The 101129-nt window shown below is 33.2% G+C and overlaps 2 protein-coding genes across 6 annotated transcripts; both read right to left on the bottom strand.

Moving 5' to 3' along the window:
- Positions 1-2029: 2029 nt before the first annotated feature.
- Positions 2030-23190, bottom strand: LOC143248443 (uncharacterized). The gene is made up of 3 exons (XM_076496805.1): positions 23051-23190; positions 20542-22294; positions 2030-6911 (listed from the first exon to the last, which is right to left on the bottom strand). Exons 2-3 carry the CDS (start codon positions 22211-22213, stop codon positions 6868-6870), a joined length of 1716 nt encoding a protein of 571 aa, XP_076352920.1. The 5' UTR covers positions 22214-22294; positions 23051-23190; the 3' UTR covers positions 2030-6867.
- A 144-nt stretch (positions 23191-23334) lies between these two features.
- LOC143248442 (histone-lysine N-methyltransferase, H3 lysine-79 specific-like) lies at positions 23335-85112 on the bottom strand. Of its 5 annotated transcripts, XM_076496801.1 has the most exons (18): positions 84881-85112; positions 80024-80064; positions 79490-79564; positions 64135-64198; positions 60778-60915; positions 58255-58345; positions 55432-55526; positions 53475-53593; positions 51523-51571; positions 51221-51320; positions 49523-49629; positions 42484-42525; positions 42043-42250; positions 36493-36533; positions 36303-36459; positions 33118-33308; positions 27787-27930; positions 23335-23469 (listed from the first exon to the last, which is right to left on the bottom strand). In XM_076496801.1, the coding sequence occupies exons 1-18, from the start codon at positions 84953-84955 to the stop codon at positions 23365-23367; spliced, it is 1842 nt and encodes a 613-aa protein (XP_076352916.1). In that variant the 5' UTR covers positions 84956-85112; the 3' UTR covers positions 23335-23364. The 5 variants fall into 5 exon arrangements, with proteins under 5 accessions (XP_076352916.1, XP_076352914.1, XP_076352918.1 ...); XM_076496799.1 differs by having other exon boundaries at positions 36303-36533; positions 84881-85111; XM_076496802.1 differs by lacking the exon at positions 23335-23469 and adding an exon at positions 26085-26617 and having other exon boundaries at positions 36303-36533; positions 84881-85111.
- Positions 85113-101129: the final 16017 nt, after the last annotated feature.

Raw genomic sequence — 101129 nt, 5'->3', positions numbered from 1 at the left:
ACCTGCATACAAAACAACAGAGCAATTGCAAAACAAGACTGCATTCATATGTATTGTATTTATTGTCAATGGCTAGAAATAATAGATTGAATATTTGTGAAGTTTTTATATTTTTATTTAAAGAAAGACGGTGGTTAAATCGAGCTTTCTCACATTGCACAGTTCACTGTATACTTCCAATTATCTATTCTTCAGTTATGTACTAAATATATGGCATGTAAATCAGTTAAGGTAGTCATTTATTACTAGTAAAACTTTTAGTTAAAATGTGTTGGTAGTATGTATGTTTATATCTCCAAGTGCACTTTAGTTAAAATGTGTTTGATAGTATGTATGTTAATATCTCCAAGTGCACGTTAGTTAAAATGTGTTTGATAGTATGTATGTCTCCAAATGTACTTTAGTTAAAATGTGTTTGATAGTTTGTATGTTTATATCTCCAAGTGCACTTTAGTTAAAATGTGTTTGATAGTTTGTATGTTTATATCTCCAAGTGCACTTTAGTTAAAATGTGTTTGATAGTTTGTATGTTTATATTTCCAAGTGCACTTTAGTTAAAATGTGTTTGATAGTTTGTATGTTTATATTTCCAAGTGCACTTTAGTTAAAATGTGTTTGATAGTATGTATGTTAATATCTCCAAGTGCACTTTAGTTAAAATGTGTTTGATAGTATGTATGTCTCCAAATGTACTTTAGTTAAAATGTGTTTGATAGTATGTATGTTAATATCTCCAAGTGCACATTAGTTAAAATGTGTTTGATAGTATGTATGTCTCCAAATGTACTTTAGTTAAAATGTGTTTGATAGTATGTATGTTAATATCTCCAAGTTACACGTTAGTTAAAATGTGTTTGATAGTATGTATGTCTCCAAAATGTACTTTAGTTAAAATGTGTTTGATAGTATGTATGTTAATATCTCAAGTTGCACGTTAGTTAAAATGTGTTTGATAGTATGTATGTTAATATCTCCAAGTGCCGCGTTAGTTAAAATGTGTTTGATAGTATGTATGTCTCCAAATGTACTTTAGTTAAAATGTGTTTGATAGTTTGTATGTTTATATTTCCAAGTGCACTTTAGTTAAAATGTGTTTTATAGTATGTATGTTTATATCTCCAAGGCACTTTTAGTTAAAATGTGTTTGATAGTATGTATGTTTATCTCCAAATGCACTTTAGTTAAATGTGTTTGATAGTATGTATGTTTATATCTCCAAGTGCACTTTAGTTAAAGTGTTTGATAGTATGTATGTTTATATCTCCTAGTAAACTTTAGTTAAAGTGTTTGATAGTATGTATGTTTTATATCTCAAGTGCACTTTAGTTAAAGTGTTTGATAGTATGTATGTTTATATCTCCAAGTGCACGTTAGTTAAAATGTGTTTGATAGTATGTATGTTTATATCTCCAAGTGCACTTTAGTTAAAGTGTTTGATAGTATGTATGTTTATATCTCCAAGTGCACGTTAGTTAAAATGTGTTTGATAGTATGTATGTTTATATCTCCAAGTGCACTTTAGTTAAAATGTGTTTGATAGTATCTATGTTTATATCTCCAAGTGCACTTTAGTTAAAATGTGTTTGATAGTATGTATGTTTATATCTCCAAGTGCACTTTAGTTAAAATGTGTTTGATAGTATGTATGTTAATATCTCCAAGTGCACGTTAGTTAAAATGTGTTTGATAGTATGTATGTTTATATCTCCAAGTGCACGTTAGTTAAAATGTGTTTGATAGTATGTATGTTAATATCTCCAAGTGCACTTTAGTTAAAATGTGTTTGATAGTATGTATGTTTATATCTCCAAGTGCACTTTAGTTAAAGTGTTTGATAGTATGTATGTTTATATCTCCAAGTGCACTTTAGTTAAAATGTGTTTGATAGTATGTATGTTTATATCTCCAAGTGCACTTTAGTTAAAATGTGTTTGATACTTTGTATGTTTATATCTCCAAGTGCACTTTAGTTAAAATGTGTTTGATACTTTGTATGTTTATATCTCCAAGTGCAATAAGTCATATTTAGTTAATTCTTAATACATAATTTATTTCATGTGAAGGAAACAGACATGTACATTTAAGTCGAGCTATCAAACTGTTAACAAAAGTGCAAGACAATGTACAATATAAAACAATAACAAATCAAAGACTTTACACTAAATATAATAACTGTTTCTACAAATGTGATTCACGTACAGAATAACAAGTAAAAATAATTCCGTTTCTCTCAGGTTATTGCTACAAGACAAATCTCATTGAAAATAAACAATAGGTAATATAACTGTAATATAAAGTAGAACATGCAACATAAAAATAACATTAACAACAGGAAATCTTTTAATATGCTATTTAGGTTTAAAACAACGTTTAATAGATACTTTCAGGACTGCTAGTACAACAACAATATAAATGCACATACATACTATAGACCCCTCAGGAGAAAACGAATGAACTATAATCGGGATATTAAGTTTTGATCTGAACTCTTTATGTATAAAAGTTTCACAAACATTCGTTTTTAGTTTAATGACTGGTCACCAGGATGATTAAAACTGTTAACATAATGAATATGTAAAAACATACACATTTTACCTCCAAAACTGTAAGGTAACCACAATGTTTTCATCTACATTTACATACTTTTATTCCTAGAATTGTACACCAAACATATTACCCAAATTATTGTACTGATTGTAGGCCATAAACCAAAATTTCTTAATAAGGCAAAACAGTACCAGTAAAGTTTTCCACAACTATACCTTACTCAACTGTCTACAAGTATTACCTACTGGTGGACAAGACTTCTTTTTGAACTTCCACACCTAAAGTGATTTACTGTCCATCAATACCATAGTCTACAAGCTCTTCTAATGTACTATCCTGACTCAGTGTAACAATGGCATACTGATTTTAAGAATGATATTCATTCATGAATTACAAGTACTGACCTATTTAAACAATGGTGCATTAATCTTCTGGTCATAATTCATTTCATTGCTACAAACAGTAGACTAAATCAATGTAACAATTATAAACTGAGATTTAGAAATACAAACCCTAATACCTACAATAACTAAAGACAGTGGTTTAACTCAATGTAACAGAATGAAACAGATTACAAGCTATATATTCACCAATTACCATTACCAATACTGACCTGACCTACTGTAACAATGAAACATTCTAGACTACAGAACGTTTTTCCTTTAATTGTTACAAATACTGATCTAACTCAGATTTTCTACAACTAAAAATATTTTAAATCATATAACAATGAAGCATAAGGAGATAGTCTACAAAATTTAGTCATAAAGTATTTGTCTGACTCAACATAACAATGAAAACTTGAATATAATTCCTATAACAACAAAACACACCAGTCTCACTCAACATGATAACAAAGCATTCAGACCAAGCCGATGAAACACGTTCCAGAAAATCACAGAAAATATGAATACCTTATTCAACACAACGCTTTAAGAAAACTTAAATTTTGTGACAATATAATACAAATGTTTGAGTGTGTACTTGTCAAATGTTACATTTAAGCAGTAAAGTTAAAATAAGTTGAGAAAACATTTAAGTTGTACCTATATTACATCAACGAAAACATTCTACCCCAAACTGTAAACTGTATGTTTAGGAAACAAAACATCTGATCTATCCTCACCACAATACTTTCACATGATAGGCTGATAGTTTGACAAACAAGCCAATGACTGATTTACTTTACCACAACATTGTGACCAAATATGGCCGTAAAATCTAAAGAACAAACATTCTAGCATAACCAGGAAAACTTTCTCACCAGTTTGTTCAGCAGTATCTATGAAAATATAAGCAGATTGTGATAAAAGAGTATAAAACGTGTCCATTGCTTATTAAACGAGTTCTTCTAACTCTTCCAAAAGGTAATGATACACGTTAGTTGTTGTCTCGTCACATACAACATTTAAACATAAAATAAAAATTACAGTGCTATAGCACTAAAACTACACAATGTTAGTGAGGTTCTCACAAGTTTTTTATTAAAACTAATGTATCTGGTGAGATCCTGAACAATACTAGTACTTTATAAGGTCATCCTTTACTAAATCCAAAACTTCTATCTCACTTTCAACTTCAAAATTCACATTACCTAGACAAAACACAGTCCATTTATTTGATACAGAACATCAGTGATGCAACAGAGTGAAATTAAAGAAAAGCATTATTATTCACACAATCTGTTTTTTATTTTTAAAATATCTGCACCACATGACAAAGTACTGTGTAAATATGAAATATGTACTCAGCTTTTATATAGCACCTTTTAGTACAGTATTAACATTTCCAAAACTCTAACCATCTGGATTTTGTTACGTAGTTTCAAGTAGTTTCATTTAGAATCGTATGTTACAAAAGGACACGTTGTTTCAAAAACCAAACTCTTATGTCTTTATAACTTGTCACTTCTGGTTAATCAATGTCTAATGACTTTACCATGATGCAATATATACAAAAATTTTAATCTTCAGACAGACATCACAAAGGTACCAATTTCTGAAAACTACTACTGCAGAAGACAAAACATAGCATGGAAAAAAATGTTTCTGTAACCCAGTGATTTATTTAACTTTCTTTTTAATATGTAAACAAAGCACTGGTTATTTACATTACTAAAAGTGTTTGAAGACACTGAAAAGATATAATTAAAACCATAAATACAAAACAACATTTATATTAGAATGTCTTTTCTTTTCTTTTAAACTTAACTCACTACCAAAGTACCAATATGTATAATTTATCTTACCTCCCACGAGTCTCTTTGTTTAAAACCATTTGAAATATTGTGGTAAAACCTTGAACTTCATTAAATAAAACTATTATGGTGTCAAAAACAATCCATGTTTATCGATTCATGACCATTACTATTGTTATGTCAATACAATTAAAAATTCTTCCACTTGGTAGACTAAACTTCACAGTTTCAAATCATAAATAAACCAAAATGAGTTTTTCTTCCTCGATTTCTCTTAATAATAACTTTACAAATGAGCATATATACACATAACTCGTACACAAAATCTTTCATTTACAACAAGTACAAAAATTAAAATGCTACTTACTATTTCCAATAATCGAAATTATACAGGCGCATTGAACATCAGTTGTATCTTTAACTCTATCATAATTACAACTGAAAATATTTATTAATAAACTTAGTTATTTTTATTATACATGTACTAAGTAAAACAACTTTCTATATGCACAGACATGTCACGAATAAAAAAACAACAACAAAATTTCTTTTAGTCATCAAGTGGGTTTAAGAAAACTTTGAACAGTAACACTACTTGGACAACACAAGGAAGTACATACTGCAGTTTTCATTCACTCTAAAATCAGACAATAATATACCTCATGTCAAAAATCTATTGAAGTGGGAAAATTTTAGTAGCTCATTCAAATTTCATATTTTTCAAGTACAACAAAATTTTATAAAATCAAATCCACTTAAGTTCAGTGCTGTGGAGATGAGAGGCAAGTTGTTGGTGTTGGTTAGAAAATAAGGGAGGTTCAGAGATCTGTGCACAGCCTGGATGAACTGGTGGTGGTGGAGGAAGACCCACCTGGGGAAAATGAGCAGTACTGACCATGGTATGATATGGAAAAGCTTCTCTGAGAGGAAAAGAGTACTCAGTGGGATTAGGAGAAACCTGAGGAACCATGACAGATGGAGGAGGCATGTTAAAGGTTGGAGGTGGAACAGACAAATCAAAAAGCAAAGGAAACACTGGATATTTGGTTCCTTGTGTGGGAATTGTTGCTACAGTCATCTGTGGACAAACCACAGTCTGTTGTGTGGAGCCAAAACTAATTGTAAGAGATTGCTGACTGTGTCCTGTGTAAGATGACGAACGAGGATGAAGAGCTGATGACTGTGGCGGAGCTGTCACAGAAGGGTAAAACATGTAGCTCTGTGGAAAGATAATCCCTGGAGAAAGCGAATTCTCCACAGAAATCATGGGAATACTTCCAATGGATAACACAGGGTGTGATGAAGAAGAATGAATACTGGAACTGCTTGCTGTATTTGTACACTCTGTGTCAGTTTTTCTTTTAGTAGATAAATCGGTGAATTCTCTATGTCTCTTTTTCTTTGGAATTTTTTAAGTAAGCAAGGTTACGCTTCTCGTGTTTATTCCTTTTGGATCCGTGTCCTCCGTGACCATCATTAAAGGAACTCCTAACTGCATGGAAAGGTAATTCACAACTGTTCCCATCCTGAAAGTTGTTCCTAGGTAGCCAAATCTCAGGACTACACCTGTTTTTCTCTGGTTTTATAAAACAGCCTGAGCCCAACTTACGTTCAGGACTGATCTTGTTGTTCAAGGTTGAGGAATGAGAAACTGTCAAGGAGGTAACATCAGAAGTTGGAGGTAATTCAGGAGAAACCGATGGTGTGCTTGGAGGCTGTCTGGGAGTTCTTGGTCCCCTTCTGGTGTGCAGTTGTTCTGAAGAATCTGATCCACTTGTTTGAATAGATTCACTTTGAAGTGTCTGTATTATGATCCCTTAAATTAGATGAATTTCCAGAGCCTATTGGATGAACAGCTTTGAATTTAATGGACACTGAATTTTCCTGGCCATTCGAGGATGACTGGCCATGCTTTATACTGTCTATGACCCATTTTCTGGATCAATCTCTCTCAGAGGTTTCATTCCTGTTTTACCGGAGAACTAGTCTGATGCTCAGTCTTTCGAACTGGGCGCTGGTTGTCAGTTTTGTGTTTGTCTAAGACCTTCTTGGGAGGATGATTTGGCATTGAAGCTAAAGCAACAAGTTTCTCAAAACCACTACTAATTCTTGCTTGCCAGTTTCTACCTAGGAAGCGTCTGGCGCTTCTTCTGTGAGCCTCTTTTCTCTATGTGAAGAAAGAAGTTTTAGTATAATTCAACAAATAAACTCAAGGACACAGAAATCATGACATATATTAGTTAAAAGAGCTTACAGTGCATAATACTTCACAAGTGAATATGCTACAGTCATACTGTAAGTCAATGGTAGAACACTTACAGTTTGAATGAATATCCAACAAAGTTTAAAATTAGCCATTTAATCCATGAAAGATAATGATGGTTTTAATTTGTTAATATAATACATGAAATAACTTTCTTACAGTAGGTATCTAGTGAAAGAGCAAAACACACATATCTCCATTTCAAAGCTTCTAGAATTAAACAGGAGTAACATACTTAAATGTCAAACCATAAGACACACTAACCTGAATATTAACAAAGAAAGATATGAAATTATTAAGAGGCACAAGTTAACTGATTTACAACATATATTATGGAAATAAGAGAGCACTGAACACATTCAACTGTCACATTAACATATTATACAGACATCTAACACATTCAACTGTCGCATTAACATATTATACAGACATCTGTACTCGTATCATGAAGCATTTTGATTAACCAGTACACAGATGTGCCCTTGGTCAATAATTACATTTTCGTTCCCAATGGGATACTTAAAAAGTAAACTTTTAAGAACTATGTTTTATGAGTTTTAGACCAATAAAATTAATAATTTAAAGTACATGTATAAGTTCTTTAATTGGGAAAAAAATGTACTTATGTTACATATGGAGACTTATGAATTGCTAAGATAAACTTAAAAGATCCTGGAATAGTTAAAAGTTTATAAATTAAACCCATTGTCCAAGTCTAAAGGAAATAAAACATGGTTAAACAGGGCTAAATACAAGCCTTAATCTCTCTCAACGAGTTATCTAAGGATAAAGTAATTCATCATTTTTCTTCAAAATCTGTTGAAAAAACTTTTATGAAATCAAACTAATATTAACAAAGATGTAACTGAATACAGAAATTTTACAAATCATGTACAAAACACTGAATTTTATTTTCAGTACACTAAGAAAGTTTGGGTATAGCACATACAGTAACAAAAACAATAACATTGTATGATCATAAGATGTTCTCCAGTGTTTTCACACTCATTGTACTTGTAGTGCTGCTATTTAACAGGTTTTAAGTTAATACCAATTCTGTCAGTAAGTCATTCAAACTGTGAGTGTAAATTTATATTACTGGATAATTCATACAACTGAACAGCAGTTTTAAAATTCCATATTTTCTAATACAAAAAAGGATACGATATATTTAAAATTCAGTTTCTGTCAATACGATAGGGCTCGAAATTAACAGTAGACACTGTAAAAAAGCTAGTGGCCATCAAAAGACACCATATTTTTCTCAAATAATGATACACATGATTATAAATATCAGACCAGCAACAAAAGTTTCTCTGATTTTCTTTATTCTGTATATCTAGTTTTCAGTTTACATTATGAAATGCAATTATCACAGTAACTGACAGACATAAAATACATTTTATGAATGTAACATAGAATTATAAAAAAGGTATATATGGGAAATGGCTAAGTGTGTTTGCAGTTAAGCACAAAGTTACACAAAGAGCTGTTTGTGCTCTGCCAACCACGTGATAAAAAAACCTTTTTTTTCATGTTATAAGACTGCAGACGTACCACTGAGGTACTAGAACATAACTAATAAAGAAAAGAACGTTTATAGTCTTTAAAATGTATATAAGCCTGCAGACTTACCACTGAGGTACTAGAACATAACTAATAAAGAAAAGAACGTTTATAGTCTTTAAAATGTATATAAGCCTGCAGACTTACCACTGAGGTACTAGAACATAACTAATAAAGAAAAGAACGTTTATAGTCTTTAGAATGTATATAAGCCTGCAGACTTACCACTGAGGTACTAGAACATAACTAATAAAGAAAAGAACGTTTATAATCTTTAGAATGTATATAAGCCTGCAGGCGACTACACTGAGGTACTAGAAAATAACTAATAAAGAAAAGAACGTTTATAGTCTTTAGAATGTATATAAGCCTGCAGGCAGTACCACTGAGGTACTAGAACATAACTAATAAAGAAAAGAACGTTTATAGTCTTTAGAATGTATATAAGCCTGCAGACGTACCACTGAGGTACTAGAAAATAACTAATAAAGAAAAGAACGTTTATAGTCTTTAGAATGTATATAAGCCTGCAGACGTACCACTGAGGTACTAGAAAATAACTAATAAAGAAAAGAACGTTTATAGTCTTTAGAATGTATATAAGCCTGCAGGCGTACCACTGAGGTACTAGAAAATAACTAATAAAGAAAAGAACGTTTATAGTCTTTAGAATGTATATAAGCCTGCAGACTTACCACTGAGGTACTAGAACATAACTAATAAAGAAAAGAACGTTTATAGTCTTTAGAATGTATATAAGCCTGCAGACGTACCACTGAGGTACTAGAAAATAACTAATAAAGAAAAGAACGTTTATAGTCTTTAGAATGTATATAAGCCTGCAGACGTACCACTGAGGTACTAGAAAATAACTAATAAAGAAAAGAACGTTTATAGTCTTTAGAATGTATATAAGCCTGCAGGCGTACCACTGAGGTACTAGAAAATAACTAATAAAGAAAAGAACGTTTATAGTCTTTAGAATGTATATAAGCCTGCAGACGTACCACTGAGGTACTAGAACATAACTAATAAAGAAAAGAATGTTTATAGTCTTTAGAATGTATATAAGCCTGCAGACGTACCACTGAGGTACTAGGAAATAACTAATAAAGAAAAGAACGTTTATAGTCTTTAGAATGTATATAAGCCTGCAGACGTACCACTGAGGTACTAGAAAATAACTAATAAAGAAAAGAACGTTTATAGTCTTTAGAATGTATATAAGCCTGCAGACGCACCACTGAGGTACTAGAAAATAACTAATAAAGAAAAGAACGTTTATAGTCTTTAGAATGTATATAAGCCTGCAGACTTACCACTGAGGTACTAGAACATAACTAATAAAGAAAACAACGTTTATAGTCTTTAGAATGTATATAAGCCTGCAGACTTACCACTGAGGTACTAGAACATAACTAATAAAGAAAAGAACGTTTATAATCTTTAGAATGTATATAAGCCTGCAGACGTACCACTGAGGTACTAGAACATAACTAATAAAGAAAAGAAGGTTTATAATCTTTAGAATGCATATAAGCCTGCAGACTTACCACTGAGGTACTAGAACATAACTAATAAAGAAAAGAACGTTTATAATCTTTAGAATGTATATAAGCCTGCAGACTTACCACTGAGGTACTAGAAAATAACTAATAAAGAAAAGAACGTTTATAGTCTTTAGAATGTATATAAGCCTGCAGACTTACCACTGAGGTACTAGAACATAACTAATAAAGAAAAGAACGTTTATAATCTTTAGAATGTATATAAGCCTGCAGACGTACCACTGAGGTACTAGAAAATAACTAATAATGAAAACAACGTTTATAGTCTTTAGAATGTATATAAGCCTGCAGACGTACCACTGAGGTACTAGAACATAACTAATAAAGAAAAAACGTTTATAATCTTTAGAATGTATATAAGCCTGCAGACGTACCACTGAGATACTAGAAAATAACTAATAAAGAAAAGAACGTTTCTAGTCTTTAGAATGTATATAAGCCTGCAGACTTACCACTGAGGTACTAGAACATAACTAATAAAGAAAAGAACGTTTATAATCTTTAGAATGTATATAAGCCTGCAGGCGCACCACTGAGGTACTAGAACATAACTAATAAAGAAAAAAACGTTTATAATCTTTAGAATGTATATAAGCCTGCAGGCGATTACCACTGAGGTACTAGAAAATAACTAATAAAGAAAAGAACGTTTATAATCTTTAGAATGTATATAAGCCTGCAGGCATTACCACTGAGATACTAGAAAATAACTAATAAAGAAAAGAACGTTTATAGTCTTTAGAATGTATATAAGCCTGCAGACGTACCACTGATGTACTAGAAAATAACTAATAAAGAAAAGAACGTTTATAATCTTTAGAATGTATATAAGCCTGCAGACGTACCACTGAGGTACTAGAAAATAACTAATAAAGAAAAGAACGTTTATAGTCTTTAGAATGTATATAAGCCTGCAGACGTACCACTGAGGTACTAGAAAATAACTAATAATGAAAACAACGTTTATAGTCTTTAGAATGTATATAAGCCTGCAGGCATTACCACTGAGGTACTAGAACATAACTAATAAAGAAAAAACGTTTATAATCTTTAGAATGTATATAAGCCTGCAGACGTACCACTGAGGTACTAGAAAATAACTAATAAAGAAAAGAACGTTTCTAGTCTTTAGAATGTATATAAGCCTGCAGACTTACCACTGAGGTACTAGAACATCACTAATAAAGAAAAGAACGTTTATAATCTTTAGAATGTATATAAGCCTGCAGACGTACCACTGAGGTACTAGAACATAACTAATAAAGAAAAAAACGTTTATAATCTTTAGAATGTATATAAGCCTGCAGACGTACCACTGAGGTACTAGAAAATAACTAATAAAGAAAAGAACGTTTATAATCTTTAGAATGTATATAAGCCTGCAGACGTACCACTGAGATACTAGAAAATAACTAATAAAGAAAAGAACGTTTATAGTCTTTAGAATGTATATAAGCCTGCAGACGTACCACTGATGTACTAGAAAATAACTAATAAAGAAAAGAACGTTTATAATCTTTAGAATGTATATAAGCCTGCAGACGTACCACTGAGGTACTAGAAAATAACTAATAAAGAAAAGAACGTTTATAGTCTTTAGAATGTATATAAGCCTGCAGACGTACCACTGAGGTACTAGAAAATAACTAATAATGAAAACAACGTTTATAGTCTTTAGAATGTATATAAGCCTGCAGACGTACCACTGAGGTACTAGAAAATAGCTAATAAAGAAAAGAACGTTTGTAGTCTTTAGAATGTATATAAGCCTGCAGACGCACCACTGAGGTACTAGAAAATAACTAAGAAAGAAAAGAACGTTTATAATCTTTAGAATGTATGTAGAAATGAAACTGATATTAAACTGTTAGGTATTGTCTGTGGTGAGATCTTTAGAGGCCGTTACGTTACCACTTAACTGATAGATTAGGCTTACTGTTTGGAATCTCTTCAATAACAGGAACATGTGCATAAAGAAACTTGTATCACCAAACAACAAATGTGTAGGTGCTTCTTAAAAACATTGAAGATTATTGTAATTTGTGCTATAAAGTCACAACTGTTAACTCGGTTACTAATCAAAACTTGGCACATTAATAAACACGTGACAATAAAGATGGTGTCCAGCGTGCATTAGGAAAAATAAATATATCAAGTTATCTTAGTATCTAAAAAGTTGAATCTGTAATGGAAATTTGTAATAATATGTTTTAGTCAGAGTAAACAATGTATTTAGTGCCATGCCATCAGCATAACTAATTAAAAGTTTCTACTTATAAAAATTAAAATACATTGTTTTATCAGCTGGTCACTCTCACTATTAGCTACATTTTAAGACGCAACTCCAATATCTGATGAGATTTTGCCAATTTTGAAGGTCTACATTATTCCTAATTACTGATTCTAAGCTGACACTGCAAAATATTTTATAATAGTGAAAAATAAATGAAGATAAGGTATTTGCACTTGATACACTAACTAGTATAATCTGTATTACTGATAACAATAACAAAATGACAGTGTAATGTATGAAGTACTTGATATACTAACTAGTATAATCTGTATTACTGATAACAATAACAAAATGACAGTGTGTAATGTATGAAGTACTTGATATACTAACTAGTATAATCTGTATCACTGATAACAATAACAAAATGACAGTGTAATGTATGAAGTACTTGATATACTAACTAGTATAATCTGTATTACTGATAACAATAACAAAATGACAGTGTAATGTATGAAGTACTTGATATACTAACTAGTATAATCTGTATCACTGATAACAATAACAAAATGACAGTGTAATGTATGAAGTACTTGATATACTAACTAGTATAATCTGTATTACTGATAACAATAACAAAATAACAGTGTGTAATGTATGAAGTACTTGATATACTAACTAGTATAATCTGTATTACTGATAACAATAACAAAATGACAGTGTAATGTATGAAGTACTTGATATACTAACTAGTATAATCTGTAATACTGATAACAATAACAAAATGACAGAGTAATGTATGAAGTACTTGATATACTAACTAGTATAATCTGTATCACTGATAACAATAACAAAATGACAGTGTAATGTATGAAGTACTTGATATACTAACTAGTATAATCTGTATCACTGATAACAATAACAAAATGACAGTGTAATGTATGAAGTACTTGATATACTAACTAGTATAATCTGTATTACTGATAACAATAACAAAATGACAGTGTGTAATGTATGAAGTACTTGATATACTAACTAGTATAATCTGTATCACTGATAACAATAACAAAATGACAGTGTAATGTATGAAGTACTTGATATACTAACTAGTATAATCTGTATCACTGATAACAATAACAAAATGACAGTGTAATGTATGAAGTACTTGATATACTAACTAGTATAATCTGTATTACTGATAACAATAACAAAATGACAGTGTGTAATGTATGAAGTACTTGATATACTAACTAGTATAATCTGTATCACTGATAACCATAACAAAATGACAGTGTAATGTATGAAGTACTTGATATACTAACTAGTATAATCTGTAATACTGATAACAATAACAAAATGACAGTGTAATGTATGAAGTACTTGATATACTAACTAGTATAATCTGTATCACTGATAACAATAACAAAATGACAGTGTAATGTATGAAGTACTTGATATACTAACTAGTATAATCTGTATCACTGATAACAATAACAAAATGACAGAGTAATGTATGAAGTACTTGATATACTAACTAGTATAATCTGTATCGCTGATAACAATAACAAAATCACAGTGTAATGTATGAAGTACTTGATATACTAACTAGTATAATCAGTATTACTGATAACAATAACAAAATGACAGAGTAATGTATGAAGTACTTGATATACTAACTAGTATAATGTGTATTACTGATAACAATAACAAAATGACAGTGTGTAATGTATGAAGTACTTGATATACTAACTAGTATAATCTGTATCACTGATAACAGTAACAAAATGACAGTGTAATGTATGAAGTACTTGATATACAAACTAGTATAATCTGTATGACTGATAACAATAACAAAATGACAGAGTGTAATGTATGAAGTACTTGATATACTAACTAGTATAATCTGTATGACTGATAACAATAACAAAATGACAGTGTAATGTATGAAGTACTTGATATACTAACTAGTATAATCTGTATTACTGATAACAATAACAAAATGACAGTGTAATGTATGAAGTACTTGATATACTAACTAGTATAATCTGTATGACTGATAACAATAACAAAATGACAGTGTAATGTATGAAGTACTTGATATACTAACTAGTATAATCTGTATTACTGATAACAATAACAAAATGACAGTGTAATGTATGAAGTACTTGATATACCAACTAGTATAATCTGTATTACTGATAACAATAACAAAATGACAGTGTAATGTATGAAGTACTTGATATACTAACTAGTATAATCTGTATGACTGATAACAATAACAAAATGACAGTGTAATGTATGAAGTACTTGATATACTAACTAGTATAATCTGTATTACTGATAACAATAACAAAATAACAGTGTGTAATGTATGAAGTACTTGATATACTAACTAGTATAATCTGTATCACTGATAACAATAACAAAATAACAGTGTGTAATGTATGAAGTACTTGATATACTAACTAGTATAATCTGTAATACTGATAACAATAACAAAATAACAGTGTGTAATGTATGAAGTACTTGATATACTAACTAGTATAATCTGTATCACTGATAACAATAAGAAAATGACAGTGTAATGTATGAAGTACTTGATATACTAACTAGTATAATCTGTATCACTGATAACAATAACAAAATGACAGTGTAATGTATGAAAGTACTTGATATACTAACTAGTATAATCTGTATCACTGATAACAACAGTGAAAAATGACAGTGTAATGTATGAAGTACTTGATATATACTAGTATAACTAGTATAATCTGTATCATCTGTATCACTGATAACAATAACAAAATGACAGTGTAATGTATGAAGTACTTGATATACTAACTAGTATAATCTGTATCACTGATAACAATAACAAAATGACAGTGTAATGTATGAAGTACTTGATATACTAACTAGTATAATCTGTATTACTGATAACAATAACAAAATGACAGTGTAATGTATGAAGTACTTGATATACTAACTAGTATAATCTGTATTACTGATAACAATAACAAAATGACAGTGTAATGTATGAAGTACTTGATATACTAACTAGTATAATCTGTATCACTGATAACAATAACAAAATGACAGTGTAATGTATGAAGTACTTGATATACTAACTAGTATAATCTGTATCACTGATAACAATAACAAAATGACAGTGTGTAATGTATGAAGTACTTGATATACTAACTAGTATAATCTGTATCACTGATAACAATAAGAAAATCACAGTGTGTAATGTATGAAGTACTTGATATACTAACTAGTATAATCTGTATCACTGATAACAATAACAAAATGACAGTGTAATGTATGAAGTACTTGATATACTAACTAGTATAATCTGTATCACTGATAACAATAACAAAATCACAGTGTGTAATGTATGAAGTACTTGATATACTAACTAGTATAATCTGTATTACTGATAACAATAACAAAATGACAGTGTAATGTATGAAGTACTTGATATACTAACTAGTATAATCTGTATTACTGATAACAATAACAAAATGACAGTGTAATGTATGAAGTACTTGATATACTAACTAGTATAATCTGTATTACTGATAACAATAACAAAATGACAGTGTAATGTATGAAGTACTTGATATACTAACTAGTATAATCTGTATCACTGATAACAATAACAAAATGACAGTGTAATGTATGAAGTACTTGATATACTAACTAGTATAATCTGTATCACTGATAACAATAACAAAATGACAGTGTAATGTATGAAGTACTTGATATACTAACTAGTATAATCTGTATCACTGATAACAATAACAAAATGACAGTGTAATGTATGAAGTACTTGATATACTAACTAGTATAATCTGTATCACTGATAACAATAACAAAATGACAGTGTAATGTATGAAGTACTTGATATACTAACTAGTATAATCTGTATCACTGATAACAATAACAAAATGACAGTGTAATGTATGAAGTACTTGATATACTAACTAGTATAATCTGTATCACTGATAACAATAACAAAATGACAGTGTAATGTATGAAGTACTTGATATACTAACTAGTATAATCTGTATCACTGATAACAATAACAAAATGACAGTGTAATGTATGAAGTACTTGATATACTAACTAGTATAATCTGTATTACTGATAACAATAACAAAATGACAGTGTAATGTATGAAGTACTTGATATACTAACTAGTATAATCTGTATCACTGATAACAATAACAAAATGACAGTGTAATGTATGAAGTACTTGATATACTAACTAGTATAATCTGTATCACTGATAACAATAAGAAAATCACAGTGTGTAATGTATGAAGTACTTGATATACTAACTAGTATAATCTGTATTACTGATAACAATAACAAAATGACAGTGTAATGTATGAAGTACTTGATATACTAACTAGTATAATCTGTATCACTGATAACAATAACAAAATGACAGTGTAATGTATGAAGTACTTGATATACTAACTAGTATAATCTGTATCACTGATAACAATAACAAAATGACAGTGTAATGTATGAAGTACTTGATATACTAACTAGTATAATCTGTATTACCGATAAAAATAACAAAATGACAGTGTAATGTATGAAGTACTTGATATACTAACTAGTATAATATCACTGATAACTGACAGTAATGTAATCTTGATATACTAACTAGTATAATCTGTAATACTGATAACAATAACAAAATGACAGTGTAATGTATGAAGTACTTGATATACTAACTAGTATAATCTGTATCACTGATAACAATAACAAAATGACAGTGTAATGTATGAAGTACTTGATATACTAACTAGTATAATCTGTATCACTGATAACAATAACAAAATGACAGTGTAATGTATGAAGTACTTGATATACTAACTAGTATAATCTGTATCACTGATAACAATAACAAAATGACAGTGTAATGTATGAAGTACTTGATATACTAACTAGTATAATCTGTATCACTGATAACAATAACAAAATGACAGTGTAATGTATGAAGTACTTGATATACTAACTAGTATAATCTGTATTACTGATAACAATAACAAAATGACAGTGTGTAATGTATGAAGTACTTGATATACTAACTAGTATAATCTGTATTACTGATAACAATAACAAAATGACAGTGTAATGTATGAAGTACTTGATATACTAACTAGTATAATCTGTATTACTGATAACAATAACAAAATGACAGTGTAATGTATGAAGTACTTGATATACTAACTAGTATAATCTGTATTACTGATAACAATAACAAAATGACAGTGTAATGTATGAAGTACTTGATATACTAACTAGTATAATCTGTATTACTGATAACAATAACAAAATGACAGTGTAATGTATGAAGTACTTGATATACTAACTAGTATAATCTGTATTACTGATAACAATAACAAAATGACAGTGTAATGTATGAAGTACTTGATATACTAACTAGTATAATCTGTGTCACTGATAACAATAACAAAATGACAGAGTGTAATGTATGAAGTACTTGATATACTAACTAGTATACTCTGTAATACTGATAACAATAACAAAATGACAGTGTAATGTATGAAGTACTTGATATACTAACTAGTATAATCTGTATCACTGATAACAATAACAAAATGACAGGGTAATGTATGAAGTACTTGATATACTAACTAGTATAATCTGTATTACTGATAACAATAACAAAATGACAGAGTGTAATGTATGAAGAACTTGATATACTAACTAGTATAATCTGTAATACTGATAACAATAACAAAATGACAGTGTAATGTATGAAGTACTTGATATACTAACTAGTATAATCTGTATTACTGATAACAATAACAAAATGACAGTGTGTAATGTATGAAGTACTTGATATACTAACTAGTATAATCTGTATTACTGATAACAATAACAAAATGACAGAGTGTAATGTATCAAGTACTTGATATACTAACTAGTATAATCTGTATTACTGATAACAATAACAAAATGACAGTGTAATGTATGAAGTACTTGATATACTAACTAGTATAATCTGTGTCACTGATAACAATAACAAAATGACAGAGGGTAATGTATGAAGTACTTGATATACTAACTAGTATACTCTGTAATACTGATAACAATAACAAAATGACAGTGTAATGTATGAAGTACTTGATATACTAACTAGTATAATCTGTATCACTGATAACAATAACAAAATGACAGGGTAATGTATGAAGTACTTGATATACTAACTAGTATAATCTGTATTACTGATAACAATAACAAAATGACAGAGTGTAATGTATGAAGAACTTGATATACTAACTAGTATAATCTGTAATACTGATAACAATAACAAAATGACAGTGTAATGTATGAAGTACTTGATATACTAACTAGTATAATCTGTATTACTGATAACAATAACAAAATGACAGTGTGTAATGTATGAAGTACTTGATATACTAACTAGTATAATCTGTATTACTGATAACAATAACAAAATGACAGAGTGTAATGTATCAAGTACTTGATACACTAACTAGTATAATCTGTATTACTGATAACAATAACAAAATGACAGTGTAATGTATGAAGTATTATTCATACACTAACCTGTGCTCACATGTGTACTTGTATATTGTGAATTATGTCCAGTCGTACTGAACAGAAGGACAATAAGCAAAGAACTTGTGTGTTCGAGTATAAATGTGGATAGTTGGGAGAGAATACACGAATTATTTCACTTTTCTGCATATACATAACTTAAAAAGTTTCCACCTGTAATTTTTGTAAGTAGTTTCAGTAATAAGAGAAAATGGAATCAGCAGGTTTAAACAATATCCATCCACAATACAAGAGAAAACAAGCTGTTACTTGACAAAACATCGACTCTTTCTAACTCTGTAATATTAGGCCTATTTTTTGTATGTTCCAATACTGTAATAGTAATCAGAGGCACCACTATGTTTAATCATAGTTTTCTATCCTGATGTTTTCGAGACTCCATCTGGGGATTCAGAGCACTGTCTTATAGAATGGGGCCATGAGCCCTATGTGCCAGTGATGCATCTGATGATAATATTAAAAGCTTTGTGTAAACACCTGTTGGAGAATTTTATTATTATGTATTCTGAATTCAACGTTCTGTTTCATTGACCACTATACAGTTTCATTAGTTACATTTTTCTGCTTGCATGGAAATCAAGTTTTTACTATTCCACAAGCAGTTATACACAATGACTTCACTTACTTTAAATGAACATGCATGTGGTAAACCATAGTTGTATAACAGCTCTGAGGCCTTTAAGTTATAAGGATCTCAATAAAATTATCTCGATGCTGTGACATCTTTGAAAAAAGCAATACATTCAAAGGTTTCCAAGGTGCAAATTAAACACATTTTGTTATTATAAAACATCTTTAAAATAAAGTATTCTCATAAACATTACTACATTTATGCAAATGATATAAATAATTCTTTGAACAATGAACTTTACTTTGTTTGAACTGATACCAAAGCCAAGAGGATGACCACTTTCTAGGACTGTGAGTGAATCTTAATAAACAATGACTCTTATGTTTCATGTTTTTCCACCACATTTGCATTATGTAATGGTAACTCAGTGGTATCTCATTCTATTCTTAATGCTTCCTTCATTAAATTCTACCTTTCTATGTTAGTAAACAGACTATCATAGGCTTGGTGTCAAAGTAGTTACCAACTGTTATACTTGGATATAAAATCAACTGATCATATTTTGCTATCTAGGTTTTGACAACACAAGAATAAAAATTGAAAATCGATCTATGTTACTGCATTATACAGTAACGTTCATGATACCTGATTGAAAAGAAGCGACCCCTGAGGTTCAGCTAAGTGTTGACCCCTGAGGTTCAGCTAAGTGTTCAAACAGGTTTCCAAAAACCACATATAGTGAAACTTTATAACAATTACATACAGTCATTATCACTGGATTTTATTATACGGTTACAGTGTTTATTATAGATTATATAGATGCATATATGTATTTCTGAAACATAACAGTGAAGTAAAGGTTCAAGTTATCATCATACAGTGACCTTAAGTTCGACAAGAAACAAGATAAAGTTTTATCTGCTTTACCTTAACACCACGTTTCTCACTACGGGAAACAGTACAAACAAAACTCACCATCAAACCTTGATAAACTTTCTAGTTCAGCAACTCTTCCAATATATTGTATTTCACCTTCTTCAGAAACTTGGGAACTATGGCCATTCTCATTGGATACTTTAACGCATTCAGACAACTGTACAACAGAGCCTCGACTGTCAAAACCAGAGTCTGATACTGATCTGGGAGAAAATATTTGTTTGTTTCGACCATTTTCAAAACTACAGCCAGTGTAATTCTGCTTTCTCTTCCACTTTTCTGAAATATTTTCATTTCCTTTGCAAAATTTGGGGCTTCTTAGCTTTTTTCTAGGTGTTACATCTGAGATCAATTCATTGCCATAAGAATACTGACCACTTCCTGCATGCTTATGACATCTTGAAGATTTTCCTTTCTTCAAAACCTTTATGGAAACTTTGCTGTAGTTAGTTTCATTCTTCAAAGTCTCCTGTTTCACAGTAGTTAAGGGAACATCTTTCTGACACAAAATCTGTGAATTTACTGCATCACTGTAAACCTCTTTTTTCACATGTGAAGCAAAGCTGCCGTGTTTATGGATACTTACAGCACCACAGCACCCTCTAGTGTATTTTTTCTTTTTACATGCAGAGTCTGAGAATGACTCAGGGGACGAGACAGCCCTAGAAAAATGATAAATTTTCATATCAGTGCCGACAGAAGCATCTTCTTGATGTAGACTAATTGGTGAATAGACTGCATTTGAAATTTCTTCTGTTCTATCCACTGATCTTGTATCATCCACTAGTTTAGTGTTATCACAGAAACTGCTATTTTTACTGCTAATTAAGTCTTCATGTTGTTTTTTTCCATCAACAGCAGAAATAAATCCCTGCTGTAAAACCGTTTTCTGGGGGTTCCATTCTTTTTCTATAGACAACGAATCACCTGGCACGAATTTCTGATGAGGCTGGTATGTCTTTCTCTGAGAGCTCGTCTTATCAAGCTGTAGAAAAATATCTTCTGAAGGACTGTTGAAAACGTTTTCCGAACAAACCGGAGATAAAATTGGGACTGGTGGACTGGCAGCTGATGACATAAATAAATTATTAGAAATTGGAGCGTTAGAAAGTTCAAACCTTTCAAGTCTCGGTGGTGACCTATAATCTTTAAATTCTCCATTTTTGACAGGCTCAGACTTTATATCTATTTTACTAATCCTTGAATTTATGTCTGGTTTATTACTCTGCACCAGACTTCTGTCCTTTTGCTCAGTATGTTCATCACTTTTATCAATTACATTTGTTATTAGTTTCCTATTTAATGCATCAGTTTCTAAGTTATTGTTGACAATTACTATGCTTCTAAGTTTCTTATTCACTAAATTATTTTCCAGGCCTCTGACTCCATTACTTGTGTTGTTGGTGATCCTCTGATCATCTTGTAGACTGACAGTTCCTTTAACATCATTGGAACTTCTTCCCACATTACCACTGTTAGAGTTGTCATATACTATACTGTTTTCTTGGTTGACTTCTACTCTGTCATCTCTGGCTACTTTACCAAATCTGCCACTGTCCATTTTGTCACTTCCGAGATTTATATCTCTTCTACCTTCTTCCATGTTGCTGTCTTTGTAAATCGAATCTTCAGGTAAGGTTCTGACATCTATTTCAGTTGGTAATAACTTCTCCAAAGGAAAAAGCTCAGCTTGGAGACCTCTGAGCTTCATCTGAAGTGAATGTCTGTGTGACACTAATTCAGAGATTTTCTGCAATACTTGTGTCCGATCTTTTCTATTCTTGTGGATACACTACAAAATGGAAGGCAGTAATATCAGAGGTGAATAATATCTTTGTTAAGCAGAATACGATGTTCCTTATACAGAGAGAAAAACTACACACATGTATACACACATCTTTTTTAACATTAACACTGGTTTTGTTGAGAAAACAATAACTAAATAAACTTAGATTTTGCTAATTCAGATAACAACAATGTTAACATTTTAGCTAAGACACATGAATGCTGTAAACAGTTGTAACACAAAGTGTCCAACTAAGCTTAAACAAATAACTTATCTAATAAGTGTCTTTATTACAATTGTTTCTGTAGAAACATGTTGCAACAAAATTAACTAACTATGAATATCATGATATCAACTAAATTTATGTGCTTAGACTATTGTACAACATTTAATATAGAACATCAGATAATCAAACATGTAACACTGTAAAAATAAAACTTTTAAGAAAATGGTAAATTTATAACATGCACTCTTTTACAAAGTCATTTATATATAAACATATATTACTTTAAAAATTAAATCATAAAATTAAAGATCCTTGGGACATCTTCTGAAAACAACAAATTAACAGGTCAGCTGACCAGGAATCATATAACAGGACAAATGTACACACAGAGTATGGCTAAAGTTTTATAAGTCCTACATAATGTACAAGATTATAGACAGAAATTACAACAACTTAGGAAGACAGTGACATATCCTAAAAGCTATGTTAGTTAAATCATGACTTCTTTCCTGAGAAACACATACACTCCAACCTACCCATGCCCATGGATGAAGCTGTTGATTCTGCTACACCTGGTGTAGACTTCCATCGTTACTCTACTATTCAGTGGCCCTTTTACAATCAGCTTAGGCTAAAAACAGACTGCAAAATATGATCAACCAAGATGCGACAGAAAAAAAAAGTCTACGGCTGTTATAATAACAAACAAATAAAAGAAGCACATGCACCATGCTAGTACACCAGCTGATTAGAGCTTTAAGCTACTAACTTCACATATCACCCAACATTTGGGGATACCTTTGTTCCTGTCGACTTGGCACAGGGTTTTGGTTCTCACGTGAAATGTGTGTTACACCAAAAGCTGGCCCTGCTCAGCCTCCAGAGACAGGACTTGTGACTGGAGTACAGAGGTTCTTCCTTGAAGTTCTTTGTGCCATGTTACTATCTCTCTAGCCTGTTAAAAAACAAGCACCAACTGTGAATTTTTTCCTGTGATTGTAAATTACTTCAAATCACAATATTATCTCTCTCTCTTTAGCCTAATTAGACATGTGTTTCAATTGAATTAGTACTATTATGATTTGTTAAACTTTCAAATGGTGTTTAAAAAAGAATATGGTATTCAATAACATGCATATTCATTAAAAATACACCAAGAGTTTCAGATATAGAACTGAGTAAAATAAAACCTAGAAGATGAGAAACACATCTGTGTAATTAGGCCTTTTGTATAACATTATAACTTTTAGCTGTGATGCTTTTATTGTTATTTTATACAAACAAATATTTATTTATAGTGTACACGTACCTCAACACCGGTCTAATAAAAAAAATGTAAGATTTTATAGCTTTATAAATTAGATGAGAAACATACATGAAAAGAAGTAGAAAAGATGTTCTCACAAACTCTACCTTACAGAACATGTTCATCATTGACTAGATTCTTAGAGTATTATTTCAAAATGCTGATAAAAATATAACTCAAGATGGTATTATGTCACATACAAAATGCCTTTTCACAGTATGCATAATTTACTGTTTTAATATCAGAAATATGAAGGTGTTTCAACTGAGTGTTGATTTATAATTTAGTATTTGCAATTCTTTCTTACAGCTCTTATTCTAAATGAGCAAAACTAAATAAATTACAATCACATGAACGTTGATTCCACAATGACACTTTCAGTTTTACTGCAAGCTTTTAATTTTAATCCAGCAGAGACCAGCAAAACATCTGCAGTCAGATTATTATCTTTATACCAACAATACTTCTCTGAGTACAGGATTTCTAGAATAACACAAAAGAATTGTACTCACAGATACAGAAATCTGTAAATCCACTTGTCTTAGGCCTAACACTAGTTAAGCTTTTATTAAATATATCCTTAAATATACAGTTGAAATTGTATACATTCGTTGTTTTACTTTAGATACAGCTAAACTTTAATACACTTAATACGATCACTAAGTGAATTTATAAAGTTATTCTCTAACCTATTCGTTGTTAGACCTCTTTAAAAACTTTTAATACATTTTTGTACAAAACTTTTACTAAACTATATTTACATCTAATGATTTTGTTTGTTTAAACCTAAGCACAAAACTGTGCAATGGGTTATCTGCAGGCATGCCAATGACATTTATGAAAAAAAGAGGAAAAGGTATATAGCCTGCCAGCCAGAGCCACAGCTGGCACAGCCAGCCTGACCAGGATAGTCCGGGGCATGCCCCGGAAATTTTAAAAAATGGATGCTATTTGGTGTGATTTGGTGCAATCTGGGACATAATTTCTTTATGTTTTTTGACATTGCAATGTTGGAAAAGTACACAATATATATCATATAAAATAACAAAAGGAAATTAAAAGACTAAATCAAACTAATAAAAACTATAACTTTCATTTACAGTTTTTAGCAGATTGATTTTATTCTTTAATTTGCATTCATTTTTAGAAGATATATCAAAATATCTAAAATTAACAAATAAAATAAAAGTAAATAAATGAAATTTAAGATTGTTTCTTTGCTATTTATTCAGTTTAATTTTTTCTAAATCAAAATATATTAGTAATATGAGTTAATAAAGCCAAAATAACTCAGTAAATATTTCAAATACAAATCATTTCATTATTATCCTTTTGTCATCAATAATCATCAACAACTGGTATGCTGCCAATTAAATGTTTGACAGTTATTGCCAAGAACTACTTCTCTGCTGCATATATTCCATACAATTTTCAAATCACATAAAATTACTCTTTTGACTAATCATGACTACCTACAGTTCAAATTGTTCATCTATGCAATCTTGTCATTATACTACTGGTACCTTAATGTCAGTGAATTTTCCATTCTTTCACAAATTGACAATACAAACTAAAACAGCATATGAAGGAAAGCTATGACATTGCTTAAAATTCAACTACTGATATGGTTCAATATTAAACTACTGATATCAGTGATATGCCTCAGACATTAAATTTTGTACAGTCACTGACATCAACAACTACTGCTCTGCTGCATGTATTCCATTAAAATTTCAAATTACTTAAAATTACTCTACATGACTACCTACAGTAAAACTTGTTCATCTATACAATCTTGTCAGTAAATTACTGGTACCTCAATATCAGTATATTTTTCATTCTTTCACAATACAAACTGAAACAGCAAATCAAGGAAAGCTTTGACATTGCTTCAAAATAAAATTAATGATATGCTTTAAAATAAACCACTGGCACTGTATGCTGCAGATAATAATAAAATGTTTTTCAGTCACTGATATCAACTTCTGCTCTGCTGCATAAATTACAGTCAAATTTCAAATCACTTAATTTCCTTTAATCAATCTTGGCTACTTTCCTCTTTTTGAGACAAGGGTTTCCAGTGCTCTCTTGCTTTTCTCTCTCTCTGTGCTCTCTGCCTCTGCAGCTTTCTGGACTTTTCTTTAGCCAAGGTGGCTGGGCCAGATTTCACAGAACCATAGGCCTCAAACCTTTCTGCCCTTTTCTTCTGATTCTCCCTCAGCTTTGAGGTATACTTTGAAGCTGCTGATCTAATGGTGTTACACATTCTCTTGTCTACAGGATCAAAATGAACATCTTTCCTTTTAAACATTTCAATCGCTGTTGTTTCTTTGGAGCGTAGAGAATATTTTATCGTCTGGTATGCACACGATACCAGACCACGAGACCTGCAACGAGACAAAACGAGACTGCCTCCAAGATGGCGGTCAGATTTTTTTTTCTGCAATAAACATTGAAAAAATACGATTTCTCCTCAAAATCCCCCTACCCGGCCCCCAAATCACTCATATTTTCTCCTTGAATTTACACAAATCTCGTGGGTGATCGTTGGCTGTTTGAAAACCGCGGAAATCCGCATTTCAGCAGAAAAATGCCACTCATGTATCTGTGCTCTGCCCACTACGGGTATTAAAATCCAGTTTCTAGTGGTATTAGTCTGCTGTGCCACTAGGGGTCTACACCCAATAAAGTGCATGCATATTTATAACACAATATGTATTTTCAGGACAGACAGAAACTGGGTATCATTATAACAAACTATCCATTTTTATTCTTGTTGACCACGACAACATATCACCTGCAACAAGAGACATGTGTATTATTATTGCACATGCACTTGTCCAAAATATGTGATTGTGAATGAATGGTGCTTATGTACATGTTAAAATGAAATAAATAGAACGGAATGTTTGTGAGTAAACAACAAAAACTTCTTAATGATGTTGTCAGCTAAATCTACTAAAAAAACCACTATCTGTTTTCTGAAGAGAATAAAATATAAACAGCGTTGTTGCATGGTGCGATTTCTAAATACAGAACACTGATCGCTTCAATAAAGTTGTTTAAACTGTGTTCAAATGAATGTTTCATTTTATCCATTTTTTAAATTAAAAGCTCAAAACTTGTGTGTGTGAAGTACTCTAGTTCAGTATCATTACTACAGTTAGTTTACCAACAATTTTATACTGATATATACATAATACCATAACGACCACCTTCTAGTTCAATTATATCACAGACTACGACTCAATGAAGTCGGTTTCCGTATGAATAACTCTGTATCTTAAAGTGTGTACTTAGCTTGCCTCATGAATTATGGAGTAAATGTATTAGGTTCACCATAAAATCAGTCAAAGGAAAATAATTTTTAACTGTGATCAAATTTGTAACTACATTCCATTAATAAGTCAGGTGTTAGTAATGACAATCCAGAGTAGATGTTTCTCAGTCCAATACCTTAAGCTAAACAGTTATTGAGGACTAATATCAAGAGAAAATTACTTTTATTATGACAATTAAATTTCTTTAAATCATGTCAAGTTCTGAAAGATAAAAATCTGATGTTTACTAAGTTTAAAGTTAATTTAGAGTTACGTAATCTGCCCAAGTTTCATGACTGACATCAATGTTCTAAACTGTAATTATGATGTAATGTGCTTACCACATTTTCATGTATGCAATTATATAGTGTATCAATAACCTCAGTCTACACATACATCTAATAAGTTTAAGAAATTATAAACATTAAGTTCAATGACTACCAAATAACTGTAGGCAGCACCACCACCAGCTCTAACAGTTAACATCAATTTTGTATTCATCAGGATTCTTTGAATAGGTTTTTAAAAATTAATACTTGTATTACTACATTAAAAAATTACTTTGCTCAAAAGCTTGGAGATTATTTTACCATGAAAGATATAAACACTGCTATTCAGCTATGATAGGCCAAAGACAATTAATTACCTTTTCCAACAGGTGTAACGGTGTATTTTCCTGAACTCCAAGCTCAGTCAACCTCAGTTTTAGCAGATTAATACTGTCTTCTGTCAAAGTTTTTATCTGTTTTTCTAGTTGAGATATCTTCAGTGCTAGACTGGCTTTCTGGTACTTTAATGCAAAACAAGAGATGTTTTACCAAACATTTGTAGATGAATTTTTTATACAACATTTACTAATGGTTGCAACTTAGATTACTGCTATGAAGATTAACTATAAATAACATTAAGATAAAACCACAAAGAAAACAAACATTTTGATACTTAACAGCATTAAAAAAAGTGATACTCATCTCTCGAGGCAAATTTAAATTCAAATACATTATACTATTATGTACTACAAAGCAAGATACCACTATTTATAAATGGATGAGAAATTATCATTTGTTGAAAGCAACAAAATTCCCTTTTGAAATTTTGATAACTTCAGGTTAGTGGAAAGAAAACACATAACTGAGAAGATACTTTCCAAATTCTGAAAACTATAACTTTTATTATCAAGACAATGGATAATACTGAATCGATTAAGAAAGGCCACCAATACAACAAGTTTCCATTATGGAAAGAGATAATACCATAAGTTTCATTCAGTCTTAATTATCATACATGAACTGAATGACATTTGGGTATATATATGTAACTTTAGAGTTTAGAAGTAATCTCCAAATTTCTGTTAACGCTCCCACTACAAGCTCATTCAAATCGGCTGTGTTTGAAAGTCCAAACTGATCTTTATAGCCTGTATACTCGAAGTTCTAACATATTTTGTGCATCTTCATAAAATTTCATAAACTTTCAGTGAACATTACAAGTGTTTTGTAGACAAAAAAATCTGAATATTTAATAAAATGTTTTTATCACACATTTCTTGGTGAACATGGAGTCAAAGTGTTAGTTGTTCTGCACAAAAATGATTTTCATGTTGAGAATACTTTTCTTCATCTGAAAAAATCTCAAACTGTATTTGCACAATCTGTAAAAACTTTTAAATGTTTGTTTTATTTTTCAGTAAAACTTTTTTCCTCTCTATCAAAGTTCTACAAGACACCAGCCAACTTGACCGACCTTGTAACCACCATAAAAATATGAAATAAATCTAAATTCTCTCCTTTTCTTTTTTCTTTCTAGAATCACTTCAAATTTTAAAATGAAACATTTGCTTATTCTAAATAACTTTCAATTCATAACAGTATAAATATACATACATACATGTCTATATCTAAGTGTTGTTCTACTGTCCTTTGAACTGTATCCGACTAATAATGCCACAACTTAGTGAACTTGCAGCTCAAGTTATCTCACCAAATTACATGACACATGTGCTACTACAGCATGTACCCCATGAAAAATTATTATTTTTCTCTCTAGTTTATGCAATCTAATCTAATAATTTTTAATTTTTGTTAGTTTTATAATAATAATAAAGAAAGAATACAAATAAAAACAATACTGTATTTACATGGGACATTTCTTTTGTTGACTGCCAATAAAAGTTTCTTTTTCAAAACTAAAAACTGTTATTAATGGCATTATTTAAGTAAGAAAACAAAATATATAGATATAGAAAGCAGACAATGTCTCACAGTCTTTCTGGCATGTTAACTTTGTGACAAGAGTCAATAAAATTCAACTGAGATCACTGATGTGTTTCCCATGAGAATAAAATTTGAAATCAACATATAACAGATTAAACATTTGGCTTTCTATCAGTTATAAATAATATAGTATTAACTCTTTCTTTCCACTGAGCATGTCACAAGGTTTTACCATATTGCATTCAAAATTTATTTTAAGCACTTTATTATCAAAGAATATGAACATACTTGGAATTAAAGTGTAACCATTGTTTTAATATAAGTTGTAAGTTCTTAGTTTTAGACGAAAATATTTCAAACAAATTCCTAAGTTTTGCCTCTCCATGAGAATTGTGACATCTACTCTCTAGGTATCCATTATTCTTTAACTTACTTACCACCCCTCCAAGAAATACAAAACTTAAAAATAAAATACACGTAACATTGTCATAATTAAACCACAGCTTTAATTGTATTTGTTTCCAAATCCATGCTCTCTTTCACAAGTTACCAATAGTTTTCTTTGAACAGCAATGAACCAGACAAACTCACAAGGTTTATTAAAACCTTTATTTCCTTTATAGATTCATGTGTATTATTTATCTGTTTACCATATTGTGTCAAAAGAATACTGTCACCTAAATAAATAATCTGATCACAGTTGTTGTATTTTATAAGCAATTATCTAGAAGACTAAAATATTTTATAAACAAAAATTCTATCTCTTTCCTTTATTGTGAATTAGTGTCTTCAGGAGTAAGGATGCACAGAAAATGTAATAACATTATTATACTTGACAAAAGATTCAGTTCACAGAAGTATATTGTAGCAGAATGGTCAATGTCCATGTCTAACTTCATGTTTTTATAAGAATTATTTTCTGGCATATTTGTCAATGTTACAATGTTAGATCAGAAACTAATTTCACAGTGTGATGTAGAATAGTGCTTTTCAAATGGTTCTATCCATGATTTAGTAAAATTTAGTATTACTTACAACCAAAGAAATTGTAAATTTAAAGTGATACTGCACACTGAGTTTATTAATGTTATTTTCTTTTTTGTTGTAATACACACAAATTCATCTTTAACAAAACCAAAACATTAAGATGTATGTAATATCAGTAACGTTGCATTAATGGAAAATTTCCTTACGTCTACAGATATTTTTGTAGAAAAACCAAATTCTGTATAACTTGTTTCTTTATTAGATATAAACTAAATCCATGTATTAATAAGAATCTAATTTATTTTGTACTGTTCTGGCAACCCTACACTGAGTATCGACCTGAACTTTGAAAACACTAATACAGAACAACAGTAATGAGTAATATACTGGATACTTATGGTATATTTGTCATGTTTCACAAACAATTATCTGTAAATGTAATAATGGCACATTAAATTATAAATGCTCTAAAAATTCCTAATATAAACACAAGGTTTTTAAATGTTTCTGTTTCCTTAACAGTTACATTATTCCAAGTATAAACACAAGGTTTCTAAATGTTTCTGTTTCCTTAACAGTTACATTATTCCAAGTATAAACACAAAGTTTCTAAATGTTTCTGTTTCCTTAACAGTTACATTATTCCAAGTATAAACACAAAGTTTCTAAATGTTTCTGTTTCCTTAACAGTTACATTATTCCAAGTATAAACATAATGTTTCTAAATGTTTCTGTTTCCTTAACAGTTACATTATTCCAAGTATAAACATAATGTTTCTAAATGTTTCTGTTTCCTTAACAGTTACATTATTCCAAGTATAAACATAATGTTTCTAAATGTTTCTGTTTCCTTAACAGTTACATTATTCCAAGTATAAACACAAAGTTTCTAAATGTTTCTGTTTCCTTAACAGTTACATTATTCCAAGTATAAACACAAAGTTTCTAAATGTTTCTGTTTCCTTAACAGTTACATTATTCCAAGTATAAACACAAAGTTTCTAAATGTTTCTGTTTCCTTAACAGTTACATTATTCCAAGTATAAACACAAAGTTTCTAAATGTTTCTGTTTCCTTAACAGTTACATTATTCCAAGTATAAACACAAATATTTTAAATGTTTCTGTTTCCTTAACAGTTACATTATTCCAAGTATAAACACAAAGTTTCTAAATGTTTCTGTTTCCTTAACAGTTACATTATTCCAAGTATAAACACAAAGTTTCTAAATGTTTCTGTTTCCTTAACAGTTACATTATTCCAAGTATAAACACAAAGTTTCTAAATGTTTCTGTTTCCTTAACAGTTACATTATTCCTAGTATAAACACAAAGTCTCTAAATGTTTCTGTTTCCCAGTTACATTATTCCAATTATAAACACAAAGTTTCTAAATGTTTCTGTTTCCTTAACAGTTACATTATTCCAATTATAAACACAAAGTTTCTAAATGTTTCTGTTTCCTTAACAGTTACATTATTCCAAGTATAAACACAAAGTTTCTAAATGTTTCTGTTTCCTTAACAGTTACATTATTCCAACTATAGCCACAAAGTTTCTAAATGTTTCTGTTTCCTTAACAGTTACATTATTCCAAGTATCTAAATGTTTCTGTTTCCACAAAGTTTCTAAATGTTTCTGTTTCCTTAACAGTTACATTATTCCAAGTATAAACACAAAGTTTCTAAATGTTTCTGTTTCCTTAACAGTTACATTATTCCAACTATAAGTATAAACACAAAGTTTCTAAATGTTTCTGTTTCCTTAACAGTTACATTATTCCAAGTATAAACACAAAGTTTCTAAATGTTTCTGTTTCCTTAACAGTTACATTATTCCAAGTATAAACACAAAGTTTCTAAATGTTTCTGTTTCCTTAACAGTTACATTATTCCAACTATAACCACAAAGTTTCTAAATGTTTCTGTTTCCTTAACAGTTACATTATTCCAACTATAACCACAAAGTTTCTAAATGTTTCTGTTTCCTTAACAGTTACATTATTCCAACTATAACCACAAAGTTTCTAAATGTTTCTGTTTCCTTAACAGTTACATTATTCTAAAGTATAGTTACACAAAGTATAAACACAAAGTTTCTAAATGTTTCTGTTTCCTTAACAGTTACATTATTCCAAGTATAAACACAAAGTTTCTAAATGTTTCTGTTTCCTTAACAGTTACATTATTCCAAGTATAAACACAAAGTTTCTAAATGTTTCTGTTTCCTTAACAGTTACATTATTCCAAGTATAAACACAAAGTTTCTAAATGTTTCTGTTTCCTTAACAGTTACATTATTCCAAGTATAAACACAAAGTTTCTAAATGTTTCTGTTTCCTTAACAGTTACATTATACCAAGTATAAAACAAAAAATTTCTAAATGTTTCTGTTTCCTTAACAGTTACATTATTCCAAGTATAAACACAAAGTTTTTAAAAGTAAACACAAAGTTTCTAAATGTTTCTGTTTCCTTAACAGTTACATTATTCCAAGTTTCCGTAACAGTTACATTATACCAAACACAAAGTTTCTAAATGTTTCTGTTTCCTTAACAGTTACATTATTCCAAGTATAAACACAAAGTTTCTAAATGTTTCTGTTTCCTTAACAGTTACATTATTCCAAGTATAAACACAAAGTTTCTAAATGTTTCTGTTTCCCAGTTACATTATTCATAACAAGTTGTAGGAATCAAAGTCTTAATAATCAAGTAGGAACTAATATAAGTTGTTTTAATGCATTCATCAGGTTAACTGGTAAGGAATTATGATTTACCCGTTCTTTTGTTATCTGTTCCTGGATGTTGCAAGTGTAATCTGATGTTTTCATATATTGCAGAAAAGCTAAAAATTCAGTTTTGTACAGATCAAGGAGACTTTGCAGAGTGACTGGAACATCAGATGTGGAGAGTGCACTTTGGATATCAACAAAAGATGGACCACTGTGTTCAGAGGATCCGTCTTCACCTGAATGAAACGAGATACTTTATTACCAAGATCCATTACCTTTTTGATTTACCAACAATCAACAAACCCTGTTTAACATAAATATTAATCAAGCACCAATGCTGAAAAATTCAACATTTTTTTTGTGATACAGAGAGCAATGCCAAATCATAATATGCTTCTGTAATATTAGAGACATTATTTGGACATTTTCTACCAAAACTATACAAAAGACACTACAAATGTATTGTTTTGTTGTCACAATTTATTTAAATTTAATACATCCAGAGAGGTCTCTCCACACCACTGTTGAATTTTTACATCAATCTAAACTTCATTTTAAAAAATTCACAGAATTTGGTGAGGTGATGATTAAAAATTAATTTCTGTAATTATTTAAATTATTATCTAGCTCTAAGTGAGCAAAATCCAGATACAACATGTCTTCCTTATAAATGGATTACAAAATATGAAACCTACATTAATATAAACAATCACATTTAGTAATAAGAATAGAAACTTTACATTTCCACACTTTGTCTTCTGTTTAAATAATAATATCTTCCAATTTATGTTAATTTTTACATCAAGCTAAAGATAACTCAATAAATTTGACAAATGTGCTACAAGAGTTGGAGAATTGATAAATCAAAATATACGTTGTATAAAATCTAAATGTGAAAACAAACAGATCAGGTTATGTTTATCTATCTATTCTAACAAAGTTTTTATGTGTCATAACTGATAACCAACCTTTTGAAACTGTAAGGCTATAGTTGATGACACAGTGTCTCTGTGTGCCAGTATTTGATCACAGCTGTAAGGTCATGGTTTGACAGTGTGTGTGTGTGATCACATCTGTAAGGTTATGTATGGTTCACGACACTGAGTGTGTGTCAAGGTTTAATCAGAGACTAATTTCACAATGTATTATAGAAATGTTATTTTCAAACTTTCTTATGATTCAGTAACTATTTAGTATCGACTACAGCATATTAAAACTCATAGGCAACTAATATTGCACAGAGTTTATCAATGTTCATTTTTGAAATACATATAAATTCACCTTTAACATAACCAAAACAGTACACAGCTGCCTACAGGTATTTATGGAGAACTCTCAAGAATTATGTAACTGCACAGTTCCTTAGGTAGGCAAAGTCCAAATGAAGAAACAGCTTTAAAAGTAAAAACATTAATTACAGCATTTGGTTGACATATTAATGTTTTCTTATTTTCTTTAAGATTAATCATATGATAGCCTTCAAAACAATTTCAATATAATTTTTCAATATAGTATACTCAACTGCCCATTATTTATTGCATTAATGCATAATAAAAAAACAACAAAATATTTCTGTGTATTGATACAGGTCAATGTTTTCAAACAATACATCGAATAACAGTTTTTCTTATTATTTTAAATACTTATGAAAGTACATGGAAGCATCTATTATTAGAAACTACAAAATTACAGCCAAAAAATTTTAAGTGCCAGACATTGTACAACTTAATAACTACTAACTAGCATGAAAGTTTATAAAATATAAACTGGACATAACACTTCATACCAAACATTGTACCACTTAATAACTACTAACTAGCACGAATGTTTATAAAATATAAACTGGACATAACACTTCATACCAAACATTGTACCACTTAATAACTACTAACTAGCACGAAAGTTTATAAAATATAAACTGGACATAACACTTCATACCAAACATCGTACCACTTAATAACTACTAACTAGCACGAAAGTTTATAAAATATAAACTGGACATAACACTTCATACCAAACATCGTACCACTTAATAACTACTAACTAGCACGAAGTTTATAAAATATAAACTGGACATAACACTTCATACCAAACATCGTACCACTTAATAACTACTAACTAGCATGAAAGTTTATAAAATATAAACTGGACATAACACTTCATACCAAACATTGTACCACTTAATAACTACTAACTAGCACGAAAGTTTATAAAATATAAACTGGACATAACACTTCATACCAAACATTGTACCACTTAATAACTACTAACTAGCACGAAAGTTTATAAAATATAAACTGGACATAACACTTCATACCAAACATCGTACCACTTAATAACTACTAACTAGCACGAAAGTTTATAAAATATAAACTGGACATAACACTTCATACCAAACATTGTACCACTTAATAACTACTGACTAGCACGAAAGTTTATAAAATATAAACTGGACATAACACTTCATACCAAACATCGTACCACTTAATAACTACTAACTAGCACGAATGTTTATAAAATATAAACTGGACATAACACTTCATACCAAACATTGTACCACTTAATAACTACTAACTAGCACAGAAGTTTATAAAATATAAACTGGACATAACACTTCATACCAAACATTGTACCACTTAATAACTACTAACTAGCACCTAATGTTTATAAAATATAAACTGGACATAACACTTCATACCAAACATTGTACCACTTAATAACTACTAACTAGCACGAATGTTTATAAAATATAAACTGGACATAACACTTCATACCAAACATTGTACCCTTAATAACTACTAACTAGCACGAATGTTTATAAAATATAAACTGGACATAACACTTCATACCAAACATTGTACCACTTAATAACTACTAACATTGCACGAAAGTTTATAAAATATAAACTGGACATAACACTTCATACCAAACATTGTACCACTTAATAACTACTAACTAGCACGAATGTTTATAAAATATAAACTGGACATAACACTTCATACCAAACATTGTACCACTTAATAACTACTAACTAGCACGAATGTTTATAAAATATAAACTGGACATAACACTTCATACCAGACATTGTACCACTTAATAACTACTAACTAGCACGAAAGTTTATAAAATATAAACTGGACATAACACTTCATACCAAACATTGTACCACTTAATAACTACTAACTAGCACGAAAGTTTATATAATATAAACTGGACATAACACTTCATACCTTTAGCTGAATCTTCTAGAGCATCCTGAGAATCAACAAATTTTAAATTACTTGAAGTTAGTGGACAATAACCATTTTCTATTTTGGTTTCGTTCTTTCTTGGTCTTCCCCTTCCTCGTCTCTGACCAGCTGGTATCCCAACTTTCTGCAGATGTTGACCAGCTGGTATCCCAACTTTCTGCAGATGTTGTCTCTTTCGTGGCTTTTTGATCACTTTCCTCTTTGAAAGTTCTAGAGCAAGAAACAAGTGTACATATATTTTATTATTCAATAATGATTATTGTGGAAAATGCATTCATATAAAGTGGACAAAGTATTATACCATGTGGGTTATCTTTTTACTAAAATTCAGTGCTACTTTATTCTACACAAATCCACAGACCACAGGATTCAACACTGCTTGCCACATCATATTTACCACCACTTTATAGTGGATCAGTTCATCTCTTTTAATGTGCTAATAATCTGAGTCCAAGATGATATTATATGATTTTGTCAACAGTGGTCCATTTGTTGAGGGGTGTGATCTAAGACTGGTTCATATATCTAAGCAGAGGATCACAAAGACAATACAACACTCAAGTTCATCTCACGAATTTATCAACTTGGTGGATATCCTGTGATTAAATACAGTTGAGTCATTTTCACACATTTTGAACCAGTTTTGACAATCTGAGTGCAGAGAACTGTTGTCTCAAAACACTTGTTCATCAAGGTTGACAGCGATGAAGTTCAGTCAGTCATTTGATGTTATAAACAAATCAAAGATCCAAAAGTTAACATCTTTCCTCCATCAGTATGCACTGTTAGCACCAAAATATTAAAGTGCTTACCTTTCTTTAAATGTTTTACTTTACTGCACATACACAAGAGGATGGAATGTGAGTTACCTGTTTCCATCTGAACCTTCAAGTTGAAGCCTGATTACTGACAGAAAATAGATTTGCATTTAATATCCTCTCAATTATAGTACAGTTGAAAATGATCAGAACAGGGTACTTGTGAAAAGAGTTGGCCAACTGGGACAATCTTACATCTGTTGTTTTTAAGCCACTTCAACAATGTTTCCCTTGGTTTGTCACCCGTAGCTGACCGTACATTTTGTAAGACATATTTCTCTTCTACTGCTACTTCTTGTAAACTTCAGTAGATACCTTTGAACAGCCAGATAGGCAACAATTATCATAACTTTTTGAAAGACAAACATCTTTGTTTTATCTGTTGTGTTGTATGCTAAGCACCTGGCCTGTATCACATATGACAGTCTATTTCATAGTAAGTTTTAAATTATAAGCAAATCAAACTGTGCATATCACGACTGGTTAGAGTTACCTTCAAAACTTAATTAAACTACAGAATTATCACTATACATGAATAAACTTGGTATAAAAACTTAAGTTAATAAATCAACATTTACAAAATATGTTTTAAGTTCTTAGTTAAATATTTTAAAAATCCTCAATCTCCCATAGTATGAGAATTGTGATATTTGTGTTTCATGTCTTCCCCAATTTATTTAACACCCCTCTCAGAAATATGAAATAATCAGTGAATGTACAGTTCACATTATCAGATCAAATTAGATAATACACAAGATACTGAAGAGCATCTAATAATACAGAATAATAACATCAAAATGTTTTCCATGGAAATAAAGTTTAAACTGGCACTGAAACAGACATCAATTGTTTGTATAGAAACAATGTAATATAATTATGTCTTCTGTTAGGGTAAAACCTTGGTTTTTTGTTAGTAATAAACGATACAGTATTAAATATGAGGAAGAATTATTCATAATTAATGAAAGAGCAGATGTGACACATGGATGTAGCAAGAGGGGTCTGATTTTATAGTTTATATCAGGTTGTACAGAAATAAATATCATTTTTGAACTGAGAAGTTTAGAAAAAGGATAAGCCAGTGTCATAAAACATGTTTTAATCAAAGTGTGCACCATTTGTTTCAGTATGTTATAAAACATGATTTAATCAAAGTGTGCACCATTTGTTTCAGTATGTTATAAAACATGATTTAATCAAAGTGTGCACCATTTGTTTCAGTATGTTATAAAACATGATTTAATCAAAGTGTGCACCATTTGTTTCAGTATGTTATAAAACATGATTTAATCAAAGTGTGCACCATTTGTTTCAGTATGTTATAAAACATGATTTAATCAAAGTGTGCACCATTTGTTTCAGTATGTTATAAAACATGATTTAATCAAAGTGTGCACCATTTGTTTCAGTATGTTATAAAACATGATTTAATCAAAGTGTGCACCATTTGTTTCAGTATGTTATAAAACATGATTTAATCAAAGTGTGCACCATTTGTTTCAGTATGTTATAAAACATGATTTAATCAAAGTGTGCACCATTTGTTTCAGTATGTTATAAAACATGATTTAATCAAAGTGTGCACCATTTGTTTCAGTATGTTATAAAACATGATTTAATCAAAGTGTGCACCATTTGTTTCAGTATGTTATAAAACATGATTTAATCAAAGTGTGCACCATTTGTTTCAGTATGTTATAAAACATGTTTTAATCAAAGTGTGCACCATTTGTTTCAGTATGTTATAAAACATGATTTAATCAAAGTGTGCACCATTTGTTTCAGTATGTTATAAAACATGATTTAATCAAAGTGTGCACCATTTGTTTCAGTATGTTATAAAACATGATTTAATCAAAGTGTGCACCATTTGTTTCAGTATGTTATAAAACATGATTTAATCAAAGTGTGCACCATTTGTTTCAATATGTTATAAAACATGATTTAATCAAAGTGTGCACCATTTGTTTCAGTATGTTATAAAACATGCTTTAATCAAAGTGTGCACCATTTGTTTCAGTATGTTATAAAACATGTTTTAATCAAAGTGTGCACCATTTGTTTCAGTATGTTATAAAACATGATTTAATCAAAGTGTGCACCATTTGTTTCAGTATGTTATAAAACATGATTTAATCAAAGTGTGCACCATTTGTTTCAGTATGTTATAAAACATGATTTAATCAAAGTGTGCACCATTTGTTTCAGTATGTTATAAAACATGATTTAATCAAAGTGTGCACCATTTGTTTCAGTATGTTATAAAACATGATTTAATCAAAGTGTGCACCATTTGTTTCAGTATGTTATAAAACATGATTTAATCAAAGTGTGCACCATTTGTTTCAGTATGTTATAAAACATGTTTTAATCAAAGTGTGCACCATTTGTTTCAGTATGTTATAAAACATGATTTAATCAAAGTGTGCACCATTTGTTTCAGTATGTTATAAAACATGATTTAATCAAAGTGTGCACCATTTGTTTCAGTATGTTATAAAACATGATTTAATCAAAGTGTGCACCATTTGTTTCAGTATGTTATAAAACATGATTTAATCAAAGTGTGCACCATTTGTTTCAGTATGTTATAAAACATGATTTAATCAAAGTGTGCACCATTTGTTTCAGTATGTTATAAAACATGATTTAATCAAAGTGTGCACCATTTGTTTCAGTATGTTATAAAACATGATTTAATCAAAGTGTGCACCATTTGTTTCAGTATATTATAAAACATGATTTAATCAAAGTGTGCACCATTTGTTTCAATACACTTTAGCCAATGCTGTTTATGCCCCTGCTGTAGAAATCAGAGTATCTGTGGTCAATGAAGTCTCTGAAAGCTTCTTCTTTGCCAAAGTGCTTGAAAAATTTAAAATCTGTAGGAAGGTCTGGGAAATAAGGTGCATGAAAAATAACCTCGATTCCCAATTTGTTCAATTTTTGAAGCATCATCCTTGACAGGTCTTATGACACCAATTTTGTTGATCTTCAGTCAGATCATGCTGAACCCACTTATCCAACTTTTTAATCTTTACGCTCAGGTGGTTGGCAATGCTTGATTTGCTTGTGCCTATCTTTTCTGCAAGCACTGTTGTACGAGGGTATGTCTTAACTACTTCCCTTTATGTGTTTTCATCTAAGGATGCCTTCTTTCCAAGACCTTCGTGATCTTCCAAGACTTTCATCTCCACATCAAAATCTTTGGAACCAATGCTGAGCTGTACGTTCAGTAACGGATCCATAGCCGAATACCGATTGATGTTTCGTGTAGTTTTGGTAGCTTTTCTTCCAAGTTTGAAGTCATAGAAGAAAATCAGATGAATGTCCTTCTTGTCCATGTTGGGGGATGCAAAACTTACTCTGAGTAGAGTTGAAACAACAGACAATTAAAACATCTTGTAAGTGACAAACGTTGGATTAAACCAACCATAAGTTACTCAATATTCAAACTTACTCTGAGTAGAGTTGAAACAACAGACAATTAAAACATCTTGTAAGTGACAAACGTTGGATTAAACCAACCATAAGTTACTCAATATTCAAACTTACTCTGAGTAGAGTTGAAACAACAGACAATTAAAACATCTAGTAAGTGACAAACGTTGGATTAAACCAACCATAAGTTACTCAATATTCAAACTTACTCTGAGTAGAGTTGAAACAACAGACAATTAAAACATCTTGTAAGTGACAAACGTTGGATTAAACCAACCATAAGTTACTCAATATTCAAACTTACTCTGAGTAGAGTTGAAACAACAGACAATTAAAACATCTTGTAAGTGACAAACGTTGGATTAAACCAACCATAAGTTACTCAATATTCAAACTTACTCTGAGTTACTCAATATTCAAACTTACTCTAGAGTTGAAACAACAGACAATTAAAACATCTTGTAAGTGACAAACGTTGGATTAAACCAACCATAAGTTACTCAATATTCAAACTTACTCTGAGTAGAGTTGAAACAACAGACAATTAAAACATCTTGTAAGTGACAAACGTTGGATTAAACCAACCATAAGTTACTCAATATTCAAACTTACTCTGAGTAGAGTTGAAACAACAGACAATTAAAACATCTTGTAAGTGACAAACGTTGGATTAAACCAACCATAAGTTACTCAATATTCAGCTTCTAAACGTCATTGTGAGAATTCCGACATTTATTTCTGGACAACCTAATAGCTCCATAAACATATACAACTGAAGGCTATAAAGAGAATGCTTTGCCAGAATAATAACTATAATAATAACTACACTATAATGAGTAACTCATGTTACGTTCAGTACTTCTGGAACAGGTGGTAAATAAATTAGTGAATAGTGGAGACGTGAGGGTAAATGTCAATTCTTATATTAGGGTGAAATTGAGAATTATAAAATTAATTTATAAAATTAAAAATTTAATACTTAAACAACATTAAAGGTTAACTTATTAACTATGTTTGATAACAAGTTTGTTTATATACAATGATGACAAAGTAGTTTAATTATACTTTGAATGTAATTCTGTGAAAAGGTTGTGACATGCACAGTACAAGTACTGAAAGAGCTAAAATGTGATTTTCTGTCTGCAAAAAAACTTGCAACGTTTAGTGAATTTTGTGAAGACAAACAAAATATTCAAGGTTATAACTCCGATGGCGGCAACGTTCGGTGCAATCCACTAAGCCTACACCAAGAAGGTCAAGTGAACACACATGTCTGCCTGATAACAAGAATCATACAGTTTAGCTTAAGTATATTTTGCTACCACTACAACAATAAGTTGTCAAACATTACACAGGTGGCTGTTCCAGTGATAAATTCTAGATTCACTTTCTCTAACATTCACTAATGTCCACCAAGCATCATAAACATGTTTACATACAAAACCTACAGCACGACATACCATTTTCTTCATTACTTTCCTGTCCACTGCTAACGCCACTACCATACTGACTAGCTGACTGGCTGGTGGACCAATCAGACCAAGTTTTTCTTGCCTGACTGACAATCACATGCTTTGTTTCTTTGCCCAAATCTTTGGTTTCATCTGAGGATGAATCTGTTATTGACTGTCTTCGTCGCCCAGACACATTTCCATCTGTAGTTTCATTCTATCAGAATAATGAAAAATCTCTTAACAAGAAATGTCAAACACAAATTTTCAATACCTGAATTAATTGTTTCAAGACACGGGGTATTAGAAAACATAAATCTTATAATTCCATGTGTGAACTTTACAAACTAACCAAACATAACAACAGGTAAACAACAATACTAACTGAATTACTATTTCTAACAAGTTCTGTCATACCACATACGTAATTTGATGTAGACAAAAACTCACCTTGACACTAGGATTTTTCAACTGTTGAAAGTAGTGTTCTAACTGGAAAAAAAAGCTAATTTTAAGAGTCTGTTAATTCAAGAAACTAAACGTTACAAAATAAAATGTTGAATAGTTTTAACAGTAAAAAAAAACAATATAATTGTAGCCCAAAAAAATCAAACAAAAATGATAACATTCTCAGTTCCTAAGTTATTATGCATTTACTTCATCAAGATGTTTATAGATTTCCCTAAATGTTTCCCTAAATAATTATCATATATTTAGCATAAAAAATGTTTTTTGAAATAACAATTAGTATTTAAATATAGTTTGTGAAGGACTGAATTGTACTCTTAATAACTTCATAAACAACCTCTTGTATCTTTGTTTGAAATTCTGAAAAAACAAGTTTCCATTTCACCTCTCCCTGCAACAACTTTAACTTGAAGACCTCAAGATAAAGAAATTAAATGTGAGTAATCCATACTGAAGATCAAACCATTCCAATGTCTCTTCATCACCAATTTCCTGAGTAATACATGTATGGTATCCTGAGTAATACATGTATGGTATCCTGAGTAATACATGTATGGTATCCTGAGTAATACATGTATGGTATCCTGAGTAATACATGTATGGTATCTTGAGTAATACATGTATGGTATCTTGAGTAATACATGTATGGTATATTGAGTAATACATGTATGGTATCTTGAGTAATACATGTATGGTATCTTGAGTAATACATGTATGGTATCTTGAGTAATACATGTATGGTATCTTCAGTGGTTCGAATGATTACTTTCCATAATACTAGTTCCTTCCATGATCCATACCAATGTTAAACTTAGCACAGAAAATTAATATAACAAGACACTTCCATTCCTGAATGTTCTTGTTGCATACCTTGACTTATGAAGTTACACAAGTTTATATGTACATTGGAACTCCTACCATAATCATTCTCAAGGGTTAGGCATCATAGAATCTCTATCAAGACTATTTCCTCCAGTAGCAAATATTTTCAATCTAATTTCAAACTCAAAACAGAACTATTAACATTTCCCTATGAAATCTATTACCAAAATCTCATCTACACTGTATAAAAAAGTTAAAAGTCTTAACATCAGTTAAACATGGACAAACATCCTATTTATTACACAGTTTCTTTCATCCTAAAAGGTACCACATTCAATAAGAAAGTTTTGGAATATACCATTAAAAGATAAACCTCAAAGAACTTTGTACAGCTTGTGTTCCTTCCTCACAAACAATAAGAACAAATTTTATCAAACAAATTTCAATATTCTAACACCTCTGGTTCCATGTATCAAACTGTAAGATATGTTTTCATTCACACTGAGGAAATCTATGGACAACTTCCAACTCATTTTAAATAACAAATTCATGTTTTGTTGTATATATCCATGTAGAGTCATTCATTCCAAGCTGATAATGTCAAATTCCTCAATGGAGAAAAGTATACAAACAGCTTCAAAATAAAAGAAACCTTATTTATCGAACAGTTTAAAACTGAATTTCATCAATATTCTGGCATACTGTTGTTGTTGGATTTTTTAATCTCTGTTCAAACTTCTAAATGTCAAATTGTTGTGTACACATATTTTATTCTAGTTTCAAAGACAACTTTATAGATTATTTTAATGTAAGTAAACTTACCATATATTAAAATTATGCACTGAATTTAGATACTACTCTATAAGATACTTCAGTTATAAATTATCATTCTGGAATCAACTATTTCTTCCAACCAACACTTTGAGTTTAAACAAATCTATCAACTAAACTCATACCACCATTGAAACATAATATGGCTGAACTATTTATTTTACAGTTACTACAGATATTAGATACCAGTTTATTTAGTACCTGGTTATATTGGCACTAGTTCAGTCATTACCATGGTGAAGAATGACATAGCTTCATTTCTAGTTATACTAACATCCATTCATCCATCACTGCAGATGAAAGACACTGACAACAAATTGTTTCTAGTCATATAAAGATGTCTTTACCCATCACAGCAGCTTAAAAGCACCAATACCAGCCCAATTTCTTAAGTTATATTAACAAGTTCACCTATTACTGATGACAGTCCTGTTTATAGTTGTACTGAAATGTGTTCACCACAGACAACAGACCCATTTATAACAAGTTGGTAGACAATGATTTATAAGCATAATAAAATGATTCATTTTTGGAGTAACATATGACATGTTTTAACAGAATATTAGTCTATATCTTCACTGAATCCAAGGCTCTTCAAGACTGGCTGGGATATGATAAATCTAGTGGCATTGGAACACTATTATTATACATCTAATTCTTAAAAATCCATATCGAACTAGATAAACTGTTTAAAATGTATTTTACCTAATACTGTTGTCTTATGATAAACTGTAATCAATACTTGTTGGCTTATGTACAAACCATCACACTCAGCTACTTCTGTATTGTTAACTAATAATATTTTTTAATGAAACTACATTTTATAAGGAAGATCAGTTGTTGGCTTATGTACAAACCATCACATTCAGCTACTTCTGTATTGTTAACTAATAATATTTTTTTAATGAAACTACATTTTATAAGGAAGATCAGTTGTTGACACTTATGTTCTATCAGTATCAACAAACCTGGGCAAAGAAACACACGATGCAGGGAAACATGTCAGTGAAGGTCTCATCAGTAAATATACTCTTCAAAAAAAGAAACGCAAATGGGATATATTTTTTACTTTAAAGAGAAATATACGTAATAACGTTACAAGCTCAGAGTATGTGATGTTACACGTGTTAAGGCACGTTTTTCGCCAAAACGCATTCGTGTCCAATAAATTTGTTTGAGAGATCTGCATGTTCTGCAAGTGCAACATGTGCAAAATCCCTATAAAAGTGACGGATTCTTGGTTTCCATAGCTCAGTGTTAAGCCACTGACGCGCAATACAGTTACGCCAAGAATGACTGAAGCACAACGCAACAACGCCATTGGTCGCTTCGAAGCAGGCGAATCTCGATCAGATGTTGCCAGAGTTGTGAATGTCCACCCAAGCACCATCACAAGGCTATGGAATCGTCACCAGCAATATGGATCAACTCGTGACTGTCCACAATCTGGCAGACCTCGTGTGACCACGCCCGCACAAGATCGCAACATTCGGTTACGTCACCTTCGAGATAGGACCACCACTGCGATGTCTACTGCCTCAACCATACCAGGGCTTTGTAGGATTTCCGATCAGACCGTACGCAACCATCGACGAGATTCTTAGGCGCCATGTACAACCCATCATGGTGAACTTCAACGACGTTTTTCAACATGGCAACGCCCGTCCTCACACAGCCTGACTCACTACTGTCTTCTTGATACACCACCACATCAACGTTCTTTCCTGGCCCTCCAGATCACCAGATTTAACCCCATCAAACATCTTTGGGACAAGTTGGACCGACATCTGCGACGGCGACAACCTCAACCGCAGACTCTACCTCAGCTTGCAGCAGCTTTGCAGGCTGAGTGAACAGCCATTCCACAGGATGTGATTCGTCATCTCATCGCTTCCATGGCAGGAGATGCCAAGCAGTTATTGATGCTCACGGGGGCATACTCGTTGTTGACATTGAGTGACGTTAAACTTCACCTAGTGAGCGTGGACTTCGCCTTTGTAGACTTTGGATGTTCAGCAATGAATGTGCAAAGTTTCACACATGTCATACAGAACTACTCGGAATAAACTTGTTAACAATATGTCTCAAATTTTGCCTTTTGCATTTCTTTTTTTGAAGAGTATATATAACTTACTATTTTAGACCATTCAACAACACAATATATAGGAAAGTTAATTAGATTCAACATTTTATTATTACTGACAGAACAAAAGTATTTTACTTACTTTTTTTGCCACTCTTCCATAACAATCAATCATAGCCAGAGAAGGTTTACACTAGTGTTTCTTAAGAACGTGGTACCACATTTACAATATTTTGAGATCAACATATTTCTTAAGACACACTAATACAGTTTTTCTCTTCCCAGTATGGTTGACTACTATCAGTATTTTGCAAATCCTAGATTAACAAACACACATACATACATACCAAAAAATATTTTCTACAAAAACTATCCTTTTAATGGCACGCATGCAAACAAAGTTAATTTGACTCTGTAACCACAATGCAACTATGAAACTATACATACTATATAACCTTGGAATGTATTAAGTGTATCTTTATGAAAATACAGCCACAATTTATGAACATTAAACATCTGCTGTAGACAAAAATCAGAACTTCGAACAAAGTAATTTCACTGAAAACTTGTCTGTGAACATAAGCCTTTACTGAGCCAGTTTCAATAAAAGCTAATTAACATGATAAAAATAAAAACCGTTTTTCCTGTTTACAATATTCATATTTTATTTCCATAACTTATATAACATCCTAAACATATATATCAGACATTTTTAACATAAAATTGTAACTTTATCTTTTATTTTCTTTACCCTAAGGCTAAGTCATCCATGTATAGTGAACATGTGAAACAATTTGAATAAAATATTTATGTTCTTATTTGAATAGAACATTTGTTTCTACAACTCATATCAATAATAGTTAGGTTCTGACTCTTACTCTTTTTACATAAATCTTATTCATATTTTATGTTTTGTTGCATAGCTTATATTAAATAAACAATCTATTCTTTCATGAAAGTCAACAACTCACAGCAGGAACATACTAAAAGATCTATTTACACTGATATACTGTGCAGCAAGAAATTATGCTAACTAAATAGGCCTAGCTCCACGTTCTTTGTTTATTCAAACATGTTAATGTACCTTTCAAATATGCATTTTGTAACACAAAATTTCTCAAATCATTAGAATTAAATATCCCAAACTACTATCATTTAACTGAATTTCAACCTAAGCTATAACTACAGTAAAGATATTCTGTTACTGCTATAAACAACTCCTGTTACATACATCACTCAAATCATATCTACTGCCACCAAGTTAAAAATTACACTTTAAGCTCAAAATAGAAAGAAAAAGAAGTGATTTCTGTTGGTTACTAACATATGCATCAAACAAGAACATATCTCTGAACATTGCCTTGAAAGTTAGGAATAAATGGATGTGGTTTCTGTCATGGGTCAGAAAATATGGTGATATGTCAGTAAATGTGGAAGTTAGAATACTAAAATCCTACATTTGACCTAGTCACTGACAGTTTGTGTTTATAGACGTTGTAAAAGTTATACAACTTATATCTGGAATATAATTATTTAATCATTTTGGTAAAGGCATTAGTCCTTTGAAAAGAAGTCTGTAGTAAACTTCTAGCTATTCAGTCAAGAATTTAAATGTGATTGTCATTATATACTTCCACATTTTCTTTTTACTGTAGTTGTGAACTGTTTTTTATATGGCATATAAGGTTGTTTTTTGAATTCTCTTAAATGATATAAATTCTTTCTATTCTGTACTACAATCTTTAACCAAACATTTAACATAACATTCCAGGACAACATGAGACATAAGTCCATCTCAGCTGTTTCATCCTCTAAACTAAATAAAAATAATTAAAAAAAAAATCTCAAAGCCAGGCTTTATCATTCATATACTTATCAAGCCTTGTCTTACATTCATATAAATTTACTGCCTCCACAACATAATCTATTCCAAAGACCAACCAATATGTTAGAAAAAAACTGTCTTAGATGAAGATGATTCTTAACATGCCAAAATCTATACTTGTTTCCCCATGTTGTACTACTGTCCTGTTAAACATGAAATAATATAATCCATCAACATTATCCGTTTATTTTACAATTTTAAACACCTCAACCAGATACTCTCTACCACTTCTTGTATGGCAACCCCTCCATCCCAGGCACCATTCTAGGAACTCTTCTGTGAACCCTTCCAACAATTCAATGTCTTTTCTGAAGGTCCTTTCCAAGACTGAAAACAATATTCTAAATACAGCCTAATCAGTGACCTGTACAATGAAATTATAATCACTTTAGACTTGTATTCAATATTCCTGAAGATACAACCTAAAGTCCTAGTTTCAGAACCACCAGCAACAGTACCCTGCTCAAAGACTGACTATTACACCAAGATTCCTTTCTTTCATAACACCCTTAAGGTTATTCCCATCAAGGTTATAGTTATAATTCAGGTTATGACAGCCCACATTCGTTATATTGCATTTATTTGTCCAACTCATTAAATCCTTTTGTAAATCAGAAGTATCCACTTCAAATCTAGCAACATCCAAGATCTTAAGATCACCTACAAATTAAGGTAATTTATTGACTAGTCTGTTTTCTTCCATTCAACCACTCTTCTGTCCAATTTGATAACTTATCTTCCTAAACACACACACCTAATGTTCTGTACAAGTCCTACACCTAATGTTCTGTACAAGTCCTGTTGTGTCACCTTGTAAAATGCTTCCTGCAAACTGAGACACAACTCCATCCTCATACACATAATCACTAATCTTTTCAAAGAATGTGATAAGTTTTGTAAAGCAAGATTTTCCATTATTTGACTACTCAATAAAATTCTAAACTTTGCTAAACAACTTTACAAAGCACGTTTTACCAAAAGGTTCCCACAACTCCTCTAAAACTAATGGGTCTATAATTACCGTGACATTACCATCACCTCCCTTGAAAACAGTAGTTACAGTAGCTAACTTCCAACCCCCCTGGTACCTGCCCACTGTTCACGGACTGACAGAAAACAGCTGTAAGTGGCTCACGTATCCAATCTTTGACCAACACCCTTGGATACGTGTTACCTTGCTCAGTACATTATTGTTTTTAAAATATTCCTAATCTTTCTTTAACCAGTTCAGAATTAATGCAGTTATCTTGGTTGAACTTACTATATCACAGTAACTAACTGGCATGACAAAAATACAAAACAAAAGTGATAATTTTAGTAAAATCATAGACAGATAATGGCTTTGAAACTGCTATTAGATATCTCTACTTATGCTATTTATTAAAACACATGTATATTACCTTTGTACGATTTATTGTATGGACAAAGTATGACACAGGTTTTCCCGTCCAAGAAACAGAACCTTGTTGAGGAGTTATTTCCTTCACATCCATTATGGTCCCAATATCTGCAAAATGTGTAAATCATCTTCAAAACGAATCTTAATTTCTTAAACTTACTGTTACTTTAACAATACATTTCAGTATCACTGATAGACAAATACATAAAAACTCCATAACTTAATTTTCACCTGCAAAATTTGCATGAAATTACAAAAGACATAACAAGGGGTCTTCTTATACAAGAAAGGTTTACAAACTATATTTCTAACAAAGTTACAGATTCATTCTTCTGTGAAGTTATTCACGTGCCTTACAAAGATAAAATTATGTGAACATAAAAACTAAACCTGCTGTAACACTGTCCTATCTATGCATGTAGCATAAGTTTCTAAAGCCAGGAAGTTTTGAAAGTTTGTCTTTACTTATTTTTATTTGTCAATATTTTGTAAGATTCTCCAACTTACTAGTTTAGCATCATTTTGTTCATGTTTCAGACTTCTAATTACTTTCAGTTCATTTAAAATAGTTTAAAACATACTTGGAAATACTGTGTACAGTCGATTTACTTTAACTGTAAGTTACTTTATCCAGTTACGTTACAATATAGATCAGTAATCCTTTACTACACGATTTTCAAATTTCTACCGATCACATTTACGGATGTAAGGAACATTCAATGTACTCTCAAAGTAGCTGGTATGGGTATTAAAACTTTAATTAAAGTACATAACAATGTTTAGACATTCTTAGGTGTTATATACTTTATTTTAATTAAAGTTTTAATACCTATACCAGCCATCTTGAGAATACATTTTTACATCAAGTGGGATTCTTGCAATCATGAATAAGGAACACTAGCACTAAGACATTTTTATGAAACACTTAACATTATAACTCTATAACAAAAGGTAACCCAGGATCTTTTCACTATAATAACGTGTCTTCTATTGAACACAACATATAGAGTTTAGCAAAAGTCTTTTTTTCAAACTAAAGATATTTGTTTCTGTCTAGATCACACCATTACAAGTTTAAAATAAAAACTATCTTACAAACCCACTGGCAATAGTTAATTCTGTAGGGTATAGACTCAAATTGACTTTATTAACCACTTGAAGGATTACAAATAGTCCATTTCTAAATACTGTGGATGGTTAAGGGAATGCACTCTGAATACAATCACTTACGTATCTAAGCATTCCTAATAGCAACCTCAAAAACATTTGGTGTATTTATTTCAGGTTGTCCCACCATTTAATGTTCATAAGGTTTGCACCAATTCATTTTTTCACTTTCTACAGTTTCATTGAATTTTACTGGTTATAACTTTCACAATAATATTTTACCTGTTTGAAACGCACTTAAAACAAGACCTTTATACATTTGTTGACTTAATGTCTTAACTTAGAACTAATTTAAATATTCCATAGTAGTTAAACCTTATCAGTGTGAATAATATACCTGAATGATGACTGAATGACATCTTGTCACAACAAGTATCTTAGTATATCAAACTGTCTTTAATAAGGTTATTGTAGTTTATCTATATGGTTAGCTTTTATACATCACAAGCTCTTAACAGGTACAGGATAATTATAATAATATTACTTGACTTTAACTTACCAGAATAATTCCATTATAATTCACAATACTTACCACTTAAGTTTCTGTTAGTAGTGCGAAAATTCAATGAACAAAATGGTTTTGATGATACTATACAAGCTCCATCTTTCATTTCTGCAAACCTCTCTTTTAGCTAAATAATTCAGAAAAATATAGTAATCGAAAATAAATCACCAAGTAATAATAATACACACAAACAGACTTTCAAATCCTCTTATAAAACCACCTGGAGTTTGGTAAATTCATAAAAACAAATGTAACAGGACATTATAAAAAAAGTAGATTTCTTTACAGTTGTTCTCTTATAAAGCAACACAAGAAGAGCAACCTCTTACCATATGATCAACAGCAGGTCCAAATGCAAAGTTATTTACAAATACGATGCTGTAAAAACAGAAAGAAGGGATTAGGTTCAACACTTTCAGTTAATCTGTGCTTCATAACTAAACAGTAAAGCAGTATATAAATCACCACACATCAAGAAAAATTACACCTAGTGCTGATGAATTACTCAACAGCTCAAAATAAAATGTCATAATTATATGTCTTCCTAAGGATGGTTCAAAAAATAATATTTTTAAAAATATAGGATATTTACATGTTGAGCAAAATTATTGGAAAAGCCTAAACCCTAAAAATTATAGAATACTTTCTTTTTTGGCTACACAATAATAAAAGTTTCCAAATTTGCATTTATCACAAAACTACCAATGCGAGCTGTCACCATCCATTCATTTCAGCTAATGACTATAGAGAAAGTAACCAGTCACTCAGCAACACTACAGGATTGACAGCAACTCTTATAACACACCCACATCAAAAAATACAGGAGATATATAGTGGTATTGCTACAATTAAATCACAATTTTGAACATTTTTAGTGAATGCCTCAACAAAAATAATGTAGTGCTGTTTGCAGTCTCAACAATAATAATCCAATGTCACATCACTTTTATTTAAACTTTAAGCAACAGTTATAGTTATTTTATTACATTTTTGAAGTGGCTTTTCAAAGTTGATAAATCATAGCTGTATACATAAGATATAACCATATATTTTGTCATACCAACCGAGATGTTTTCAACAATTCATCCAACTTGTGCACTTTATCAACTTATGTCTAGGTTAGTCATCAAAATTTCTCAACGTTTAGTGAAATAAATGAAAGATTTTTGTAGTTGTGCTGATCAGCATGTTTAATTAACCAAAATATATCCACAATCTCTTTACCCTTTCCAGTCTTCCTTACGAGTATAATGTTTTTATATCCCCTGTTAAATCACAAATTACACACAGAAGCATTCAAGATGAAAGCCTGGAAATATGCAGACCAAAATTGGAGGAACATGGCTGCTTGCCTAAAGTGTAGCGTCGCTAAAAATTTGTCTGTGACTGGCACAAATCACAGGATGCTGTAAGAATGAACAAACACAGAGGAAAAATACATGTTGAGCTTCTTGGATTAAATACCATTCGCATTAGACAGAACAAATTTCCACTAACTTAGGAGTTAATAGACATAAAGGTGATTCATTGTGGTGCTTTCAATTCACAGACAGGAAAGAACTGTCTATCAGCCTGCACATAAAAATGTTTCAGAAACTCCCTGAAGACTCTGAAGAAACGTTGGTCTATTTTCATTCATTTGTGGAAATAAAGATAAGATGATATACAGACATATAAAATAATCAACATGGACAAACCGTTATTAATATCCGAAAGTCCAATGAACAAAAAAACTATAGAAAGTAAAGGAAAAGACACTGCCCACCAGAAAACTTGTTTCACAGCAGTGTTGATGAATGATGCTCATGGCAGGAAGTTACACCCACCCACTAATATTCAAGCAAAACACAATGGCAAAGGGCAAGTGTGGCATTATGGTACAAGGAAGAATCCTGATGAGACAGTGGTAGGATAAGTGCTACTCACATCAGCCAGGTGAATCTTTATAGACCAAGAAATTCAAACTAATAACGGACTCTACGTACATGCACATCAATGACAACATAAAAAGTAGACTGGACGAAAAGAAGTGTTTTAGGCATAATCCAGGGGGGGTATGACAGTTGTTACAGCTAACAGATATTTCAGTTAACTGGTACTTTAAGGATGAACTTAGGAAGACATGGTAGTTTGGGATATCTGTTAGAGAACACAGTTCCTCTAACATGGAGAACTTCCTCCTTCTGAAATTATGGTACATTTTTTCCTGTGCAGTACAAATCTTTGTCAATATCACTATTTGAATGCAACACTGACTACCTAGTACTGCTTGAACACTTACGTTGAACTTATAATGGTTTCTTTGTGTTCCTGAGTAAGAAAATCGCCTTTGATCAATTTGAAATCTCCACATGTTTTGCCGTACCACTTCATCCAAGCCTTGAAATTCTTTATCATTTCCTAAAAACAAAATACAAATCTATTAACACTTTTGCTCCTCCAGGTTAAAGTGAACTTGTCATGATGTTTGGAGAGTTATTTTCAAACTTTTTATTCAATAACATTTTTAATACTTACATCAGTGAGACTGGTATCAAAACGTTAAAATTATATATGTTTTATTTTCCTCATTTAAAAGGAAATGTAAATAAAAAATATTAAGTATCAATTTTTGTGTGTCACATAACACATCCAGTTGTCTCACTGTTCAGTTTCTATTTTATTATGCCCACCATACAACATGTACATGTATCTAATGAATTAGAGACTCAAACTTCAGACACAGACAAGCTAAATAGGAAAAGAGACTCGAACTTCAGACACAGACAAGCTAAATAGGAAAAGACTCGAACTTCAGACACAGACAAGCTAAATAGGAAAAGAGACTCAAACTTCAGACACAGACAAGCTAAATAGGAAAAGAGACTCGAACTTCAGACACAGACAAGCTAAATAGGAAAAGAGACTCAAACTTCAGACACAGACATGCTAAATAGGAAAAGAGACTCGAACTTCAGACACAGACAAGCTAAATAGGAAGAGACTCGAACTTCAGACACAGACAAGCTAAATAGGAAAAGAGACTCGAACTTCAGACACAGACAAGCTAAATACGAAAAGAGACTCAAACTTCAGACACAGACAAGCTAAATATTAAAGGAGACTCAAACTTCAGACACAGACAAGCTAAATATTAAAGGAGACTCAAACTTCAGACACAGACAAGCTAAATATGAAAGGAGACTCAAACTTCAGACACAGACAAGCTAAATATAAAATAAGAACCTCATACCTCTATGATTTCCTAAGATATCAATAATATTTAGTAAATCTACTAGAGTGGTTCTGCCCTACAAACCAATTGTGAAAGTCTTAACTCGTACAACCTACCAGTAAGTAGCTCAAGTTTATAACCAATAGAAAGAGAATTTCCCCGTCTACCTAATTCTGACACTTGTTTATAAGTGACTTAAAAACAGAAGATAGAATTTTGCCAAAATTGAAGATGAGTGATCAATAAGTCATTTCTCTTAATATGAATGGAATTTTGTCCACCCACATATACTTTACTTAGAGACCCCAGTAAATTACAGGGATTTTGATTATACTAGTACAGTAATGTGATAATTGTTATTTTTCAAAAGTTAATGTTTGATGCCTATGAAAATTATTATCTCTACACATCCCACCTGCAAGTCCAGACAAGGCTTTGTGATAGCACGTGTGCAGACTTTAGATGTTGAAAGTAAAATAAACACAGAAAATTTATGTAATATATTTAGCAGTTGAAATCCTTAGGGTATGCACTTTAAAACCCCTTGATTAAGAGGTTGTACAAGTAAAATATGAGATTCGTGAGGCAAAGAAAAGTATTTTTAATTTCAGAATGAAAAATCACTTGCTCTCATATTAGTTTAAAATAATCGATTGTTTAACAAACAAATATTAATAAAAAATACTTCATTAAAACCTCCGACTTATCATGTCCAAAAGCCTTTTAAAATTTTGTGAAGATACATTTAATATATCAGAAGTTACTAGTAGGTAAGCCGTAATGAGTAAAAATGGTTACAAGTCTGGGCCTAGGCAGTGTCAGTAATGTTAACCAGTCATATGTTTCATTAATTGTATTTTGTGTACATGTGTCTAAACAACATGGCTTATTCCAGCTTCCAGCTCCTTACATGGATGTTGTGATTCCACTTCCTTAAAAACCTTCAGTCTTGAACTCAAACAACAGAGATAATTTTAGTATTATAACTCTCAGTAACACACAACTGATAATATAAAAATATTACCTCAGCATACAAATTTGGAGACTCTGCTTTCTCTATACCCAAGCTTAGTTTACAAGGTGTAGATGCTGCTATCTGAAGGGTAACCTGTCCAACTCCTAAAGACAAATGTGTAGTAATTGTTATTAAATGTAATTCAACTACACAAGTACAAATAATAGTTAATGTGTCTAATTAACCACACCAACAAAAACATAGACAGTGAAATCATTACTTTTATTTAATGTAGATCAATAAACCAGATATATAACAAACACCCTAATGTCTACTACACAACAATATTCCATGAGAACCTAAAGTAAGGGTTAAGAAGTTGGTATAAACCACAGCACATAAAGTATTTAACAAACATTCATAATTTGAGACATTTTTAAAGGAAGGTGAAGAAGAGAATGACTGTAATAGTCTATAGTGTACAAATAGGAAGCACGTCACAGAGAAGACTGAAACGAAAGAGTCCAAAACAATGTGCATCCCAAATTTTGAGGAAACACATTTTTGTAATAACAGAAGAGTTGGAAAAAGAAATTAACTTCATTAAAAGATATTAGGAAGTTGAAAACCAATGTGCGTTTACATAACATCTGTACTATTAAATAAATAATTGTATATTCAAATATATATGTAAAAACGGCTCGTTTGGGTTAAGAAAATATTTTACGTAGAGGAGGGAACAACAGTCGTTGTGAACCTGATGATGACCGAAGAAGGTCGAAACGTTGTTCGCTCCTCTACGTAAAATATTTTCTTAACCCAAACGAGCCGTTTTTACATATATATGTTTCTCTACAAGTGGGTTTTCTCATCACTGATTAAAATGTATATACAATTCAGTAGCACTATTACAACATAAGTAATTATTCAATTAAGGTATAACACCTCTTTAAAAGAACTACACAACAGTGATGCAACATGTGCCATTTTATTGTGTTTGTTTAGGGTCAGGCTGGCTTGATGTAAAATTTCACTCCATTGTATTTCAAGTGTGTGTGTGTGTGTGTGTGTGTGTGTGTGTACATAACATGAAATAACACATTTATCATACTATATTACAACTTAAAGATTTAATGATACGTAGAAACATAGATGTTAACATAAAGAATTACTAAACAAACTTACAAAATACACATGGACATACACAGTGGATTACCAAACACATCATCTTACTCGTGATATCGGAGAGTGTCAGTCACTAATATCACCCTCATACTACAGTAAATATTGTTCAATCCATTTTCAGCTAGCACCAATATTCACAAAGTAAACTGAAAACATTTACTTTACATAGAAAGAGCTACAGCTTTAAAATACAATTCAGTAGGAATAACATTTATTGACATCATAATTTTGAGAAAATTACAATTTCTACAACGTTCCATAAGATGCTGAAATATTTTTGTTACTTCAAATGATAGTTCTCAGCCAACCAATGTTACTCACCATGATAGTTCTTAGCCAACCAATGTTACTCACCATGATAGTTCTTAGCCAACCAATGTTACTCACCATGATAGTTCTTAGCCAACCAATGTTACTCACCATGATAGTTCTTAGCCAACCAATGTTACTCACCATGATACTTCTTAGCCAACCAATGTTACTCACCATGATACTTCTCAGCCAACCAATGTTAGTCACCATGATACTTCTCAGCCAACCAATGTTACTCACCATGATAGTTCTTAGCCAACCAATGTTACTCACCATGATAGTTCTTAGCCAACCAATGTTAGTCACCATGATAGTTCTTAGCCAACCAATGTTAGTCACCATGATACTTCTCAGCCAACCAATGTTACTCACCATGATAGTTCTTAGCCAACCAATGTTACTCACCATGATAGTTCTTAGCCAACCAATGTTACTCACCATGATACTTCTTAGCCAACCAATGTTACTCACCATGATAGTTCTTAGCCAACCAATGTTAGTCACCATGATACTTCTCAGCCAACCAATGTTAGTCACCATGATAGTTCTTAGCCAACCAATGTTACTCACCATGATAGTTCTTAGCCAACCAATGTTACTCACCATGATAGTTCTTAGCCAACCAATGTTACTCACCATGATAGTTCTTAGCCAACCAATGTTACTCACCATGATACTTCTTAACCAACCAATGTTACTCACCATGATAGTTCTTAACCAACCAATGTTACTCACCATGATAGTTCTTAGCCAACCAAAGTTACTCACCATGATAGTTCTTAGCCAACCAATGTTAGTCACCATGATACTTCTTAGCCAACCAATGTTACTCACCATGATAGTTCTTAGCCAACCAATGTTACTCACCATGATAGTTCTTAGCCAACCAATGTTACTCACCATGATAGTTCTTAGCCAACCAATGTTACTCACCATGATAGTTCTTAGCCAACCAATGTTACTCACCATGATAGTTCTTAACCAACCAATGTTACTCACCATGATAGTTCTTAACCAACCAATGTTACTCACCATGATAGTTCTTAACCAACCAATGTTACTCACCATGATAGTTCTTAACCAACCAATGTTACTCACCATAATAGTTCTTAACCAACCAATGTTACTCACCATGACAGTTCTTAACCAACCAATGTTACTCACCATGATAGTTCTTAACCAACCAATGTTACTCACCATGATAGTTCTTAACCAACCAATGTTACTCACCATGATAGTTCTTAGCCAACCAATGTTACTCACCATGATAGTTCTTAGTCAACCAATGTTACTCACCATGATAGTTCTTAGCCAACCAATGTTACTCACCATGATAGTTCTTAGCCAACCAATGTTACTCACCATGATAGTTCTTAGCCAACCAATGTTACTCACCACTCCCTAGGTCTAAAAACACGTCATCTTCTGACATCTTCATCTCTTTGATCATCTGTGCAACAAATTCATAGGATGTTTCTCCATAAACCTGCATAAGAATAAAACCATGAGCACCCTCAGCCATGTGCCATGGCAAATCAATAACCAATCCTTATAGGTTTTTCTACTTTGTACATGAACTGATTGACAAACATGTAAAACTATAATGATATATTTGATGTATAAACATGAATATAACTAATATAGTATTACTGATTCCTTTAAGCCCTTTCTCAAGCAACAGACTTCACATATTTAAGCAAAACAATAATTTATTTCATAATGGAGTACTTACATATGATCTTACGGTAATAATTTCAACATTTTATTTTCACAAATTAATGAAGTTTCATCAAAAATCACACCATAAAGTTAGCTTCTCTTGACTTGAGTATATACAGAGGGTGTACAAAACAAGTATCCCCTTTAAAAATGTTGTTGTTATATCTTTTGTTAGATAACAGAAAAATATGTAAAGCTATACATGTTTAGAAGACACTCAAAAAGATCTGTTTAAATATGATCTGAAATCCTAATTTCAACACCGGCTTTCGTAAACACATGAACTTTTGATTATTTTAGTTGCATTTTTTTGAAACTTGTTTGATCATTTTGTAGGCTAACCGTAATAAGATCTAACAAACTACATCAGGTGCACATGTTTTATGAAAAACTGTAGCTAAAATAATGAAAAGTTCAGGTATTTGTGAAAGTTTGTGTTAAAATTAGAATTTCAGTTATATTTGAACAGCTCTTGCCATGCTCCTTCTAAACACATGTAGTTTTATGTATTATTCTGTTATTTAATAAATGATATAACAAATTAACAACATATTCGAGAGGGGAAAACGTTTTTTGGCCACCACCTGTATATCTGAAAACTAACACCATTAAAAATCATCTAGGATCAAATACGTGTGTGCGTGTGTGTGTATAAAATGAATTTTACACCCCTGTTTTCATAATCAGAGTACAGGCAACTAGTCAGTGTCACCCCACCACCCATTTTAAAGGATTTACAGTCACTCTTACAATGCACCCATAATTTTAAGTATGGGGAATGTTTTGTGGTGTTCCATGGATTTGGGCCTGGTTTAGTTAAAAAATTCAGGGCTTTAAGAAAATAGAAAACATTGAAACAGATATTAAAATTTAAGAACAATACTAGAGTATCAATTGTTAAATTATTCTAAAGCAAAAACAAATGATACAAAATTGTTATTATTTACACTTGTTTTTTTAAAGAAAACAGGCCAGTTTAATTATGAATCCTCCTCTGTCAAAATAACACAAAAAGTTGGTCTGCTCTATCATGGCACAAAGAGTCCAAGATTTAGGTCCAATTGATTATAAATGCTAGAACAGGAAGTGCTGAAAGAAACCAGATGGTCAAGTTTACTGAAGAAGCCAATAAGGGTTTACTGTGAGAAGAAACAGTTATTCATACCTCCGTAGTGTTGTGTTATTGCTAGTGTAGCATGTCCACTTGGTAAATTTTATGATTCTATGTTGGAAGCTATTAAGTTAAGCCTAATTTTATTTAAATCTAACTATTCTTAAAAATACTCAGATACTTTTAAAACCTGCATAGAACTTAATTAGAAATATTATTAAACACACATTTGGTTAGTGTTTAATTCTAACTAATCAGTGGTAAGATGTTCTTTTTTCTATTAAAATTAATCAACAATCATAACTAAAGATAAACAATACTTTTTTCATCACTGTTTGTTTTGTTTGTTTTTCAATTTCATGCAAAGCTACAAGAGGGCTATCTGCACTAGCCATCCATAATTTAGCAATGTAAAACTAGAGGGAAGGCATCTAGTCATCACCATCCACTGCCAACTCTTGGGCTACTCTTTTACTAACAAATAGTGGGATTGACTGTCACATTATAACACCCCATGGCTGAGAGGGCAAAAATGTTTGATACATTACTGAATATGAGAATTAATGTTTTAGTTGTCATGGATAGAGCAAATGATTATAACCCTTTGAGGTTATGTGGTTATGAGGATTTAACAAGATTCATACAAAATTATTAGCTTCTATGCAAAAACTTAAACATAAATTTCCTGTATATTCTAAATAATCTAAACATAACTTTTGTAGTGACATGTAGGAAAAACCTTTAATATAATAAGAGTAAAAGAAAAAGTGGTACCTTCACATTTATCCAGAGATTAGAAGTTCTGTAACAAGCACTTTGTTAAATGGACTTCATGTCAATGTGTCATGCCTGATGTTACTTGTGGTAAAACAATGTTTAGAGACAGTAACATATCTAGTGGTCCATCTAGGCTGTCCCATTCACTAAACTAAACTAGAACTATTAAACATTTTTTTTTCTTTAAATGTACATGAAGTTAGTATCATGTGGAAAATCTTGGCAGGTACATTTCTCTCCGTTTGTGTACCACGAGTTAAAAAAACAAAACAAAAAGGAATTACGGATTACAACACTTCAAATCCTTTCACCTCTGGAGAGAAGGGCTCGTACTGATTCAGTATCTCCGGATCCTTTACAGATTTATTGTACGCCCGATGAAGGATATGCCGAAGAAGTCCAGTGGATGGCTGGGTCTTCATGCGTGACAAACGAGACGTTCCTTTCCACTGCAAACACTTTTTAGTTTAATGTTGCATCACGTACCAAAAACACAAGTAATAATAATCACTGTATTATAGATATTTTTATTTTGACAAATAACATGATAAGATTTAATAACATTTTATTTGTTAATAAACAATTATAGTCTACATTTTTCAAAAATTAGGAATGTTTTTATTTATAATTCTAACACAGTACCAATTTTTCCGACTACATCATTTTCACATATCAACAAAAACGTGCATAAATATACAGATATATATAATAATAAACTAAGTTTCAAAGACACTAGAAAAAATTTCAAAATTAAGTCTTTTCTGGAATTTGTTTTTGTAAGCCTAATCAAAACAAATCAAATCATAAACAATAAAGAAATGTGTAAATTCAAACAAGTTGTTTTTACCACAAAGTAATTTACTTGTGTATATGAAATATCTTTAATCAACATTCGTACCTCCTTCCCTATAATCTGTCTGCTGATGTTAAGCAATGAAGCAAGTTCAATATAAAATCAAGTTTGAAATAAACCATGGCACTTGAAGACAGCTGATTTACAATGTACCAAAACAATGCACTGCACTAATATGACATACAAAAATGATTTGCACAGTTTAGGGCAAGTATTATTTTGGTTGCATAAAAATTGCGAAAATTCTTATTAGGAATGAAATACAGACAAATATAGTGGAAAATATTAAACCAGGTAAATACTGATGTAAGCTTAACACACTTACCAATTCTAGAACACTGTCAATGGTAACACACTTACCAATTCTAGAACACTGTCAATGGTAACACACTTACCAATTCTAGAACACTGTCAATGGTAACACACTTACCAATTCTAGAACACTGTCAATGGTAACACACTTACCAATTCTAGAACACTGTCAATGGTAACACACTTACCAATTCTAGAACACTGTCAATGGTAACACACTTACCAATTCTAGAACACTGTCAATGGTAACACACTTACCAATTCTAGAACACTGTCAATGGTAACACACTTACCAATTCTAGAACACTGTCAATGGTAACACACTTACCAATTCTAGAACACTGTCAATGGTAACACACTTACCAATTCTAGAACACTGTCAATGGTAACACACTTACCAATTCTAGAACACTGTCAATGGTAACACACTTACCAATTCTAGAACACTGTCAATGGTAACACACTTACCAATTCTAGAACACTGTCAATGGTAACACACTTACCAATTCTAGAACACTGTCAATGGTAATATACTTACCAATTCTAGAACACTGTCAATGGTAATATACTTACCAATTCTAGAACACTGTCAATGGTAACACACTTACCAATTCTAGAACACTGTCAATGGTAACACACTTACCAATTCTAGAACACTGTCAATGGTAACACACTTACCAATTCTAGAACACTGTCAATGGTAACACACTTACCAATTCTAGAACACTGTCAATGGTACCAACACACTTACCAATTCTAGAACACTGTCAATGGTAACACACTTACCAGTTCTAGAACACTGTCAATGGTAACACACTTACCACCATTCTAGAACACTGTCAATGGTAACACACTTACCAATTCTAGAACACTGTCAATGGTAACACACTTACCAATTCTAGAACACTGTCAATGGTAACACACTTACCAATTCTAGAACACTGTCAATGGTAACACACTTACCAATTCTAGAACACTGTCAATGGTAACACACTTACCAATTCTAGAACACTGTCAATGGTAACACACTTACCAATTCTAGAACACTGTCAATGGTAACACACTTACCAATTCTAGAACACTGTCAATGGTAACACACTTACCAATTCTAGAACACTGTCAATGGTAATACACTTACCAATTCTAGAACACTGTCAATGGTAATATACTTACCAATTCTAGAACACTGTCAATGGTAATATACTTACCAATTCTAGAACACTGTCAATGGTAATATACTTACCAATTCTAGAACACTGTCAATGGTAATATACTTACCAATTCTAGAACACTGTCAATGGTAATATACTTACCAATTCTAGAACACTGTCAATGGTAATATACTTACCAATTCTAGAACACTGTCAATGGTAATATACTTACCAATTCTAGAACACTGTCAATGGTAATATACTTACCAATTCTAGAACACTGTCAATGGTAATATACTTACCAATTCTAGAACACTGTCAATGGTAATATACTTACCAATTCTAGAACACTGTCAATGGTAATATACTTACCAATTCTAGAACACTGTCAATGGTAACACACTTACCAATTCTAGAACACTGTCAATGGTAACACACTTACCAATTCTAGAACACTGTCAATGGTAACACACTTACCAATTCTAGAACACTGTCAATGGTAACACACTTACCAATTCTAGAACACTGTCAATGGTAACACACTTACCAATTCTAGAACACTGTCAATGGTAACACACTTACCAATTCTAGAACACTGTCAATGGTAACACACTTACCAATTCTAGAACACTGTCAATGGTAATATACTTACCAACTCTAGAACACTGTCAATGGTAACACACTTACCAATTCTAGAACACTGTCAATGGTAATATACTTACCAATTCTAGAACACTGTCAATGGTAATATACTTACCAATTCTAGAACACTGTCAATGGTAACACACTTACCAATTCTAGAACACTGTCAATGGTAACACACTTACCAATTCTAGAACACTGTCAATGGTAACACACTTACCAATTCTAGAACACTGTCAATGGTAATATACTTACCAATTCTAGAACACTGTCAATGGTAACACACTTACCAATTCTAGAACACTGTCAATGGTAATATACTTACCAATTCTAGAACACTGTCAATGGTAATATACTTACCAATTCTAGAACACTGTCAATGGTAATATACTTACCAATTCTAGAACACTGTCAATGGTAATATACTTACCAATTCTAGAACACTGTCAATGGTAATATACTTACCAATTCTAGAACACTGTCAATGGTAATATACTTACCAATTCTAGAACACTGTCAATGGTAATATACTTACCAATTCTAGAACACTGTCAATGGTAATATACTTACCAATTCTAGAACACTGTCAATGGTAATATACTTACCAATTCTAGAACACTGTCAATGGTAACACACTTACCAATTCTAGAACACTGTCAATGGTAACACACTTACCAATTCTAGAACACTGTCAATGGTAATATACTTACCAATTCTAGAACACTGTCAATGGCAGAATTGTACTTGTCACACATCCTTTTCATACTCTCAAAACTGTAATAAGATGTTGAAAAGTTTTAATTGTATCCTGATTAACTCTTCAAAATGGATAAAAACAGAATTAATATTACTATAAAACAACAAGAAACTTCTTTAGATGTCTTTACATCTTGATGCAACAATGGGAATTTTTTTATGATATAAACATTTCTGTACTTCTTAAGTTCGTATGGTTCCTTCACACAATAATTTCAGACAAGGACAGGGTACTTTAGTAAAATTTTGAGAAGTGGTTATCTTCTAATCACTCATAAATAGATTACTTAATTTCAAAATAGCATTTCCAATCAAAAGGACAAAACAAGTATAAAACCCAAATATAGAAAGTCAGATTGGTGGATAACCCTGTTCATTTGTTTCTGGAATCTTGTACAAAGCATGATATTAAATGAACTAATACAGTACTTGTATCATACACACACACACAAACCCAAATACAGAAAGTCAGATTGGTGGATAACCCTGTTCATTTGTTTCTGGAATCTTGTACAAAGCATGATATTAAATGAACCAATACAGTACTTGTATTATACACACACACACACACACACACAAACCCAAATACAGAAAGTCAGATTGGTGGATAACCCCGTTCATTTGTTTCTGGAATCTTGTACAAAGCATGATATTAAATAAACCAATACAATACTTGTATTATACACACACACACACAAACAGTTTGAAAGGAGTACAATGTTAAGATAATTTATTAAAACAAGAATCAGCCCTTAAACAACCACATGTTTTGGTGTTCTTACAATATCATCTTCAGTAGTAAAAGTTAAACACGTTTTGATAAAAATTCAATTTTTACTTATAATGATGGTGGGAATACATCTTTTTAGGGCCATGAAGACTATCTGCTCTAGCCATATCTAGTCTAGAAGTAACAGAATAGAAGGAAGGCAGTTAGTTCAATAGTATCTACACCAACTCTTGTGATATTTTTTATCAATAGAAAATAGGGTTTACTATTACATTATCACATCCCTATAACTTAAAAAGATGAATGTGTTTAGTGATGGGATATGAACCCACAACCTTCAAAGAATGACCTAAATATATTTATGTTAGGTTCTTCATTTCATGGTCAACAAGATGCAACTTAGAATTGAATCCAGTTTATAGAAGAGTTTGTTTGAACTACAGTTAAAAGCAAATTTCTAGTACAGACACTAAAATTTAAAACATAAAAGATAGTGGGAAAATTATCACAAACAGCTAGAAAACAAAGTGTTCACATATTTATGTTTTGATTAATCTTACAAATTACTAGTACAGACACTAAAATTTAAAACATAAAAGACAGTGAGAAAATTATCACAAACAGCTAGAAAACAAAGTGTTCACATATTTATGTTTTGATTAATCTTACAAATTACTAGTACAGACACTAAAATTTAAAACATAAAAGATAGTGGGAAAATTATCACAAACAGCTAGAAAACAAAGTGTTCACATATTTATGTTTTGATTAATCTTACAAATTACTAGTACAGACACTAAAATTTAAAACATAAAAGACAGTGAGAAAATTATCACAAACAGCTAGAAAAGTGTTCACATATTTATGTTTTGATTAATCTTACAAATTTTTTCAACCAAAATAAAAACTAACAAAAATGGTTCACAGCAGTTTTTAAACAAAAGTACAATTTTAACTTTATATTATAAAGCTCAGAAAAAATCTTGAATTGTTTCTAATATCACAAGAACTTGCACCAAGTGCAAGTTTTCTTATAGCAATGCCACATTGAGCTGAGTCCAAAGAGGGGAATCAAAGTAGTATTGTATCTCTGTAGACTTACCCCTGTAACAGCAAGGGAATCATCATGAAGTGTGCATTTTAAAATACTTTCAATAAGTTATTCTGGTCTGTTTTTACTTTATTGAAGATCCAACAAGATACAATACAATGAAATGACAACAGTCTGCTAAATCCTAAAATGCAATAATGGGAAAATACACTTGTTATAATGTCTATATTTCTTTCTTCCTTATTGTGATTTAGTTAAGTGATATATTTCTCTCTGAACAGTTACACATGTAACATGAATATGAAAAAGAAACGTAAGTATCATTATAAATTACAGTAATATTGGTAGTAACATCCGTGCATTTCTAATATAATGAAATATTTGAAGAAATAAATAAAACAATATTATCCTCTAGGTACCAAGCTCAATGTGTTACACTACATATTTGTTATTATGTTCATTAATAACTTAAATATGGATACTTCATTTTTACAAAGTTCAATATAAAATCAAGATTGAAATAAACCATGGCACTTGAAGAAAATAAAGTGCTTTGTCTCTCACTTCTGAGTACTCTCCAATTCTCTTACTCAAAAACACTAACAGCTAACTTCTCTTAAGCTCTGACCTTAACGTTCCATCTCAAGAAAGCTCTAACAAGCACTAAAAAGTACATTTTCTCAGTTTCTTAACTTGTTGACTGTCAAGTATTTCAGCTGCTACAATACAACTGTAATGCTTCTTCATTTTGTAACTTTATACGTGACGCCATTTTGGATTGAAAGTGAAACAGTTTGTAAGTAGGTCAAATGCATGTATGGTGCTGACATCTAACGTTGAAGTTAGGTATTATAGAGAACAAAAACCTTTACAATGAGGCAACTGTCAAATCATGTAAATAATGAAATATAAATGTATAAGATATGGTACAAGCTCCTGCAGCAGGTGATGCAACCGGCAACACCAAGGTATGTTTAATTTAATGAGATGAAATCTGAAGAAGTATATGTTCCTCCTACGAAAGCCCACAGTTAGAAATATACATCACCCGACAACAACAGCCAGTCAAAGTGACAGAAATTTCACACGACACCACAGGATCCCAATGGAAAAAGAAATAGCAACAGAAATGATAAATCCCTTGAATGCATGCAACAACATCAAAATGCCTGGATCAGGCATAAATGACTATCTGGATACGAGCATTCATAAAAATGAGAAATGGAGGGAAGATGGATAGGAGAGAAAGCCTCATCTTGTCTTCTAGCCAGTAAAGTTTTTGGAAGAAAAGACCCCTAAGGATGCACCAGGACATAAGAGGAGTGGTAAAAAGTGTCCTGTAAACAAGAATTGCAAACATACCTAAATGACAGCATTTGCTAGACAACAAGAGAAGAAAATAAATCTTAAGCAAAAATTGATATAGGAAACATGAAGCCAGAGGTTCAAAGGGTGGACAAAATACAGAATGGAGAGCCATCAAGATACCCCAATTAAGAACTTAGAGAGGACATCAAGGTTGGATAACCTTTCAAAAGCATGAAGAAAACAGAGACTCAAAAACTTTACATCTTTCAGAAAAACAAAAATTAGCTGAAAATGCTGCTTTATGGAGGAAAATGGACAAAGGCACCAAACCTTTGACAAATAACCATGTAAGAAATTGAGACACATGGCACAGTAAAATGAGAAGGATTAAAACCAAGTGTGAAAGACCACTAACAATGTTTAAATATTTTTGGTGATAAACATCCAACAAAGAAGGCAGAACAGACCTCATTAGTAAAGGTGCCACCCAATAGGTCAATCCCTAACATCATGCAACATAATGCATAAAAGCCACATCAGAGAAACAATGCAAGAACCTTGGATAACAGAAAAATTGGAGGAGGGAACATCTAAAGTATGCCCAAAGCTCAAAGGTTAGAGACTGGAAAGCAGAAGGACAGAAAATGGCTATTCCAGCAAGTGGCAAAAGTATCAATCTAATATACCTCAAGATGTGAACAGATCCAATGAAAAATGTGGATGAAGCATCTGTTCTGTGGGAAGGACTCTGCTGGGCCAAGATGACTAAATGGCCATTAAATTAATAACTGAAACATAACAAACAAAGATGATTGTGACCCCAAAAAAGAAGATTCAATGTCTGAAAACAGAAAGACCTGGAGTGAGTGCCTCTTGATTGAAAACATAGGAGACCACAGTGGAATTTTCAAAGTGAAGCCTTGAGAGCCCAAGACATAACTCTTTGAACTGACAGAAGTTCTAAAAGACTGATGTGGAGAGAAGATTCCTATTCTACTGAGAAACTCTAGAATTCTGTATACTTTACACAAGCTCTCCTTCACTATAGAGAAGCATTAGTGAAATGATGTATCACTGGATGTGGAGGCAGGAGAGGAACAACCACCAGACCAGGTCAAGCAGATTTAAAGTTAATAAGGTCACTGCTCCATTGGTTCTGTAACAACCACTGAAGGGAACACATGAGGGCCTGAACCAAAGGAATAAGTAATTTCAAGAATGTCCACATCCCCAAAAGAAACAGAACTGCATATGCTGGTGGAGAAGAAGAGTTAGAAGAACAGATTGCTTCATGGCCTTAGAGTGAATAGGACAAGGTTGAGCACAACTGAAATTGAATTTAAAAATATCCATAAATGAATGAGGTACTGCAAGGGAGTAAGAATACATTTTTCTGTTTTGAGGGAAAAAAACCACATGAGGGCCTGAACCAAAGGAATAAGTAATTTCAAGAATGTCCACATCCCCAAAAGAAACAGAACTGCACATGCTGGTGGAGAAGAAGAGTTAGAAGAACAGATTGCTTCATGGCCTTAAAGTGAATAGGACAAGGTTGAGCACAACTGAAATTGAATTTAAAAATATCCATAAATGAATGAGGTACTGCAAGGGAGTAAGAATACATTTTTCTGTTTTGAGGGAAAAAACCAGTTCTCACATCTAATAATAAAAGAACTTATGCATGAAAATCTGTCTCTACTAGTAAAAAACAAACAATCTTAAGCACTGAAACTAGAGATCCCAACCACAACATATGAATATACATATCCATGTCATTTGTTGCACTACCAACAACAGTTATTAATCTATCTTCATCTCCAACAACCCACTTCTGTTTTGTCCTTGCTTTCACTTTTGCCTATTAGCCTCATCATCATCATTTCCACAATGATAAAACTGCCCATTTGACTCAAATAGAATGATAACCTTTCTGAAAATCTTAATTTTTAATCTATAGTGGGAAGAAAGATGATTGTTTACTCTTCAACCACCCTTGACAATTAATTTATCTTTCAGGAATAATTAATTTTACACCACAACAACTTCCATAGAAAAAGTTCTGCCACATGGCATGAAGAAGAAACTTGTCCACATAATGGTAAGTATAAATGGCTAATGAATGAAGATGACATCAAAATGTTCCAACTGTAAGGCAAAAGAAAAGATGCTTGGCCAAAAGTTGGAGCATGAAACTGAAAACCCATCCTTCATACACAAAACAGAGATAATAATGTGAAGAATTTGTAAGCAGAATATGAAGGTATTCTGAGGGCACTTTTCATCTGGTCCTCCAAAGATCAGGTGAAATGTGCCACTGGAGGGAAAGAAATGACTCCATGGTAAACCGAGGAAGTTAGAGGAAATAACTAAAACAAGAAAGGTTAATAACATGTTACCAATTCCCAGTCATCTTAACTACTACAAACAAATGAGAATAAAACCCTTGAGAGAGAGAGGAGTCGACACACTCAATGGCCTTTTTCCGAAGAAGATCCTAGATGGCTTGTGCTTGATGACTGGATGAAAGATGACACTTGGGGAGGAAAAAGACAATGGAGAAAGACACTAAATGGAAAATGTATCAACTCATAATAACCTGAACAACCCATTGACTGGTGGTAAGTTCCTCCCACAGACAGACAAACATCTGAGCTGAGTCCAAATATAACTGAACTCTATAAAGTAGTTATCAATGTTGTTGTCTGCACTCCACACCAGTGAAGAATGGCTGTTGATAAAGGTGGAATCTCCTATGTCTGCTTATAGAATGACAAAATCCAAACAGAAGATACAAGAAGCTATCTGGTAGTGATCCAGGAAAGATGCGAGGCCAACATCCACCCAAGATACCATGGAAATTGGAACACCTGCAAAAATTGAATGCCTAAGAAAAGGAGATTCTTTGATATTTCCAAGAGCTAAAGAAAGAAGCCAAATGGCTTCAAGCAATACATTTCCTTACAAAATATTCCACAAAACAAGACAGCAAAAGCTAATAATTATATAATATTAAAAGTCAATAAATGACAAAAATCCTCTGAAAATGAGCACAGAAATTGTGATAGGCCTCAAACAACAGTTGCAAAGAAAATAAAAAAACAAAAAACTGTTGTAATGGATAGACAAATCTGGGAATACTGTTTAAATTTAATATCTAACCTCTGATAATCTAAATATGGGTCCACCAAGAAATAGAAGACTAAAGCATACTCATCATATCTGATAAATGGGATGGCAGAATCCTTTCTCAACAAATCAGCAATTCTCCAAGCATGCACAGTAATGTTTGACAAAGGTGAAAAGACTAGGTAATCAGCCAAAGGACTTCTCTGTAAAAGAAGAGTTGTAACTCAAAGGATAAATGTTAAAGACATTACAAACTTGACATACCAGGTGTAAAAATAGTTCAGAAGGCAAGATATCCATCCAAGGCTCATTATTAGTGGTCTGAGCAAAGGAACAAACCAGAAAATAGAGTCCAAGTTGTTTCCAGTCTGCTCCTGATCCTCCACAAATTCAGCCTCCGAGTTAACAGGAGAAGAAACATTAAAACTCATGCTTTAATACTCCACCTCTCTGAATCTGAGGAATTGGATGTCCTCTCAAGAAAAAGGGACTATCCAATGCTAGACTCCTGAGGTAACAGATTAGGAGCACTATAAGACTATGTCCGAGATGTGAAGGTGAGAATTCACATCTAAAATGTCTCAGTGATTTTTGTAAATAAACAATAATCTTAAAACCCAATAAAATAGGTAAAATAAATTGTCCAAAGCAGGGGTATAACTAAAGTTATGCAACAACTAAACTTAAAAGAAACTTGAAGCTAGCACATAAAATCTTTATTGAGAAGAGTGAATAGACAAGTAATAAGGGGGAGCTTATATACAGATCTGGTAAAGTGGAAACATTCACACAGATGGAGAGAATCACAAAATTTAAATTGTGATTGGCAATACAGAGGGTAGGTAGGTATTTCACATTTATCAGCACAAAGCTACTAGGCTATCTGTGACAAACAAGATGTAGTATACTGTAATGGTATATGGAAATTAAGGTAAAAATACATAAAAATATGTACAACTAAGACCTGCCAGGAATACTGAAGCATGAAGTTCAAACTTGCTGTCAGTCACCTGAAGTTGGCCTTTCCAGTCCCGGGTTCAGGTAAAAATAAAATTAAAATGTGTAAAATAAATCATGCTAAAACAGTATATAGTCCAACAGAAACCTCAAGTTAAAAACACCAATGGCTCTTAAAAATGTAAAAACATGAGTGAGGCAGCCAGTATCACCTATAACATTGGTTAATGTCAAGGGCAAACCTACCTTAAAATGGCATCGTCGTTCTTGGATGTAACGACAGCATGATAATAAAATATGTAAGATTGTGGCCTGAGTGCCACACAGACCACACACTGGTGCATCAGTACCAAATAAAAGGAAGTGGTGAGTTAAAAAACTGACCAATGTGTGGCCAAAACAACTTCCTCCCTTCAATCTTTACAGAAATAAGATGGCCAATGAGCTAAAGAAAACTTGATTTGAAAAAGTTTATTATTTCGTTACTCACTACAGGCCGACTCTCAACTGATGTATAGTCAGGTTTTGATAACTGGACCACAGTCCACGTATGGAACAGGGATGGTAAAGACAGAGCCAGAGCAGATGGATTTTGCTGTTCTATCAGCTAGCTCATTCCCATGAATACCAAAAAAACTGGACAGAAACAGATGATAGAGAGAGACGGGCCAGTTTTTTTGGATATTGATAAGAATAGGATGGTAACTAACAAGGAATGACGTCAGGGCCAATAGACAGCTGAGTGAATCAGTATAGATTATACAATTCATATATTGCATAGTTTTAATATTACTCAGGGCAAGAGAAATGGCATACAATTGAGCAGTGAACACAGAAACTATAGAGGGAATTTTGTGTGCTACAACTGAACTGTAACAAACCATGGCAGGGCCTACAGAGTCACTTGAATTTGAACCATCTGTATATATGGAAAAAAATATCTGTGGTAAAAATCAAAGTTTGAAAGCATACATAAGACAGTTAAAAATAGCAAATATATAGAGAGGATTCATGGGACCCCACATACAAACTTTGGACTGGAGAAGTACAAAAGGCCCCAGTGCAAGCTGAAGCCACTGATGGTGGATAGGATTCAGCATTTTCAGTGCTGAGGTTCTAGCAGAACAATAAACCGTAAATGCATAGTGAAGTTTGTATCGAATAAGGGCATGATAAATTTTAAGCATGGGGTATCGATCCGCTCCCCAAGAGGTGAGAGAGAGCACACTGAGGATGTTCAGCACTCTTATACATTTGACATGAAGGTGCTTGATATGGGAAATAAAGTTTAATTTACAGTCAAATATAAGACCTAAGAACTTTGCCTCAGGGATGACAGGAAGTACAACATCATCAGTGTGAAGTTCTGGATCTGGATGAATACCCTGTTGGCAGCAGAAGTGTACACAGTTTTAGGGAGAAAAATTTGAAAACCATTTGCTGTGGTCCACTTAAGTATATGACTGATTGCAGTTTGTAGCTGCCACTCAATAAACCTCATATTTGATAACAGACATGAGATGTGAAAGTCATCAACTGAAAGACCATTTGCAACAGTTGGGGAGCTGTTCACTGATGGCATTTATCTTGGTAATGAAAAGTGTGACACTCAGAACACAGCCCTGAGGGACTCTAAATTCCAGTGGGAAAAAATGGGAAAGCGTTGAGCCCACACGACCTGGAATTGGCAGTTCATTAAAAAATGTTCAATAAAAAGTGGCAAATTGCCACACAATCCATATGAGTGAAGGTCTTACAAGATGCCATATCTCCACGTTGTATCACAAGTTTTCTCTAAATTAAGAAAAATAGAAACAAGATGTTGTCACTTCAAAAAAGCTTCTCTGACTTATGTTTCAAGGCGAATTAAGTGGTCTATCATGAAGGGTTGTCTTTGGAACCCACACTGGGTGGGTGAGAGAAGGTTGTTTGATTCAAGAAACCAAACAAAACAAGCATTAATCATCCTCTCTAAGGTCTTACTAAGACAACTCATCAAAGCAATGGGATGGTAATTCAAAGGAATCTTAGAGTACAATAGCTTAGTGTCAAGCATTAGGAAAGATATTCTTCTGCCATATCTGGTTAAAGACAGCCAGGAGAATAGTAAGAGAGGCAGGAAAAAGGTGACGTAGCATCTCATAATGTATATTATCAGATCCAACTGATGTATTGCCAGACCGATGAAGCTCGAGTTTAAGTTCCACCAGTGTAAGAGGGCAACTGTAGTCATAGGGATGATCAGTCGAAAAGGAAAGAGGCAGATGTTCAACTCATGTTTTAATATCTAAGAAGGAAGGGGATGAGTTTGAAGAGCTAGATACATGAGAGAAACATTCACCAAGAGTATTGGCAATGTTCTGAGCATCAGCAACTTCATGGCCATTGAATACTAAGAGAGGGAGCAGAAGTATACCAGCCACTCACCTTCCAGATCTTGTCCCATGTGACTTTTGAACTGGTGGTTGAAGAAATGCTGGAGGTGTATTTAATTCGTGATTCCCTTTGGCTTTGACGTCTAACTCACCAAGCCTGTGCACAGACTTGCTGAAGTGCAATGCAGTTTGTAAGTGTGGGATATTTATGAACTTTATTCCAAGCACTTTTCTGAGCTTTTCATGTTATAGAACAATCAGAGTTCCACCAAGGGCAGGGATGCTGTGGGAAAGATGTTGAGGTTTTAGGAATGCACTAAGCAGCTGCTTGGACAATACAGTTAGTTACTGCTGTTACACAATCATCTACCAATGATTTACATAAGATGGCAGGATCATATTTTGAGAGAGCAGTGAAAGAAGACCAGTTAGCCTGGTCCAACTTCTAATGAGACACATGGGTCCGGTGGCACTGACCATGGCCAATTTCTCTTAATATGACAGGAAAATGATCACTACCCCGTGGATTGATGCCAACCTCCCAAGAAAAGCAAAGGGGAGCAAATAGAAAGATCTATAGCAGTAAATGACTGACTGGGTGCATGAAAATAAGTGTAAGATCCAATATTTAAGAGAGACAGATGGTGATTCAGAAGCATACACTCTATAGCATGGCCCCTCACATCAATACTAGAACCACCCCAGAGGGTATTATGCCCATAAAGATTCCCCCAAATTAAAAAGGGAGTTGGGCATCAAGGTCTGAGGGATGATAAATTTTTTCCAGGGGTAAGGTACAGAGAGTAAACAGTGATGGTACGACCCAAGGAAATACAGATGGCTACAGCCTCCAAGGGCGTATTCAATGATAAGGACCAAGTAAGCACATGTTGATTAATCAGCAGTGCTACTCCCCCATGACCTATCATTTCAGTATGAGGAGTATTGTCAAACTGTGACTGTATTAGTAGGTTTTAAAAATGTTTCCTGAAAAGAAAGACATTTGGGATGATAAAAGTCAATCAAATCCTTGATGTCATTCACATTTGATTAAAAACCTTGACAGTTCCATTGGATTAGCATGGCTATTTTTATTTATTTTGGAGGAGAATGTGGCAAGGAGACCTTCTGCTTGCTACCATGCTTTTTCCTTTACTGGATGTGGGTCAGTCACTCTCTAGTAATCCTGCTCTGGATCGAGTATGCAGGTCAGTGTTTTAAAGGTCAGTTTACGATCAAAGATAAGCCCCAAGAACTTGGTCTCCGGGACCACTGGCACCAAAACTCCACCAATATGAAGTTCAGGATCATGGTGAATACCCCGTCGACGGCAAAAGTGCATGCATACAGTTTTGGAAAGAGAGAAATTAAAGCCGTTCGCCAGAGTCCACTTCCGTACACAATTGAGGGCGGTTTGTAGTTGCCTCTCAATATATCTCATGTTTGTCGACTGACATGAGATGTGAAAGTCGTCGACATATAGCCCATTCGCAACAGTCGGAGGGAGTTGTTCAGTGATGGCATTTATCTTTATACTGAAGAGTGTAACACTCAATACACAGCCTTGAGGGACTCCAAGTTCCTGTACAAAAGAACGGGAAAGTGTCGAACCCACACGAACTTGGAATCTCCTGTCCATTAAAAATTATTTAATAAACATGGGTAGATGGCCACGTAACCCATATGTATGGAGGTCTCGCAAAACAACATACCTCCATGTTGTGTCGTAAGCCTTCTCTATGTCAAAGAATATTGATACAAGATGTTGGCGGTTGAGAAAGGCTTCTCTGATAGATGTTTCAAGACGAATTAGGTGGTCTGTGGTGGAGCGTTGTCTTCAGAACCCACACTGGGTGGGTGAGAGGAGGTTGTTTGATTCAAGGAACCAAACAAGACAAGCATTAACCATCCTTTCTAATGTCTTACAGAGACAGCTCGTCAAAGCAATTGGACGGTAGTTTGAAGGAATCTTGGGATCTTTCCCTGGCTTAGAGAAAGGTAAAATAATAGCCTGGCACCAGGCATCAGGAAAAACATTCTCCTGCCAGATCCGGTTGAAAACAATCAGAAGGACATCAAGAGAAGCAGGAGATAGATGGTGCAGCATGTCATAATGAATATCATCAGGTCCAACAGACGTACTGGCAGACGGATGAAGGGCCATTTTTAGTTCCACCAGGGTAAAGGGACAATTATAGTCAAAGAAACAGTCAGTTCGAAAGGAAAGAGGTGATCGCTCTGCCCAAGTCTTGATGGCCAGGAAGGTGGAGGAACAAGCAGAAGTGCTAGATACCCTGCAAAAGCTTTCACCTAGTGTTAGCGATGTTCCGAACATCAGTCACCTCCTGACCATCAGAGAGTAAGATCGAGAGGGGGACAGAATTGTAGTGCCCATTAACCTTTCAAATCCTGTTCCATATGATCTTGGAACTGGTGGTAGAAGATATGCTGGTTGTGAACTTAATCCAAGATTCCTTCTGGCTTTGACGTCTTACCCACCTAGCATGTGCACGGGCCCGTTGGAAAGCAACCCGGTTTGAAAGTGTGGGATATCTACGAAAAGTATCCCAGGCCCGCTTTTGAGTCTTCCATGCTAAGTGGCAAGCAGGATTCCACCACGGACGAGGATATCGTGGAAAACGTGTCGAGGTTTTAGGAATACACTAAGCAGCTGCATGTGTAATACAGTCAGTTACCGCTGCTATACAGTCGTCTATTGATGGCTGATTTACGATGGCAGGATCAAGTTTTGCGAGAGCAGTGAAAGTGGACCAGTCTGCCTGATCCAGCTTCCACCGGGACACGCGGGTAGGGTGGCATCAACCACGGCCAGTCTCTCTCAAAAGGATCGGAAAATGATCACTGCCTAGTGGATTACTGTCAACCCTCCATGAAAAATGGGAGAATAATAAAGGAGAGCAAACTGAGAGATTAATAGTGGTAAAGGACTGACTAGGTGCATGAAAGTAAGTGGAAGAACCAGTATTGAAAAGAGAAAGATTGTGATCAGAGAGCATCCGCTCTACAGATCGGCCCCTCCCATCAATAATAGCACTTCCCCAGAGGGGATGATGTCCATTAAAATCCCCTAGGATTAGAAATGGAGATGGCAATTCTTCAACGAGAGCATCAAGATCTGACTGATCATATGTCTCTCCAGGAAACAGGTACAGAGAACAAACAGTGATGGTATGACCCAAGGAAACACGGATGGCTACAGCCTCCAAGAGTGTGTTGAGTGACAAAGACAGGGTGGGCATGTGTTGATCAACCAACAGTGCCACCCCTCCATGTACTCGACCATCACACAACCTGTCATTTCTGTACAGAGAAAACTGCCGAATGGAGACAGTATTAACAGTTTTGAGAAATGTTTCTTGTAAAGAAAGACAAACAGGATGGTAGGAAGAATCAGCGTTTTGATATCATCCAGATTAGAACGTAAACCTCGACAGTTCCATTGTATCAAGGTGGCCATTTTTAAGAACGAGTAGGTGAAGTGGCTGGAGAACCCTTCGATTTACGACCACGTCTTTTTTCTTTACTGTCTTTAGTCGGAGGAGGTCTATCAACCTCCATGGATCCTGCTCTGGGTCGGGTGGGCAGGTTTTTGTTATTGGAAGGGGAATCCAGTGACTGAGGACGCGAACGAATAATTGTTTTGTCTCTTGTGGTGGGAGAAAAAGATGTATCAGAAGAAATGCCTGTATTTGAAACTGAAGGACGTGGATCTTGAGGTTTGTTGGAAGGTATGGGAGGAACAGAGATGGGTGTGGAAGTCGATTCATCAACCTTTTTAACCACGGAGGTCAAAAGGCTTTTCATTTGTTTTGAAAACGATTTCCTTAGAGGCACAGAGAGATCTGTCTGCACTCCCACTGTAGTTGTGGAATGAAGTGCAGCAGCATATATCCGAGATGGAGCTGTGGACAGCAATTTCCGAGCCTCAGGATAACTAATGTTATGTGTCATTTTCAACGCTGCACCTCTTTTTCCTCCAACCATTTTGGGCAAGAAGGAAAGTAAGAGGGGTGAGAACCATTGCAGTTGACGCAATGTGGATTCATATCACAGTCATAGGCATCGTGGTCCTTGCCTCCACAACGAGCACATGTCAGGGAACCACGACAAGATGTCTTTGAGTGGCCGAATCTCTGACATTGGAAACATCGAAGAGTGTTTGGTATGTATGGCCGACCCTGCAAATGAGATAACCTGCCTTGATGGTAGCAGGTGCATGTGGTGAAGTAAATGTTAAAACGAGGGTATTTGTTGGCAGTGTAACTCCATCTTTGCGAGTGGAGATGCGCCTCACTGCAGAAACTCCTTGAGTGGAGAGACCAGCGAGAATCTCTGACTGGGAACGTTCTTCAAATCCTTTCAACAATAACTCGTGAAGAATTCAAGGTAGCATGGGGTGTAACCTCAATAGCTATATCCCCAATTGCCTTTGAATTCAAGAGGAGTTCACTGTGTTGGGATGTGGATGTTTCAACCAATAAGTCACCAGATCAAAGTTTCTTTACTGACTTTGGAGAGCCAGCAAGTCCCTCTAGTCCCTTTTGAATAAAAAAAGGGGACATTTGCCCTAAAGGTTTTTCCGAAAGAGAATGTAATATAAGAAAATGAGGTGCGTGTGTTACTGATGTTGAAGATTGCTGTTCTGAGTATTCAAGACGTGGTCGCTACCCATTGACTGTTTTTTACAATTTTATTTAAATTTTTAGAGGATCCATAGGAAAAGAAATAATTTGGTACCCACTGACCCCACCCACCATGGAGCCCTACAAGGGGACGCACTACAAAGTCACGCAAGGACAATGCAGCAACGCCAGAGTTTCGTGAGCACTCTACCCAAACACCAGCATCAGGCACAATGTCCACAACACCCGTTGAGAACTTCCAACACTGGTACTTGGTTGACTCTAGCCCAAGTGGACCAGCCAACTGACCCAAGGAGGGCCACCCAAAGGCTGCCCGTCTACAGGAATTCGAGGCCAAAATGGTGTGTTAGGGTTGGACCCCTCAACCACCAGGATCCTCTCCTCCCCTTCACGGGTCGCCATGCACGGCAAACACGTGGGTGGATGTTTAGATCCCAGAGAAGGTAACCAGATAGAACAAAACCTTCCCTGGGAGGTCCCCTCACCACGTACAGGAATCCACACCGAGGGGTCGTATTTTTGAGTATAAAAATTACCATTGGATTCTATAAATTACAATCAGCCATATCCAGACCTAGATAACATTTTAAGGTCTTCTCTTGACTTCCAGTTTCAACTAATTTTAAGTTAGTAATTTCAATTACATTTTTATATTTGATTTTTATTCATACTAGATAAATTTTCCATCATTAACTAAACCTGAACTTTCTGTTCATTTACTGGCTTCTAAAAGTGGCAAAAAAAATTATAACTTTTTGGCTTCAAATGTACATCTGTATGTTGTCGCTATCAAATTGATGCACTGATAATGATATGTGCTCTTAAAAATTCCAGTAACATATTATACAGTCTCTATCAACACATAAACACCATTCAATCATTCAAAAGTAATTTTATGATTTATTTTAAACCTTAGACATGAACATTAAACATTCTATATTTCCCATATGCCCAGTTACTTATAATTAAAACATGTCAGTGAGAGGAGACTACCAGTGAAACAAAGATCTGCACTTGAAAACATGAAACATTATTTGAAATTTCCCAATCAGATACAGTCTACTAACAAGTAAAAAAGTAATGAACATTAAAAATTACCTTTTAGTGTCATAATCTACCAGCACACGGTTCTCCATTACCAACTTTAATTCTGGAAAATCCTCACATACCCACCTACATCAGAAAACATTTGAAATCAATCAAGCTGTGACCATCTCTAACAGATGACATTACAAATGAACATAAAAAGAACTTTTTTCATCACCTTAAGTATAATAGTCACATATCTTAAGTTTCTAGTTCCAATTCCCATTTTGCTTAACAGTCTCCATGTTTCAGCTCATGAAGTTAACTCCACCAACAGGAGAGTGACCCAACCTCCACTGACATATAATCACATACTGATTTCTAAGCTGGTAAACAATATCAAACAAAATGCCACCTTCCTTTAGTAAGTGAAATCACGTGAATGGAGCACATACTACTAAAAAAGTCATAATAACTGACAAAACATGGAGTGTTCAAAACCTTCTTGTTGAACAAGCAAATAACATCTACAAACGCAATGATTAATTTTACAACATACACTAATTCATGCAATGTTCATATGAAGAAGTTTAGCCTGAAACTTACCTAATAGTATCTATGATTTCAGCTGCTTCATCATATCTATCCTATTATAAGATAAAGATACAACTGAATAAAACATTCATGATTTCAAAAGCTTGCATACTTCCATTAATTATCAAGTTGATACAGACAAGAATCATAATCACAGCATATAACTAAAGTAACACAAATATTTATAGTTAATTTTTTCACATATTGAAGGGTGCATCCTGCCTTGAGGCAAAAATTCCAACACTAAATTAAACAAATTATACAAAATAATTAGATCTACCAAACAAAAATTGTTCAATTTCATATATAAAAAAAACTTCAAATTTTGATTTTAGGGTGGTCTCAGTATGTTACCAATAAACATCATTGGTGTTTGTTAGTTACCTATCATTTTGCAAGCACAAGTGAGTGCTCATAACTCTCTAACAGAAAGGTTAAGTAGCTTTAAAGAATGCAAGTGTAGTTGCACCAATAAATATTCTCAAACCTTGATGTAACTGCCCAGATTTCAGCTTCAATAAGTCAGGCCACTGATTCAGATATGTTATGGAAACTTTACCATTCTTTTCAACTGTAAAAACAATACTAATTCCAGTAGAGCAGCTTTATATAGACAGAAACATTGGCATGAAACTTAGCTTTGTTACACATGGCTAGAATAACAAGTGTTTAACAGCTTCCACCACGATAACAGTCAAGATTTTGTAAAGCTTCTTTTAAACCTAGAACAAAAGGTGTTTCTTCACAACTTCCACCACTGTGACAGTCAAAATTTCGTGTAATGAAATGAGGAAGGTATAATTAAATTACTTTACATTTCATTATATCAAGTCTTGCTTCATTTTCAAAGGTATTTTGTTATTCCCTATTTCTATATGATTGTACTGATCTAAGTAACTGCTTAAACAGGCAGTAATTGTAAACATAATGAACCATGTGCACCATTTTCTAAACAAGAAAAATAAAAATTTACAGCTATGTGAATAAATATACAAAAGATGTGAAAATCTAATTAAAATCTATAATAAAGGTAAGTGTTTTTAACTGTTTCTTCAAAAACATTTAAAAATGAAATACTTTTGAAATTTCAAAGCTGCAAGTTCATAGATATATTTAATTTGCATAAGCTGTGTAAAATGTAAAATTTACTTCTAAACCTTCAAACTATAGAGGTTTTTTCCAATGCAATAAAACAAACCATGTAACAAGTGCACAAATTCGACACACATAGGTCCCAGAGCTAATTCTAACATTAAGGATACACCAAGAAAATTATATTGGTGCCCATGTCCTATAACAGAACATATATAAATTACAGAACATCTAGAAGTCTTCCAACTGTCTTCAACAAGCAGCAAACACAATCACTAAAGCTAGCCATGATTCTCCATATATTCACCATCCTCCTTGGTAATTTAGTTCAAACACAATCACTAAAGCTAGCTGTGATTCTCCATATATTCACCATCTTACGTGGTAATTTAGTTCAAACACAATCACTAAAGCTAGCCGTGATTCTCCATATATTCACCATCCTACGTGGTAATTTAGTTCAAACACAATCACTAAAGCTAGCCGTGTTTCTCCATATATTCACCATCCTACGTGGTAATTTAGTTCAAACACAATCACTAAAGCTAGCCGTGATTCTCCATATATTCACCATCCTACGTGGTAATTTAGTTCAAACACAATCACTAAAGCTAGCCGTGATTCTCCATATATTCACCATCCTACGTGGTAATTTAGTTCAAACACAATCACTAAAGCTAGCCGTGATTCTCCATATATTCACCATCCTACGTGGTAATTTAGTTCACAGGTCTCCTACTTCATTCAAGGAATAAGAAAATTATCTGATGCCACTATATTTTAAATTATCTTATAATTTTTAACAATATTATAAAAACCCAAAAACAATGACATACGAGGTAAATTTAGCCCTCCGAGTACAGGCCTCACTCTGACTTATTTTTCAAAATCTAGGTAAACAAAGTTATTCTCAATGCATGCCAATAAAATTAGCAACATAACGTAGTTTTTAGTCCAATTTTTATACCTAAAAAAGAAAATAGTACGAAAACTTTCAATCCTCACTTTTGTACTGTGACTGTGAGGGCCCTCCACCTTTATAGTCTGTGTGACTTCTACAGTATAGCATTCACACTATATTAATGTTCCCTGACCCATGTATCCTCACTTTATTCATGAGGCTTATAAACATTCTTCACAACTTAACAGCAATGGGAATTACTCCAGAAGAAGTGCCTGATGTATGTATGTGAAGTCCATGGTAATAGCAATAAATTTATTATCCAATTTAAAATTTAGTTAAAAGGCCAGTTACATTACAACAGCTTTCTGGACATTCATATTAACTTATTTATTATCTGTATTTTAAACTGAATATTTGAAAGGTACAGGAATTTTTGTTTTAACAATAAACTTGGAGGAAAAAGTCAGACCTAGCCCCTAAACACCAAAGAGTACAATTTACATACCCATTACATCAGTGTCTGAGAACCTGCTAATATGTTTTTACTGATGTTTCACTTTTACTTCTGGGAATAGTAAATTGTATGTTATGCAATACAGACAATAAATCATAAAATTAAAATATATGTAAACAGGTAAAAAACAAACTATGAATAAATATATAAAAACATAAAACATGGCAAAATGAAGTCTTCATTACAAAAAGAATTCTTCATTTGACTTCATAATTTCATTTTATTGTACAGGGTGGCCCTAAGTCCCTACCCATCCATATATCTTATGTATCCAGTGTTTCTGTGTGCTGTCCCTCATTCTCGCTGCAAAATATTATGCGACGCCATGTTCTGCGAGGCATCTTCCTCAACATAGCAGTGGTTATTGTTCCAAATGCCACGGTAACAGCTGCCTTCAACTCATTATTAGTATTATTGAATACAACATAATAATATATGGATGGGTAGTGACTTATGGGCCACCCTGTACATTTATTATTTAATTACAGTTAATGTCAGAGTTAAAAAGACAACAAACCTTTTACCATAAACTAAGAACTATTTAAATTAGCATTGAAATCACAATGAACTTAGATTGGCTTCATAAAAACTTCACAAAATTGTATTATAAATACTAATTAAAAATTCTGATTTTATGTGCACAACAGACTTGTAATGTTACTTAATAAACATAATAATATTTCATGATTACAAGGTCAAAATGACCATGCCCAAGCAAGATTAATATGTGACAGTTTCCAAGACCATGAACTTCCAAAATACATAAAATTAACTAAAAATGGTTTTATTAAACACAATTTCTTTCCCATTTATCATAAAACATGCCTTGGAAAATAATGTAATAAAAGTTAATATATTTTGTTTAGTGAAAGATATGGTGCATTTAAATCTCTAGGCAACTGACAACTATATGATCATGACTACAATAACTGAAAACCAAGTTCTAAGTCTCTCCATTCTGTCACAATATATTATTAGCCACAGACATATGAACCCACTTTTCTTGAGTATGTGAAATTCATTTTATTCACCAAGATTATAATGTATCTTTTTGATACAACATGGGACATATTGGTCCATCTCAAATGTCCCATACTCCAAAATAACTTAATACAAAAAAGAATTTTATGCCAGCCCTTATCATGACATTTTCAATATTCCACAGGCAAGATTCGATATTCAGAGACTTCATTATATTTAGAATTATTTTCAATTGAAAAACAAGTTAGATAAAACTATAGTCAAAATATACATCTAATGTTTCTTGGATTTTTCTTCTAACATATTAGATATTTGTAGATACATTATACAATGGCTGGAATAGTAAAATAATAGTTTAAAATAACTCCAAACATTCGACATGTCACTCTTTAGTGAAGACAAAAGGCAGACAATTTTTTGCCATCTTCTATACTTGTGTTTCTACAACAGAACCATTTAGTTTATAAAAAGTAAATGTAAAAATATTTATATTATGATTAATAGGCTATAAAACCTTACAACTATAATTTCATTTTAACCAAATGATACTTTCATATCTGTGTAGGGAAGCACATTATGCTAACACAGAAGTAAATAAATAAACAATTTGTACACAGTTATAGAGTGTAGTAAAAATGTTTCTTCAAAAGACAGCTGTCAAAACATGTATGTTTACTGCAAAAATATAATTTTGCTTAAAATTTATGAATCTTTGTTTATTTAATACACTCAACATTGTATGCATTCCACAAGACATCAAAACTACACAATACTACTTGCTATTAGTAATACTAGTGATAAGTACAGTATCAGTACTATTTTCTAATACATAGTGTATTAATATATGGGTACTTGTACAGAATTTCTCCAGTAACAATTTGTTATAGACGCATCCACTTGTAGTAGTAGTTTAGTTCAAAACTCAAGGATATTACAATTCTTGATCGTAATGTTACTTAGTATATCTTCAACGTCATTATGGTTACACTTGTTTATGAATCAAATAAGTAAACAAATTGGAAGTGAAATATTTAGCTATTAACTAAACCACTACAAACAGAGGCGTCTCTAACATTCGAAATGTTACTAGGGAAATTCTGAACAAGTACCAGTATATATTTACGATGAATATATTTAATATATATATGCAAGTTACGAAGCAAACATACTTTGAGAAAACCATTACGACAGTTTACGAAACATTTTATTTTAATTTAAAGGTGTTTACTGATAGCAAGACCTAACTGAATTATGGACAGATATTACCTACTACACCAAAATCCTAGTGTTTAATGTTTACACTTAAGAAAATTGTTAGGGTTAGTAACTAAGGCCTAACTCTTAAATAGTGTTATAAGCTTAAACTTCAAGCACTTACCGATACTGACAAAGGCCAGTCATATATTACCGGTTCTGCTCCAGCCGGACTGTGTAAACGTAGCTTCCGAGCCATGTCTTAGCATCTGGACACCAACAGACAACATTAAAAATTATCTTTGAATCACAATCACACACTGTGAAATGTCAATATCTCATGATAAACCAGTAAAACACATTCCCAACCCTCTCTAAGCCTCCTGTCTCAACTGTCAGTGTCACGTGATAACAATCCCACACCCCAACCCCCTTTCACCGCGTAAGTTGTTCATTCAAAACACAACTATACTATTTCTTACAAATTCTAATCCTTATTGAGTTAGTTGTTTAATTTCTTTCCATGAAATACAAAATCTATTTAATTATTGTTTTAAGGATAAAATCCTACGGACTGACCATTCTATTTCTCATCTAATTAACTATTGAGGCAGGCCAGGCATGGCCAAGCGAGTTAAGGCGTGCGACTCGTAATCTGAGGGTCGCGGATTCGCATTCCCGTCGCGCTAAACATGCTCGCCCTTTCAGCCGTACCAAAATAGAACATATTAGCAATATAATATTGGGGCGTTGTTGTTGGTAGCCATCAGTTTTCATGTTACGGTCAATCTCACTATTCGTTGGTAAAAGAGAAGCCCAAGAGTTGGCGGTGGGTGGTGATGACTAGCTCGGGACCCTCGGACTACGAATCGCACGCCTTACGCGCTTGGCCATGCCGGGCCGACACTATTGCAACAGTAAAATTTGTTTAATATTTAATAGGTACATGTTTACATATTTTATCATTTATATGTAGCTTAATTTATAACCACAACTTTAAATTTTTGAATTTTTAAATAAGATGGCAACATCTAAGATTGTAGACATTTTTCTTAAATAATTGTGATTTAGCAAAACAACAAGAACAAGTGTCAATAATTTATAAAAGCTAAGGTAGAAATCATCGTGTGCAGTTCATTAGAAAGTATAGTATTTTGCAGTTTATTCAGATGAAAATGATTTTTCTCAGAGCGATGGGACAAGCCTGTCAAATAACAGAAAATACGCCAATATATTTATCACAGAATAGTTTCAAATAAATGTGCTCATGAAAACGAAATAAGAGACTAGACACAATGTAAATCACATTTAGCCCATTTTTTGTTATAGAATAAATTTTGTTTTTTACTATTAGAATCCATGAATATTTACTTTGTTTCCTTAGGGATTTTCTTCCAGTTACAAGTATGGTATTAGTCTTGGTAGGACTTGTGAAGTTTCTTCACGCTAGTGTTACTTTCCACCTTTCCTATTCACTAACAAACTACATTTTCATGTATCTTATATTACGACTTGGACCAAAACTATGTGAGAAAATACTTAGAAAACTCGCGCTTATGAAATATTTCGTTTTGTGCATTTAAAAATATCTTATCATTATCAAATATAATATTGGATACATCATGTTTACATTTCTTATGGTATCTAAGCTAATTTGCACACATTTCATTTACTATTTTGCGTTACTCTTAAGTGCAAACACAGGGCAAAACTATATATTATTTCAGATGCTGTGTGAGTTTTCTTGCTACTAGTATCATTTTATAAAAGTTAATTACCTGCCGGCTATGTTAAAGTTGAAAAGGGAACACTTCGTCTCTACATATTACTCAAACACTATGCTCTTTGTTTAATTACTCAAGTCAAATTATATAACAGCCATGAATTACTTTTGGTATAAGACGAAGCATAGACATATATTTATTTAAAAACGTATAATGTTATGTACACGTATAACTATTACATACTGTCACACACTCTGATATCTTATAATAAGTTGGCTCGGATTCGTTGTAAATTATCTCAATAACCTTCTATGGTTATTTTCTAGAGTTATGACTTGGTAGTTAAGTACGTAATATATCATCTGGGAGTCAAAAAACTCAATTTGTTTTTGTTTTCAAGCATCAAAAATTAAATAATCCCTGGTAGAATTCAGCTGAACTAATACTTTTCAGCTAAAAGTTTTATTTGCGAAGATTAATACGTCTATTATTACGATTATATATCAAATCACACCCAGAAGAAACACACCCTCTTTACCACATGCAGAATTTTCATACATTGCCAAAGCGTAGCAGGGAGTCTCTAGCGAGGAATAGGTGGCATGTTCCATAGCGTTCTCATCGCTCCGTAAATATTGTTCAAGCAGAGATATTATGGATATTAAACTTCTATGGTGAACATTATTGAGAAAACACGTGAAACCTATAGAAACGTTGCTCTGCTTAGGTGTAGAAGCATGCTCTGTCTCTAAATGTGAATTTCAAAGAAAACTGTGAGAGTGGTCCCTTTTTACAGCTTACACATCTGACTAACCTTCTGATCAATCATAATTTATAACATGTTACACCATCAATCCAAACTTACACTATTTAAGATAAAATTCTTGAACCCTCTGACTCTCTTCTTCTTTAAAATCAACGTTTTGACATAAGGAGACTTTCTTTCATGAACTTCAATTCACTCTAGATTAACTGTTCAGCAAGGAGTTGGAATTTGCTACAGACCTAAAGATATGCCGTTAGTTAATGCATCAAATGTTAGAGATCGTTTCAAGTTAGTTGTAGGGCTAGTGCTGAAGTTTACCAGGGGCTTGTAGCCCCATTTCATCATGGATCCATCTGTAAAACCCAAATTATTGTCAAATAAAGTGATTATCATAGCCTCAGACAATCTGTAGCAGATTATAATTTCTACGCCAGTCAAGACAATCCTATAGGCGAATCAACCACAGTGAAGCATCAGTAGTGAATTAAGAGTCGAAATGGATCTAGCGGCACCAGCAGTCATTCATGAAATGTCTCATTAGAGATGTCTAATTGTCATCAGACAACGAAATAAAATGTTTACCCATTTCTACTACACCCTAAAGCCTAAAAAATCTTCATTGAGCTAAATTCATCTTGAGGGGAAGACATGATCAGTATGTTTGCCAACACCCAGTTGGCACCATCAGTAATGGTAACAAAGAATCTGACATTGCCTACCACTACTATATGGACCATGATCGCACCATCAGTAATGGTAACAAAGAATCTGACATTGCCTACCACTACTATATGGACCATGGTCATTAAGACGGAGGAGGTTGTGAAAGCTTTGTCACCAGTCACATCACAGCCATTCATTGACATGGAAAATCTTCAGTAACAAGAATGGCACCTCCGCCTCAACACTGACTTATGTGATATTACTTTCCTCCAGAACCAGCCAAGAGATAAAGTAAGGGGTCTTCTTTTTACATCTGTGAAGCCATCATTACCTAAGTGGTTCTATGGAATGGTCTAGTAGCAGCCAAGGATAAGTCCCTGACCACACCGCCTACAGTCATTACCAGTCACTCCACAATGCAGCAGATCCTCAAGCATCTTTGCTAAGATATAAATGAATGATAAACTGAGGTCTACGACATTTGTTTGTTTGTTTGTTTTTTTGAATTTCGCACAAAGCTACTCAAGGGCTATCTGCTCTAGTGTAAGACTAGAGGGAAGGCAGCTAATCATCACAACCCACCGCCAACTCTTGGGCTACTCTTTTACCAACGAATAGTGGGATTGACCGTCACATTATATCGTCCCCACGACCCTTGGATTACGAGTCGAACGCCTTAACACGCTTGGTCATGCTGCGCCCGTCTGGAACATGTATAATAGGGAGGAAGACTGTTCGCAGTAAAGACTATCGCAACTATCACTGGAACTTGAAGGTGAGGTTTACTGGGTATGAATCAATCTGACTGAAGTCAAATGGGGTCTGACCAAAACCAGTGAAATCACCGAGAGAAGAACCTTAGCCTCAATGTACAGCTGCTTCATTTAATAGCTTTGATGATGGGATTGAGATGAAATAAGTCGAATCTTGGATATGTGTGCATAATTTGTATATATAATTTCCTTTGTTTATTTGTTTGTGTACTTTTTATGACAATACGTATTTCTACATTCTTTATTAACTTTTGTTGTATTTATTTATGTAAAATTTGTAATTTTTTATATATATTGTTGAGAACTAGGTTAATATTTTAAATATGGTAGTTTGATGGGATGCTTCTTAAAGTTCTTTTGCTTGGGTGATCTTTATTAAACGGTAGTAAGTGTGGGAGCTTTGAATGCTAAATGTGAGCGTTGCTGAGAGACGGCAAATTGGTGAAATGTAGCCTGCACCCTCTCTGACAGTTGGAGAACTGCTTGAAATGTAGCCTGCACCCTCTCTGACAGTTGGGGAACTGCTTGAAATGTAGCCTGGACTCTCTCTGACAGTTGGGGAACTGCTTGAAATGTAGCCTGGACTCTCTCTGACAGTTGGGGAACTGCTTGAAATGTAGCCTGGACCCTCTCTGATAGTGGGGGAGCTGCTTGAAATGTAGCTTGGACCCTCTTTAACAGTAGGGGAGCTGCTTGAAATGTAGCCTGGACCCTCTCTGACAGTGGGGGAGCTGCTTGAAATGTAGCGTGGAACCTCTTTAACAGTAGGGGAGCTGCTTGAAATGTAGCCTGGACCCTCTCTGACAGTGGGGGAGCTGCTTGAAATGTAGCTTGGAACCTCTTTAACAGTAGAGGAGCTGCTTGAAATGTAGCGTGGAACCTCTTTAACAGTAGAGAAGCTGCTTGAAATGTAGCGTGGAACCTCTTTAACAGTAGGGGAGCTGCTTGAAATGTAGCTTGACCCTCTCTGACAGTGGAGGAGCTACATGAAATGTAGCCTGGACCCTCTCTGACAGTGGGGGAGCTACATGAAATGTAGCTTGGAACCTCTTTAACAGTAGGGAGCTGCTTGAAATGTAGCGTGGAACCTCTTTAACAGTAAAGGAGCTGCTTGAAATGTAGCTTGGACCCTCTCTGACAGTGGGGGAGCTACATGAAATGTAGCCTGGACTCTCTCTGACAGTGGGGGAGCTGCTTGAAATGCAACCTGGACCCTCTCTGACAGTAGGGGAGCTGCTTGCAGCGGAGACACTCGCAATCATGACTGCAGCTCGAGGAAAAGGTTGTTGGCCAAACAGATAATATTAGTGTGATGCAATGACCAGTCAATAGACAACTGCTACTTTGAAAGACCCGCTGATAAGGTTGAAGATATTTTAAGTCTATGAACTTTATCTGTGTTAGATACACCTTGTGAAATAAATTTGACTAAATATTTGACAATTGAAGAATTTAATTTGTCTTAATCACTGTTGAAAGGTTGTGTGTAAGTACTCAATTTTTGTTAAATGGCTGTTTTGTCTGTGTTGCATGTAACTCTTTGCAGGATGGAGGAAAAGTTTGAAGTACTTATTGTTCTGTGGACATTTATATATTCTATTGATTTTAAAGATTTTCAGTATTTAATAATCACCAGGTTTCTAAGTATTTTCTGACATAGTGTTAGTCCAAACTGCAATATAAGATACATGAAAATGTAGTTTATGAGTGAACAGAGAAAGGTGGAAAGTTACATTCGTACGAATAAACTTTGTAAGTCCCACCAAAGCTAGTACTGAATTTGTAACTGGAAGAAAATCTCTGAGGAGAAACAATGTAAACATTAGTAGATTCTAAGAGTAAAAAAAGTAAAACTTATTCTATTTTAAAAGAATGGTCTACATGACTGACCTGCAGTTTCTGGTACCATCGTAGTATTCATTGCAATGTATAAAGATGAAGTGGGCACGAGAAAGCACTTTGCATCTGTCATTAGGTTGACCCTGACGTTCTCCTGCAGCTGAAACCTAAGCACTTTGCATCTGTCATTAGGTTGGTCCTGACGTTTTCCTGCAGCTGAAAGCTAAGCACTTTGCATTTGTCATTAGGTTGGCCCTGACGTTCTCCTGCAGCTGAAACCTAAGCACTTTGCATCTGTCATTAGGTTGGTCCTGACGTTTTCCTGCAGCTGAAAGCTAAGCACTTTGCATTTGTCATTAGGTTGGCCCTGACGTTCTCCTGCAGCTGAAAGCTAAGCACTTTGCATCTGTCATTAGGTTGGCCCTGACATTCTCTTGCAGCTGAAAAGCTTTCATTAGCAGTGGTGAGCCCTGCAGTCTTCAAGCCTCCAATCCTTTTGTTGGTAATGAAGAATCCTAACACTGTGACACTGGGGTGGATGAGCAGTCTCGTTTACTCCCATGAAAATGGATTGAGCTACTACAAAGAAGTGATAAGATCTACTCGTGAAGTGTCATGCCATTTAGTGCAATATCACCAAGCATCATCTATTTTCTGAATTTAGAATTGTTATTAATAGTAAAAGGTACAATTTTGTGATATATAGCAAGGTTTAAATGAATGGTATCATCATTGAAGGATATCTCTTTTCACAATATGAAAATAATTTTTTTATGAAAATATATTTCCCTGTATGTTTTATTGTTTTATCACAATTAAAGGAGTTTTCTTGAGCTGTTCTCATTCGAAAAAAATTCATTTCTGTTAACATTTTAACGTTCATTAAATTATATCTTTGGTAAAAGGGCATTTGGTTATTTTTTTTCTTTATATGATGTAGTCACTGCAATTATTATTAATATTGTGAACTAAATGTCCACAAAATTTGGCAGTTCTCAGTAAAATATATAAGACTGTTAAATACAAGAGGTCAGGTGTATAACTAATACAGGCCCGGCATGGCCAAGCGTGTTAAGGCGTACGACTCGTAATCTGAGGGTCGCGGGTTCGCATCCCGGTCGCGCCAAACATGCTCGCCCTCCCAGCCATGTGGAGGCGTTATAATGTGACGGTCAATCCCACTATTCGTTGGTAAAAGAGTAGCCCAAGAGTTGGCGGTGGGTGGTGATGACTAGCTGCCTTCCCTCTAGTCTCACACTGCTAAATTAGGGACGACTAGCACAGATAGCCCTCGAGTAGCTTTGTGCGAAATTCCAAACCATAACTAATATACGTATGATGAAGATGCTTCTTTGAACTGATGACGTCAGTATAACAAGTCAGAAAAGCAGTGTTCATGTGAAGAAGAAAAATATTCATCATTCATTTCGTCTTGTATTTTTACAATACCTTACACTTCTAAAATACATATTTAAAGTGTTTTTTTTTTACAGTATCTAGTATTTACTTTACTCTATCACGAACTGTTGTTAAGTCAGTAATGGAGCATAAAATGAATAACTTATATCTCTAACATCAAATATATAATACCATCTAGAAGATAAAACATCATGGGATATGGCCCCCTACCTGTTCACATGAGGTTGAATGGAATTATGATATGATAAAAATTCTGCATCAATGTTAAAGGGTTTTTCGAGTGTGTACTTTTGTCAGTGGTAAAGGTTTGTTTGTTTGTAGTTAAGAACAAAACTGCATAAAGGACTAATTGTGCTTTTCCCATCACGGGTATCGAAACCCGGTTCCGAGTGGTGTAAAAGTAAATGTATTTCTTTATCAAATGATTTCTCATCTGAGCTTATTGCATGTGTTCATAATGACAAAAGAAAGTTAACACAATCTTTGATAAAGACGCAATTATGAATTTCATTCAAAGTTAAATTTATTTGTCTGCTTTCTACCTTTGTTCTTTTATTAATCTGTGATAATAACGTGTGTTCTACTTTTGGACAAAATGGCAACAATGCCAGATATTGTTTAAGAATGACAGTAATCAGTGTCTTCCAATGGTAGGCCAGATAATATTTCGACTTCATATTCTACGTAAGGATTAGAATTACTAATAATATTGGTCGTGATAAGCAATAAGGATAAATCCGATGTTTTCCACTAAAAAAAAAAAAAAAAAAACACGTTAAGTTTAAAGATAGAAGTTTCAGATCTTCATTAAATTGGTTTATTTGAATAAATTTCGAAATCAAATAAAAGGCCATTATAACCAGTTTATGAATCCAGTGAAATGTGTTTGTTTGTTTGTTTGTTTTGGAACTTCGCACAAGGCAACTCGAGTGCTATCTGTGCTAGCCGTCCCTAATTTAGTAGTGTAAGACTAGAGGGAAGGCAGCTAGTCATCACCACCCACCGCCAACTCTTGGGCTACTCTTTTACCAACGAATAGTGGGATTGACCGTCACATTATAACATCCCCACGGCTGGGAGGGCGAGCATGTTTGGCGCGAACCTGCGACCCTCAGATTACCAAGCGCACGCCTTAACGCGCTAGGCCATGCCAGGCCCGAGTGAAATGTAACTGTGAGTAATGAGTGTATTTGCTTGTTTGTTTTGAATTTCGCACAAGGACTATTTGCACTAGGTGTTCCTAACTTAGCAGTGAAGTACCAGAAGGACAGCACATAATTAACAGCATCTATCACCAACTCTGGGGTTACTCTTTTACCAACGAAAAGAGGGCTTGATCTTGACTTTATAACGCCCCCACGGCTGACAGAACGAGCATGTTTGGGGGGACGGGGATTCGAAGGAGTGACCCTCGGATTACGAGTATGGCACTATAACCACTTAGCCATGCTGGGTTTATGTGTCTTTGATATAAATAAAGATTGTTTCATTTAGTACACAATTCGCTTATCGTTTCTCAAACACAATTAGTTTTAGCCAAACTTAGTATCATTTTGTGGTGTATCTTGCCAAAACTTCCACTAGATGTCAGACTTGCAAAATTGCTCTTATGGGGAAAAAATAGATTACCTGAAAATACAACATATCAAAATAAAAAGGTAGAAAATTCATGACATTTTTATATATGACAAGTAAAATAGAAAAAAAAAACTTTTGAATTTTATAAAAATAATGTGTGTGTGTTTTTCATAGAAAATTCATATCGGGCTGTCTGCTGTGTCCACATAGGGAAACCGAACCTCTGATTTTAGCTTTGTAAATCCGTAGACTTAACTCTGCCCCACCGGAAGACAGCAATATAAAAAGTTTTTTAGTACAAAATGTATTAAAACAAAAAAATCAAATCATTCCAGTCACGTCAGCATGAGCCAAAATATGGACAATTTTTATCTTAATTTTAAATAACTTAGTTTTTGTAGTTTTGACATACTTGTTTCATCAATTTTGGTGTCATTAAAACCTTCTGTACTACTTTAGTAATCTGAGTTGCGAACATAACCATCCTGGCCAGGTATTTAGGGTGCCCAACTCGCAATCTGAGAGTTCAGGATTCGAATTCACGTCCAACCAAACATACTCGTCCTTTCAACAGTGAGGATGTTATAATATGACAGTCAATCCCACCATTCGTTGGTGACTAGTGAAGATGAGAGGACAATCACCTCTACCGTAAAAGTAAAACAACCAATTGCTTTCCTTCTTACGAGAAATAACTTTGTCAACTACACCGTTGTTCAAATTAATTTAAACAAATGGTCATTTTACAATATTTTCAGCATGGCGGCCGGTGTAGGCTCGCTGGACCCTCTGATTTCCTTTAATAGTCATTTTTTCACACATACAGCGTCATTAGCTGTGTTTTGCAGTGCGGTCGATCTATTTTTGGGATATATTACAAAATTTTGAGGAATTGCGTTACTGGTAAGGAGACCAGTCAAAAAACAACTTCTTACCAACTCAATGAAGAAAAAACGGTATCAATGTGGTCTGAAATACAAGAACAATGGAGGAAGGTGTTATTCAGTGACGAGATTCATTTCTTCGTACAGGGTCAAAGAAGTCTGCATGTTTGCAGATCTCCAGGTGAGAAACTTCGAGAATCTCACATCAATCACTTCGTAAAACATTCCTTGAAGAAGATGTTTTGGGGCTTTTTAAACTACTATGGCGTCGGAGGCTTACATATCGTAGAAGATATGATGCGTGAAACACAGTACATTGAAGTTTTGCAGAGAAGAGTCATTGCAGAATTGAAAAAGAGATTTCCAGATCGATCTGGCATTTTTCAGCAACATCTGGCTCCGTGCCACACATCGAAACTTGTGAAGAATTTTATGACTACAACGCGAATAAAGGTGCTGGACTGGCCTGGAAACTCTCCGGACTTAAATCCTATTGAAAATCTTTGGGCGATTTGTAAAGAAATACTTCGGGGAAAAGATTGTACTACGAAAGATAAGCTAATTGAGGCCATAATTAAGGTGTGATAACACGATCCAAAAATTAGTAAAGGTTGCAGTCAACTCGTGGACTCGATGTCAAAGCGGAGTAATGATCTTCTGAAAAATAAAGGCGGTCATATCACGTATTAATTTGTGAGTAATTTTTGGATTCTCAGAAATAAAACGCAAAAAATTGAGAAAAATCGTAATTTTCTGTCTTGTTTCAATTGATTTGCACAAGAGTGTAAGTATTAATCTACATAGAAATGAGAGAAAACAAATGCTTTCTGTGTGCAAGAAAGCTGGTGTCTTTTTCTAAAGGTGTGCCACCATGGAACTGGTCAATCTTCATGGTCTGCAACGTATAAAGATACACACTGTCAGAAAAGTACATTTCGCTTATCGACCTTTTCACCAGGGATGTTCAGTAAAATTCCTTAGGGCAGAGTATATATTATCTATCTAAAGAAACTATTACAAGACAGCTACAACGGTTTTCTGGTTATGCCCAAATTACATAAAAATGAACCAAGAGAAACGTTTTAAATTTGAGATGTTAATAAAAGCAAGTATAAAACAAATTATATGACTGCAGTTTACCTCAGCTCGTCCTAAATGGACCATTAGTAATAATTAAATACGTACGAGATAGTCGCATCCAAACTATTTAGTGTTCATGATATAATCCAAGAATGATAATCCTTGGATACCACACCCTTAAAAATAATTACGTGAGAAATAATTTATTGTTGATGAATGGTTCTCTTCAGAAACGTTGTGGTTATATGTTGACAAGTAAGAATTAACCAAGTGACCATAAAATCAAGTTAGAGCCACTAACCTTTAAAATAAAGGTTTTCCTGCAATTGACCCTTACAAACAATTATAAATTTTTCTTTTAAACATTTTCTGATGGTATTTTCAGATCTTGTAACACAAACTGAAGTATTTTTCATACGCAACATATTTAAAAACGGCACGCCATATTTATCTTCCCCTTTGATACAGAATTATTCAGAATTTATCATTTATTTCATGTGTATGCAGTTTCCATTTGTTTGGTCCCTTGTCATTCAGTTGAGATCGAAACTGTTCTGCTCAGGCGGTCATGGCTGTAATAATGAATTTAAATGTTGGCCTATTCAGATGAAGCTAATTAATCCAGCAGAAGTGACTATTTCGTGTAGAACAAGTGTGTGTCTTTTTGAACCAATAATGATTGTTTACTGTACTTGTAGTATGCATGATGTCCTGTCTTTTATTTCATTCTCACGAACTTATTCATTTTGAGATTCGGTTCTACTTTGTAATAAATATCTCATAGGATCTCCTATTATTAATCGGACCTATCCCATTGCTTTGAGATTAGATCAAGTGCAATTGGATCTACTATGTATGCTTCAATTAGTGGACGACCTCTGACTTCACATGAAAGGAACATCAAAGGTGTAGTAAAGAATATTACTGTGTACCGTCTAACTTATTAATTAAAATTTGTTATTTATTATTGTGTGTTTTTTTTCACAGTTTGAGTACCACGATTTGCGAAAGTAATACTTTAAATCCCTTGTTTCGAAAGCATGTTAGATGTGGATTGACAGTAAACCTACTTTCTTTCAGGGAATGTGCACGTGCCTCCCTAAATAGTTATTTTTTTTGTTGGCGAGATGGATACGGGTCAGAAGCAGTCACACTCAAGCGATCAACTCTCAGAGGGCACATATCTTGAACATAAGGTGCAATTAATTTGCAAAGTTTGTGGGTTATGTTTTATATATTAAGATATGTTTACTTCTGTAAAGGAGGGATAGATATAGCTTTTAGGCTTAACTTACTTTTTTTTAAGCTTGCTTTTCTGTTAAATAGAAGGATCTTGGAGCTTAGTCTGAATTTTGTTTTCACTTTGTTTAACCTTCGCTATGAGATTTCCACATTATAGGTCGTGATTTAAATTACACGGGTAGACAAGTGATTTTAGTTGAATCATTCATTTCACCTTTATTAGTAGCTTGACAGATACTATGAAATGTCTGCCCTTATTTTGTAATTTCTATTACTACTGTTTTTGTTTATATATATTTTTATACCTATCAACTGGAGCACGGACATCATAGGAGAACTTACGACATCTTCCAACTCTGCACACATATCTTCTTAGAAACTAGAATGAAGTAGGATAAAATATAAATGTGTCTACAATTTACTACCAGCTAACTTATTTAATCAAGCACTGACAGTCATGCTTTTAACAACCCACATTGAGAAAACTTAAGGTAACCGTAGAAATGCCCTGACATAAATCCAATGGGCTGTTTTTAGAAAAAACAGGACACTGATGAAGCTCAGAAGTTGACAGTATTTTCTTCTGAAATACTTGGTGTGTCTTTCATTTGAGATGAAGAATAGTAACTGCTTAAAGATGCTTTAAACCAACAGAAGTGGTTGAATGAAATGGTAATACATTTTATTTATTGTCATCTGCAGCTAGTAAATACTGCATAAAGATGCTTTAAACCAACAGAAGTGGTTGTATAAAATGACAATACATTTTATTTATTACCATCTTCAGCTAGTACATTTGGTTCTTACTCTCAAAATGTTAGACTGTCCGAACTGACCAAAACCAAGAAGGTACAATAGAAATGTAATAAAAACCAGAACCAACTTAGCATTATGAAATCATCATTTTTATTTTATGGTCAGATCTAGCTCCAAACGTACAGGAGGAAGACATATGTCAAATGTTCACTGTGCCAAGCAATTATTTTCCAGAGTATAGTCAAATTGTGAAACGTTTGTTGGATTATATCGTATAGTGTTTCAAAGTTATCATTGGATTGCGTGTAGCGAAGTATGATACTATAACTACTTGTCTCTGTGGCAACGAATACATTCATCATTTAACGGAATAAAACTATTTTTCATAAAATGAATAACATTCCATTAAAGTATTGTAATTATGAAATTAAAAACAAATTAAACATTTTTTGTGAAAACATTGCGATGTACTTTTTTATTTTCTGCTGTTTTCAGTTTATGCCATGAATTTGTAGTTAACTTAGGAGCAATCTTTGTAACATTAGGTGAAAGAAAACGAATGTAACATCAGTTTTATTGTATGAGTGTGCGTTGTAGTAGTGCCATTTTTTCATTAAATTATATATTTTTTCTTTTAATTTTGACTTAAACAGGAATCCAAACGTGGTGCAGCCATAATCCAGGAGGCCCGAGTTCGATTCCCGGCATGGGAACCATTTTTTACGGTTCGGCATGGCCAGGTGGGTTAAGGCGTTCGACTCGCAATCTGAGGGTCGCGGATTCGAATCCCCGTCGCACCAAACATGCTTGTCCTTTCAACCGTGGGAACGTTATAATGTGAAAGTCAATTCCACTGTACCTTGGTAAAAGAGTAGCCCAAGATTTAGCGGTGGGTGGTGATGACTAGCTGTCTTCCCTCTAGTTTTACACTGCTACATTAGGGACGGCTAGTACAGATAGCCCTCGAGGAGATTTGTGCGAAATTCAAAAACAATCAAACAAAAATCCACAATCCATACAAACATCATGCCTTCCACTCCTCCACTTGTAATTTAGAGGTAATGTTCTCACATATTCTTCCAGTGGAAATAGGCTAATACGTATATCTGCTACTAAATAACGTAAAATCGCTATCGATTTTTCTGAAGAGTGGATTCATGCCATCTAGTACATATCTGAATTAGAATCACAGATTATGCGTCAGTGTCTTTGATGCCACAAAGGCCCTACAAACAGAGAGGAGCAGCCATATTGAAGATATCACAAGAAGAGACAAACTGAAGTGCACTAAAGTTGTGTCGTTAAAATAGTTCCAATAAGTAAGTTACTGTTGACAGGCACTTTAAGTGTTTTTTAATCATGTTTTTATGACGACTAAAATAGCCACTCATTTCTTCATAATTGACTCTCAATTTTACTGTTAATAGAAAATATCAATACCCATTAACGTAACAAGTATGAAGTTTTGGTTTGTTTTGAATTTCGCGCAAAGCAACACAAGGACTATCTGCGCTAGCCGTCCCTAATTTAGCAGTGTAAGACTAGAGAGAAGACAGCTAGTCATCACCACCCACCGCCAACTCTTGGGCTACTTTTTAGCAACGAATAGTGGGATTGACCATCACATTATCACGTACCCACGGCTGAAAGGGCGAGCATCTTTGGTGTGACAGGGATTCGAACCCGTGACCCTCGGATTACAAGTCGAGTGCTTTAACCACCTGGCCATACTGGACCGTTTAGCAGTGACAGACTAGACTGAAGGCAACTAGTCCACACCACCCACCGCCAACTCTTAGGCTACTCTTTTTAACAACGAATAGTGGGATTAATCGTCACATTATCACGTCCCCACGGCTGAAAGGGCGAGCATGTTTGGTGTAACGGGGATTCAAACCTACGACCCTCGGATTACGAGTCGAGTGCCTTAACCACCTGGCCATGTCGAGCCAGGTGTGAGGTAATGAACATTATGTTAGCTTTAATTTTTCATATAAACCACGAAATAACTATGAAACGTCATTTCTACTTTCAGTGGTTTATTTACTTTCGTTATGCAAATTATATATTACACTCCAATAAAATAACACGCATTATCTTTGCTACAAACATATCACATAGCCACAACAATAACACTTACAATATGTGTTATAGTCTGTCCATACTGATATTGTGTGGACGTTATATAGTTTCTGTCTTCTGTTCTCGCTTTTAGTCTTGCAAGTTAAGCCTATATATATATATATATATATAACTGGAAAGCATTTCACAAATATCTTTTCACTATCCATACAATAGTAGGTAAGGAATATATGACACATTGTTATAAGTGGCGATTCTTGTTGTTTTAACAATCTGTGATTTGTTTCGTGTTTATTACAAGCTTATCATGAATGCTAATTTTGGCAAGGTTGCAACGTGGTGAAGGAGTTTAAACTGGTCATGGTTAATAAGCACCAGTAACCATCTGGTACTGATGTACCTGCACTTCATAGATACACATGCACACGTGTGTGTGTGTATGCTTGGGCCTACGAATATCAAATAATGATACTCGGGGGTGACTGGACAAGGAAGGGGATTCGCTAGAATTGAAACCCCCCTCATAAATTGAGTTAGTCCCTCTGTAACCCCTTCATTCAATAAATAATGTTCAATGTTAAGCTCGTTCACTACCAAAAAGATGTGTAGTGCAGCCCCTTAAATTTTGTCCAACTCCTCCCAGAACTCTCATTAGGAAAACGCTGGTGCCGCCCCCTGCCGATACGTAAATGTACTACCTTTTTAGTAAAAAAATTTTTTTCAGAATGGAAAAGATTTACTGCAAAAAACTGATAATTTTTCTGAGTTTTAAAGTTGTGTTTTTAATGTTTGTTTGTTTTTTTCACTTCGAGTGAAACTTCTTGAATTTTAAATCGACAGCGAAAAACTCTCCAGCGTGAATAAACACATTCTTTTGTTGTAAGACTGTTTATTATGTCCAAGTATAATAAAAGGCACAATCGTTCGGCTTATACGATACGAGGTTTAGGTTTTCTTTACAGAGTTTGACATAAAATCAAATTGCGGTTAGGCATTTATTCCTCGCAAGCATTAACATTGGTAAGAAATGTTTGTTTGCATTTCGCGCAAAGCTACACGAGGACTATCTATGCTGGCTGTTCCTACGACCCAAACAAATCTAGACATATATAGACGAATATAAAAAAGGAGAAACACAATAACAAAACTTATTATCAAGAGACGTTAGCTATTATTAACAAACATTACTTATTATTAACAGATATTTGTTAATATTAACAGACATTAGTTATTATTAACAGATATTTGTTATTATTAACAGACATTTGTTAATATTAACAGACATTAGTTATTATTAACAGACATTAGCTATTATTAACAGACATTACTTATTATTAACAGATATTTGTTATTATTAACATACATTTGTTAATATTAACAGACATTAGTTATTATTAACAGACATTAGTTATTATTAACAGACATTTGTTATTATTAACAGACATTTGTTAATATTAACAGACATTTGTTAATATTAACAGACATTAGTTATTATTAACAGACATTAGCTATTATTAACAGACATTTGTTATTATTAACAGACATTTGTTATTATTAACAAACATTAGTTATTATTAACAGACATTTGTTAATATTAACAGACATTTGTTAATATTAACAGACATTA

The sequence above is a fragment of the Tachypleus tridentatus genome, chromosome 4 (genome assembly GCF_004210375.1).
Source record: "Tachypleus tridentatus isolate NWPU-2018 chromosome 4, ASM421037v1, whole genome shotgun sequence".
NCBI classification, from domain to species: Eukaryota; Metazoa; Arthropoda; class Merostomata; order Xiphosura; family Limulidae; genus Tachypleus; species Tachypleus tridentatus.
This window is presented reverse-complemented; position numbering and strand designations above follow the sequence as displayed.

Bases quoted from the DNA above. Each gene is read 5' to 3' on its own strand.
- LOC143248443 (XM_076496805.1), bottom strand. From the start codon at position 22,213: ATGAAGCTCAGAGGTCTCCAAGCTGAGCTTTTTCCTTTGGAGAAGTTA. The intron at 6,912-20,541 runs GTGAGTTTTGTT...TTCTTCACATAG, and splicing joins AAGTTTATCAAGGTTTGATG to AGAAAAGAGGCTCACAGAAG.
- LOC143248442 (XM_076496799.1), bottom strand. From the start codon at position 84,955: ATGGCTCGGAAGCTACGTTTACACAGTCCGGCTGGAGCAGAACCGGTA. The intron at 42,526-49,522 runs GTAATATACATG...TTTTTTTTCCAG, and splicing joins ATACAATAAATCGTACAAAG to TTAGAACACTACTTTCAACA. The intron at 33,309-36,302 runs GTATGAAGTGTT...CGTTTCATTCAG, and splicing joins TCTAGAAGATTCAGCTAAAG to GTGAAGACGGATCCTCTGAA.